Source organism: Phocoena phocoena, chromosome 15 (genome assembly GCF_963924675.1).
Source record: "Phocoena phocoena chromosome 15, mPhoPho1.1, whole genome shotgun sequence".
In the NCBI taxonomy this organism is placed as follows: domain Eukaryota; kingdom Metazoa; phylum Chordata; class Mammalia; order Artiodactyla; family Phocoenidae; genus Phocoena; species Phocoena phocoena.
This window is the reverse complement of record NC_089233.1, coordinates 77054480-77198070: the sequence shown is the minus strand read 5'-3', so window position 1 is coordinate 77198070 and position 143591 is coordinate 77054480. Positions and strand designations below refer to the sequence as shown.

General features: G+C 45.2%; 4 protein-coding genes across 4 annotated transcripts; 3 read left to right on the top strand and 1 right to left on the bottom strand.

The window, feature by feature from the left end:
- The first annotated feature begins 14689 nt into the window (after window positions 1-14689).
- KCNG1 (potassium voltage-gated channel modifier subfamily G member 1) lies at window positions 14690-31979 on the top strand. Its single transcript, XM_065892934.1, has 3 exons — window positions 14690-14923; window positions 26100-26899; window positions 30826-31979. Exons 2-3 carry the CDS (start codon window positions 26126-26128, stop codon window positions 31594-31596), a joined length of 1545 nt encoding a protein of 514 aa, XP_065749006.1. The 5' UTR covers window positions 14690-14923; window positions 26100-26125; the 3' UTR covers window positions 31597-31979.
- Window positions 31980-82129: 50150 nt separating this feature from the next.
- On the bottom strand, window positions 82130-83497 carry MOCS3 (molybdenum cofactor synthesis 3). The gene has a single exon (XM_065893584.1). It carries the CDS (start codon window positions 83495-83497, stop codon window positions 82130-82132), a length of 1368 nt encoding a protein of 455 aa, XP_065749656.1.
- Window positions 83498-83813: 316 nt separating this feature from the next.
- Window positions 83814-104064, top strand: DPM1 (dolichyl-phosphate mannosyltransferase subunit 1, catalytic). The gene is made up of 9 exons (XM_065892103.1): window positions 83814-83979; window positions 86906-87005; window positions 92674-92707; window positions 94804-94880; window positions 94965-94990; window positions 96769-96864; window positions 100181-100249; window positions 102692-102806; window positions 103702-104064. Exons 1-9 carry the CDS (start codon window positions 83819-83821, stop codon window positions 103804-103806), a joined length of 783 nt encoding a protein of 260 aa, XP_065748175.1. The 5' UTR covers window positions 83814-83818; the 3' UTR covers window positions 103807-104064.
- A 3139-nt stretch (window positions 104065-107203) lies between these two features.
- ADNP (activity dependent neuroprotector homeobox) lies at window positions 107204-138129 on the top strand. Its single transcript, XM_065892798.1, has 4 exons — window positions 107204-107851; window positions 129749-129861; window positions 131650-131742; window positions 133946-138129. Exons 2-4 carry the CDS (start codon window positions 129754-129756, stop codon window positions 137051-137053), a joined length of 3309 nt encoding a protein of 1102 aa, XP_065748870.1. The 5' UTR covers window positions 107204-107851; window positions 129749-129753; the 3' UTR covers window positions 137054-138129.
- The last annotated feature ends 5462 nt before the right edge of the window (window positions 138130-143591 follow it).

Below are 143591 nucleotides of genomic sequence, written 5' to 3'. Positions count from 1 at the left end.
TGTTCCATTTCTAGAGCACAGACAGAGTAGATTTAGCATAATTCTTAAAAGCCCCGGGATTTTCAGAAGGGTAAATGAGCACCCACCGGCTTCAGCTTACGGTCACCAGCTGCATTAGTCCCTAACAAGAGGGTCAGCCTGTCCTCTGAAGATTTGGAACCAGGCACTGACTTCTCCTCTCTAGCTATGAAATTCCTAGATGGCATCTTCTTCCAGTAGAAGGCTGTTTTCTTTATATTGAAAATCTGTTGTTTAGTGTAGCCGCCTTCATGAATTATCTTAGCTGGATCTTCTGGATAACTTGCTGCAGCTTCTACATCAGCACTTGCTGCTTCGCCTTGTACTTTTCTGTTATGGAAACAGCTTCTTTCCCTAAACCCCATGAACCAACCTCTGCTGGCTTCAAAATTTTCTTCTACAGTCCTCATCTCTCTCAGCCTTCACAGAATGGAAGAGAGTTAGGGCCTTGGCTGTGGATTCGATTTTGGTTTAAGGGAATATTGTGGCTCGTTTCATCTTCCACCCGGACCACTAAAACTTTCTCCATATCAGCAGTAAGTCTGTTTCATTGTATTATCATGTGTTCACTGAAGTCGTACTTTTAATTTCCTTCGAGAACTTTTCCTTTGAATTCACAACTTGGCCAACTGTTAGTCACAAGAGGCCTAGCTTTTGGCCTATCTCAGCTTTTGACAGGCCTTCCTCACTAAGCTTCATCATATCTAGTTTGTTTGTTTGTTTGTTTTGCTGTACGCGGGCCTCTCACCGTTGTGGCCTCTCCCGTTGCTGAGCACAGGCTCCGGACGCGCAGGCTCAGCGGCCATGGCTCACGGGCCCAGCCGCTCCGCGGCATGTGGGATCTTCCCGGACCAGGGCACGAACCCACGTCCCCTACATCGGCAGGCGGACTCTCAACCACTGCGCCACCGGGGAAGCCCATCATATCTAGTTTTTGATTCAAAGTGAGAATCACGCAACTATTCCTTCCACTTGAACAGTTGGATTATTAACTGGCCTGATTTCAATGTTGTTGTGTCTCAGGGAATAGAGAGGCTGGACAGAGGGAGAGATGAGGGGGACGGCCTGTCGGTGGAGCAGTCAGAATGCACGGAATTTATCGATTAAGTTCCTCACCTTATGTGGGCAGGGTTTGTGGTGCGCCAAAACAATTAACAGTGGTAACATCGAAGATCACTGATCACAAATCACCATGACAAATACAACAGAAATGAAAAAGTTTGAAAGGTGGCTAGAATAACCAAACTGTGACCCAGAGACCTGAGGTGAAAAGGTGCTACTGGAAAAGTGGAGCCGATACATGTGCTCGGTACAGGGTGACCTCAAACCTTCAATTTGCAAAACACGCAATGCCTGTGAAGTGCAGTAAAGCGAGGAACAATAACACGAGGTGTCCTGTAGTGCCTGGGCCGGGAAGCCGTGCCTCGAAACGCAAGGTATTCAAACCGGAAGGAACCTTACGTATCACAGTACAACACCCTCATTTTACTAAGAGGTAAACTGACGGCCAGAAAAGGAAGTAACTCGCCCAAAGATGGAATGAGGGAGTCACAGAGCTGAGACGAATACTCAAATTTCCCTTGCCCAGGCTAGAGTTCGGGCCGCTGAGCCATGAGACCCCATCGCTGGAAACGAGGATGGATTCAGTAAGCTGACAAAGGGAGAAAAAGAGGGCCTCCTTCCCCACCCTCAGCAACAGACACGATTATCATTATCAAAGCCGGAGACTGACAGCAGGCAGCGGTGGCTGACTGAGAACCGCCTCTAACCCTGGCGCTTGGTACAATGCCTGTACCCAGCACTGAATGCCAAATCACAGCAATTAGCCGTGTAGTGCCCACCAGCCAACTTCACGCTGGGCTAGTGGTCCAGATTGCTGAAGAGCCACGCCCTCTGCATCTCAATGCCTTGGCAACCACAGCAATGTTCTCTGCTCTCCTTGGAGCAGGAATTATAGGGCTCCGGCTGTGGGGTGTCTCCGAGCTGCTACAGCCTGGCATGTGAGTCCCGGAACAAAGGAAGAGGGAGGGCAGTCTTCCCTACACTCTTCCTGCTGCTTGGCACACCACACCCTGCCACCTTCCCTCACCCTCGGAGAGGTGCTCCCTTTGGCTGGAGGGAGGGAGGGAGGAGGGAAGTAAACTGATCACTGCCTGAAGCATTTATTAAAAGCTGGAGTCAAGATCTTGTCTACAGGTCCCCAGCAAAAACTGGGTATCCTGCATACTGATGGGTAACAGAACTACTACCCACACCTGGGAGTTTAAGAATTTTGTGGATTTTTCCATCAGAAACCAATTGAAGTGAATCAGTTGTGCTAAAAATATCTGTCATTCCCAGGTCCTCACGGTGACCAGTAACCCATTTTGCATCTAGACTTGGAATTCCCAAGTCAACGCAGGCAACATGCTGGTGGCTGAAACGAAAGCAACAAATTTGTCCAAGACTCTGCCATTTGCAAAGCGTTTCCACATCTTGAACCTCACTGAAACTTCACAACCACCCAGACAGGGATGCAGAGCAGGGATTTTTAGCTGCATTTAACAGATGAGGCAGAGGGCACAGTGATTTGTCCAAAATCACATACCTGGTCAGTGGGAGAGCTGAAGTTCAAATTCAGGTCTTGTAATTCTCCACACTCATACTGGTGGAAATGTTGCTGTCCACTGGGTCAACCCTTGCCTACTGTGATGGCCCCCAAACTCTTTAATAAAAGCCTAGGGCTCCAAACAAGAGTTTGAAGGCCACTTGCCTCCAGATCACTTTCTCCACCCTTCTCTGTGCCCTTAGAGGCTGACAGGTACCTGCCTCCATCTTCTGATTGGGCGTGGCCAATGGGGAGCCTTAGCAAGACCAGAGGGAGTGAGGAGAGGACGAGTTCATCAGGCTGCCTGGTCCCTCAACTGCAGGTCACTGGTTCTCTCCAGACAGCTCTCTGTCTCCATTCTCCCTCGGATTCCGGTAATGCTTCCTCCCTCATCCCAGATGATCAAAATCTACAGTATGTCAAATCAAAAGCTAAGGAGGAAAAGGAAACAGGATAGAGAATGGAGAGGTCTAGGGGTAGGGATGGGGTAACTGTACTTTTAAACAGAGTGACCAGGAAAGACTTCACCATGAAGGTCACTGACCTTTGAGCAAAGACCTAAAAACAAGTAAATGATCAAGCCGTGCAGACAGCTTGGGGAAGAAGAATGTTCCAGATGCCTGGTGTGTTGGAGCCACGGCAAGGGCAGCTGGAGCAGATGAGCAAGGGGTGGCCCAGGGCACTAGTGGATGGACTGGATTTAGGAGAATGCAGGTGGGGCAGGAGCCAAAAAGAAGGGGGCGAGGGTGACAATGGTTCAGCACGGCAAGCTCCTGACTCGCAGAGAAGGAACACAAGGGACAGACGCTATGGACAAAGGATCTGCGGCTCAGCCCTATGCTCTGCAAGGAGTGATACTAAGTGAGCGGAGTGCACTCAGCCCGGGACATGACTTTCCCAGAGCTGCCCCCACTGCTCTTGAACCCTCACCATTTTACTCTGCTGCCCTTCGTTTACCATTATCTATCATTCCATATGTATTTGTTTATTATTTACTGCCTCTCCCTCACACTAATATTTAAAATGCATGGAGACAGAGATCTTACCTGTCATGGCCACAGCCATATCCCCAAGAGCCAGTAGAAGGCTTGGATCATAGCAGGTGCTCAATAAATGTTTGTTTCAAGATGAGTAAATGAGTGGACCAAGAATGCACAAACTACTACTACTGCTGACAGCTAATGTTTTTTTCTTTTCCCCTGAAAGATTTTTCATTTCAGTCCCTATGAAATTAAAGGCAAGAGCTACCGCTTTACCCCTAAGAAAGCATAGCTTTTAAGCATTCAGGGTCCATGAGTCAACAAAGCGTTTGGCATACGGTAGATGCTTAATAAATATGCAGTAACTTGACCAGGCATGTAAGCTGAAGTGATGAGAAAGCATTAACCTGGGAGCCCCAGTCTACCCCAAGCCCACCCTACAATTTCTAAATGCCACAACAGACTCTCTTGAAATATGTCTTTATGTTTTTGTTGCCTTCTCTGCCCATCCTTCCCATCCAAGACTCTGCCCCAATAAGTCAGAAGGATCCGCACTGTGGGAAAGAGAATTAAAACTGTTTCAGGGGAAATAAAAGGAGAAATTGATAAGGTTCCTTTTTTTTTTCTTACTTCAAAAGGAAGCTCTTGAAAATAAATGGGAGGCCCCAAGGGGAATGAACATTAAGTGTGCTCCATAATAAGGGTCTGGAAAGAGAGCACAGAAATTGCCGGAGCCCTCCATTCCAGGGGTGGCTGGAGGGGACTCGACTAGACTGGGAGACTGAGGGACCAGACTTGGGAGGACCAAGATTAGGATTTGAGTCAGTATCAAGAGAGCCATGAAAGCCAAGCCCACCCCTGCAGACCACCAGCCTCCAGTTCAGAGTCAGACAAGGGCCTTCCTCTGGCAGCTGCCCAGAAGCCCCCAGGGATCCCCCAGCAGGGTGATGCCCACCTAAAACCAGGACTCTGTCGAGCACTAACAGGTGGGTCGACCCTCTTGTCAACAGCCCAAGATACTTCTAAGTTCCACCCCCATCCCACCTCCCTGACGTCCAGAGGGCTGCTAGTAGTACAAGGAGGCAAAAGCCCCAGCGCCTGGACCCAGCTGAGACTGGCCAGCCAGTGGCCAAGCGCAGGGCAGTTACATGAGACCTTTACTTTGGTGAGCCTCTGTTTCCTCTTCTGTAACACAGAGAGGGCAATATTTGACCATCACAGGCAAACATCTGGCAGAGCAAGAAAGGTGGGGCTTCGTCCCCCTTGAAGTGCTCTCAGCAGCATTTGTGTGGGAGCAGCTCAGGGGAGGTGATAGGGGGGAAGATGACAGCCAGCCTGGCACAAAGCAGAGGTGGCTCCCCAGGAGCTGGCCTCCAAACAGCTGTGACAATTAGCCAGGCCGTCTATTCCCGAAGTTCCCTTCTTGAGGAAGAGATGGTGGAATCGAGGCAACACGCGTTCATTCACTCAGCCATCCAGTCATTCATTCTACAAATATTTATTAAGCATTTTCTATGTATCACTGTACACTGTGCAAGCCCCTGGGAATAAAGCTGTGAACAAGAGGGCGTAGACTAGGACTTCAAGATTTTTAAAGATAAGTTTTGAACTATACTTACTGTTGTCAAAAGTGCCCCAAGGAAAAAAATACAGAGATCACTTTTGTCAAGAACTGTGAAGGTTCTGAGATTGGCCCTACTTGCAAGCCAGAGGATCAACATTTTCTCATATGAGTTCCCCAAGCCCCAGTTCCCACTGGGTAGTGCAAAGACATACAGTGAGTTGCGTTACAGGAGAGGAACCCTGAGCTTAGGAAACCCAAATCTTTCATCCATGTGTGTCTGTGTGTGTTTAAAACATGCAACATATGGACTTCCCTGGTGGCGCAGTGGTTAGGAATCCTCCTGCCGATGCAGGAAACACGGGGTCGAGCCCTGGTCCGCGAAGATCCCACATGCCGCCGAGCAACTAAGCCCGTGCGCCACAACTACTGAGCCTGCGCACCACAACTACTGAAGCCCACACGCCATAACTACTGAAGCCTGCGCGCCTAGAGCCCGTGCTCCGCAAAGAGAAGCCACCGCAATGAGAAGCCCGCGCACCGCAAAGAAGAGTAGCCCCCGCTCACCACAACTAGAGAAAAGCCTGCACGCAACAATGAAGACCCAATGCAGCCAAAAATAAATTAAAAACGTGTAACATAAAATTTACCATCTTAACCATTTCCAAGTGTACATTTAGTAGTGTTAATATTCTCATTGCTATGCAACCGATACCCAGAACTTCTCCATCTCCCAAAACTCTATACCCTTTAAACATCTCCCCACTCACTCGCCACCCAACCCCCCTGGCAACAACCATTCTTCTTTCTGTCTCTATGGATTCGACCACTCCAGGTACCTCATATAAGTGGAATCACATAGTATTGGGGTTTTTGTGTGTGTGGCTGGCATATTTCACTTGGCATAATGCCCCCAAGCTTCATCTATGGCATAGCCCTTGTCAGAATTTCCTTTCTTTAAAAAGGAATTTAAAAGTTGGAATAAGATTTGGAAACCTAAGTCTTTTCTAATGGACAGTAAACATGCTTGTCCTTTGCTCCGGAAAGAAACACTATCTCTATCTTCCAAAACTTTTCCCAACACAAACATCCTCTAAAATGTGGTCTAAAGGAAAACAGTTTGTGACTCTGCTTACAAGACATGCAGAAACACAAGACACCCAGGAGGATTATCTCCAAACAACTAGCAATCCAAAAAAGACTCACCCCTCAACCTACTCATCAGAGCTGGCTGTGGACGAGCTACTAAGCCGAGTGCCTCAAATAATAATGCACTGGGCCTGCACACAGTTCACAACCGGGTCACACCTCCAGACAGAAGACCCTAGCACAGGCAGGCAGTCTAGCATCGTAAATGAGGATGTGGGATTTTTCACCCAGCAAGTTCACTGCTAGGAATCTACTAAAAATGGGTGCACGTGTCCACAGAAAGACGTGTACGAGAACATTCATAGCAGCTTTATCCACAGAAGTCCCTAACTGGGAACACCCGAATGTCCATCAACAGGGGAACAGAGCAACAAAATGTGGTGCATCCGTGCAACAGACGCTACTCAGGAATGAAAAAGAACGAACGAGTGACATTTGCAGCAACACGCCAAGTTCAAAGCTGAGCACTGAACTTCATGCTAAGCCACAGAAGGCAGACACAGAAGAGTACACTCCGTATGGTCCCACTCACACGGAATTCCACAAGACACAAAGCTAATCTACAGTGGAGGAAATGGGAACAGTGGTGGCCTCTGGGATGGCAGGTCTGGGGGAGGGGGCCTGACAGGAAAGGGGAGGGAACTACGTGGGGTGATGGAAACGCCGTTCCTTGACAGGTGTGTGAGTTATGCAGGTACACGCGTCTGTCAAGACGGATCAAACCACACGCTTGTGATCTGCAGCATTTCACCCTATGTAAATCACACCATCGTTATTCAAGTAGCTTTTAAAGAACATGGGCTTTGGAGTCAGGCAGACCAAGCCCTTGACTTTTCAACCACGTGAACCAGTGGCTTCTCCTTTGTGGGGAGGCCAGTTCGAGAAGAATCCTGGTGAATCCCGGCTTCTCCTTGTCTCTGCACCCCCCAGCACCTTGCACAGGGCGTGGCACAGACCTGGAGCTGAGCGAATAGTGTCAAATGAACCAATAAAAGTGAGGCTAGATATATGCCCTTGAAGCATTTTTAGGAGTGGACTTTGTTTCCACAAATAAAATCTTAACCTAAAGCAAATGAAAGTGATTCCGCTTTAAAGATGTTTAAATCTTCATCACTTCCGGAAAACGGTTTCCTTTGTTTAAGGATCAGTTGAAGTCCCTGAAATCCACCTGCATAGGTTTATTCCTTCGTTCTAAATATAGTTATGGAGCACCCCTGGTGTGCCAGGTGCTTGACAGAGAGTGGTAAATAAAACAGACAACAGACCTGGTCCCTGCCCCCAGGGAGCTTGCATTCTGGTGGGAGAGACAATAAAAATGTAAATGAAACTCTGATAGGAGATCAACTGGGATAGGACCAGAGCTCTTGAGGACAAGAAAATAGAGGCTGTGAAAGAATGTGATGTGGGAGAGGGGTTGCTCTAGAGGAAGACCTCAGAGGCAGTCTCTCTGAGGAAGAAACTTCTGAGCTCAAACCGAAGGAATAGGAGGAGTGCCCCATGAAGGGCTGGCGGTAGAGCTTTCCAGACGGTTGGTGCACAGGGAAGGGACCTCCTGAGGTTTGGCCTGAGATTCTGAAGAGGCCGGCTCGTGTAACGTAAAAGAGCTGGAGCCTGTCAGTCTTGCTCTGCCACTCAACTTGCTGTGCAATCTCCACAAATCTCTTGCCCTCTCTGGGCTTTGTTTCATTATCAGAACACTGAGAGAAGGTCTGAAAACAGTCTCTCGGAGCCATTGCAACTATGACAATCCAGGAGTATCTGACTGGACACTTGCAAAGCCCATGCTGTGCTCTCCCAAGCTTTTGAGTCCGAAAGGATAAAGGACCGAGGGACGGAGTCCACCAAGGCAGTGTCCTCTGGGGCAAAGGGGATAAGCACTGAGGCTCTAAGGCTCTGACAGCTTTGCTGCTGCAAAATGAAGACGTTCTCCTGTCTCCCATCCCTGTCTACAGGAACAAAACAAGGTGGCAAAAACCCAGACAGAGTACTCCGCTTAGCTGTCGGCCGCCCTCCGACTGGCTACAACCTTGGAAATAAATGGTCCCATCAGCTCCAAGGAGGGTGAGCTCAGGATTTCAGATGAAAATGAAATAAGAGGGAACGCAGCCCAGAAGCAATGCAAAGTAACGACAAGGGCACTAAAATCCTCCACTGCAGAAAGATGGATGCAGAGAGCGGTGCAACGTGGCACTGACCTCGGATGTGGGGACACTGGAGGAATGAGCTCACGCCCCAGGGCCGGCTGGTGGGGCCTGCGTTTCTGGGATCCAGGGGCTGTCTGAGGGGACCTGGGCCGGGCTGACAGGGCCCCTGCCCCACCCCCACCCCATCCTCCTCTCGGTAAAGCCTTATCCTCCTGCATTTCTCCAGATCAAAGAGCCTCCAGGAACTGACCTGCAGGGCTGGCTAACTCCAACCCTGTGCCAGGGAAAGGAGCCTCAAAGCTGACAGCCTCCAGCAGGAGGCCTGCAGGTTCCAATCCCAGGAAATGAGGCAACATAGAGAAGACAGTGATTTTTAAAAACCATCATCTACCGGCGTCTCCAGTCCTACTAAGCTCGAGGTTCCAGGGTCATCTGTGGACACTGTTTTCTGGCCGTGTCATCCTGAGCAAGTTACTTACCCGTCCCCTTGCCTCTAAAGTGGGGGAAACAATAGTACTGACCACGCAGGGTTATTATGAGAATTCAATGTAAAAATCTGAGTACAGTTTCTGGCACATAGTAAGTGCCCTCAATAAGTTAGTTTACTTTAATTTTTACATTGTTTTGTAGTCACGTTAAATATGTCTCTATACGTACAGGTAAAGCAACATAGTACCAGCCAAGTTTAACACCCATCTAAGCTCACTGATACTAAGAATCTACAGCCTGGATTCATAGCAAACAATCTCCTGACTCTCCCCTCCCCCATCAACCGAACACTCTTTAGCAATGACACCCAGCCTCCCTTTGAGCCTTGCTAAGCCTCTGCCAGTGCACAGCGCTCTGATGAACTGTCCCTCCTCTTAGAGGAAAAGACATTTGAAAGCAAGGGTTAAAATCTCAAATGCCTACAGGGGCCAGGAAAGTAAAACAGATGAGTAAAGGGAGCCCAGTGTTAGACATCAAGGAGTAGTGAGGACTGTGGCAAACTAGAGAACCCATGTCCCATCTGAAGGAAAAAGCTGCTACCAGCTCTAGCCAATTTTTACCAGGGAGGAAGATAGGTCCAGGGTTGGCACATCTTTTAGTTTTCCAGGGAAGCCAGCAATCCAGATTTTTATGTGAGATCTCCTGATGTTCAAATACTGGCACATAATTCATTATTTTTAAAATATGGAAGTCCTAGCAAGATTCATCTGTTTGTACCCACTGACTTGAGGGGCAGAGCCCTCCCAACTGTTACTGTCTGTTGGGCAATTGCCCTCTCCCTGCAAGAATCAGAATCCTGGCTGGGCTGAAGTCACAAGGAACTCGAGACAGATCTTAATTAAGCTCCAGGCAGAGCTCCTATTAGTTGATAAAGGCTTTGGAAAAGAGTGAAGGGAAGAGTCCCCTGAGGGCTGGAGCTGTGGAGGAAAGCTAAAAGAAGGAGGTGGGCTTTGAAATGGGTTTTGGGGCCTGTGGGACCAGGAAAAACTGAAGAACAAAGCACAGTCCAGAGGAGGGATGGAGGGAGATGGGGAATGAGGAGGAACTGAAAGCTCTAACTCAGAGCTTTGCCTGTTCGAGTGCGGATGCAAAATGTCACACAGCATCACCCTCCAGAGGGTTCTACTAGGAAGGTGACTGTACGCTGCTCTGGGATGGTGGCACCTGGAGATAGCACCAAGGATGCAGGCTCCTCCCAGGAGAAAGGACGGCGCCCAGTTCCCTGGATGTGGCCTTAGCTGGAAGTCCTCTACCCCATGCAGACCTCGCTCAACACATGATCTGCTTACGTGCATCCTCCTTCACTACAACTAAGCTCTTCTAAAGCTGGAAAGGTGACTTCTATGTGCTGGGCGTATAGAAGGTCCGCAATGAATGAGTGTCACATGATCCACTGAATGAAACCAAAGAACAAGAAGCAACACATCGAAGAACAGGGTGCATGCCCACACTTCCAGAACTGAACATTTCCCTCAGGGAAAATGAGCAAAGGCATCAGTGCTCACTGCACGCAGCAGCCATGAAGACCTGGTGTTTGTACAGAGAAATACCCCGCGTGGGGTGTCAGGAAAAGGACAGTGTCATCCCATAAAGACCAGAGTCAGTGAGGCTTACAACATCCCAAAGCCCCCAGGAGATAGACACGATGCACAACCTATCAAAGCTCCAGTGGGTGTCTCGGATCATTCTAGAATTAATGTATTATAAAAAATCAAAATAAACTAACTTATTATTTTAAGCCCTTCCCTGGATAGATGGTACAGCTGAGAGGCTCAGGGCACCTAGGGACTTGCGTCCAGTCACACAGCGAGTCTAGGGGCACAGGCTGGACCAGAGCTCAGCTCTCCTGACTCCCGTTCCAGGACGCTCTAGACTAGGAGCAGAGCTGGGACTAGGGGGAGGCAGGGGAGGCACACTCGCCCGAGGAGCAAAATGTAAGGAGGCTAAAAAGCTCTGCAATCAAGGTAAGTAGCATTTTGATGCAATATTTATTTTTTTGGATGCAATATTTTTTAAAAAACAAAACCAGTGCAAAATAAATCCATGATAAGAAACACAGCAACTTTTAAAACAAAGACTTAAAGTTGTATCCTCGTGTGCCTCAACCTCCTCCACTGCACCCTGATCCCAGCCTAGACTAGGAGCCCCGAAGTGACAACTGACTAAGACGCGGAGGAAATGGTTGTGTGGAAACCTACAGGAAGATCACGCCAGGATCTTAGCTCCCCGACAAGGGACTGAACCTGGGCCCTCGGCAGTGAGAGCGTGGAGTCCTAACCATTGGACTGCCAGGGAACTCCCTCAACCTCTACACTTTAGAATCACTCAGGAAACTTCAAAAATGCCCTTCCAGGGAATTCCCAGGACGTGGCTTGCTTGGGGTGTCTGAGGCACAGAAAAGCGGCAGAGTGCTGGGAGAGGTGGCAGGTGAATGCCACCCCGACCCCCATCCCCACCCCAACTTGCAGGGCAGCATTTTTCCTGCAACAAGCTGTGTGCCAGGGACACCCAGCTCGACCCCCTGCCAGGAGAGCTCAGGGAGAAAATTCCACCCACCACCCCCCTTCCTAGACACCCACCTCCTAACTCTAACCAGTTGTCTCGTAAATCTTAGCCTTTTCACCTCCAGAGGCAGGATGGATTAAAAAGTTTGGACAGCTCTGGGTAACCCTTTCTGCCACGGAGAAACAACCCAGAACTTTATGACTTACTGACAGTGGGTTATGAATGGGAAGGAAAGCATACCCTTAAACCGCAGACTGTAACTCCCTTTTAAGGTATTTCCTTGGGGCCAGAGACGCCACATCTTCCTCCTGACCCCGGTTCTAATAGCACCTTGTTTTTTAGTGACAAGCTTGGGCTTTTAGGTTAGCCAGGCCTGGATTCAGATCCAGTTTTGCCATTTACTGGGTGGCCCTAGACAAGTTATTGAGACGAGACAATAGCAACTCATGCTTCCAGGGGTCCGGGGGTAACTTAAAGGACATGATGGGGGCTGAGGGGCAAACCATGGGCAAAGGGGGCAGGGCACAACCCAACACCAGCACACTGCTCTCATGGGGGATGTCAGCCAGACCTCCCAGTGTTTCAAAAGAAAAACAAATTATGTGAAATCTCCTGATTTTTACAGGCTGGCCAACTAATTCAAAATTAAAAAAAAAAAAAAGTCAACCCAGAAGGGCCAAATAAAGCAGGTCTGCGAGCCAGAGCCCACCGACTGGCCCAGTTTGTGCCTCTGACATCCACAAATCACCCCAGCAACCTCCCTGGCACCTAGTAGGTGCTCAGCAAACACAGGTCATTTCCATCTTTTCAGGAAACTCTCCAGGCATCATCAACGTCCATTTCCACACAACAGCTTGGGAAGGAATGCTTCTCAGGAGGAAAATGAAGATACAAAAAGAAGAGCTGAAAATCTGGAAGGCTCCAAAGGGAGGGAGGAACTGCCAAGGGAATTCCTTAAAAGGATTTAAAAGAATTTTATTGGCCATAGTTTAGCACAAGTCAGGGATAAGATCAGGCAGTAATTTAACTCCTGGGCCCAGCAAGCGAGTCTGTGCCTGTGGGGTGGATGGGGGGTGGGAGGGAGGAATTGTTCTTACCATGGTCTCCACCAGTGTCTCGGGTCCTCTGTCCACAGGTCACCCCAACATCTGCCTCCGACTCACAGCGTTCTGATGGGGACAGCGCCTCCACGGAGGGGCGCATAAGGCCCAGCTGATCCTACACAACAGAAAGCAAGGCTTGAGTCTCCCCACCCTCCCACCCCAGTGGATCTGGTAGCTCACATGAACTTTGAAGTCAGACCCAGCTGGGTTGAGTTTCAAGTCTTCAACATCAGAGGTTCTCAAAGCGTGATCCCCAGACCAGCAGCGACCCCATCAGCAGCAGCAGCAGCAGCAGGGAACTTGTTTGAAAGGCCCCATCCCAAACCCACTGAAACAAAACCACTTGTTAAAACCGCCTGGGTTGTAACAAGCCCTCCAGTGGATTCTCATGCACGCTAAGTTTGAGAACTCCCGCTCCTCATCTTTATCCTGCGGTCCTCAGCAAGGCCTATGTCTCACTGAGAGGATCAACTCTATCCTACGGGACTGTCCTAAGCATCCCTCCAACAACTATTTCAGAAGCCTGGTCTGTCTGTGCCAGACAGCGTGGAAGATGCTAGGAGGAGAGCACATAATCCTGGCCCTGATGGAGCTTGATGTCTAGTGGGGAGACAGATAATAAGCCAGGAAAAAAGATATAAACGCCGATTTTCAGAAGGGAGAGGAAGACAGGGGCCTGATCCACCACATAGAGCTGTGTTTCTCAAAGTGCACTCCAGGGACCACCTGAGCACCAAAGCCCACACAGCCAGGCAGACCTCCTTTCCTACACGCCCCCCAATACTCCTCTCTAGTGTCCCTGCTGCTCCTCAAACACACCTCTCTCTCCTGGGCTTCGGGGCCATTGTCTTTGCGGTTCCACCTACCTGGAAAGCTCTCTTCCCAGATCTTCCAAAGATGGGCTGCTTCTCCTTGTTCAGGGCTCAGTGTAAATGTCGCCTCCCCCTAGGTCTAGCTAAAGCGGTCTCTCCCCTCACTCTGTAGCCCCACCACCTGCTCGGGCTTCCTCCCTGCCCTTCTCACAGCCTCCCATCTTGCGCCTCAGCGGCTTTGCTGGTTCAGCCTGTCTCCCAACAGAAAGTGAGTTCTTGGGGGCGGCTCCTTGTGGCGGTGGCCTCTGCGGCACGGGTGAGCCGTGACACCCTAACCCTATTCCTCTTCGCGCACTCCCAGAAAGAGCAGCGCTCTCAGCTCCGGAGCCTGCTCCCCACGCCTGAGGAGGAGGCCACAGGCCGGGCTCAGGGCAGGGTTTCTTCACGGCCTTGCTGGGTGCTCTGATGGTGAGAAAGGGCGGTAGAGACTGGAAGGGAAAGAGGAAAACGGGGTGCGAGGCCAGCGACCCTAAAAGGCCGGCTCTGCGGTGGCGCCCTCTCTCGGGCAGAGCCCTCCAAACCAACCCCCAGCAAAGGCGCGACTCCTACCAGTTCCGAGGCGAGGCGGCGCTCTCAGCCGGCTCGGGACCCCAGGACCCGGTCCGAGTGCCCCGCGTCGGCTGGGGGTGCTGGCAGCTGGGCCACGCGGACTCCGAGCTGTTGGCGCACAGGGACTTGGAGGGAAAGGCACCTGGCGCGGCACGTGCTGTCCCTAAAAAGTTGACGCCTCAAGGCGCGTGCACTCCCTGGCCCGCAGTGGCACGAGGAGCCCAAGGGCAACGGCGCACTCGGACCTCCAGGGAGAAGCACAATACCGGGCGCGTGGTGCGTGCGGCCCCGGGGCAGCGGAGCGTGGAGCCTTTACGTGGCACGTTGGCGCCTGGGGCAGTGACGCGAGGGGTCCAGGGCCAGCGGGGACTCGAACCTCCGGGGGAAGCACCTGACCCCAGGAGGCTGGCGCGCTGCGGGGCGAGTGCATCCCAAGGGCAGCGGAGCGCGGGGACCACGAGGGCAGGCGGGCGGAGTGGCGCGGGCGGGAGGGCGGGGAAAGGGGAGAGGGCGGCGGCTGGGCGCTCGGGCGTGCGGTCCGGGCCGGGACTCGGGAAGGCGCCCAGCGGAGCGCTGCACATCCGAGGGCCCGGGCCCAGCCCTGGGCCGCCCGGACGCCTGGGGTCGGCGCCGCGTGGCCTCCGCGTCCCCCGCCGCCGCCCGCGCTCCCCGCCCCGAGCGCCGCCCCTCCCTCCGGCCCGCCTCCCGCCCCGCTCCCTCCCTCCCTCGGCGGCTGCCTCGCGGCGCTCCCGGCGCACTCGGAGCCCGGCGGGGACCGGGAGGCAGAGGCTGGGGGCCCTGGGTCCGAGTGCCGGAGCTGAGCGGGGCCCGCGGGCCGAAGTTTGCCGGCGGCTCCGGGAGGTGGCGCGGGTGGCTTCCAGCCCCTGGTCGTGTCCTCGCCGGGACCCGCCGGCGAGCCGCGGCCCGGCCAACTCCGCGGTGGGGACGCTGTGCCGCGAACTTGAGGTGGGAACTTGGCGCGCTGCAGCCTCTCCGAGCACCGCCGGACTGGCGGACTCGGGCTCCGGTAGGGGGAGATGCACGTGGCCGTGGCCCCGGCGCCCCAGAGGGGACCCCGAAAACCACTGAGGGGGGCGGCCGGGACGACAGAGGATCCGGGAGCAGCTGCGGGCAGTGGGGTGGAGCTCGCTTGCCACGGTCATGGTGCGGGTCCAGCTTCTTTTCTTCCCTGGGGTCCCCGGGGTGCGAAGTGACAGGGAAGGGGGGGGTACATCCCGGCTGTGGCAGAGGTTTCTCGGCGTCTCGCGGGAGGATCCAGGGAAGAGGGAGTGTTGGGGGGAGGTGGTAGGGGGGCGTCTGTCACTCGCTCATTCACTCCATCCTTTGCCACCGCTCCGAAGGGAGCATCCTGTCAGTGGGCTTTATTGAGTCACTCATTAACGCCACAAGCTTTTATTGAGCGCCCACTGTGTGCTGGGCCCTGGGGACTCCTCAGCCTCCGGGGCTCCCTACCAAGAAGGGGCTCAGCCTGGATGGATTGGAGTCTTCGGATGAGGAAGGAAAAGAGAGAAGTTCATTCATGGATTGGACAAAGATTGGTTGAGCACCTACTACGCACAGCTCACCATGCCAAGTGCCCAACGTTAATTATTTCATTCATTTAACAGTTATTGAGGCACTGGGCTGAGGAGAGAACCGTGAAGGAGAGGGATGGGATGAGGGCAGGAGAGGATGGAAGCCAGCTTGCAGCTTGGAAAACATCCCCCCTCCCCATGTGTGTAGGCAGAATGTCACTGGACAGGTTGCAGAACAGCCTTTCCTTGGTTCGCCTACTGCATTCATTCTCAAGGAGGAGTGGGGGGAGGCTGGAATAGGTTGTTGGATAAGAAGAAAAGGTCTTTAAAAAGCTCTTTAGGGGAGGGTGGTAGTGGGGAGGGGGGCTGAGAAACACTGATCTAACCATACCGATGAAGGGAGGCTCCCACCAATGGGGTGTATTAGTTAAGTTGTCCATTCTGCAGGCATTTTCTTAAGCGCTTGCTCTTCTTAAGCACATACAGGGTGCCAGGCACCAAAGTCACCAAGGAGAACGAGACGGACACAGAGACCCCGTTTGCTGACCCCTCAAGACAAATGCAGGGGAGATGGGAGAAGGGAGCAGGAACTGCTCTGATTCGTTGTGTGTGTGTTAAGGGGGAAGGGGCTGCTTCTGACTCTATGAATCTAAGCAGAGGTTTATTCACTAGGGTGTGTTTGATACCCACACACATGACTGCAGTCAGAGTCACTTCAGGGACCCCCCCCCCCCCCGCCCCCGAGCACGTTTCCAAGACAGATTTGGCACTGCTGGAGCCTCCAGCCCCAGTGCTGGAGCCAGGGGAGGGGCAGGTAACCAGGACGTGCTGGCTTTCTTGAGTGGAGTTCTCAGAACCTGTCAGACCTGAGCTTGACCCTGTGTCCTCTGTCTTGGAGCTCGGCAGAGGCACCTGTCGAGCAGGGAGGGAGGGAGGGAGGGAGGTTGTGTCTGAAAGACAGGTGAGGATGGCCCCTGGGGATTGCCCTCACCAGTCATTCCCTAAGCCAGCCCATTCCAGTGGAAAGATGTCTGTCATGGGACCCACTCCAAACCCACAGGGGACTGTGAGTGTACTAGAAACAAGACAGCCCTGATTCCTGTCCCAAGCCTTGAGAACCCAGACTGGGGGAGTCCTGGAGTCTGATTGGGGCAGATCTGGGGGCTAAGCTCCTGTCCCACTGCCATTCTGAATTATCTGCACCAGCCACACAGCCGGTCTGTGGCAAGAGATGAGGGAGATGCCCCAGGGAACAGAAGAGCAGAGAGATGTGTCCTGGATGTAGGACTGAGAGACTCAAACCGAGACTAAGGAATTAACCCCCTGGACCCCTAAAAGGTGTCTTGACTGGGCCGTCTTTTCTCCACATCCCCCTTCCGAATATGTGAGGAAGAGTCAACATTTCCGGTTGCCAAAGATATAGGGTCTGGGAATCCACTCTTGGTTGGCTCATTAAACACAGAGATGGAGCCCCTGGGTGGAAAATGGCGGCTGGAGAAGCCACTCTAAAGAGAATTAATATAAAGGGGGAGGCAAGAAAGTCTAGCTGCAAGCAATCAATCCCTGGTGGCCATTTTTGTTCCATAGCAGCCAGTATTTGACTGACAAAGTCAGAACCTGGAGTGAATGTGCTCCAGATAGGATCCGAATGGTGCCTCAGCCCTTCCCCTGCCCTGTGGTCACAGCCTCACACCTGCGTCTCCCCAGGCGGGCGGGCACACCATGCTCTCCCTCGTTCCTTCCTCCCTTCCCTGCCGCAGCTGACCACGGACACGCGGCCTCAACACTTGCTAAGGAATAAGAAACGAGGGATTGTTTAAGCTGGTGTCCCCTTCCTGCTGCCCCAAGGTCCTCACGGCTCTCCAAGCCTGTGCCTCTGCTTACGCCTGTGTTCCCAAATTGGGGGGCTGCAAGGAGGCAAAGAGAAATGGACCTTCCGGCTCCCACCCCAAAGCCCCTCCTGGTAGAAGGCAAACTGTTATTTTGCCAGAAGCAGAGCAGGGAGGCTCCAGAGGCTGCCTCTGTCTGGGGGGAGGGGCGTCTCCGGCATGTTCTGTCTTTGGGGGTGGCGGGGTGGAGGAAAGAGCCCAGCTCCCAGCAAATATCCCCCCCACCCCAGTGACTTGGGCCCCAGCTCGCAGGAAGCAGGGCTGAGGTCCAGCATGGTTGGATTCAAACGAGGGAAGACAGGAGGAAGCCAAGGAAGATGGATCGCCCCACGCGGGCACAGCATCGCACAGAGGTCCAGCATCTCAGGACCTGGGCCAGCCTAATGGCTGGATCTGTTTTGATTAACGTTTTAATTGAGGATTAATGCGGCATGACCCACCTCTGAGTCAGCCCAGCCAGGAGCCCTAACCCTGACCGATGAAGCTGCACAGGCAGGGGAAGGGCTGCATGGAGAGATCAGTGGGGTGCCCTCGACACCCGATCAGGGTCAGGGGATCACACAAGTTGGCAGGTGTGGAGCGGGATGGGCAGAAAGAAACCAAAGACCGAGGAGCTCAGGAAAAACTTTTTTTTTTTTTTTTTTTAAGAGAGTTGCATTGCACTTGGTTCATTTCTTACTGCCACCTATTACCACCCATTTGGTGGCCAAAAGCAACAAATTTCTTATCTTACAGTTTGGGGGGATCAGAAGTCCAAATGGGTCTCATTGGGCTAACGTCAAGGGGTCAGCAGAGCTGTGTTCCTTCTCGGGGGAGAATCCGTTTCTGCCTTTCCCAGCTGCTGGAGGCTGCCTGCCTCGGCTCCTGGCTCGCATCATTCCAACCTCTGCTTCTGTCATCACATCTCTTCCTCTGACTCTGATCCTCCTGCCTCCCTCTTATAAGGACGCTTGTGTGACATTGGGCCCACCAGTCGATCCAGGGTCATCTCCCCATCTCAAGGCCCTCAGTTTAATCACAGCAGCGTAATCCCTTTTGCCATGGTAGGTAACATATTCACAGGTTCCATCCAGGGCTTGGGACATGGGCATCTTTGGGAGGCAACTGTTCTGCCAAGCACAGGAACGCGCCTCACCAGTTTACATTGCTGACGGGGAAACTGAGGCCCAGCCAAGCGAGTGACCTGACCTCAGCGCCAGGTGAGATGGAGAGCCGGCACTGAGGTCCAGCCCTCTGGAAGGAGTTGTCTGCTTCACATTCCTCCTCTGAGAGAGGAAATGCAAGGGGAGGAGCGGGCAGGGGAGGTGCCAGGCGTGCTGTGCAGAAGCCATTCTAGCCAGCACAGAGCCCTTCTCATGTGCCAGGCATGGCTCCAAGCGCTTAGGAGGAGAGCGCGATGATTACCCCCACTTTACAGCTGAGGACACTCAGGCACAGAGAGGTGAAGTTATTTGCAGAAGGCTGCACAGGTGGTAAATGGTGAGCCAGGCAGCGTGGTCCAGAGGCCACACCCTCACCCCTGGCTGCTGCCTGTCTACACCATAGGAGTTCTGCCCCGAGACCAAAATGGCAACTGGGAACTTGACACAAGCAGGAGTTTTGTTGATTTCCTACTCTGCTCTTGTACAAATATGCAGTAGGAATAAAGCTGGTTCCCCAGCTATGGGCAGTTGCCTGCTTCTCCCCATCCGCAAAGACTTTTCAAAAGCTTGTGCATACAAAACAGAGACGAGAGACCCCGTCCCTGGCTTGCTTCTGGTGCTGGACACCCTCCCCACTCCACCAGGAATGAGCAATGCAGGGGCCCAGTAAAATGCAGAGTCAGAGAGGTTTGCTCAGCATCCCACAGACCTAGCTGGAGTCTGGTTTCATCACCAGAGTCATGAGTTTTCACTTCTCAAAGCCTCAATTTCCTCATCTGTAAAATGGGGGTGTTGATAGTAACACCTGCCTCTTAGGGAAGGACGTGGGCTCGCACAGTTAAGACTCTTCACAGCGCCTGGCGCCTAGTGTGTGATTATGGGAGGCTGTGACGTGTGTTGCTACAGCACTGTGAGTGGTTGGTGCTCTCTCTGCATTGCCCCCTCCTGCTCAGAAGAGGGACAGGCCTAGGACTGGAAGAGTGGAGACGAGAGAGGACAGCAGTTGGTCAAAACCCTGGAGAGACCCAAGAGGTGTCTTAGCAGTTGGGATCAGCACATAACAGTTTGTGGAATCCTTCCTGTCCTTGATGGGATGTGGCCCTGGGGATGAGAGATCAAGTGACAGTGATCATACCTGCAGCAAACCTCCATTCACCACATCCTCATAACAGCCCAGTAAGGTTGGCACACTTATCCCCACTTTATAGGGGGAAACAGGCCCAGAACAGGGCCGGCGCCTCAGTAGGTGCAGACGGCTGTATCAGGCCGAGTGGGTATGAACAAAAGCAGTAGTAACAGCGAGGCAAGCCTGACTTAGACCTTCCTCCCATCCTGCTCCCCACGCCTGAGTCCTACCCCCCAGGCCCTGCACCCCACCCTCAGTCAGACGCTGACCACAGAGCAGCCTCACGGTGTGTGGGGGGGCTGCCCCTCAGAACTCCTCCTGGCTTCAATGCTCACTTCTCTTTGGAAATGTATACTCAGCCCTCCATCATAGCTCGTGAACGTCATCTTTCTCCCAGGAAGAAGGAAAAGAAATTGCATGGGGAGTGTCATCGGATCTGTGGGCTCACAAAGGGGCATTTGATCAAGGCAGTGCAGAAGGTTTTTCTCTCTAAACAGAGCGTCTCCACTTCTCCAGTGAAGCTCCCCTAGCGTGGGATCCACAGAGGCTTCCAGAACCCCAAGGAGGTTGAGCAGTTGGGCAGGGGGCTTCCTGCCAAAGCCCAGAGCAGCTAGAGGGTCTGCAGGCTTTCCTGGCCCCCTCCCTTTTCTCTCTCTCAAACGTCAGGCTCTCAGGGAGCCTTCGAAAATGCCAATTCCTGGGCCTCCCCCTTGGGGATTCTGATGGAGAGGCTCTGGGGAGGGGCCTGGGAGTCTAACTCTACTGAGTCCAGGGAGATTCCGAGCACAGTGGCTTGATTTTTTTCGTATTCTTCTTCTTTTTTCTAAAACCTGGATTAAAATGCAGGGTTGTGCTAACCACACTCTACTTCATACCACTCTTCATCACTGGTCCGTACCAGGCCACCTTAGTCACTGTTCCCTTCATCCCAATCCCCACACTCATTCCCCTCCCTCTGCCCTCCCGGGCACCCTCCCTGTGGTTGACAGAGGTCCTTACATGTGCTCAAGTCTTCGTAAAATATGTAATGTTGTGTGTGTGTTCATTTACATAAATAGCATAGTGCTATAAACTTCTGTTTCTTTTTCCACTCGGCACCATGTTTTTGAGATCTAAATGTGTTGCTAAACGTACATCTAGTCCGTTGCTTCTAATTCCTGTGCAACCTCCAGGCATCCGCCATCTGCATCGGTTGTTCACTTCCCCCCCCGGGAGGGGCACTGGGAGGCCTCCTAGCACCAAAGCGACGCAAGCTGCATGTTCTCGTGCCGTGTTCCTCGCTTAGATATGAGTCCCCAGAAGCAGATGCTGAGTCAACTATTTGAGTGTAAATAATATATTACAGACAATGTCTATCACAACCCCTATGGACCCAGGTCTGGGCAATATACCAAAGAGTGGGTTTCCTGCGTCATAAGGTACATTCCCCTCAGTACCCCTGATGGCTTTCCCAGAGGCTATACCAGACTGCACTCCCTCCAGCAACGGGCTCTGGGGGTCAGACAATGCTGGGTTCCAGTCCTGTTTGATCAGGTCAAGGAAGGAGTCGCAGCTGGCTGCTGGAGGGGGAGGACGACAAACCTCCCTCATAACTAATAATAATACAGCAGGCCCACTGAGGGTCCACAGGGTGTCAGGCATTGGGCCAAGCACATCGCCCGTGAAATCTGCTTTAGTCCTCAGCATAACTCAGGGAGGTTGGAGCAACTCATAGTCCCATTTTACAGAGAAGGAAACTGCATCTCAGAGGCAGGACATGACTTTTCCAAAGTCACAGAGTGACTGGGCTTGAACCCAGATGTTCAGACTTCAGAGCTAGTGGGCTCTTCTGCTTCCCCGTCTTGGGGTAGTCAGCAAGTTGCCCCCCAAGCTGGAGTCTAACCAGCTTTTTCTCAACATCCCCTGTATTTGTCTCCTATTGCTGCTGTAACAGATCACCACAAACTGAGTGGTTTAAAACAACAGGAACTTCACAGCATTGTAAATCAACTATACTCCAAAAAAAAATTAATTAAATTTTAAAAACCACGAACTTACTACCTCACACTTCTGGAGAAGAGAGGTCTCAAATGGGCATTACAGGACTAAAATAAAGGTGTGGGCAGGCTGCGTTCCTTTCTGGAGGGTCTAGGGGAGAGTCCATTCTTTGCCTGTGTTGGCTTCCAGAGGCTGCCTGCTTTCCTTGGCCCGTGGCCCCTTCCATCTTCAAAGCCAGCATTGGCCAGTTGGGTCTTTCTCACAGTGTTGCATCACTCTGATGCACCCTCCTACCTCCCTCTGCCATCTTTTAAGGACTCTTGTGGTTGCATGGAGGCCCCAGAGACTCCAGGAAAATCTTCCCACCTCAAAGGAAACCGATTAGCAACCTTATTTCCATCTGTAAGCTTGATTCCTGCTTGCCACATAATCTAACATATTCAGGGGTTCTAGGGGTTTGGATAAGGACACGGACATCTTTTGGGCAGGCCAGGGTGGGGATTGGGGGGATTATTCTGTCTACCAGAGCCCCCCTAGTGGTATCTACCCACACTGACCACTCGGGCCTGGGGTGGAGTGCAGCTTCAGCAGGGAAGTGGGTGCTGGGCGGCGGGCACTGAGCACAGGGAATACCGGCTTCTGCGCCTCGCCATATCTCTGCTAGCCTGGCCCTCCTGCCCACCCCAGCCCAGCCAGGTCAAAGCTACCAGCTAATACCATCCCCTCCCCGACCACACATGATCATCAGGTCAGCTTTGGTGGTCTGACACCACCCATCCATCTATGTGCGAGGCCCCCATCCCTGCTCTCTCTCCCTGATTTGCCCACACCCTCTCCTGTCCATCATCCCACAGCCAGGAAAGGCTGCCTCTAACTCAGGCCTCATCACAGCACCACCTATCGGTCACCTGGGTGAATGGCACCACTGGAATCATCCTGCAGCCTAGTCTTTCCCCCTCACCACACTCGTCCTGCAGCAGGTCCTGTCAGCTCTTCCACCAAAGTCCACCCCAAATCCATCCAATTCTCCAGAGCCCTCCACTGATCCAAACCTCGATGGTCTCTTTCCAGAATGACTACAGGGGCTTTCAGCCTGCTGTCCCCAACCCAGCCTGAATCTTCTCCTGAGGATGCCTCGCCCACGAGGAATAAACCCCAGCTCCGTCTGATGCCTGCCGATGCCCCCACACACATCTTCTCCTACCTTCCCCTCACTCACTCTGCCCAGCCACTCGGGCTTCACTTTGGTCTTTGACCATCCAAGCCCATGCCCAGGTCGGGGAGCAGGCTCTTCCCATTCCCACCACCTGAGACACCCTCCCCCAGGTCCTCCCAGGGCTGGCTCTGCCCCCAGGGTCCCCTCCTCCGAGAAGCCCTCCTGGGTTAGCCCTCCAGCTAACATTGACCCCCAGTCATTTCCCATCTGTCACCTTGTTCTGTTTTCATCACAACACCCACTACAGCCTGTGTACTTATTTAGAGACTGTCTCCCCCACTAGAACGTCACCTCCATGAGGACAGGGCTGGGTCCGTCTTGTCCTCTGCTGTGCCTCCAGACCTAGCCCAGTCCGACACATGATAAGTGTTGACTGAATGCATGACTCCCTCAGGACTCCTCCTCCTCATGCCCACCATCGGAGCCCCTTTTTCAAATGGCTTCCTCTTCCCAAGTACACATATAGACCCTAAGAGGCAAAATCATTGAATTTCACCATGCTCGAGAACTGACAGACCTAACACTGTAGGGTAATTTTAAAAGATCAGCCTTTTTGTGAGGGTATCAGGCTGGGTGAAAAGAAGCATTATATTCCAGAAGCAGGACTTTGGAGCCTGTTTGAGCTATGATCCTCACCCGAGACTCTAGCGTGCAGAACTGTCACCCCACACCCATCAGACTGGGTAACCCCAAGACTAAAGGCGCAGGAGAAGTGTGCCCACCCCTCGCTTAGCAAATTCCAGCATCTGGGCCTCCCCAGGACCCTGTGGCCCTCTGCATACAAGCAGCCTGAACGAAGCATGTTTTTTCTCTCCTCTCCATACTAACAAGTCTCTGAGACAGGACAACTTTCCACATAGGAGGCTGAGGCTTTAACTCACAATTGACTTGGGTCATGAGAGAAAAAAAACGAGGAATCGTTCATTGGGGGAGCTTTCTGCTGGAGGGAAATTGAGGAGGGTTGAAAGAAGAAATTCTGCAAGAAGAGAAGTGATTACAGATGTGGGGTTTCACAAGAGCTCTCCAGGGCTTGCAGGATGAGAGGAATATTCCTTTACCTTCATCACTATTCTTGCCAAACAGAATGTCGTTTTCCCTCTTGTCTTTGGTGGCAAAGAGAATGCAGCAGAGCTGAAAAGCGGTCCCACTTAAAAGCGATCTTTCCCCTTCAAGGGATTCTGGCAGGCTTTGCCTGAGGAGATGAGTTCCAATTTTAGGTGAAGTTAAAAACACTCAACTCTTTAAAATCAAATCATTTTTTTCAAACACGGGTGTACCCTAGTTTTCCAAAACCTGATCTGTGAAACTATAGCTTGCCCCAAAGATAAATGAGTGGCGTGAGGATTTGCTTTTGTGAAAGAATTTGTTAGGAAGGCACCCCTTTCAGATGTGGAAACCGCCGTGGCTCCTGTTAAGCACTGCTTCTCATCCATGCAGGGCTGCGTGTATGTGTGTGTACCCGCGTGTGTTTCCCCTGAACATGTCCATAGCACAGATGGACACTCAGGTATCAGAAATAGTTTCCATTTGTAATTGATAGGCTTTGCTGGTACCACTTGCATCCGTGGGGAATTGAGCTGGGGAGAGGAATGGTGATTTTTAAAAGCAAAGTATTAGACTCTTACTACTTTTCCCTGGATCAGCTGAATTCTGGAGAGCTCTGTTGCTGTCATGTAGGGGTCTCAGACTCAAATGCCTACAGGGGCCAGGAAGGAAACATACATGAGAGAAGTAAAGTGGGTGTTAGAAAGACAGCAGGGAGGGGTAGGGACTGTGGTGTATTGTAGCGTTCATGCCCTGCCTAAAGGGGGCAGTCATTTCTCAGCTGGAATTTGGGCCAGACATTACCAGATAGTCTGATTTTTCAAAAGAAACCAAGATATACGAATTTTTACAGGAAATGTCTCCATTTTCAAAATCTTCTCCAAGCCAGGCAAAATATTTGTGAACCAAATGCAGCCCATGAGCTATGAATGAATAAGCGATCTCATTCTGGTGGCACAAACCCTTAGCTTTGAGGGTTGGGAAGGAAGAAGTCTATAGAAGCGGAGATTTTGACCTCAGTTTCTCAGAAGTGCCCTCATCGTGTTGGCCTCACCAACAGGAAACGTAATCATTTGGTAAGCGTTTCTTGGAGCTTTTACACTGCTGGGCACAGGGATTCAGAGACGAGTAAAGCACACTCTTCCCCCAGGGAGCAAGCGGTCTACTAAAGGAGCCAGGCTTGCACACAGATCATTCGAAAACAGGTGACAAGTGCAGTGAAGATAAATGGTGGAGGGGGGCTGACATTCGATTTAGCTGGAAGAGCCAAGGAGGGCTTTCTGGAGGAGTGAGCATGCCTGTCCGATTCATTCCTGTATCCTTACGATGGTGTTTACTGATATATGAGCAAACATGGCACCGTTGTGATAACTGTGCATTTTTTGGACATTGACCCTGATTTATGGCAAGTGATACCAGTTTTCCATGTATGGAAGGAATACAAGGTGTCTGTTTGAGTTAAATACTAATAATAGTAGACAGTGGGAGTTCTCTGGTGGCCTACTGGTTAGGATTCCAGGTTTTCACTGCCATGGCCCGGGTTCAATCCCTGGTTAGGGAGCTGAGATCCTGCAAGCCACATTGTATGGCCAAAAACTAAATAAAATAATTTTTAAAATAATAGTAGACAGCAAGTATTGAGTACCTACCATGTCCCAGGCACTGTAGTAAGTGGTCTTAGACAGTACATAATTCATTGAATCCTCTCAGTAATACTGTGAAGTAGATCATATGGTCACACCCATTTTACAGATGAGGAATTGAAACACATTGAGGTCGAGTAACATGCCCAGGCCGCGTGGCTCCAAAATCTATGCTTGTAACCACAACAGCAGACAGACATTTATTACTCACAGCTCTGGAGGCTGGGAGTCTGAGATCAGGGTGCCAGCATGGTCGGGTTCTGATGGGGGCTCTCTTCCTGACTTGCAGGTGGCTACCTTCTCACTGTGCCCTCACATGGGACCTCTAGTGTCTCTTCCTCTACTTATAAGGGCACTAATCCCACCACGGGGGCTCCACCCTCATGACTTCATCTAAACCTAATCACCCCCCAAAGGCCCCACCTCCTAATACCAACCCATTGGAGGTTAGGGCTTCCCCCTGTGAATTTGGGTAACACAATTCAGTCCATATCAGCAAATATCTGCAGAATCAGCATCATCCGGGAGACTCAGGAGTCACTGTGGGTCTTTCCTCCCCTCTCCCCCCAGGCCCGAGAGGGATGTGAAGGCCCAAAATGACCCTCTTACCGGGAGACAATTCTGATTACGACTACAGTGCGCTGAGCTGTGCCTCCGACGCCTCCTTCCACCCGGCCTTCTTCCCCCAAAGCCAATCACTCAAGGGCGTCTTTTACCGCCGAGCCCAGCGGCTGCGGCCACAAGACGAGCCCCGCCAGGGCGGCCAGCCAGAGGACCGCAGGCGCCAGATCATCATCAACGTGGGCGGCATCAAGTACTCGCTGCCCTGGACCACGCTGGAGGAGTTCCCGCTAACGCGGCTGGGCCAGCTCAAGGCCTGCACCAACTTCGACGACATCCTCAACGTGTGCGATGACTACGACGTCACCTGCAACGAGTTCTTCTTCGACCGCAACCCGGGGGCCTTCGGCACCATCCTGACCTTCCTGAGGGCCGGCAAGCTGCGGCTGCTGCGGGAGATGTGCGCCCTGTCCTTCCAGGAGGAGCTGCTCTACTGGGGCATCGCCGAGGACCACCTGGACGGCTGCTGTAAGCGCCGCTACCTGCAGAAGATCGAGGAGTTCGCCGAGATGGTGGAGCGGGAGGATGAGGACGACCCGCTGGACAGCGAGGACCACGACAGCGAGGGCCCCACGGAGGGCGAGGGCCGCCTGGGCCGCTGCATGCGGAGACTGCGCGACATGGTAGAGAGGCCGCACTCAGGGCTGCCCGGCAAGGTGTTCGCCTGCCTGTCGGTGCTCTTTGTCACCGTCACCGCCGTCAACCTCTCCATCAGCACCTTACCCAGCCTGAGGGAGGAGGAGGAGAAGGTAAGAGCCCAGGACCACTCTCCTCCCAGAAGTGCACAGCCTTCTCACCTGCACTGTCACCTCCTCCAGGAGGTCTTCCCTGAGTGCACTGGTTGAGCAGCAGCCCAGTCCATCATTGTGCTTACATCTGTTTATAAGTGTGTTTACATGTGTGTTGCCCATCTCCACGTTCAAACACAAGCTCCATGCCTGTGCAGGTCTGCGCTGTGCCCTGCCTCCCCCCCAACATTGTCCAGCAGGGAGGAGGCACTCAGCCACTCCCTGTTGGATGGATGGATGGATGATGTGATTTATGATGTGATGTACCTGGCCCCAAGCTAAGCACATGACATATACCATCAAAATTTATTTCACCAACTTGCATCCTTTCTCAGCCTTGCTAATTCCCTTGCATGAAAATATCCCAGAAAGCTTTTTTGGGTCCTGAATATGAGTTTTATTGATAGATGTGTGTGTGTGCACATGACCTCAAATAATGAGCATTTCTTTCTGTTAAATAAGAGAATTCCCATAAAGTGCTTACTCCAGGGCCTGACGGGGTGTGCGTCCAATTCTCAGGGATACCACTCACTTAGCCAGCTGTTACTAGGAGCCAAGGGCTGGGCTGCCACTCTGCCTGCATCTTATCTTCTCAGCGAATCTTCCAGCATCCTGGTATGGGAGGTGTTCTCACACCCACTTGACAGCTGAGAACACTGAGGCAAAGCAGCTTGCCCAGACCCAGGTCTGACCGAGTCCCTAGTCTGGTTCTTAAACATGGAAGTATGGTTGCCACGTGGCAGCCTGAGACCTCATCTAGCCCCACAGTTCAGCCTCCTTATGTATGAGACCCTCAGCCTTTGAGTTGGGACCCTTTCCCCATACATAGGGGTTCTGGAAGCAAGTCTCAAGACAGACCAAAAGGTTCAGATGGTGCAAATTGTGTAGGCATTGGAGAAATAGGTAGTATGGCGGTAAGAACTCAACATAAATATCATGCCAGCCAGCATTTATTGAGCACTGGCTGTGTACCCTGCATGTGCTAGGGGCTTTACATGAACTCTCTGATCAAACATTAGAACCACTCACCACGTGAGGGTTTTCCCACACACATATATTATGGAAAAAGTAGCAATTTTTTGCTACTTTTGTTGCATTTTTTGTTTTCTTGCTACTTTTTGTTGCATTTATAACTCGCAGGGAGTTTCTGGCACTTCTTTTTTAATACACTGAATTTTAAAACCAGTGTTAAGAAAACAGCACTCAACCAGTAAAATGAACTTTTGAGAAGCATAAGGGGTAGTGATGAAGGGGGCAGGGCTAGAGCCAGACGGCCTGAATTTGAATCCCACTTCGTCCACTCTGGCTGTGTAACTGTAGGCAAGTTACTTAACGTCTCTGTGCCTCAGTTTCCCTACATGTCCAAGAGGCTGTGAACAGGCTCACCTCACAGCACTTGAGGGTTCAGTGAATGGGTCTACGGGAAGTGACTGGAACATTGCCTGGCGACGTGCGTGCAGGAAGTGCTCACTATGACGATTATACGTGCCTACCAAAAAAAGAGAAAATGCCCGTCATTTGAGACCTGTCTGCAAGCACCTGTATTTAGTGTAGATTTCTTCTTGGCTCCAACATACACAATACTGATTTTATCAGGAAAATACTAACAAAGCCACAGTTTTATTCAACTTCTGATACTTGCTTTAAAAAAAATACCCGGCCTTTTTCATGACTCAGTAAAAATGCTGTTCTTCTGCTTCATTTGGGGGACCAGTGGGGTTCACTGTTTCACCTGAGTACACGTTTGAGTGCCTACTGTATTCAGGCTCCACAGGGCAGACAGGATGACCAGAGTGAGTCTCCAGATTCAGGAAGCTCAAGTCTAGGTGACAGCCCCGTGACCATAAGTATGACACACAAGCCAAGGGGGCTCTTGTGAGAGGACCACCAACTGTGCTGGGGAATACTTGGAGGGGAAGCACTCCAGGAAGGCTTCCCAGAGGCGGGGGCTTCCTGTCCCAGAGGTCTGAGATCTCAAAGCCTCACCCAGTACTAGTTCATCTCTCCAGCCTCTCACATATTCCTAGAGAAAAGCCTAGCAGAGCAGGTCTGGTAGAACCCAGCTGTGCCCGGGAACCGACAAGATGCCCCAGGTAGAACCATTTGTGCCTTCCCTCTCTGCCAAAGGCCCCTTTGAGATTGAGGTCCAAACCCACTGGGGACGGTCCACCGTCCAGTTGTATTGCAGACCAGAGCAACAGCTGGCAGCCCACATGACAGATACAGGGCACAGATGTGTTTGAGTGAACCATGGAGTGCTTTCTTTGTATTGAATTGTCACAACATTTAAAACCCAGGAGATTTCATGTAAAACTCCAAATTTCCAGCTTCTCTTAAAAAATTCGGTGAGGCAGCCTCAAGACCGAATTCTCCTGGGACAGCCATCAGGGGGCGATGAGCTAGATGGCTGCGCCCCCCAGCAGGCCTCCACCCCACCTGGGCCACCTCCGCGGCTTTCCCTTTGCCTGCCTGGCCTTCATCTGACACCCCGTCTAAACACCAGGCCAGGGCTCTTCCGTCCATCCTGGTAACAAATATGAATGGATCACTGGGTGCGTGCTGGGCCTTTCCAGGCACTGGGGTCCTGAGAGTGAACAATACACAAACTGTCCTGCCCTGTGGGGCTACAGTCTCCTGGGGCAGGGGGGCAGGCAGGCAGGGCTGAGACAGATGATAAACATGGTAAATAAGTAACTTATTAAGCATATTAAAAGATGATGAGCCTTACGATCGAATAGAGCAAGGGGAATCTGGGTACCGGACAAAGGGGGGAGGGCTTTTAAACAGGGCAGGTCCCAAAAGCCCTCCCTGGGGAGGTGATATGGAAGTAAAGAGCTGGAGGAAGGGAGGGCAGAGCGATACGGGTGTCTGTGGGAAGAGGAATCCTGCAGGGAAAGTCAAGAAAAGTCAACGCTGAGCTGGGGGTGAGCCTGGGGTGTTGGAGGAGCAGTGAGGAGGCCCGTGGGGCTGGAGCAGGTGAGCGAGGCAGGGAGGGGGCAAGGAAGTGGGAGAGGTGGTGGCTTGGCCACCTGTGCCCCTGGGGGACTTGAGCCATCTCTCTGAGCCATGGAGGATGCTCAGCAAGGAGGGACAGCATCCGATTCATGTTCTGAGTCCCTCTGGCCGTGTGTGCGAAGTGGACTGCAGGGACCAGGAAGCCCAGGGAGGAGGTGCCTGCAACTGTGCCAGTCAGAGAGGGCGGTGGCTGGACCCAGGTGGGGCAGTGGACAGAGTGAGAAGTGCTTTGACTCTGGAATCATTTTAAACGAAGCACCAGTGGGATTTCATGAGGATTACAGGGGAGGCGTCAGGATGAGGCCAAGTCTGTCCTGAGCACCCGGAAAAATGGGAATGCTGATCGCTAAGAAGGGAATCCACAGTGGGCAGGTGTGCAGGCAATCAGGAGCCCAAAGAGACTAGATCGTAAATGTTCTCAACACGATAAACGGAACGATAATTATTCATACTGCAATATATACATGTATCAACTCATTGTACACCTTAAATTTGTACACCATGTTATATGTCAGTTACACCTCAATAAAAATAAATTTTAAGAAGAAAGAAATCAGGAGCCCGTTTCGGGACATGATGAGTTTGAGACACCTACCAGACATCCCAGGAGGCAGCCCGTCTGGGGGCTGGAGTTCAGGGGCGAGGTCTGGGCTAGCTAGAGATTAGGAATGGTCAGTGTTGAGATGGTACTTCAAGCCCTAGGTCTGCACGGGATCAACCAGGGAGTGAGCATAGCCAGAGAAAGAGAGGACTCGGGGCCGCAGGACACGGACAGGCACATGCCCAGACCACCCTTCACCCGGGTAGCCCAGCCAGGACAGAGCCCCGTGCCCCTTGCTGGTGGGACCGCTGACCTCTCCCCTCTCTCCCAGGGCCAGTGCTCCCAGATGTGCCGCAACATCTTCATCGTGGAGTCCGTGTGTGTGGGCTGGTTCTCCCTCGAGTTCCTCCTGCGTCTCATCCAGGCGCCCAGCAAGTTTGCCTTCCTAAGGAGCCCGCTGACGCTGATTGACATGGTGGCCATCCTGCCCTACTACATCACCCTGCTGGTGGACGGCGCCGCCGCGGACCGCCGCAAGCCCGGCACAGGCAACAGCTACCTGGACAAGGTGGGGCTGGTGCTGCGCGTCCTGCGGGCGCTGCGTATCCTGTACGTCATGCGCCTGGCCCGCCACTCGCTGGGGCTGCAGACGCTGGGGCTCACGGCCCGCCGCTGCACCCGCGAGTTCGGCCTCCTGCTGCTCTTCCTCTGCGTGGCCATCGCCCTCTTTGCCCCCCTCCTCTACGTCATCGAGAACGAGATGGCCGATAGCCCCGAGTTCACCAGCATCCCTGCCTGCTACTGGTGGGCCGTCATCACCATGACAACTGTGGGCTATGGCGACATGGTACCCAGGAGCACGCCTGGCCAGGTGGTGGCGCTCAGCAGCATCCTCAGCGGCATCCTCCTCATGGCCTTCCCCGTGACCTCCATCTTCCACACCTTCTCCCGCTCCTACCTGGAGCTCAAGCAGGAGCAAGAAAGGGTGATGTTCCGGAGGACCCAGTTCCTCATCAAAACCAAGTCGCAGCTGAGCAGCATGTCCCACGACAGTGACATCTTGTTTGGAAGTGCCTCCTCAGACACCAGAGACAACAACTGAGCCCAGAGGACACACCCCGCCACCGCCACCGCCAGGACACCCCCAGCCCTACCCGCCCTCTGAGGCTTGAAGCTATCGCCATCACTGCAGACGCCTTCTAAGGCACGTGCTGCTTCTGAGCGCAGCCCTGGCCTAGGAGTGACCGAGCCACGCCCCAGGGAGGATGTCCCAGCATCCATCCGCAGGGGGTCCCTGGTCCTCAGAGTCCAGAAGTGAAGCCCAGCACACAGCCCTGTCGGTCCCCCCGCCCGCCCCAGCCCCCATGCCTGTTTCCCTAATAAGGAAATGGCTTGTTCTTTCCAACATGTAAATAACATGCCCAGCAAAGACTTGCTTTCTGGGGCTGCCTAGAGAAAAAATACCAACAGCAGCAGCTACACGTCTGTCTTCAGTGTGGATCATGTGCAACTAAAGAAAACCGGTGAAGAAGAGAGAAAAAGCCTTCCACGGAGCTCTCTTAAGAGAGGAAACGGCGCTTCCCAGCAAGGCCAGCCAGTGTGGGAACCAGAAGTAGAAGGGCCTGTTTCCTTGGGTCCTTCATGCCTGGTGGGGTCCCCGTGGGGTTGGAGGAAAACAGGGCAGGTACCTTTGGGAAACTGCTGGTAAAGACTGCAGTCCCTCGCTCTTCTTTCTCTTTGATTCCTCCCACCTCCAGGCCTCTCTTTCCCTCCTTTTTCCTTCTCTCCCATCTGCTGTTCTCCTCGTTTGCACCTTAAGGCCTTTTTCTCAAACTTTTCCCCCAAGGCACCCCTAAGCCTTGTAGACACCAAGTCAGCATTGCTGACTACAAAGGTGAAATCACTTCATTTTCTCTTTAAAAAAAATAGTGTGGATTTTTTTATTCTATGCCACATTTATTTTAATTTTTGAAAAAAAAATGCTTCAGACTGTTTATCTGAATCTAAATGTAAACCTAGATGACATTAGGTTGATGCTTTGGGAAGGTGGACCACAGTTTCCTGGGCCATCTGAGAGCATAGTCTGAAGCCGCCAAAGGCCTCCCTGGGCCCCTCAAAGACCTACAGAGCACCCACCCGACCAGGAACACCTCCCGATCTCATGCAGTGTGGATGGTGCCAGGTAGAGAGGGAGCCCCAGGGCAGCCCACCAGATTTACTCTGCTTGCAGAGTTCAGAGCCCCTCGGTGCCAGTCTGGAGAGGGGGCTTGGCGCCCAGGTGGCGGTCACACGCCTGCCTTCCGCCTCACAGATACCGCAGCATCGCTGGCTTCTCCACCCCAAACACCTGCTGCCTTGGCCCCGGCTCCTCCCCTCGGCCAGCTGCGGAAAGCAAGCTCTAAAATAAATCTGGTCCCATCACACTGTCCTGCCTAAACCCACAGCGGCATCCATCACGCTGAGAATAAAGCATAAATGCCCGGCATTGCCTGGGCCTGCTGCCCTCTCCAGCCCCATTTCCCACGTGTCTCTCTTTCGCTCACTCCATCCAACTACGCTGGCCTCCACACTGCTCTTTAGAAGCATCCAACCCATTTCCCGCCCCAGGCCTTCACACATTCAGATCCCTCCACCAGGAACGCCCTTCCTGCCGAGCACTGCAGAGCTGCCTCCTCCCATCACCTTCCTGACCACTTGCCTAGAGAATCCCCTCCAGCGCGCGCGCGCTGCCCGCGCTGTCCCTCTCACCCAGCTTATCTTCTCCATCCACTTATCGGCTTTTGGAATTGCCTTGTTTATCTCTCTGCTCCTCACTTATGGTCTGTCTCCCGCCCAAGGAGGTCAGTGCTATCGTGGCAGGGATTCAGCGATAGAGCTCACGGCTGACTCCCAACAGCTAGCACAGGGCCCGGCAGCCAGCAGGTACTCAACAGACATTTGTGGAATGAATGAAAGACTGAGGGGAAGCAAGAAAAAGGGCCAGAAAGTAGAAAGGTTTTTGCTTTTAACACTGGATAGCGGGACGTCCGAGCACCTCTCCCTCTCCCTCTCCCTCCCTCTTTCTCTCCCCGTACCCAGTGGGGAGGCAGGGGCAGTGCTACCTCTGCACAGTGTACACGCAGTGATGCCGACTGGAAATATGCAAGTCACGAGGGCCTCGTTAAAGCCTCCCCCTGACACCTGCTTCCAGTGACTCACGCCTGAAAAGTAAGTGTTCCGACTAATTAGCTCTACCCTCCGGAGCCCGGTGGGTGTCATAGAGATCAGGCACTGCCGTCACCCGTAATAATACCTTAGATTTATGGAATGAGTTTGCCCCCCTCCGAAGTGGCTAAGAGAGAACGGAAGACAACTGAAAACGCAGAACAGAGAGAAACGTGACACACAAAGAGCCTTTAAAACTCCAGGGAGGGGAAAGCAAATACCATCTGAGGTGGGGGGAGCCCAGAGCGGGCCACGCTGGGAGGGGAGTCACGCGCCCACCACACCGAGGGCAGAGGAGGAGCTGGGTCACTGAAGGTCCAGGTTTCTGGCATCTTCTTGCCCAGATTCTCATCTGTGTTGGTGGCTGAGGTGGAGGCCCAGACGCAGGCGCCTCTCAAGACCTCCCTTGAGGGACAAAGGGGCTCGAGATACTGACCTTCACACCCAGAGTGGTGCTTAAGGATCCTTTGCCCTAATTAAGAATCCGGAGGCCTCAGGACACCAAACTAGCCACTTCTAGGACCAACATCGACTTGACTATAGTGGCTTTTCCACTCTTTTTTAGCAATATGAAATCTGATGAAGAAGCCCAGCTAAAAATTGGACTGAATAAGGGCTGTTCTGTTGGAAGTTGGGGGCACAATTCTTCTCCCGGTCCTAAGGGCACCTCCCTTTTGACCCCGGTTCAGACAGCTAACTCCATGCAGTGAAAATTACAGTGAGTGAAAATCACTGCTCTAGGGGAAACGGCAAAGCAGACCTTTCCCAAATTTGTCTTATTTTTTAGGTCACATGGACATCCCCCATCTATAGTTGAGCTCAGGGCTTCCCTAAGACTCACAGTGGGGACTGGGAAAGGCTGATTTCACAGTACAGATTCTCAGCCCACCTCAGAGGAGGGCTGGGACCTCTTACCTCGGGTACAGAATTTAAGGGGGAGTCAAAAAAAACCTTAGTAATCAAGATAAATCATATTTCAATGCAATATTTTTAAAATATCAAGACTAATGCTAAAAACCCATGATGAACAAAATAAAGACAGGATCTGCCTTTGCAACTGCATAACTCTGACCCACATACCTCTCTTTAGTTCCGGTCCTGACTGGACACCCCTGCCATATTCTATAGGACAGTTCCAGCCAGCCAAGCCAGTCCCCCAGGAAGCACAGGTGGGAGCCTTTAGCACCTGGCACCGCAGCTGCTGGGCATGGGCACCCTTCCCACTGGAGGGGATCAGAATGGCCACCAACCCCAACTCCTACCCCAGTGAACGTTTGAGAACCAGGCCCCTGCCCTCATGGGGCCCGCACAGTGATGGGGAGAGAGAGAGACAGTGAAATGCAAATTGAAGAAAATAATTTCTGATGTTGGTGAGCACAGGGTGACCTGGCAGACAGCGACGGGGGCCAGAGGAGAGGTGGAGAGCAGCCCCTGAAGAGAGTCAAGGAAGGACTTTCTGAGTAGGTGACATTGAAATGGGGACCAGGAGGAGGGGAAGGGGCAGCCATCCAAGCAGAGGGCACAGTCAGTGCAAAGCCCAGAGGTGGGGAAGCCCTGGACATCCCACCAGCTGTCGAGGGAGCCTGTGGGCACATGGCCCCACTGCAAGAATCCTTCCTCCTAGGGAGAAAACTCAGATCTGCAAAGTTGACACTCTTTGAACAAACATTTCCAGAGACCTTACTCTGAGCCAGGCCCTCTCAGAGCAGCTGGGGACAAAACAATAAAACAACAGAGCTGGACTCAGTCCCTGCCCCAGAGGTGCTTATTATTTAATGGAGAGAAAGACACGTGAATAGAAGATTTCTGCGCACGTGGGATGATGGGGGTGCAGGCGCAGGGAGCTGTACGAGCATGGAGAACGACATCAACTGGGAATTCCCTGGTGTTCCAGTGGTTAGGACTCGGTGCTTTCACCGCCAGGACCTGAGCTGGATCCCTGGTTGGGGAACTAAGATCCTGCAAACTTCACAGCACAGCCAAAAAGAAAAAATCAGCTAAAGGAAGCATGGTTTTCACTCAGATTTACATTTGCTAAAACGGCCTCACATACATTTTCCTCCAGAAAAAAAAAAAAAAAATAGTATTCCTCCTAACACTGGTTCTCCTATCTCTCCATCCAGTCCTGTTAACTTGTATCGGGAATCTGGCCACTTAACCTCCTCCAGTGGTCCAGCCCCCATCCTCTCCACGTGGATTGTTGCTGAAGCCTCCTCCTTGGTTTCCCTGCTCTCCTGCTTCCCTCCCATCTGTCCTCTGCACAGCACCAGACGGACCCTGTTGAAACGCAACTCTGATCATACGCATCCTCTGTACAGAGTGTCTCCCCCAACCTGGTGACATTCCATCCCACTCAGTCAAAGCCAGTGTCTCTCGCGGCCCCAGCTCCCTGACCTGGTGTCCTTGTCTCCCTCTCATCTCTCCCTTCAGCTACACCAAACTCTTTATTCAATGAACAGACCAAATACAGTCCCTCCTCAGGGCCTTTGCACTTGCTGTTTCCTCTGCCTGGAAGACTCTTCCCTAAGGTATATCCACGTGCTCCCTCTCTTTATTAGGGTCTCTGCTCAAATGTCACTTAAACAGAGAGCCCTTATCTGACCTCATCCGCACAGCCTGTATAAAAGACCACACTCCTAGCATGCCCCCAGTGTATTAACCATGGCTTTTCTTTTCTGTATTCTGATGCTTTGACATCCGGGACCTTGCAGACCCTGCAAGGACTGCTCCTTCCAGGGACAGCCAGTTCCTAGAGATGGTAAACCACTCACCCGCAAGCATGCTTTTCAAATACAAACCAACCAATCCGGATTCCATACCCTTAGCCACCTTCTTCCACCTCCCTTTTGGAGCTCTCACACACCAGGCCACTGTCCACATGCCCTCATCACCCCAGGGCTAGATCAGACAACCAAGCACAGCCCTATGCCCCAGGGCTCGCTGAAATTTTTCAAACTAACCAATCCTAAGCCTGCTTACCCTGCCTCACCCACTCCTTCCCTCGAAAACCTCAGTAAAGTTCTTGCCCACAGTTACCCCCTCCCTCTGCCTCTGACCAGCCCTGTGCTTCCCCATGTGTCCCCCCATGATGTGGCATGCCCCCTTCTCTTGGGAACTATGAGTATAACAAACTGTCTCTTCAATGGCAACTGATCTGTTGGCCTCGCCGTACCTGAATAATAATAAAATCTATATTTAAAACACCCAGCCCCTTAACCTGCTTCATCCTTCTCTGAGAGCCTTATTATCACCCAATACCTTATATATTTGTTGCTCATGAGCTTTCTTTCTCCCCTAGATGGTCAGCTCCATGAGGGCAGGGACCTGCACAGCAGTATCCTCAGTCTACGACAGCACCTGGCACGTAGTAGGTGCTCAATAAATATTTGCTGAATAAATGAATCTGTGGATCCCTTCTATACAGAGTCCTACAAAATACATACACATATCAACCATATTTGTTCATACATATGGTGGCATGACTCTCATTACAATCTATTCCTGTAAAAGGGCACCACAATTAAGCGGTCAAATAACCCACCCCCACCCCCACGTCACCAGATGATTTCTGCTTGGAAACCATCTCCACCATGTGAATTTATTTATTTTATTTTTTTGGCCACTCTGCATGGCATGCAGGACCTTAGTTCCCCCAACCAGGGATCAAACCCATGCCCCCTGCATTGGGAGCGCGGAGTCTTAACCACTGGACCGCCAGGGAAGTCCCTCCACCGTGTGAATTGAGTCCTCCATCAACATCCATGTATTTTTAATTAAATGTATAAAAAGAGGGCTTCCCTGGTGGCGCAAGTGGTTGAGAGTCCGCCTGCCGATGCAGGGGACGCGGGTTCGTGCCCTGGTCCGGGAAGATCCCACATGCCGCGGAGCGGCTGGGCCCGTGAGCCATGGCCGCTGAGCCTGCGCGTCTGGAGCCTGTGCTCTGCAACGGGAGAGGCCACAACAGTGAGAGGCCCGCGTACCGCAAAAAAAAAAAAAAAAAAAAAAAAAAATCATTAAGCAAATGTATAAAAAGATAACGTGGGAGTTTGTTTGAAAACATAAAACAGAGCCCGAAATATATATATATTTTTGTGTGTGGTACGCAGGCCTCTCACTGTTGTGGCCTCTCCCATCGCAGAGCACAGGCTCCAGACGCGCAGGCTCAGCGGCCATGGCTCACGGGCCCAGCCGCTCCGCGGCATGTGGGATCTTCCCGGACCAGGGCACGAACCCGCGTCCCCTGCATCGGCAGGCGGACTCTCAACCACGTGTGCCACCAGGGAAGCCCCCGAAATATTTTTTTCATTTTCTTTCCTGAGAAGAACGTGCCATTTACCCAAATGACCTGGAAATGTCCAAATAAATAAATTTGTTGTAATAAATTTAAAGCCACCAACTAGCCTTGCCTTTAAAAATAGGGGGCAAAAAGAATCTAATAGGACTACGTCCCAGGTCTGGATTACTTGGTAGCTATTGGCATTCCACCATGTCTATTATTATATATACATGGGACACAAAAAAGAAGTCCTTAGAATCATTCTCTAAATGACAAGTCCATTTAATAAGGACAAGCCCAAGGAGGTGGGTATGTGACCGCATTTAACAGAATAGCTGCTAAATAGACAAAAGCTGTTTCTCCATAAAGAAGATTAGATGGAAAATGCCTCATTTTGGAAGCTCAGAGGCTTTTGAAACAGGCATAAAAATTACTCAACAGTGAGAGTCAACCAAGGTTCCTAGGGGCAGTTCTGGGGAAGGGAAGGGGACTGGCCAAAGTGAAGCAATGTTGCCCTCAGCTATTCAGTCTTACCCATCCCAGACTGCTGGGCTGTGCTTTGATTTTGAAGGAGAATAAATTGGAAGGCCCAGCTGAAAGCACATCCCCAAACGCTAAGATCTATGGTTTCTGGCAGAGACTTGGGGGGGGCCCTCCAGCCTCCTCCACGTGCCCAAGGCAAGAGCCCAAGTTTGCCCAGAACTTCAGCAAAGGATCTGGGAGAGTTATGAGGGTAGCCTCATCTCTGTTAAGGAGGCCTAACCTATTTGCCTGCAGGGACCAGGGAAAGAGGTAGAGGGAAAATAAGTAACAACCACTCGTGTCTACAGAGTTGCGATCGGTGCTTGGACCTCACCACAGCCCCAGAGTTGGGGCAGTGTTGGGGGCAGACATTGCTAGCTGCCCATGTGAAAGCCGTTCCCCATCTTCCGCACCAGCAGGTCCCCTGTTTGCCCAGTCCCAGGGTTTACACCAACCATGGTTAATCCCATCACCCTTTGCAATGAGTCATCAGAGGTGGGCACATGACCCAGTTTTGGCAAACGAGACCCCAGAGGAAGTCTGTCTGAGGTTGCTGGGGAGATTTTCCCTCTGATATGAGAAAGCCCTTTTCTCCTCTTTCCTCCTTTCTGCCCTGGATGCTGTTGAGTGAAGACATGGGTAGAAGAAGCTGTAGTTGTCCAGCCCCCAGATGCTGTGTTGTCATAGCTCAGGGCAGCCCCCTCTCCAGGGAATCACAGCACCCAGAGATGCCTTCGAGGTTACAGCCCTACCCCACCAAGCCAGCTCACAGCCACAGCTGGCTGACACGGGTGCAAGTCCTCAGCCCCTTGCCTCCAGGTGGAACTTGTTCTGTGATGCTGTTTATACTTCAGAGCTCCCTGTGGGATCAGGCAGAAACTAAACTCTAGGCAAAACCACATCTTTGCTTACCTTTTCCCCTGCCCAATCCTGCTTCCCTTCTCCATTGCAGCTTTCTCCTGAGAGCACATCTGAATAAAACACATGCGCTTCATTCCCCATCTCAGCCCCCTGCTTCTAGGGAGGCCAGCCTAAGACAACAGGTGCTGAAGCGGGGCAGCCATACTCGTGACCAGGGGATGGCAAGTTGGAGGAAGGAAACCCAACCTGCCAAGCAGGGTGGATCTGAAAGATGCAAAGGGCCTGCTTGGGTCCGTAAGACATCGTAAAGCAGCTGAACTCACCCAGGGACACCTACCTCCAAATGATAAATGCCTTTCTGATTTAAGTTACTGCTACTTAGAATGACCAATCATCCCAGTTTGCCTAGAACTCAGGGTGTTCCCAGGATGCTGCATTTAGCATTTAGCATTCAGTGCTAAACTCAGAAAAGTCCCAGGAAAACCAGGATGAGTTGGTCACCCTACTGCTAGTCAGTCAGGCATTCTCAGAGGCAGAGGCATATCCGACTTGTAGTCTGAGGCATATCCGACTGATATGACTATAGTCCCCATTTTACAGTTGGAGAAACTAAGACACAAGAGGCAAAATGAGGTGTTTGTGGCCTCATGGCCAGTTAATAGCAGAGCTGGAATCAGCAGTCAGAACTTTTGACCTCTAATCCAGAACTCTTTCAGAAATACCTGTTTCACTGAAGAGGCGCTATTAGACCCCAGCAGAACACTAACTGCCAAGTTTAGTGGGCACCTGTAGTTTGCCTCCCCAGCATCCATCCCCCCAGCCTCTGGCAGTGGCCACTGGGACAGAAGCCCTAGTGGCTCATCTACCACCCATTCTCCCCTTCCTCCTTACTAACAAGCCCCAATTCTATCCAGGTGCACTGCCACTGAGATAAAGGCTATATTTTCCAGCCTCCCTTGCAGCTAGACGGGGCCAAATGAAAATGTTCTGGCCAGTAAGATGTAAGTGAAGTCTTGTAGGGGCTTTGAAAAGGCTCCTGAAGAGGGGGAAAATGGTCCTTCTTCTGTTCTCCCTGTTCCTGGAACATAGATGTGATTGCTGGATCTCTAACAGCTGTCTTGGACAGTGAGGTGACTCTGAAGATATAAGCCAAGTACCAAGGATGACAGAACAGGAACGTGAGTACCTGGGTCCTTGAGGGCATCTTAGGGCTGCCACATCCTGGACTCCATCCTCCAAATGGATGTTGGGATTTATATAGGCCCTATCAGCAAAGAACCTCTCTCTTCCTCACGGGATATAAATCTGAATGGTGTACATATGGGAGCCAAAGAACGGAGCCAATACAGAGGAAACAGAACCAAAGGATGGAGAGAGAGAAGCTAGGTTCTAATGTCAACAATGAATCCCTGGAACCAGCAGTGCCTGAAGCCATCCCTTCCCCTGGACTTTTCATTCATGTGATCCAATAAATTGGGTTTCTGTCGTTTTAACTGACTGATACATACCTGAACCTGAATCAGAAGTCCAGGAAGGGTCCTGTGGAGTTTAGCATCTATCAAGACACCTTTAACAATACGAGCATCTTCAAGCTGAACTTAGCACTCTAGCCAGCCAGTAACACTGGTCTTCAGAGGAGTCAATCCATATGGTTTTCTTAATTTATGTGAGTGGGACACCCTGAAGGAGCAGGAAATGCTGCAAGTCCCAGGACAAACAGGAGCCAGAGAATTCTCTGGAGCCAGAGAATCTCGAAGTTCAACTCCCTGACAAGCCACTGCCTTGTTGTGTGTCCCTGGGCAAGTTAATGAATGTCTAGTTCATCCTCTGTAAAAAAAAAAAAAAAAGAAAAGAAAAAGGAAAAAAAAGGAGCAACACCCACCATACTGGGATGACATGAGGATTAAATGAAATAAAGAATACAAAGCACCAAGAACAGAATCTGGCCCATAGTCGGTGCTCCACAAACAGTAGCTATTGCTATTATTGTTAATTATTCTCCCCAAACTCAGCCAGCAACAATGAAAAGGGACTGATAAATTAATAGCATACACAAGGTAGTAGAGGTATGCTTTTGCCTGACTTTTTATAACATTTCAAGGGACTTTCGCACTTTTCTCATTTGCCTGCACAACGGCTGCTAATTACAAATGCACGTTCACACTTCATTCCAAAAGACTTGGCAGAACCACAATTTGGAGATCTTTTCGTTAGCAGAGAATGGATGTGGCGGAGCTGCATTTTTGTACGATTACTCAGGGATCTGTGTTTCACCCCTGCCCTCCTCCTTGGCCAGTGTGGACCCCCTCTGATACACGACTCTGGCCACTTGAGAAGGTGGACAACTGGCTTCCACTCTGCACGGTCCGTCGTCTGCTTCCATCACTGACTAGCTGGGTGGCCTTCACTAGTTACTTACCTTGCCTGAGCCTTGTTTCCTCATATGGAAAATGGAGATAATGATAACACACCTTCCTTCCACCCTACAAGGGCTGTGAGGAGATGGCGAGAGGATTAAATGAGATAATGCAGTAAAGTGCCTGGCAAAAAGCAGATATTTAGCAATAGTTCTTTTCCTAAAGCCATTTTGTAAAAATCGAAACAGATATTCTATCAGGCAGGATTGCTATGTTTCTAAATAGCAGAAAATCCAACTCAAACTGGCTTAAGGGGGGTGGGAGGGAACGTGGTGGTGGAGGAAGGAATGTGGAGAGAGGACATTTATAAGCTTGCATCACTGAAAAGTCAAGGTCACAGCTCAGTGTCATGAGGAGTCTTGTTTCTCCCCATCTTACGATCCCCACCTTGTCGGCTTCACTCTCATGATCCCTGTGGTGAATGCTCCTGTTTCACCTGGCAGCTGAAGACTCTCCCTCCCTGGTGACAACATGGCTGCAGCCCATGACAACATGGCTGCAGCAGCCCAGCCTCTCATCTTCTCAAGTTCAAGATCAAGGTATCTTTGGGATAGCTCCTGCCATAAGCCCTGAGATTCACTCTGACTGGGAGCCTAGATCACCTGCACATCCCTGAGTCAATCAGTGAGGCCAAGAGGAGGCGGTGCTCTGATTGGCCCTGTCCTGGAGATGTGTTCCACCTCACAGAGTAAAAGTGAATGATGGGGGCTTCCCTGGTGGTGCAGTGGTTGGGAGTCCACCTGCCGATGCAGGGGACACGGGTTCGTGCCCCGGTGCGGGAAGATCCCACATGCCGCGGAGCGGCTGGGCCCGTGAGCCATGGCTGCTGAGCCTGCGCGTCCGGAGCCTGTGCTCCGCAACGGGAGAGGCCCGCGTACCGCAAAAAAAAAAAAAAGTGAACGACGGATAAAAACAGAAGCAGAGCCAGCAGTGTCCCTCTAGCTCCCCCTACTGATAAAACTTAACATTGCACTCACTTCAAACTGGAGATGCTGGAAAGGAACTCTCCATCGTGGCAGAGCAGGTATTGAAGGGTGCATTTGGAGCTGAGAAGCAATAATAAGTAATTGGCAAACAACCCAGGGCTGGAGCTATAGCGGCATCTGCTTGGCAGGAGTTGTGGTCACAGAAATGCACAGCTGCAACCTATAGTAAGGAGGGAACGGGTAATAAATAACAACACATGTCTTCTACAAGTACCTCCCATTGTAAACCCAACCCAAAGCCGGAAGACAGGATGCCCAAGGGATGCAGTCCCTAACGGTCAGCTTCTCAGGGCAGAGAATAGGTCTGGGAGCCAACAGGGAATGCCCAGCTCAGCAGGCACAGTCGCTATCCCCATTTACAGCTAGGACAAGAAACTTGCCAAATTCACGTAGCACCCAGCTTCACCATGCTGAACTGCCCAGCCCTGGAGCCATTCTATGTAAGCAGCAGCAAGAGGAAGCAGGGGTGATGGCAGTGCTATAACAGAGACTCTTCAAAAAAGCTTTCATAGAAGCTCAAAGGTCAATGTTGTTCCTTCCAGCAATTGCAACAAACCTATGTCTACTTGCACAGGAGGACAGAGAAAAAAAAAATACTGATTTCAATCTCTTTCCAACAGGCTGCCCAGCAAGAGTTGTCATTTTCCAGGGGACTGTCTTTCATTTGCACACTGGCCCAGGCTGCTGTGGAGTGAAAAGTACGAGAGATAAAAGAAAAAGAGAGGGGGAGAGAAAGATGCAAAATGCAGCCCCACTGCACCCAAGCAGGAGGGACCCAATAATTGGAAAGCAAACCAAGTAGACAGTGCCTGTGGTGGGTGCTGCCTGTGAGAGGTGTGCATTGGATTTTAAACAAAAATATATTCAGCAGCTAATTTTTCTGCTGTCTGGTTGGGGCCTGAGCAACCCATTAGAGAGGGGACTGGTTTGCATTTGCCTTGGGAGATAGATGCGCTTTTTGGGTGATCGTAGCCTCTCTCTCCTAGTTGTGATCCAAAGTAGCTGGCTTACAGTGAGCCTGAGTGTGCTCTCAACCCTTGCTACTCAAACATGGACCTGTGCCCCCTGGATGCCTGTTAGAAATGCAGATTCTCAGGCCCCATCCCAGACCTGTGGAATCAGAGTCTGCATTTCAACAAGAATCCAGGTGATTTGTATACATGGTGAAGTTTGAGAAACACTGGTCTACACCTACGCTTGGTGGGACCAGAATCCTACGGAGACAAAGGTGAGGGGATGTTTAGCTTCCAGTAGGGCAACCAACCATCCCAGTTTGCCCAGGACTTTCCTGGCTTTAGAATTCAAAGTCCTGAGTAAACCAGGACACCTGATTACCTTAGCTGCTGCTCCAAACCACCTCTACCAGCTTGTGGAAGCCCAGATGCTTTTTAGAAGTCCCAAATAAAACACCCAGCTCCCCAGGGCCCTCAGGCTAACATCTAAGGGTGGTCACAAGTCCTCCGCAGCCTGGCCCCAGCTCTGCTTCCCAGCCTCCTCTTCTTTCACTTCTCCAGCCTCTCTTGAAAGCTCCAGGCACATAGGGGTCTGCAACCAGGAACACGGGCACGCAGGCAGAGGGAGAGGGGGCCAGACACAGGCAAGTGGCAGCTGACGGCATAAGAGTTCATGCCCAAACCCTCCAAGTTCTCTTGACCCCAGACTTCCACGCGTGCAGAGTCCCCTCTGTCTGGAATGCTCTTCCCACCTGCCTTCTCACTCCCTATCCCCACCCCTCAGCAACCCCACTGTGCCTCTCTTCACCTCCACTGCTGCATCCCGGTGCCTACCTTGACCCCTGCTCTGTACACATTTGCAAAGAGACACAGCCAATCCAGTGAGGCGACAGTGTGTAATCAGGATTCATCACACAAGCCGGCCTAAGATTCTTATGCAATCCAGAGGTTCTCAGCCCTGCTCACACTAGAATCTTCCAGTGCTTTGAAAAATTATAGATACCTGGACTCAATGCCAGAGATTCTGGTCAAGAACCATTCAGATGAACCTGCAAGACATTCTCCCCCTCATCTCTATCCCAAAAATCTCAGAGAACTGGGCAGGGGTGGGAAACTCAAATGTAAAACTAAAGAGCCCAGACTGGCAGGCTGCATGTATGAATTAGGAACAGTATCAGGCATAGAGGGTGGCAGGGCTTGGAGAGTACACAAGCCACTCAAAAGATAGGTACATTCAATGGATGACACTACAGGTGGTTAAGAGGGAACAACTTCCCCTTGCTGAGCCTCAGTTTCCGCCTCTGTAAAATGAGTATGCTAATGATAATACCTCTCTCATAGGGTTGTGAAGATAGAATAAGTTACTGCATGTAAAGTGCTTAGAATATTGCTTGGCCCATAGTAAGTGTTCAATTAGCATTGCTGTAATTACTGTTATCTGCCAACCACAGCTCATAGCCTGTGCGCTGCCAGAAGTTTGCATCCCCTGGGCTACCTGGTCTATAGCTAGGGTTTGTAGTGAACTAGTATTCGGTTTGGTTTGGTTTGGTTTTTGTCTTCTGAACTTCCTTCCAGCTTTGAGGAATCCCCAACTTTATGGTGCAGAGCCAGCCTCCCACTATTAGACTCGCTTTCCCAGCCTCCCTTGTAGCCAGGGCACAGGCACGTGACACGGGATCCACCAATCAGATGCAGCTGCCAGCGAAGGTCAGGAAGAGGAAGGGACTGCTCAGACTTCCTGTTGGTGCCTGGTCTGTGCCTGGGCTCTGTCTTTGGAGAATCCTTCTAAACAGGGTCAGCCGTTAACACCGACACTTCCCTTTGTAGGAACAGCCTCATTCAAATCCAGGCTCCAACTCTCCAGGTAGGTGACCTTGACCAAGTTACCTGTCTGAGCCTCCGCATCCTCCTCCACAAAAAAGGGTGCAAATAACAGCCCAAACCTCAATAAGCTGTTTTGAAAGTTAAATAAGACAGGACATGGAGAGCACAGCACTAAAACAGCGACCGTGGGTGCCTGCTCAGAACAATAGTTTTCAATGTATAAAATAAAATGTATAGGATTGCAACGGAAGCCTATCATACTGAAACACAGCTATTAAATATATATATATATTTGTGTGTGTGTGTGTGTGGTACGCAGGCCTCTCACTGTCGTGGTCTCTCCGTTGCGGAGCACAGGCTCCAGACACGTAGGCTCAGCGGCCATGGCTCACGGGGCCAGCCGCTCCGCGGAATGCGGGACTCTCGCAGACCAGGGCACGAACCCATGTCCCCTGCATCGGCAGGCGGACTCAGCCACTGCGCCACCAGGGAAGCCCTATTAAATATTTTTTAAATGAGTAGGTAGTTCAGTAATAAATGAACTTCTTTGTTATCCATGAATTAATAAGATATAGCAGTGGTTCTAATAATTACCATAATTTGGAGACACTGAGGAACATAAACAATATTTCAAGATACCTGCAGCAAGTGTAATGTAATATGAAAATATATGGAATTTTCTCTATGACAGATGTAGGGGATAGATCTAGGAAAAAAGCTTTTTCCTTCTACCCTTGTAGGTTCTCAGCTGGGCTCTGCAACAAAAGATAAACAGGAGAAAAGCATAGAAATTGATTTAATAAAAGTTTTATGTGACATTTTCTCATAAGGACATGAAGACCCAAAGAAGTGACGAGGCCTTAGTGCTTATATACTAGGTTAAAGAAAGAGTAGCAGTTATGGAAAAAATAACCAAAATTACGGGGAGACTAAAGGAAGATAAGGACTTCCCTGGTGGCCCAGTGGTTAAGAATCCACCTGCCAATGCAGGGGACACGGGTTTGATCCCTGGCCCGGGAAGATCCCACATGCTGCGGAGCAACTAAGCCCGTGAGCCACGACTACTGAGCCTGCGCTCTAGAGCCCACGAGTCACAACTGCTGAAGCCCGCGTGCCACAACTACTGAAGCCCATGCACCTAGAGCCCACACTCCGCAACAAGAGAAGTTACCGCAATGAGAAGCCCACTCACCGCAACGAAGAGTAGCCCCTGCTCGACGCAACTAGAGAAAGCCTGCGCGCAGCAACAAAGACCCAACACAGCCAAAAATAAAAGTAAATAAATTAAAAACATAAAGGAAGGTGAAATATTTTCACAAGGTCTGTTTGTACAGATTTTTCTTGGCCTCCTCATCTTTGGTGATAGGACTGTTTCTTTCCTCCTGGTCCAGGGAGGGCCTCTTTCACCTGGGAGTTTATCCCCTGCTTTCAGGAAGAAAAGGAGAGGCCAGAGAGCCCTTTTTGCACCTGCTGTTTTTCAGGCTCAACATTATCAATATGCCAAAGCAGCACAGATGGAGGTGGCACGTCTTGAATTCCTCTGCAGGTCCTGAACTCCATCCTAGATCACGGGACGTGGCTAATACTACAGAGGTTTGCTGCTACATTTGTGGTGGGAGGAAATACTAAACTTCAGTTAGAGGTTAGTGAAATAAAGATGGATATTTTTTTCTCCCATCTGAATGCTAACTCTACACCCTCAGTAAAAAACGACCCTTGACCCAACACAAAGTAACACTTAACAATTAGCTAACCCCTCAGCATCAATTAGTGGCCTCTCCACCTCCCCTGATGTGTAGCTGACCTGAGTGAGTTAAAAAATGTCAGCTCGGCCATATATGAGGATTTGGCCAAGTTCCTTAAGACCTCTGTGTCTGTTTTACTCAAACTTAATGAACCCTCAGTGTGCAAAGCAAGGTCCAAGGCCCTACAGCACCAGGCTCATCTGGGAGCCTGTAGAAAGGCAGACTCTCAGGCCCCACCCAGACCAACTGCATCAGAGGCTGCATTTTAATGAGCTCTCCAGGGGACTGGTGCGCACGGTAAACTTTGAAACGCACTGTCTAAACTTCATGGCTGTGCAATCAGGATGAAAGAAGCTCAGGCCTGGAGACAACTTAGAATCAAGGCTGATTAGCAGTAGAAAGGAGGAGCAAGGAGGGAGGAAAAGGTTTGCAAGCAAATAAGCTTGAGGTTCCTTGGCCCATAACAAGTGCTACATAAACCCTTATTAATTTCCTCCTTTGGAGCGCCCATGTCCTCAGACGTATTAATCTACCAGAAGCTGGCATTCGTGTACTCCTGAGCTACACTCTGGGAGTAATTAGTTCAACCTGAACGGCAACCATCTATTATAGACGCTGCGAAGTGCTGTCTGTTTCTTGTCCTTCACCCCCACCTATTGGTCTTTCTGAGAACTACAAACTAGAGTCAAGACTGCTCTTCCCACTGACCCTGCTTGTAAAGGTTCAGGTCTGTAAAGTTCCATAAAGGAGGTAAGAACCCTAAAATACCTGTGCATCCGGAAGAAGTTCTCTGCTAGGCTCTCCTTATTCTCCATGTTCTAGACCCTTCCATACCGGCAGGGGGAAATCATTCAAGTGGTCTCTAACATCTGTTCCATGTCATGTAGACATTTGATGGGCTCTCTTCACAATAGTTTCATGGTTTCAATCTTAGATTAGAAATCAATCCTAAAACTTGGATAATGTAAGCATGAGAAAAATACAGTCTCTTCCCATATCTTTACATGTCTGGCTACTTCTCATTCTTTAGTCCTCAAACTCAAGTGCCACCCCCTCTATAGTTTTGCCTTGGCCATCCTTTTTTAAGAAGCTATCACCCACCTGCCCACCTAGAACCTCCTTATCACATCACAAAGATTGAATTCCCTCATAGATAAAATTATTTATCACCTAAGTATGTTCTACCTGATCACCTGTTGATCCAAGCATAAGGTAAGCATCCTTCTATTTTGGTCTAATTCGACCCACACTATCATTTTCGGGGACTAGTGTTGTTACCGAGTCCAAGCTCATACTGCTCGCCACGTGACAGGCCAATAAATCAAGAGATGAGTTGCTGGGGCAAAGAATAGCAACTTTATTTGGAAAGCCAGCAGACCAAGAAGATGGTAGACTAGTGTCTCAAAGAACCATCTTCCCCGAGCTAGAATTCATTTAGGCTTATTTCATAATAAAAGGGAAGGGGGTAAAGTCCTGGTTCTAGCCAGACTCTGAATGGGATGTGTTCATTTCTTCCTTCCTGAAGCCATTCACAGGTGGACCTGGTCAGTATGTTTCCTGTGAGCTAAACAATGGTATTTTAGTTTAACACATGTTACCTGGGAGGCAGGGTTCCCAGAGATGGGCCATTATGGATAATTTAAGTTTATAGGCAACATCCCTTTAGTGATTAACTTGTAACAGAATACAAAGTGTTTTCCCAATGACAGTGTTAATTTTATAAATACACTTTTTTATGTAGAGGCAGTACTTTTTCATGGAAAATTGAGATCTTTGTCCCAGCAATTCAACTTCTAGAAATTTATTTTACAGAAATAAATAAGTATATGTACCTAGATGTTCACTGAAGCAGTTTATAGTAGAAGAAAAGACTGGGAACCAGTTAGGGGTCCTTATCCCAGGGTCCACAGACTCCCAGAGTGTCCATGGATAGATATGTTTTTCCATGTAATTGGTTTCTCTTGTGTCCCCATGTATCTTACTTTATGCTCTTAAAAACATTTTTTCTGGGCTTCCCTGGTGGCGCAGTGGTTGAGAGCCTGCCTGCTGATGCAGGGGACACGGGTTCGTGCCCCGGTCTGGGAAGATCCCACATGCCGCAGAGCGGCTGAGCTTGCGCGTCCGGAGCCTGTGCTCCGCAACAGTGAGAGGCCCGCGTACCTCAAAAAAAAAAAAAAAAACAGTTTTTCTGAGATGTCCTTTAGTTTCACCAGCCTGTCAAAGGGAACTATGGTGGAACCAAGCAGGACCCTGTGGGGCTCTCCTGGGCACATTTCTTTTCAGGTCCCCCATTTCTTATTTTCAGGATAAAGGCTTCAGCCTCCTAGACCTTCCCGGAGTACCAAAGGGCAGATTCAAACATTTACAAATCAGGGAAGTAGGAGAATGCAGAAACAAAGGCGGAGCCATCGAGAAATGATAGGGCAGGGCTTCCCGGGTGGCGCAGTGGTTGAGAGTCCGCCTGCCGATTCAGGGGACGCGGGTTCGTGCCCCGGTCCGGGAAGATCCCACGTGCCGCGGGGCGGCTGGGCCCGTGAGCCATGGCCGCTCAGCCTGCGTGTCCGGAGCCTGTGCTCCGCAACGGGAGAGGCCACAACAGTGCGAGGCCCGCGGACCGCAAAAAAAAAAAAAAAAAAAGAAAGAAAGAAAGAAATGATAGTGCAACGATTAAAGTAGGATCCTGGTTCCTCCTCAACGGATACACATAACAGTATCTTTGAATTCTGCTGGAACTAAGGCCCCCACCCAGGTGGAGGATGGTAACTTCAGGCTGAGCACAAGATTCCTGGAACACCACCCTGTTACCTCACCACCAACCAGTCAGGAGAAAGTCACACATCCTGCAGCCTTCATCCCAAATTTTGCCTATAAAAACTTCTCCTCAAAAGCCACTGGGGAGTTCAGGGCTTTTGAGCGTGAGTCACCCATTCTCTTTGCTTGGCCCTGCAGTAAAACCTTCTCTGCTCCAAACTCCAATATTTCTATTTGTTTGGCCTCACTACGTGTCAGGCACACGAAGTTGTGTTCAGTAACAATTGCACAAAAAAAGTTGAAGAGCCCCTTCATCCAAAGAGACCAGTTGATTTGATTGGGGTACATGCATAGCGTGGAATAGTCATTGAGCTATTTAAAAGAAGTAGGTTATCTACATGTAATGAGCTAGAACAATCTCAAAAGGACATTGTTAACGGTGTGGAACGGTGTGTATTATGGTCACATTTATATTTAAGAGAAGGGTATTTTCACATCTATGGTTTTGCACACACATACCATCTCGGGAAGGAGACACAGGATACCGATAACCATGGCTGCTCTGGGCAAGGGAACTGGGGGTCTGAGAGTTGGGGGTGGGAATAATAGTTCCTTTTTACTCTTTATCTTTTTGACTTGTTTGGATTTTTTTAAACATTGCAAACATCTCTTTGTTAAAAGTTCAATTTGCAAAGTTTAAATAAATCTCAGGCTTAGTCCTTGAAGCCAAAACACTTAATAGAGTCTCGTGACACTTGTTGGGAAGAGATTAAATACGTGATAAAATGACTACATACTTAAACTTAAAAAAAAACAAACAAAAAACACCTTACTAGGTCAAGTGCATGGTCCACCCTGCTCAGAATCCTCTCCCAGAAAAGGGCCCTTGGGGTGACACCAGTGGAGCATGGCTGTCACAAAGTGGGTGGAGAGGTCCCCAATCTCTGTGTTCTCCCACGGATACCATGCTGTGGGGTCTCCCACACACACCCTTTTCCCTTTGAACCTTTATATTCTGTTGGAGAATATATAAGCAGCTGGACCTTGAATAAGAAAAAAATTTTATTCTACTTTTTTTTTAATAAATGTATTTATTTATGGCTGCATTGGCTCTTCATTGCTGCACGTGGGCTTTCTCTAGTTGAGGTGAACGGTGGCTGCTCTTCGTTGCGGTGCATGGACTTCTCGTTGCGGTGGCTTCTCTTGTTGCAGAGCACAGGCTCTAGGCACACGGACTTCAGTAGCTGTGGCCCGCGAACTCACAAGCTGTGGCACACAGGCTTAGTTGCTCCAAGGCATGGGGGATCTTCCAGGACCAGGGCTCAAATCCGTGTCCCCTGCATTGGCAGGCGGATTCTTAACCACTGCACCACCAGGGAAGTCCCTTAATTTTTTTTTTTTTAAGAAAACAGAAATGGTTGTGCACAACATTTATTGTTTTTGCATTTGCTGCCAGGAATGTTTGCCATGACTTTGGGGCCAAGCTGTAGATAGAGATCTGTGAATCTCGAAGCATGACGGTGTCCACTCTTCCTGAGTCCGTACCTGGACTCAGTCTCCACTTGGCTTGTTTGGATTGGTTTAAGCTATAAACTGATTCAAACCTTTCTACACAAGCTGTGTATACATTTCAAACAGACCATCTATCACCCTGGTGGTGAAATCTGACAAGAACAATATAAAGTGGTTTATAGCACTTACTGATTTTAACTTGGCTAATGTCCCAAACTAGTTCGGAGGTAAGGCAGTACTCAGCAAACTTCTGTTATTTGCCTACCATTGTCACAGTTTTTGTTGCATGTATTACTATTGTTTATAATCAATATTTTTCTTTAAATCTATTTCTCTTTTTTTTGCATTTTTGAATTTTATTTTATTTATTTTTTATACAGCAGGTTCTCATTACTTATCTATTTTATACATATTAGTGTATACATGTCAATCCCAATCTCCCAATTCATCCCACCACCACCACCCCCTCCACTTTCCCCCCTTGGTGTCCATATGTTTGTTCTCTGCATCTGTGTCTCTATTTCGGCCCTGCAAACTGGTTCATCTGTACCATTTTTCTAGGCTCCACATATATATGTTAATATACGATATTTGTTTTTCTCTTTCTGACTTACTTGAATCTGTATGACAGTCTCTAGATTCATCCACATCTCTACAAATGACCCAATTTCATTACTTTCAAGGCTGAGTAATATTCCATTGTATATATGTACCACATCTTCTTTATCCATTTGTCTGTTGATGGGCATTTAGGTTGCTTCCATGACCTGGCTATTGTAAATACTGCTGCAGTGAACTTTGGGGTGCATGTGTCTTTTTGAATTATGGTTTTCTCTGGGTATATGCCCAGTAGTGGGATTCCTGGGTCACATGGTAATTCTATTTTTAGTTTTTTAAGGACCCTCCTTAATGTTCTCTGCAGTGCCTGTATCAATTTACATTACCACAAACAGTGAAAGAGGGTTCCCTTTTCTCCACACCCTCTCCAGCATTTGTTGTTTGTAGATGATCTGATGATGCCCATTCTAACTAGTGTGAGGTGATACCTCATTGTAGTTTTGATTTGCATTTCTCTAATAATTAGTGATGTTGAGCAGCTTTTCATGTGCTTCTTGGCCATGTGTATGTCTTCTTTGGAGAACTGTCTATTTAGGTCTTCTGCCCATATCTGGATTGGGTTTTTTTTTTTTTTAAATATTGAGCTGCATGAGCTGTTTATATATTTTGGAGATTAATCCTTTATCCATTGATTTGTTTGCAAATATTTTCTCCCATTCTGAGGGTTGTATTTTCATCTTGTTTGTAGTTTCCTTTGCTTTGCAAAAGCTTTTAAGTTTCATTAGGTCCCATTTGTTTATTTTTGTTTTTCTTTCCATTACTCTAGGAAGTGGATCAAAAAAGATTGCTGTGATTTATGTCAAAGATTGTTATTCCTATGTTTTCCTCTAAGAATTTTATAGTGTCCAGTTTTACATTTAGGTCTCTAATCCATTGTGAGTTTATTTTTGTGTATGGTGTTACAGAGTGTTCTGATTTCATTCTTTTACATGTAGCTGTCCAGTTTTCCCAACACCACTTATTGAAGAGACTGTCTTTTCTCCATTGTATATCCTTGCCTCCCTTGTCGTTGATTAGTTGACCGTAGGTGCATGGGTTTATCTCTGGGCTTTCTATCCTGTTCCATTGATCTATATTTCTGTTTTTGAGCCTGTACCATATTGTCTTGATTACTGTAGCTTTGTAGTATAGTCTGAAGTCAGGGAGTCTGATTCCTCCAGCTCCATTTTTGTCCCTCAAGACTGCTTTGGCTATTTGGGGTCTTTTGTGTCTCCATACAAATTTTAGGACTTTTTTATTCTAGTTCTGTAAAAAATGCCACTGGTAATTTGATAGGGATTGCATTGAATCTGTAGATTGCTTTGTGTAGTATAGTCATTTTCACAATATTGATTCTTCCAATCCAAGAACATGGTATATCTCTCCATCTGTTTGTGTCACCTTTGATTTCTTTCATCAGTGTCTTATAGTTTTCTGAGTACAGGTCTTTTACCTCCTTAGGTAGGTTTATTCCTAGGTATTTTATTCTTTCTGTTGCAATGGTAAATGGGAGTGTTTCTTTAATTTCTCTTTCAGATATTTCATCATTAGTGTATAGGAATGCAAGAGATTTCTGTGCATTAGTTTTGTATCGTTCAACTCTACCAAATTCATTGATTAGCTCTAGTAGTTTTCTGGTGGCACCTTTAGGATTCTCTATGTATACTATCATGTCATCTGCAAACAGTGACAGTTTTACTTCTTCTTTTCCAATTTGTATTCCTTTTATTTCTTTTTCTTCTCTGATTGCCATGGCTAGGACTTCCAAAACTATGTTGAATTATAGTGGTGAGACTGGACATCTCTGTCTTATTCCTGATATTAGAGGAAACACTTTCAGTTTTTCACCATTGAGAATGATGTTTGCTGTGGTTTGTTGTATATGGCCTTTATTATGTTGAGGTAGGTTCCCTCTATGCCCACTTTCTGGAGAGTTTTTATCATAAATTCGTGTTCAATTTTGTCAAAAGCTTTTTCTGCATCTGTTGAGATGATCATATGGTTTTTCTCCTTCAATTTGTTAATATGCTGTATCACATTGATTGATTTGTGTATATTGAAGAATCCTTGCATCCCTGGGATAAATCCCACTTGATCATGGTGTATGATCCTTTTAATGTGTTGTTGGATTCTGTTTGTTAGTATTTTGTTGAGGATTTTTGCATCTATATTCATCAGTGATATGGGTCTGTAATTTTCTTTTTTCATAGTATCTTTGTCTGGTTTTGGTATCAGCGTGATAGTGGCCTCATAGAATGAGTTTGGGAGTGTTCCTTCCTCGGCAGTTTTTTGGAAGAGTTTGAGAAGGATGGGTGTTAGCTCTTCTCTAAATGTTTGATAGAATTCACCTGTGAGGCCCTTAGGTCCTGGACTTTTGTTTGTTGGAATATTTTTAATCACAGTTTCAATTTCATTACTTGTGATTGGTCTGTTCATATTTTCTGTTTCTTCCTGGTTCAGTCTTGGAAGGTTATACCTTTCTAAGAATTTGTCCATTTCTTCCAGGTTGTCCATTTTATTGGCATAGAGTTGCTTACAGTAGTCTCTTAGGATGCTTTGTATTTCTGCCATGTCTGTTGTAACTTCTCCTTTTTCATTTCTAATTTCATTGATTTGAGTCCTCTCCATCTTTTTCTTGATGACTGATGGTTTATCAATTTTCTGTATCTTCTCAAAGAACCAGCTTTTAGTTTTATTGATCTTTGCTATTGTTTTCTTCGTTTCTATTTCATTTATTTCTGCTCTGATCTTTATGATTTCTTTCCTTCTACTAGCTTTGGGTTTTGTTTGTTCTTCTTTCTCTAGTTCCTTTAGGTGTAAGATTAGATTGTTTATTTGAGATTTTTCTTGTTTCTTGAGGTAGGCTTGTATTGCTGTAAACTTCCCTCTTAGAACTGCTTTTGCTGCATCCTATAGGTTTTGGATAGTTGTGTTTTCATTGTAATTTGTCTCTAGGTACTTTTTGAATTTCCTCTTTAATTTCTTCAGTGATCTCTTGGTAATTTAGTAACGTATTGTTTAGCCTCCACGTGTTCGTGATTTTTATATTTTTTCCCTGTAATTGATTTCTAATCTCATAGCATTGTCTTCAGAAAAGATGCTTGATATGATTTCAATTTTCTTAAATTTACCAAGGCTTGATTTATGACCCAAGATGTGTTCTATCCTGGAGAATGTTCCATGCGCATTTGAGAAGAAAGTGTAATCTGCTCTTTTGGGACGGAATGTCCTATAAATATCAATTAAATCTATCTAGTCTATTGTGTCATTTAAAGCTTGTGTTTCCTTATTAATTTTCTCTCTGGATGATCTGTCCTTTGGTGTAAGTGAGGTGTTAAAATCCCCCACTATTATTGTGTGACTGTCAGATTCCTCTTTTATAGCTGTTAGCAGTTGCCTTCTGTATTGAGGTGATCCTCTGTTGGGTGCATATATATTTATAATTGTTATATCTTCTTCTTGGATTGATCCCTTGATCATTATACAGTGTCCTTCCTTGTCTCTTGTAACATTCTTTATTTTAAAGTCTATTTTATCTGATATGAGTATTGCTACTCCAGCTTTCTTTTGATTTCCATTTGCATGGAATATATTTTTCCATCCCCTCACTTTCAGTCTGTATGTGTCCCTAGGTCTGAAGTGGGTCTCTTGTAGACAGCATATATATAGGTCTTGTTTTTGTATCCATTCAGCGAGCCTGTGTCTTTTGGTTGGAGCATTTAATCCATTCACATTTAAGGTAATTATTGATATGTGTGTTCCTATTACCATTTTCTTAATTGTTATGGGTTTGTTTTTGTAGGTCCTTTTCTTCTCTTGTGTTTCCCACTTAGAGAAGTTCCTGTAGCATTTGTTGTAGAGCTGGTTTGGTGGTGCTGAATTCTCTTAGCTTTTGCTTGTCTGTAAAGCTTTTGACTTCTCGGCTGAATCTGAATGAGATCCTTGCCTGGTAGAGTAATCTTGGTTGTAGGTTCTTCCCTTCCATCACTTTAAATATAGCGTGCCACTCCCTTCTGGCTTGTAGAGTTTCTGCTGAGAAATCAGCTGTTAACCTTATGGGAGTTCCCTTGTATGTTATTTGTCATTTTTCCCTTGTTGCTTTCAATAATTTTTCTTTGTCTTTAATTTTTGTCAACTTGATTACTATGTGTCTCAGTGTGTTTCTCCTTTGATTTATCCTGCCTGGGATTCTCTGTGCTTCCTGGACTTGGGTGGCTATTTCCTTTCCCATGTTAGGGAAGTTTTCCACTATAATCTCATCAAATATTTTCTCAGGTCCTTTCTCTCTATCTTCTCCTTCTGGGACCCCTATAATGTGAATGTTGTTGCATTTAATGTTGTCCCAGAGGTCCTTAGGCTGTCTTCATTTCTTTTCATTTTTTTTTCTGTATTCTGTTCTGCAGCAGTGAATTCCACCATTCTGTCTTCCAGGTCACTTATCCGTTCTTCTGCCTCAGTTATTCTGCTATTGATTCCTTCTAGTTTATTTTTCATTTCAGTTATTGTATTGTTCATCTCTGTTTCTTTGTTCTTTAATTCTTCTAGTGTTTGTTCTTTAATTCTTCTAGGCCTTTGTTAAACATTTCTTGCATCTTCTCGATCTTTGCCTCCATTCTTTTTCCAAGGTCCTGGATCATCTTCACTATCATTATTCTGAATTCTTTTTCTGGAAGCTTGCCTATCTCCACTTCATTTAGTTGTTTTCTGGGGTTTTATCTTGTTCCTTCATCTGGTACAAAGTCCTCTGCCTTTTCATTTTGTCTATTTTTCTGCAAATGTGATTTTCCTTCCACAGGCTGCAGAATTGTAGTTCTTCTTGCTTCTGCTGTCTGCCCTCTGGTGGATGAGGCTATCTAAGAGGCTTGTGCAAGTTTCCTGATAGGAGAGACTGGTGGTGGGTAGAGCTGGGTGTTGCTCTGGTGGGCAGAGCTCAGTAAAACTTTAATCCACTTTTCTGCTGATGGGTGGGGCTGGGTTCCCTCCCTGTTGGTTCTTTGGCCTGAGGCGACCCAGCACTGGAGTCTACCGGCTCTTTGGTGGGGCTAATGGCATGGTGGACTCTGGGAGGGCTCACGCCAAGGAGTACTTCCCAGAACTTCTGCTGCCAGTGTCCTTGTCCTCACGGTGAGACACAGCCACCCCCCACCTCTGCAGGAGACCCTCCAACACTAGCAGGTAGGTCTGGTTCAGTCTCCCCTGGGGTCACTGCTCCTTCCCCTGGGTCCCAGTGCGCACACTACTTTGTGTGTACCCTCCAAGAGTGGAGTCTCTGTTTCCCCCAGTCCTGTCAAAGTCCTACAATCAAATCCTGCTAGTCTTCAGAGTCTGATTCTCTAGGAATTCCTCCTCCCGTTGCCGGACCCCCAGGTTTGGAAGCCTGACGTTGGGCTCAGAACCTTCACTCCAGTGGGTGGAGTTCTGTGGTATAAGTGTTCTCCAGTTTGTGAGTCACCCACCCAGCAGTTACGGGATTTGGTTTTATTGTGATTGCGCCCCTCCTACCGTCTCACTGTGGCTTCTCCTTTGTCTTTGGATGTGGGGTATCTTCTGTGGTGAGCTCCCGTGTCTTCCTGTCGATGATTGTCCAGCAGTTAGTTGTGATTCTGGTGCTCTCGCAAGAGGGAGTGAACGCACTTCCTTCTACTCTGCCACCTTGAACCAATCTCCAAAGTCCCTTAATTTTTAATTGTTGTTTTAAAAAGCCACATACCATAAAATTTACCACCTGAACTGTTTTTATATGCACGGTTCATTAGTATTAAGTATATTAAGTATATTTTTGTGCAACAGACCTTCAGAACTTGCAAAACTGAAACTCTATACCCATCGAACAACAACTCCCCATTTGCCCTCCCCCTAGCCCCTGGTAACCCCATTCAACCTTCTGTTCCTATGATTTTATCTACTCAAGGTACCTCATATAAGCCTTGAAGCCACTGGCCACAGTGGAATCCAGAGCAAGTCAGGTAACCTCTGCCTCTTTTTCTTCATCTGTGAAGCAGGGATGACAATAGGACTCACCTCACAAGCTTGTGTGAATTAAATGAAGCCCTATTAATAAAGCTGTTTGAACGATGCCTGGCTCACAGGAAGTACTATATAAAGGATGGCTATAGTTATGATGGTTGGGACGTATTTATTTTCATGTATATTAGGGAAAAGATTAAACCAGTACAGCAAGCCTATGACTTCGTGAATAGAATTGCTTAAAATTCGACTAAAATATGTTTTGAATTTTTAAAAGTTGATTTAAAGAATGTTCCATTTTTTTTAAAGTACAAGTGTACAAAATGACAAGCTTTTTCAAAGCAAACTAGTGCCCCCTCCTGGTACTGGGGCAGCAGTGTCGGGCTGATCCTCTAACTGAGAAGCAGAAAATGAGAGAGACGGACCATGTCAGCTCCGTAGCTCACCTTCTTCAGAGACTGTTGTTCACTGGTAATCAAGGGCTCGATGTGGCCCAGGTGAAGGTAACCCATGCTCAGCCAGCCACCCTGCACCCACTCCAGGATCCGTCTCTGGTTCCCCAGTATGGCACTGCTCTGGACAGCTTGATTTTCTCCCGGGAATGTCTGCAGGCTTGAGGAAGCCCAGGGAACGCTCACCAGAGGTCTTTCCACTCCAGCAGGGGTCTAGGCCCCGCCAGACACATCAGAAGGAAGGACTCACCTTTCTTGCCCCTGTGCTCTTTATACATCATGGCAGTTAGCACTTGGTAGGTCCATAGAACACAACCCAAATTTCTCACTGTACCTTCCCAGTGCCTACGTCCTCTGACCCTGACCTTACACTGTCTCCTCCCCTCACCCCCTCCCACCTCCTGCCACACCAGCCTCTGTCCTCAAATGCACAGAGCTTTCTCCCACCTTAGAGCCTTTACCCCTGCTGGTTCCCCCACCCAGATTTTCACATGGCTCTTTCCCCACCTGCAGGTCTCTGCCTGCTGCCATCTCCTCCTGGCTGTCCTGCTGACGCTGGCCCCCAACCCTCTCTGCCACTATCCTGTTTTATTCCCTCCATGACATTCCCAATAGAGAAAGTATTGTCCTTCTCTCCTCACCTGTTTGTCATCTGCATCTTTCGCCAACTGTGAGCTCCTTGAAAACAGGTACCTGTCTGTCTGGCTCACTAAACATCTCCAGCCTCTACTCAGTGTTCAATGAATATTTGTTGAATGAATAAATGGTATCCTCACTTTACACACAAGGAAATTCCAAGAGGAGGAGTGACTTGCCAGACAGAAGTGTCCCCGAAGGTCATGCCTTTGACCTATGCCACACTACCCAGGTCCAGCCTGGCTGCAGCCGAGTCGGCTCAGGCATCCTCACTGAAAATGCTTTTCCCTTTTGGCAAGGGTCGGGGGGTCATTCTGACTCTGGTGACATCACATGGGGGAGACTTAATCATCGAGTCGGCTCAGGCCAGCTCCATGGAGCAATCCCTCAGCCCATGACTCACCCCCACTGACATTTGCAAAGAATGTGTAGATACAGTATCAGTGGAACTTTTCACTCACAGGGAAGAGTAATCGGTTTGCTCCTTGCCTCAGTCACCAAATTGGCAAGTGAGTTGCCTCTGAGAGCAGTGGACAAAAGGGGACCCTCATGCATCCTCAAAACAGACACACATGCAGATTTTTTTTTAATAGGTCATCACCAATTGCAAACCCTTATTCAGACCATGACATGGTTGCCAGAGTGATTCAACCAATCATTTGACAAATATTTATTGAGCACTTCCTGTGTTCTAGGCACTGATATACAGCAGGGAACAATACAGACACAAGTCTCACCCTTACAGAGCTGCCATTCTAGTGACTGAGACAGATGTAAACAAATAAACAAAGAAAAACATAATTATGTCAGAGGGTGACATGCCATGGAGAAAAACAAAGCATGGAAGTCCGAGAGAAGGTGTAACTTAAAATTGCATTTTAAATTTTTGATTTTTTAATTTAATTAAGTAAATGAAGGCCTCCCTGAGAAAGTGACATTTGGGCAAAACAGAAGGTAAAGCCGATGCAAAGGCCCCGAGGCACAAGTCTGGCATGTTGGCAGCACAGCTGTGAGGCAGTGTGGCTGGGGCAGAGTGAGCAGGAGAGAGCAAAGGAGACAAGGCCGTAGAAGTGAGAGGGCAGCTGGCAGTCCTTTGGACAACTTGGCTTTTACTCTGAGTGAGATGGGAGCCAGGGGAGGGGTTTGAGCACCAGTGTGGCAGGACCCACCTAGGTGTTAACAGATTCCCTTTGGCTGCTTTGGGAGAACAGATTGAGGCAGGCAAGGTAGGAGCAGAGACCAGGGATGCACCAGTTCTGGCTGGAAGTGATGGTGCTTAGACCAGCAGAGGTCCAGATTCTGGGTGTATTTTGCAGGTAGAGCTGACAGGGTTTGATGGCAGATGGGATGTGGGAATAAGGGAGAGAGAGCATGATTACAAGTTTCGTGGCCTCAGCGCCTGGAAGCGTGGTACCACTTTCAGAGCTGGGGACTCCGCTATAGGAAGGGTGGGTTTGGGGGAAGATCAGCATAGTAAACCAGACTCATCTGGACTCATATAGATCAAGGTGATCCCAAAACAACCACTGACAAAAACCCAAACACCAGTCCAGCACCAGGGAAACTGCTCAGTTCACGCAATTTACAAGCAGCTGAGAAAACTGTTGAATTCAGTTTTCAGAAGCTCCTGCTGGAAGAAGCTGAGAGAGAAAATGGGCTGCTAGAGAAAAGAGAAGGATTATTGCTGAGCACAAAAGCCTCCTGCAGGAGGAAGGGGGTGCACCTGAGCCCCCTCCCCACGCAGAATCCAGGACCCCCGCTTCTTGCCACCTTGGCTCATCAGCTCCCACTTCTGACATGGTTCAACCTCAAAACCACAAAGGAGGCACTTTCTAATCCGCAGCTTCTAATGAATGCCCAGCTCCCTTGGGAAAGAGCTCAACACACATATGGATGTGGGAACAAAAAGGGCCCAGTCCCTTGAACAGCCCAAAGCGTCTCAAAACGAATGGCAGGTGCCCTGATGGTGCGTCTCTCACTTTGTCCAATGTTCGTGCCTCTGAGGTGACTGACAATCCTGTTACCGCCCGAAGACAAACATCTCACGTGGCTCGGATCACCCCCTGCTCCTGGCGACAGCAGGCACAATTTCTGGTCACAATTAAACAAAACAAGAGGGTCTGGTGCCAGGGGAAGTGAGAACCACGGCCACTGTCAACTGTCAGCTTTTCCCCACAGTGATCCAGAATGAATATGGCAGGAGCAGGTGCGGCCCCAGGACCTGGTGACCTGAGGCTGAGAAACCTGGAGAAGACCTAGACATCCTGTGAGGGATCCCAGGACAGGACCAAGCAGGAGGCCTGAGGGTGCACTAAATCCCAGTGACAAAGAAAGAGCATCCCTCTGGGAGATCAAGGATAAAAAATTGACAAGGTAAGCAGAGTCCTAATTTGGGGTGAGAACGGCTGGAATTGTATTTCTGTAGTGGATCTTTTGTTTCTGCCTGCCCAGCATCTGTCTCCACTTCTGGCCACAGAAATTCGATGTTTATTTGGAGAACTATATTAATTACATTTTTTTATTCTGTATTTTTGATGCTTTGATGTTTGGGGCCTTGCAGACCCTGGAGGGACTGTCAGTTCCTAAAGATGGTAAATTTCTTGCCCTGGAGCTTGCTTTTCATATGCAAACCAGCCAATTCAGAGCCACACCCCCACTACCTCCCCTGCTGGTGCTCACACTCCAGGCCACTGTCCACCTGCTCTGATCACTTGGCCCAGGGACCAAGCCACTAGGGACAGCCCCTCTGCCCCAGAGCCCACTGAAGTTACTCAAACTAGCCAGTCCTGAGGCTGCTTACCCTGTTTCCTTGTTCCCTCTCACGGAAACCACAAGAAAGGCTCTCGACAATGTGTCTCCCACCCCCTCACTCTGACCAACCCCCATTCTCCCCCATGACACGTTTTTCTTTTTTTTTGGAATCTGTGGGTACAAAACCATCTTTTCAATGGCAGCCATCTCCTGATCTGTTAGCCTCATCATTCCTGAATAATAATAAAACCTACGTTTCAAAACAAAAACGACCTCTCCCCCACTTGCAGTCCATGGGTCTGTATGGAGCTTACCCTACCCCCAGCCCTATTTCAGGGGTGGGTATGTGACCCAGACCTGGCCAATGAGAGTATCCCATCCCTGCTTGCCATCGTTAAATGTCCAATGAGAGTCAGCCCTGAGATTTTAGTTAGAAGGATTGGGAAAGAGTCGTTGAGAGGGTGGTGTCTCATCTCTGCTTTGATCTTCTGGCTCAGCTCACCAGCAGCGTGGTGTTTCCTCCTGCTACGGTGAGTTGCACAGGTGCAGGAGTAGACCAGAAGGCTGAACTTAATTAGGGCTGGGATTTTGCCAGTAGAGTATATAAACATAGCAAAAGGGGCAAGGGTGCGGAGTATGTTAGAAAGTGATTAAAGCAATGGAAAATAGAATCTAAAATGGGTTAGAGGAAAGTGAAAATATGGGGCGAGGGGAGCTGGGGAGTACAGTGAGTAGGTTGTAGGGCCATGGATTTGTACAGTCTGGTGGGCCAAGGCATTGTTGGAATTGAGGCAATAGAGGGAGTGAGTTGAAAGGCTAGGAACGGGGTGGAGCCAGGTTTGGGGGCCCTGATGCTTATATAATTTAGGGACTTTCATTAAGAAAAGGATTACAGGGAGTTCCCTGGTGGCCTAGTGGTTAGGATTCCAGACTTTTCCATGGCCCGGGTTTAATCGTGGGGGAACTGAGATACTGCAAGCTATGCAGTGTGGCCAAAAAAAAAAAAAAAAAATTACAAAATTAGTAGGATCTCATTGAGAGCTTTGAAGAGGGTCCAGGCAGGTGACAGGTCCAAAGCTTAAACTTCATTGTCTTCATGGTGAATCCACCATTGGCTAGAACCTTGTTATGGAGGAGACATGCTTGATTATTGGTAATGAGATCAGGTCTGGGTCTAGGTTGCGATTTGATTATAAGTGACCATCTTTTGGTTCCAGTAACGCTTCACCTCTAAGAGGCAGAGTTTTGATAACAATGATTGTGGATTTTACCGTGGCTTTCAGCTGGTCTGCAGGCTGGGATTCTCAACTGCATTACAGAGAGTCTGGCTTTAAAGAAGTGCTGCCCGCCCCAAGTAGGTTCTGCCCAATTGGCTGCCCCAAACTCTATTACTATTTTGAGAGAATTGTTGTTTTTAATGGCTTTGGGTACTGAGAGAAGAAGCTTCTGGAATTCACATGGCTGGTTCACAGGCTCTTGAGGGCACCATCCTCCGTGTGTCTTTATCAATTACATAAACTATGACCATGACTTCACATAGTGTGGCTTCACCCACTGACAGGTGATAGAGTTTACTAATAACCAAATAAGGAACAAGAGCCTTAACATAGAGATAATATGCCAACTTCTTAGACGGAAGTAAAGAAATCGTTTGATGAAATTAAGGCAAATCCGAAGTCTGAGAAGACCATCAAAATGGGCTCTGCCTGGAACTCTGTTTCCCCAAATCTGATTTGATCAGGGAATTAAGGAGAAATGAAGGTGGTTTGAAACATATGAGCTTCATTCCTACCGTCAAAGCAGGAACAGTGGAAGAATGAAAATCAATACAGGTCACAATTTTGCAAACCCTAGTGAACAAATCAGTATAGGCAAGGGCTATGTCCATCATCAAGGGCTGCTAACATCATAAACAAACAGACACCCAGACTCTCTGACTCCTGCTGCAGGAACACACCGCCCCCTGTAAAGATGTCTTGCCAAAAAAAGTCAGTCCTGAATCTGAACCAGCCACTAAACCTAAACACCAATGTGTAGGAAATACGGAGGACAGAGGAACATGTTAAATTACACCACAGGGCTGCGATCAGCAAAATCCAGACTGTGGGAAAATCTACAGGACACACAACCCAGTTTCTTCAACAAACATACTGCCAGGGAGAAGGAAAAGTTGGAGGGTGACATCTGTAGATTAAAAGACAGATGACTTAGAGAGTTAATGAGCATCTCAAGCTTTTTCTTTTCCTTTTTAATGATGCCTGCACTATCAGGGTATATCTCGTGTTCTCTCTTTTGTTTGGCATATAATCATGCACAACCTTTTTATTTCTTCGAGGTGGGAGTATATTTTTATTTCCTAAATGCCATACTGTAAAGATCAAATTCTTAAGTGTGTTTGTGCAATTCAAAAATAAAGATATACTAAGGTGGGGGTGGTGGTAAATACTGGTCTAGATACGAGGCAAACTTAATGCAAGTCTTACTTTTGGTTGTATTTTCCTTGTATATTATAAGCATTTATTTAACTTGTTGCAGTTTGAAGTAAAAAAAGCTCTAAAATGTATGTTCAACAATAATCATTAAAATGTTTGCAGCATAAAAAAATTTTAAAAAAAGATAGATGACATATATCAACCAATTGGAATTTGTAGACTTTATTTAAATCCTCATTCAAACATTTTTAGAATTCTAAGATTTATGAGACAACTGGATATTTGAATACTTATTGGATATTTAATAATATTAAAGAGTTATTATTCAACATACAATAATGGTATTTCAGTTATTGCTTTTTTTAAGTCCTTTGTTTTTTTAAAAAAATGTATGGATAAAATGATGTGGTAAGCAGAAATCCAAGATGATCCCCAATCACTAATGCCCTTGAGTGTGATACGAGGAATACCACTCACCCAATATGTTACATTATAGGCAAAAAGGATTGTTGTGGTTGTAAATAAGGGCCCTAATCAGTTGAGTTCATCATCAAAAGGGAGATTATCTTTGGTGAGCCTGGCCTAATCAGGTGAGTTCTTTAACTGTTATCTAGATATCAGGGACAGAAGAAGTCAGAGGAATGTGCTCCTGCTGGCCTGGAAGAAAGCAAGCAGCCATGTCCTGAACTGCTTGCAGGGGCGTATGACAAGGAACTACGGGGAGCTTCTAGGAGCAGACCGCAAGAGTCTGCTGACGGCAGGGAGAAGACGGGAACCTCAGTCCTACAGCTACGAGGAAATGAATTTTGCCAAGAACCAGTGAACTTCAAAGAGCACTTCAAGCCCCAGGTGAGAATTGCAGCTTTGACAAAGAACTTGACTTCAGCCTGGTGACACTCTGAGCAGAAGAGTCAGCTAACCCACACCCAGACTCCTGACCCACGGAAACTGTGAGATAATAAGTTTGTGTTGCTTAAAGCTGTGAGGTTTGCAGTCATTTGTTATACAGCAATAGAAAATGAATAGGAATGATAATGTTTGGGATTTCCTTCAAACTGAGGGAAAGAGGAGTGGAATGTCTGGAGGAGCCCCTGCAGAAGTGTGGTCCTCACCAGCCTTCCAAGGTTGGGGTTCAGACATTTCAGCAATAACTTTGGTTCTGGAATCTGCAGCTGAAACAACAGCTTCAGGAAGAGTAAGAAACATCCCCAGCAGGCAGGCTTTGCAGGCCAAAGAAATTTCCCATCAAGAGTCAGGGCCCAGGGGCTTCCCTGGTGGCGCAGTAGTTGAGAGTCCGCCTGCCGATACAGGGGACACGGGTTCGTGCCCCGGTCCGGGAAGATCCCACATGCCACGGAGCGGCTGGGCCCGTGAGCCATGGCCGCTGAGCCTGCGCGTCCGGAGCCTGTGCTCCGCAACAGGAGAGGCCACAACAGTGAGAGGCCCGTGTACTGAAAAAAAAAAAAAAAAAAAAAAAAAGAGTCAGGGCCCAGGACGAACACACCTGCTCAACAAGAGCTCATGCCCATTTCCCATAAGGACCCTAGAAACACAGGGCTCGAAAGGGGGTAGCAAACAGAAAGAGGCTTTGGACCAGCCCAGGCTGCCTGGATTCAAATCTTGTCTCTCCCACGTTCTAGCTGGGTAGACTTGACCCAGTTATTCCATTTCTCTGTACTTCAGTTTCCTTGCCTGTAAAACAAGAATAATAATAGAATCCACCTGACGAGTTCTCATAGAAATCAAATTAATAAGTATAAAGCACATAGGACAGTGTTGGCATTCAGTCAACTGAATTGGATCATTCTTTGCTATAAATGATTATCCTGATATGAAGGAAAAGACCTCAAATAAGACCCTCGCTTTTTTTTTTGGCCACGCCGCGCGGCTTGTGGGATCTTAGTTCCTCAACCAGGGATTGAACCCAGGCCCATAGCAGTGAAAGTCGAGAATCCTAACCACTAGGCTACCAGGAAACTCTCCAAGACCCTCACATTTTAAAACTTGGCAAAAAAATAAAACAAACCTAGGACATATGTGTAAATGGATGTTCCCTCTAAATATGATAAGTGGCTAGTACCAAAAGTAACCTTTTAGTGAGATATTGCTCCTAATTAAAGGGTCAGCCAACTATAGCCCACCATCTGTTTTTTTTGGGGGGGTGGGGGGAAACCATCTGTTTTTTAAATAAAGTTTTATTGCAAAACAGTCATGCCCACTGGCTAAGTAGTTATTGTCTCTGACTCCTTTGATGATGCAAGAGAGACAAATATGTCTCACAAAGCCAAAAATATTTACTTTCTGGCCTTTTACAGAACAAGCTCTCTGTTCCAACTGGATTTATGTTCACTGGCTGTGATGTCTGGACCTTCAGCTTGCATCCGCATGAAGCTGGTACCAGTGTTATTTTCTGCTGTCATTAGCAATAATAACATGGGTCTGGATTAGACCAGGAGGTGGGTGTGGAAGTATCATCGCCTGGGGGCGGTTCAAGGCTGGAATTTGCTTCCTTAGAAAATGCTATGGGGGGGTTCCCTGGTGGCGCAGTGGTTGGGAGTCCACCTGCCAATGCAGGAGACGCGGGTTCGTGCCCCAGTCCGGGAGGATCCCACATGCCGCAGAGCGGCTGGGCCCGTGAGCCATGGCCGCTGGGCCTGTGCGTCCGGAGCCTGTGCTCCGCAGCAGGAGAGGCCACGGCGGTGAGAGGCCCACATATCGGAAAAAAAAAAAAAAAAAGAAAATGCTATGGGCACAGGGCCGGGGCCACCACACCTGTGTTTCACTTTCCCTCCTTCAGCTCTTTAAACAGGGGGTCTCACGTGACTAGTTCAGCCTCTGAGACCCTGAAGCAACTGCACCTGTTCAGAGGGAAACAACCCACACTGCAGCTGCTGAAGGACCCCCTACTCTACCTGGTATCCTTACAGGCCCTAAACAGCTGAGTCTGAGCAAAATAAGAAATGAGGGCAGATGAATTTGGCCCCTAACTGCTTTGGTCTTACAGCTCACAGGCGCCAGTGGATTTGAGCTCAGCCTTTCATTCCTTTCGACTTCAATTTACTTGCACCTTCAGTTACAAGGCATCTTTGGACATGAATTTGTCCCAAGGGTTATCATAAAGACTTTATATTCGAATGTGAGGCAATATACCGTTGGCTTGAATTATGGGAGTCTATATAATCTCGTGACCGCACCTCTGGTAGGCCATATTGGATAACAAAGCTGGACATAATGTGAGATGGGAAAAGAATAGGGAGTTCATTTTCAGTAGGGAGTAGGCTTGTGTTGATTTAAAGACCGTATTTTTCCCAGTCCACTGCTGAGCTATCGTTCTAGGAGGATCCACAAGAAGCACTGGCTGGTATTGAGGTGTAAGAAGGCAGGCCCAGGACTGGCATGAAAGACTGCTATCCCGCTGCCCACCCACCCCAGGGGACAGCCCAACCCCAGTTGTCCACAGGCTTAATAGTTGTGCTTTAGGGTCAGAAGAACAAAGTTGGGAGGAGGATACCTATTTCCCACTCCTCCCGTTTCCTTGGATCAGCGGTTCTCAACCTTGGCTGCAGGTGAGAATCACCTGGGCTCACAGGCTTGCCAGGTTCAGCAAATAAAAATACAAGACGCCCCAGTTAACTTTGCATTTCAGATAAACAACAAATACGTTTGTAATTCAAGTATGTCCAGGCAATCTTTGAGACATTACTTGAGCTACAAAAATGTATTTGTTGTTTATCTGAAGTACAAAGTTAACTGGGCGTCCTGTAGTTTATCGGACCAGCCTGGGAGGGAGAACTTTAAAAAACTACCAAGGGCTAACCCCATCAATCCCAGCTTCTCTCAACCCTCGCTCACCCTCTCATGCCTCCACGGAGAGGATGACTGACTGATTTATCCCGCTGGTGAGTTGGGGCGAGGGAAATGGGCAAATGTTCTTTGGCCGCTTCCTGTCTTTCTGAGATTGGTGGCGGGGGTGCACTCTAGTGGGTAGTAGGACATCTTTTTTCCCTGGGGTGGGCCTACCCGCTGGGGCAGTAAGTGCATGGTGGGGACGGGGTGGGACGGGGACAGAGTATTAGCCAGTTTGGCGGAACCTAAGCCAAGTCCTTAAGTAGCTTTCTTAGTTATAAAGGTAGAATTTTCACCTTCGTCTCCCTAAACCCCATGTCTCTTTCTCTGTTGGTTTTGAACCTCCTTAAAGAAGAAGAGGATGTTAAGAATTGACACTCCCTCCCAAGACCCCGACATCTGCCACCTCCTCTCCTCCAGGGCATATGTGGGCTTCACGTTTTAGCTCAAAAGGCCTTTCCTCCAAGAAGCCTTCCCCAGACCAAGGCAGATCCCCTGGCTGTATGTTTTCATAAACCCCTCTGCATTGGTTTTCTTTCTGGACCTTGACACAACTGAAATTCGGGGTCGCATAAATCTTTGTTGTGAGTCTGTCCTGTGCATCGTAAGATGTTTAGCAGCATCCCTGACCTGTACCCACTAGATGCTGGTGACCCACTCCCCTGCCCATCCCCAGGGTGACAAGCAAAATGTCTCCAGACATTTGCCAAATATCCCACGTGTGCTTTAATGTTCTGCTGCCTCTGTCGTGAAATTCTTAATAGTGTTTGAACGAGGGGCCCCGCAAATTATGTAGCTGGCTCTGTTTGTGCACCTCATTTTTTTAAAGCTTCTCTCCCACAACACTGGCTTTGAGAGCAAAGAGTGGGTCTACCTTATTCACTGCTGCACCCCCAGTGCCGGCACAGAGAAAGTGCTCAGAAAATATGCAAAGACAAGGAGCAAGGGAGAAGCTGAATGGAGACCCCCCCACCTCTTTCCCCGACAGAGGAACAGAAGGTAACCTCAGCGGGCCTGCGTAAATCGCTCTGTTCAATAACCTTCCTTCCCGAGGCTGCCGGAACATTCTTCCAAGCTCCTCAAGCGTGTGGAGCAGGAAATGTACCCTGTGTGGTCTGTGGACGTTTCTCGCAGCCTCCATGTGCCGTGTCAGCTGGACGGAGCCGTAATCCCCGGGTGTAAAACGATAAGGGCCCGGGTGGGAGCCTTCACACTGAATTTCTGAGCTCCACCCGTTCAAAGGAGGCCTTCATTTTGCATTAATTCTGGCCAGTTTAGCTTGTGCTCCCATCCACAAAACGGAGTTGACCTGGTTGCAAATCTTTTTTTTTTTTTTTTTTTTGCGGTACACGGGGCTCTCACTGTTGTGGCCTCTCCCGTTGCGGAGCACAGGCTCCAGACGCGCAGGCTCAGCGGCCATGGCTCACGGGCCCAGCCGCTCTGCGTCATGTGGGATCTTCCCGGACCGGGGCACGAACCCGTGTCCCCTGCATCGGCAGGCGGACTCTCAACCACTGCACCACCAGGGAAGCCCTGGTTGCAAATCTTATAGCCAGATGAGCAGAGGACCGCAGGCCCCAGTGAGGCAAGTACAACCAGCACTAGAAAAAGGCAAGTCTACTTAAAATGGGGACCCAGATTTCACAATAAATAGTGAAGGGGAAATTTTCAGAGTAAATAGTTTGATTGGGGCTTTATCTTGATAAACGAAAGTAAAATTTATAAAAGTAAGTCTATATTCACAGCAGTTTTCTTCGTAATGGCCAAAAACTGGAAATAACTCACATCGGTGATCAAATAAACTGCAGTGCAATCCACAAGGTGGACATCACTCAGCAATAGAAAGGAACAAGCTATTGATACACGCATGCAACAATTTGGACGGACCTTGTATCAGTTTCCGAGGATGACTGTAACAAACTACCATGAATTTACTGGCTTAAAAAAGCAGAAATTTATTCTCATGGTTCTGGAGGCCAGAAATCTGATACAAGGTGTCAGAAGGCTTGGTTCCTTTAGGGAGCCCTGAGGGAGAACCCTTCCATGCCTCTCTCCTAGCTTCTGGTGGATGCCAGAAATTCTTGGCTTGTGGCTTCTTCACTCTCATCTCTGCCTTCTTCAGGTGGACTTCCCCTCTGTGTGTCTCTGTATCTCAAATCTCCCTTTCTTTTCTCTTAGAAGAATTCTAGTCATAGGATTTAGGGCCCACCATATATCCAGGATAACCTCATCCTGAGATCCCTAAATTAATTCCATCTGCAAAGACCTTGTTTCCATATAAGGTCATAGTCACAGGTTCTGAGGATTAGAACTTAGACATATCTTTTTGGGAAACACTATTCAACCCACTACAAACCTCAAGGGAATTATTCTGAGTGAAAAAGAGCCAATTGCTAAAGGCTACATACTGTATAATTCCATTTATATAACACTCTTAAAATAACAAAATTATTAGTGGTTGCCAAGCATTAGGGATGGGGGAGAGGTGGAATGGCAATAAAAGGGGAGCTGGAGGGGGCCTTGTAGTAAAGGAGTAGCTCTGTATCTTGACTGTGGTTATTTGAATCTACACTTGATAAAACTTCCTAGAGCTACACACACACACACACACACACACACACACACACACACACACGAATTCATGTATAACTGATGAAATTTGAATAAAGTCTGTGGATTGCATTAATGTGATTTCCCTAGTTTTGATACTGTAGCATAGTTATGCAAGATGGGGACTTGGAAAACTGGTGGAGCATACAGGGACTCCCTGTACATTTTTTTTTTTGCAATTTCCTGTGCATCTCTAATTACTCCAAAATAAATTTTTAAAAATAATTTTATTTAATGGAAGTTAAGCTATTGCAAACTATGACCTCATTCTTAGAACAAAGACTAAATCAAGAACTCAAGAATAGACCTTTTCGTATAATTTTATTACATGTAGGAGGGTTTTTTAAAATATAAATTTATTTATTTGACCTAGAAAAATGGTACAGATGAACTGGTTTGCAGGGCAGAAATACAGACACAGTTGTAGAGAACAAACGTATGGACACTGAGGGGGGAAAGTGGCAGAGGGGTGGTGGTGGTGGGATGAACTGGGAGATTGGGATTGACATGTATACACTAATATGTGTAAAATAGATAACTAATAAGAACCTGCTGTATAAACAATAAGTAAAATAAAATTCAAAAAAATTTTATTTTTTTATTTTAGGCTGCATTGGGTCTTTGTTGCTGCACGTGGGCTTTTCTCTGGTTGTGACAAGCGGGGGCTACTCTTCGTTGCGGTGCACGGGCTTCTCGTTGCGGTGGGTTCTCTGGTTGCGGATCACAGGCTCTAGGCACGCGGGCTCAGTAGTTGTGGACCACGGGCTCTAGAGCGAAGGCTCAGCAGTTGTGGCTCGCGGACTTAGTTGCTCTGCGGCATGTGGGATCTTCCCGGGCCAGGGCTCAAACCCATGTCCCCTGCATTGGCAGGCGGATTCTTAACCACTGCACCACCAGGGAAGCCCACATAGGAGTTTCTAATACCAAAACTTCAAAATTGCCTTGGACCTGGAAAAGCATTGTGCTAAAGCCATTATCCCTGTATATCTGGCTTTCAGAAATTCAACCAAGGAAAAACAGTTCCCATGAAATGCTTGTTTCCAAATCAGGAAACTCAAGTGCAAAATTGTATTATAAATATGTGCACAGAGAGGGGCTTCCCAGGTGGCACAGTGGTTAAGAATCTGCCTGCCAATGCAGGCGACACGGGTTCGATCCCTGGTCCGGGAAGATCCCACATGCTGCAGAGCCACTAAGCCTGTGTGCCACAACTATAGAGCCTGCGCTCTAGAGCCCTTGGGCCACAACTACTGAAGCCCACACACCTAGAACCCGTGCTCCACAACAAGAGAAGCCACCACAATGAGAAGCCTATGCACCACAACAAAGAGTAGCCCCTGCTCAGCGCAACTAGAGAAAGCCCGTGCACACACAACAAAGACCCAACACAGCCAAAAATAAATAAAATAAAATAAATTTTAAAAAAATCTTGAAAAAAATATGTACACAGAGAATCTTAAATGAAACAGTCTATGCAAGCCATGCATTGGGAATAAAGAATGTGTGTCAGAAATATCTGTGCTTAGCTAATGGTCTAGGTGTCCCAAGTGCCGTGACTCCAACCATCTACTCTGAAAAGAAGATCAGAGTCTGCACTGAAGTGAATCTGACCCCATCAGGAGACCAACAGTGGACCAACAGGGACAAGCTTCATAGCGGCCATTCATTGCACTCACAATGTCCCACCATGGCTCCAAGTTTCTGATGATGATCAAGATACATAAAATACTTTGGGAACAGCTGAAAAATTTATCCAGTCTACAATAGAAACTTCCCTAAAATGCTACCCAGGAACAGAGAGCCTGATCTTGTTAGTGACAGAAGGATTCTACTTTGAGGACAAGGCGTCCTGCCAATGAAGTTATTTCAGGGAAATCTATTGTTGGTAAAAACAGAGAAGAGGAGCCTATGAACAAGAGGGAGTTACCTTTTTCTCAGAGTTGTTGAAGGATTAAATGAAATAATGCAGGTGGGAAAGGGCTCTATAAATTACCCGTATAAAGTTAAGATATGAACGCCTAGAGGGCAAGCCCCATAGCCTAATTATCTGGTATCCCCAGAACTTGGCTAGTGCCTGGTACAGAGTAGACTTTCAATAAATGTCTGCAGAATGAATTCATTCAAATCTCTTTTGCTAAGGAATACAGATTTCCCCCCTAAGCAGTCTTTCTTAACTGTATATATCAGTAAGAATAAGAACACACAGTTCAGTAGGAAAAAAAAGGGCTAAGAATAAACAGATTTTTTTAATTTGAGAAGACATTTAAGCACATGAAAAACTGCTCAAAATTACTTATAATAAAAAATGTAAAATAACAAGATTTTTAAAAAACTATCAGATTGGCCAAGATCTAAAAGTTTAAAAAGACTATGCTGGCGAGTGTGTTGGGAAATAGCCTTTCTTAGGCATGTTGGTATGCGTTAATACAGCCCCTTGGAAAGGGAATTTGGCACTGCCTACTCAAAATTTGAACTGGACATATTTTTTGACAGAATTCCATTTTGAGGAATTCGTCCTATAGATGAACTCTCACAGGTAACCCTAGAACTCTGTGGGGTACATAGTAAGCACTTTATCATTATTGTTAAATGTATTTTTACAAAGATATACATATCAAGATATTCTCTGAAGTACTATTACTAACAGCAAAAGACTGTGAAAATCCTAAATGTCGTTCAATGGGGGAACTGGTTAAAGAACACCGAGAGCATGTATATGGCACTCTAAATGTCGGTTTAAAAGATTGAGGCTGAGGGCTTCCCTGGTGGCACAGTGGTTGAGAGTCCGCCTGCAGGGGACACGGGTTCGTGCCCTGGTCCGGGAAGATCCCACATGCCGTGGAGTGGCTGGGCCCGTGAGCCATGGCCGCTCAGCCTGCGAGTCCGGAGCCTGTGCTCCGCAACGGGAGAGGCCACAACAGTGAAAGGCCCGCGTACTGCAAAAAAAAAAAAAATATATTGAGGCTGGGGACTTCTCTGGTGGCACAGTGGTTAAGACTCCAAGCTCCCAATGCAGGGGGCCCGGGTTCAAGCCCTGGTCAGGGAACTAGATCCTGTATGCATGCCGCAACTAAGAGTTTGCATGCCACAACTAAGGAGCTGGCAAGCCACAACTAAAGAAGCCGCCTGCCGCAACTAAGGACCCCATATGCTGCAACTAAGGAGACCACCGGCCACAACTAAGACCCGACACAACCAAATAAATAAATAAGTAAAAGATTGAGGCTGATCTATGTGAAATGAGAGAAACTGGAACGGTGGACAGTACACACTACTTTTTAAAAAAACAAAGTATAGGAACAGTGTAAATATCATTTATTTTAAAGAGCTATATCTACAAAAATGCATGTATAAGGCTGGTTACAGAGATTGGCTCTAGAGAAGGAACTGAAAGGATGGGAGTTAGTAGTGGGAAGGAAGACTTGCACTTTCTTAATACACTATTTTTTGTTTTGCTTTTAAACTTTTTATTTTAAAATAATTTTAAAGTGCAAAGATAGTAAACAGAGTTCCTGTATACCCTTCACCCAGTCTCTCCTAATGTTAATATCTTATATACCCCTGGTTCATGTGTCAAAACTAAAAACGATTTTTTTGAGAATTATAATTTTTTAAATTATTTTATTTTATTTTTTAAATTTTTATTGGAGTATAGTTGATTTACAATGTTGTGTTAGTTTCTGCTGTACAGCAAAGTGAATCAGTTACACATGTACATATATCCTCTCTTTTTAAGATTCTTTTCCCATATAAGCCATTACAGAGCATTGAGTAGAGTTCCCTGTGCTGTACAGTAGGTCCTTATTAGTTATCTATTTTATATATAATAGTGTGTATATGTCATTTCCAGTCTCCCAATTTATCCCTCCCCCCTTTCCCCTGGTAAACATAACTTTTTTGTTTGTTACATCTGTGACTCTATTTCTGTTTTGTAAATAAGTTCATTTGTACCATTTTTTAGATTCCATATAAGCGATATCATATGATATTTGTCTTTCTCTATGTGACTTACTTCACTCAGTATGACAGTCTCTAGGTCCATCCATGTTGCTGCAAATGGCATTATTTCATTCTTTTTTATGGCTGAGTAATATTCCATTGTATATATGTACCACATCTTTATCCATTCCTCTACTGATGGACATTTAGTTTGCTTCCATGTCCTGGCTATTGCAAATAATGCTGCAATGAATATTGGGGTGTGTGTATCTTTTCAAATTATGGTGTTCTCCAAAACTAAGAAATTAAGCTAAACTATAGACTTTATTCAGATTTCCCCAGTTTTTCCACTGATATCCTTTTTCTGCTCCAGGATTCAATCCAGGATACCACATTGCATTTAGTATATATACCTTTGAGCTGTTCAAATTTACCATGAGCATGAATTACTTTTTAAAAACTAAGCATGTTTTTAAACAAAGAGTATGATCATAACATTGATGCTTTGAAGGCATATTGCTTCTTTAAATTAGAAGTAAATGTTTTAGAGGATAATAAAAACTCCTTTTCAGATAATCATTGTGAATCATCTTTCAACAGTTTTTTTTTAAACAAAATCCATTTACTACTCTTTTTCCTGCTGTTATTAAATAAACGTTCATTTATGGGTCTAATCCAGCCCAAAACACTACAGGTGCAAATCTCCCAAAGTATCAAGTGCAAACTCTCCTTTCCGTCCCTATACTCTTCCATCTTCGCTCTGATTTTCTATTATGCAGGTACGTTTTTCTAAAAAATTACATTCAATCACCAATTCACCAGAATACCAGGAAAAGCAAACGATATTGACTGATAGCACATGCAGCTCCCCAATTCCAATTTCTCAGTCCTTTGAAAAATATCACTCAAACCACTTTACATATTAACTTACATGACATTAAAATGAGCAAAAAGTATACTTTCCTTCAAAACTTTAACTAAGATGATTAGCTTATAAGTACAAAAACAATGAAAAACACACATTACAGGTGTTAACAAACTGTTAAAGCTGCTTTAGGTGTCTCCCACCACTCAGTAACATCCATGGCCACCAAGTTAAATAAGATGCAAATCATGTGTTTTGGTTTTTTTGTTGGTTGGTTGGTTTGGTTTGGTTTTTCCTGTTTAAGCCTAAAGGCTCTCTTCAGCCTCCTATGCGTATATTTCAATGCGAAAAGAGTTTTTGAATTTTAAACTTTGTTTTCAACATTTTAAAATTAGGAGATTTCGTGGAAAACTCCAAATGTTCAGATTTTCTTAAAACACTGAAACATTTGTCAACACTGTAACCACGTTCCTGTATGGCAAAGTGAGCTAGTTGTATAGTGGCTTTCGATGGGACCTGTGTTTCTGCTTCACCATGGTCCCTAGCTGACCACCTTTACTCATTTCTTTACTTGCCTAGCCCCTGGAGTTACTGAGTTTGCAAATCCCTTTGAGCTCTGTACAAAGTAGATAAGTCTTGTTCATTACGTCACTAAGAGAAACGTGATCCAAAAGTCCTGTTTTCCTTCTCAGGTCTCAAGTTTACCAAAAGGACATTTACGAGGCCGGCAGTCCCTGCTGTACACAGGTACCTCTTTTGTTATCTTAAGACCTAAGAGCGATACTTGGTTCTTGGTGCTCCACAGTGCGATTGATGCTGCGTGTGTCCCTAAAAAGTGATACATTTGATGGAGAGGTGGCTTGATTAGGGTGGCAGCAGTCGAGACAGTGAGAAGTAGACAGATTTGAGCTGTATTTGATGGAATAACTTGTTTAGAAGTGCAGGTTCTTCCAAAACTGCAGGGGAGGCTGGGAAAGGAGTCTGACATTTTCAGCACTGCCAGGAAAAAGGAGGTGGGAGTGGGAAGGCTGTGGGGTAGACAACTCAGAGCTTACCGCAGATGACCAAGTCAAGATTGTAAGAGCACTGCTTCCCTTTGCTCTTACACATAGCAAGCCTTGCCTGGGAGATTTCTTCTACTTGAGGGTCAACTGTTTCAACTCACCTGAACTTTGGTCTGTTAAATTCCAATTGGTTTCAGGCCTCCCTCATCTGGAAGCACTGGGTAAGGAAAATACTGTTAATTAAAAATAATGCCCCACACATCTTCCATCAATGTCACCCTACTCTGACACCTTTTAAACCAAGGTGCCACCAAGAGGGGAACTTTTAAAATATAAGCCTTTTCTCTTTCCTTTCCTTCAGCAACGTGTCCAACAAATGGCATTAATAGTCAGGAACAAAACACCTGGATAAGTCACAATTTATTGTTTTTTAAATTCTGAATAATTGGACTAAAGATTAGAAACCAGAATTGGTGTCAATATATAGGACTTCATAGTGAATTATAGTAAACTGTACATATACTATTTATCACCCAAATTCTGGGCTGATTTGATTAGCTTTCTCCCACATCCTGAGTGCTTTGGAAATTATATTTCATCAAAGGTATGAATTAACCCCTTTTACTGTTTTATTGCAAAATATTTTCCCACTCCTGAACCATAGTAGTCTTCCTAATATTCCCAACCAACTCCAGAATTATCTTGAATCTTCAGCAGGTGCATGATTTCTAGTGATGAGATTTTACTCTTACCTGGACAGGTCTACCTCATGTTACATATGGAACCCTGAGAAAATACACCTATGAAAATAAAGAAATCTCCTGGGTAGAGCAAACTGGGCCACATACCTGACCTCAGGCTCCCAGGGGACCCTCTGCTTCTGTGGGAGGCAGCAGCTAATTAAACATAAACAAGCTTAAAAAAAACACAAAAACAACAACCACAAAAAAAAAACACCTCATCTCCCATGGGAACATCCTCAGGCGACTTACTGCCCTTTTTTGACCCCCCTCCTTGGCCACCGTTCCATTTACTAGCTGTGACTCCTTACGCTGAGACTTTATTTCTCACCCTCCCTGACCAAAGTGGCTCCTGATTAACTGGATATTACTGCCTAGGTGTGTCAGAGGGCTCCCAGGGATTTCACTCTGGGGTTCCTTCCCTAGAGAGAGGTCTGCAAACCAAGTGCATCAGAGTACAATCGTGTTGCATCTGAAATACAAGCTCTTTCCATTCTGCGATTATCGGGGCTTAGGTTGTTTTTCAAAAATGAAAACATACAACAATTACAAAGTTCTCACTGAGAGTCAGCCTAGCATACTGCTTAGGGCACAGGCTCTCCAGCCAGACCACCTGGGTTCAAATCCCAAATCACCAGTAAGTGCTCAATAAATGTTACTTGTTATTTTACTTAAAATAAAAAACCCTTATTATGGTCTACAACCTACATGGTATGTTCCCTATCTCCCTAAACCTCACCTTGTTCTACTCTCCCCAGCTGTTCACAGCCTGACACGCCTCTTCAAGTTTCTCAAACATTACCGGTTTATTTGTCTCAGGGTCTTCCCACTTGTATTCCGTCCAGTATGGGATGTTCTCCCAGACCTAACTGGCTTCTTCTCACCACTCAGGCTTTGTGTTTCATGTCAACACTTCTCTGAATCTATCCAAAATAGCTTCCCCTCCCCACTCCAATACATCACATAGTTTTGTCTTTTATAGCACTTATCACTAACCTACTTGTTGACTTGTCTCCCCCGTCCATTTAAATGTAAACTCCATAGCAATAGGAAATCTTGTTTTTTTGTTTTTTGTTTTTTTGGCTACACCTTGCAGCTTGTGGGATGTTAGTTCCCTGACCAGGGATTGAACCTGGGCCCCCAGCAGGGGAAACACAGAGTCCTAACCACTGGACCACCAGGGAATTCCCTCTTGTTCATCTTTCTTTATCCCAGAGCTTAGAATGGTAACTGGTACACTTGATGTTCAATGAAAAGGAAAAAAGTTATCTGGTTCAAATCCCATCTGATTGTAAAATGCTAGCTACAAGAGAAAAGAGAATTTCAAAGAATAAAAAGATCTGGGTCCTGTAATGGATACTTGTCGTATTCTTAACAGCCAATCTTCTGAAAAATCATTCCCTAATCTGAGAAAAATCCCAGGTTTATGAGTTCAGCCTCCCTACTGTAGATGTCGGAACTCAAATTCCCAGCGGCTCTTGCAGCTAGGATGAAGGCATGTGACCAGGCTCTACTTACCAGACACACCCTCATAAGACTGACTCAGTAGAGTGGTGGAAAGCAACTCTGCTCTCTGGCCCCTAAGCTGTGGCTGAGGTGTTGAGCTTTCTGGAAGAGCATGGAGGCTGTGCTGCCAGCTTCCTCTAGTACTAGATGGAACAGCACAGCATAGACAGAGTTCTCAGGTCAGTTCTGTGCATGGTCTTGGGCATCGTTCCTGGAAGTACAGTTTCGAGTCTTCCCCCAAATTCTCAGATCACTTTAAAGCTTTTTTTAAAAAAAAATTTTATTTATTTTTGGCTATGTTGGGTCTTTGTTGCTGCGCGCGGTCTTTCTCTAGTTGCAGTGAGCGGAGGCTACTCTTCGTTTGGCGCACGGGCTTCTCATTGCGGTGGCTTCTCTTGTTGCAGAGCACGGGCTCTAGACACGTGGGCTTCAGTAGTTGTGGCACACGGGCTCAGTAGTTGTGGCTCGCGGGCTCTAGAGCGCAGGCTCGGTAGTTGTGGCACACGGGCTTAGTTGCTCTGCAGCATGTGGGATCTTCCCAGGCCAGGGCTCAAACCCATGTCCCCTGCATTGGCAGGCGGATTCTTAACCACTGCGCCACCAGGGAAGCCCTCAGATCACTTTAATAAGCCCTTCTCTCAATCAGTCAGGGTCAACTTCTGTTGCCTGTCCCACGGACAACCAGGTTTGCAGGAACTAGCAAATCTGCCTAACTTTAGGACATCTGTCTTTACAGTATGAACTAGTTCCTACTCTGTCCACCTGATTGTTTCCTGATATATATCAGAATTAGCTCACTTCCCAGGAGTAAGAAGTGTGACAGAGGCCAGCCATCTTTGTTCTCCTCTCCAGGTCTGTCATTTATTTCCACCTCTCCTTGGGAGAAACAGTCATAAGAAACCTGCTTTGTCTTTATAACAAAGGCCTATCATACTTTAAGCATGCCTATTCCAAAATGAGCTATAATATGTCTCACACTCAAAAAGTGATGTCTAATTTTGAATTTGATTATTAAACAATACCATCCTTTTATCATAAAACAAGAGTCTGTGTCAGAGGTTTCAAACTGGTGAGAAATTCTGACCTGCAGAGGGTTTTGTCTGGCCCACAACACTTTTAATCTTTAAAAATTGTACTCAGAGGGCTTCCCCAGTGGCGCAGTGGTTGAGAGTCCGCCTGCCGATGCAGGGGACGTAGGTTTGTGCCCTGGTCCGGGAAGATCCCGCATGCCGCGGAATGACTGGGCCCGTGAGCCATGGCCGCTGAGCCTGTGCGTCCGGAGCCTGTGCTCCGCAACAGGAGAGGCCACAACAGTGAGAGACCCGTGTACCGCAAAAAAAAAAAAAAAATTGTACTCAGAGATACAAACATTTTACATTTACATCTGTGATTGCTGATGATTATAGCCTGCCACACAACAATCAGCTAGAGAATAGAGGCCCCCTTTTGATATATCATGGATTGTTCAATTTGCCTCTACTATATACTCACATACCAAATTTTTGGTTTTAATTTTGTTGCGTAATACGTTGGAAGTTGGGCATACTACCTGCCATTTCATGAAAAAGCTATTTAATAAGTACACAAACATAAAAACACCAACATTTTATACTGCTATAAAACACTGGAATAGATTAAATCAAAATAGAAAAGGTAAATTAAAGGGGAGAGGCGGGGAGCTGTTCAGTGGGTATAAAGTCTCAGTCATGCAGGATGGAGGCTTCTGGAATCTGGTGCCCAGCATGTGCACAGAGTTGACAATATTGTATTGTACATGTGGCGACTGTCAGGAGGGTGAATTTTATGTTATGTGGGGGGTATTTTTGCCACAATAAAAAAAAATGTAATTCACAACATTAACAGAAGAAAAAAAGCACATAAAAATGCAGAACTATATAGAAATTTATTTAATCTGATAGGAGGTATTTATCTACAGTAAAGCAATAATAAGTAATATTGGTTAAATATTCGAAGTTCTTCACCTGAAACTGCAAAGGAGAGAAGAATGTTCATTATTTCACTTTAATTCAATATTGTATTTGGCATTCTGGCCATACAGTAAAGAGGCTTCTGGAATCTGGTGCCCAGCATGTGCACAGAGTTGACAATATTGTATTGTACATGTGGCGACTGTCAGGAGGGTGAATTTTATGTTATGTGGGGGGTATTTTTGCCACAATAAAAAAAAATGTAATTCACAACATTAACAGAAGAAAAAAAGCACATAAAAATGCAGAACTATACAGAAATTTATTTAATCTGATAGGAGGTATTTATCTACAGTAAAGCAATAATAAGTAATATTGGTTAAATATTCGAAGTTCTTCACCTGAAACTGCAAAGGAGAGAAGAATGTTCATTATTTCACTTTAATTCAGTATTGTATTTGGCATTCTGGCCATACAGTAAAGACAAAAATAAAAATAACAGGTTGGACAGGGACAAAAGGACAGGGGAGGGCAGAAGGCTGGGACCTGGGACTTGAAGATTCCAAAGCAAGCCAAACCATACAGTTTAGAAATTTCTGTATGTGTCCACATAAGGTGGACCCTAAAGTTAAGTCTAAGAAAAAACCAGTAATTTATAAAAGAAACTGACATGCTACAAAGGTGGTTTCTATCTTGCTAGACTGTAAATATCTTACTTGGCTATTAACTGAAAAGATTTAATAGAATGACCACTTCCCAGCTAATTTTCATTTTAATGTTTTAACAATTTACATTTTAAACACTGATTTCTCTAGGGCATGTTCCATCATTTGAATTAGAAATAACACCCAAAGAATGTCTTAGTGAACAATAAACTTATCTTAACTATATCATCCGTGATCAATTCAGTAAGTATATTACACCTTTCCAAGCAATAAAATGGACAACTTTAAAGAGCTTATTAATTGGGAGATTTTGAAAAAAAAAGGCAGGACACGCAAATGACCTGCAGTTCAAAACACAAAGTCCTGTCACTTACATTCTATCCCACCTGTTCAACACACCATCCAAGTGCTGCAAACACAAGACAGTTTAGAGGAACAGTGTTATAACCCCTTAATTGCTACATCACCCAGTAAGTTACAATTAAAAAGCTCCTTATAAAAAGAAGTCCACCTATCCGCAGATATTGGAGAATCCCAGTCTGTTCCGTACATTACTGAAAAAAATGCAAATACATTCATAAAGGCAAAAAAACTTTAGGTAACATGACAACCCACATCTTTCGCTGGTCAGACTCTACCGGCCATCTCAGTATTGCGGAAACGTTCCATCGATTTTGGCAGCCCAGGCCATGAGGCCTCCCACAACATCCCGAACTGTTAAAGAGTCTAAGTCTGTCCAGGACTGCAGGATCTTCACGGCTTTCTGGGAGTCATTGCCCAGTTTGCAGATCACATAAATGGGGAGAGATACCCCTTCCTGTGTGCCCTGCTTCCCTTCCTGGATTGCTTCTCCCAAGAGTTTCAGGCTCTCCGCATTCCTCCGTTCCAAATGTTTCAAAGGGATGTGTAGGGAGTGAGGCAACCGACACAGGTCCACCTCCACTGGAGGCCTGACGTCCAGCAACACGTGGGGTGACCCGGAATCCAGAAGTCGCTTATAGTCGACGACAGAAATTCGCTCCTCTGGGCTCAGTAACTGTAGGGAGCGGCACTTATCGGTGGCCGAGGAGCCACAGAAGCTTTCGTAGTCCTGCAGATCAGTCACAGTGGGCCGCTCCCCGCAGGCTGCACAGTCGGGCCTGCGCCTCCGCAGCCGAATACAGCGGAAATGACCTCCGAGGGCATCAAAGAGCAACAGGCTGCCACTGTAAGAGGGACCCAGACCTGCAGCGATCTTCAACACTTCCAGCGCCTGCAGGCAGCCCAGGACCCCGGTAACCACACCAAGCACCCCGCCATCCGCGCAGCTGGTCACCGTCTCCGCCGGAGGTGGTTGCGGAAACACGCAGCGATAGCAAGGCCCACCGCCGTAGTGGTAGACTGTGAGTTGGCCCTCGAAGCGCAGGGCGCTGGCCGACACGAGGGGCCGGCCGGTTAGCACACAGGCGTCGTTAACCAAGTAGCGAGTGGGCACGTTGTCGGAGCAATCAGCCACCACGTCATAGCGGCCGACCAGGTCTAGCGCCGTGGCTGGCGTGAGCGCCTGGGCGTAGGGCACGCACTCCACCGCCGAATTGAGACGGCGCAGTGTAGCGGCGGCCGAAAAGACCTTGGCCTGGCCGGCCAGTGCCTCGCCGTGCAGCACCTGGCGGGCCAGGTTGCTCACTTCTACTACGTCGTAGTCCACAAGGCCCAGGCGGCCGACGCCGGCCGCTGCCAGGTACTGCGCCAGTGGGCAGCCGAGCCCCCCGCAGCCCACGACCAGCACGGACGCGGTCGCCAGGCGCAGCTGTCCCTGCACGCCCAGCTCAGGCAGCACGAGCTGCCGGCTGTAGCGCAGAATCTCATCTCGGGACAGGGCGGCCTTCGGCGGCAGGGGAGACACCGGAACCAACCGCTCTGACTCCTGCTCGGCCAGAAGAGCCGCCGCCAGCCTCCGCTTCAGGGAACTCAGCTCCTCCTCACGCTGGGCAACTTCAGCTTGCAAAGCGAGAACCTCCTCCCTGGCCGCCATGGCAGCCTCTTTGGGAGGTTGTCAAAGGCATTTCCGTTTCCGGCTTTCCCTCGTCTTGCGACTGGAATAAACTAAACAACTCTATGGAGCTTGGGGAAAGGTGATAAAGAGATATGTATTTTTCTGAAGCAACCGTCAGATTCAACTTCAAAGAGTCACAAGTCCTGACTGTTTCCAATGGAACTACGCAGAGAGCCTTAGGAGGACTAGAACTCGCCACCCGGACCATCCCCCTCCTCCCGGTTTTGGTACGTTCCGACGCGTCCTCTTCCCGTGCCGCATTGACGTCATTCCGCTTCCGGCGCCTGGCGCAGCTCTGCCATGGCCTCCGGGGAAGCGAGTGGTCTGTGTACTAGGTCTCCGCGGGAGCCAGAGCCGCGCACCCCGCGACAAGACAAGTATTCGGTGCTTTTGCCCACCTACAACGAGCGCGAGAACCTACCGCTCATTGTGTGGCTGCTGGTGAAGAGCTTCTCCGAGAGGTAGCGCGCCCGGCCGCCCTCCTAGAGGAATGAGATGAGCTGGCTTTCCCGGCTTGGGTGTCGGCAGTTGGCTGCGAGAGGCGGCCCCCTGCCTGGCTTCTCTTCTGTCTCCCGCTGGAAGCCTTGGGGAGGAAGCCACCCTACGAGGAAGGAGGCGGATACTTCCCGGGTTCTCTCTGTGTTTCGGGTTCTTATCTCTGCCCTTGGGTTTTGTGACACACTCCTTTATTATACACTCCCTTATACTCCTCACCCCGCTTTTTTCTTAGAAGGGTTGGCCCCCTTTTATTTGTTTTATTTTATATTTGGCATGCGCCCGCAGCATATGGGATCTTAGTTCCCGGACCAGGGATCGAACCCATGTCCCCTGAGTTGGGAGCTCAGAATCTTAACCACCGGACCGCCAGGGAAGTCCCTAGCCACCCTTTTAATTACTGCGAGGCCGAAAGCCTGACCTCACTCCTCCCTCTATCTAGGTGGTTAGGATCTGCGGCAGGAGCCAGGACTCTCAGTGAGGCCGCTCACTCCCGCCCGGGTGCTGAGGGCTTATGTAAGCATGAGGTTTGGGCTCTGTGGGTTAGGGAGCTGCTGCTGGGCTGGACATCCTTTCTGGAGAGGGTAGAAGGGCAGATTCGCTGCTGGTTGTTTGATGTGATTGTTAGAAACAGAGATTTTGGAGTTGAATTTGAAAGAGTTATACAGTTTTTTTTAAACTTCAGAAAATCGTCGTATCAGTACGAAGTAACTTGTTTTACGGTTGCACCAATGGGATCATGTGTAAATCTTTGAAGATCTTTCCGTATCAGCACATACAAACTTCGCAAATTATTGTGAAAATTGGGTAATATCATATGGCTGTGTTCTAATTTTTCTAACCGGGTCATATCAATGAACACGGCTTATTTCCAGAGTTTTTCTGTTTTTCTCTTTTGACTTTAACTTTACAAATGAGAATAGGAACTTTGTGCACAACGTATTTAACAGCATTGAGAAAAGTGCTTGACACGTAAGAAGTGCTCCTTACACATTCTTACTTTTACTAGTATACCGTGGATAAAGTCTTTGTGGCGTAATTGCTGAGATAGAGATGTGCTTAGATTGATACTTAATGATAAATTGCTCTCAAAAAAGATAGTACCGGCTTAGGACTCTCCAACATTCATCAGAGAGGGCCTGTTTCCCCACCAACCAGCCAGTTTTATTAAACCTACATTGTTGGAAATGTTAATTGGTGAAAGATACTGCTGTTTTGATTATAATTCTTTGAATGAAGTAACTATCCTCACATTCACGGCTTTTCAAAGTTTTTTTATCCATAGCTTTTAACCCTTTTTTCTTTAAGTTATATTTTGATTTCTCAAGCTCTTTCCAGATGAGAGAAATTGTCATGTAGCTGATCTTGTTGAAGCTTGTCTTCTGATTATACGATATTTTTTGCTCTATTCTTTAATTTTTTTATGTAGTGCAGTTTATCTTTCAGTAGTTTCTGGGTGGATTTTTTTTAATCAAAATGAAGTTTAATGGCGGAAACAGCTATTTTCTTTTCAGACGGCAGTCAAGTAATCTAAAGTTTTCTCAGCTTGATTCCTTTAACTACCTCACCCTCGGTGTGGGTGCTTTGAAGTGGAGAGGTCAGTAATTTTGCTTATGAATGACTCCATTTGTTTATGAAGTATATCTCTTTCAGAACAACAACTAGAATTAACATCTTAACTTTTTTTTTAAGTGTTTATTGAATGTGTTACAATATTGCTTCTGTTTCATGTTTTGGTGTTTTTTGGCCACGAGGCATGTGGGATCCTAGCTCCCTGACCAGGAATGGAACCTGCACCCCCTGCACTGGAAGGCAGAGTCCTAACCAGTGGACCACCAGGGAAGTCCAACATCTTAACTTTTTCTGTCTTTACGAGCCAAATTTAATGCACTGTTGGAAACTGAAGTCATCTTATCTACTCTTAGAAGATAGGATGGGTTTTGCTTTCTTCCAAGTTTGCTGGGGCCGACTTTTTTAAGCTTTTAACAATAGAATGTGTTTTCTGGTTGATTTCCTCGCATTTGTTTCTTCAAGCAGGACCAGAGGAAGCAGAATGTTGTGTTTCGGGGGTTTGTCTGTATCTCCTTTTCTTTCCCCTTAAGTTTCCCAATAAAGTTAACAAAAAGAATGTTTTCTTTAAAGGGAGGTGGGGAGAGATGTGATGGTGATCACAGGTACATCCAAGTATTGTGCTGGCTTGTTTTTAGAATAAAAACTGTCACATGAAGTTAATGGGAACAACGAAAAGATGTTAATTTTGAAGCACTGACATCTTTTGTCATTCTATGCTCTTTTGGTTTTGGGGGGGTTTTGGGGTTTTTTTTGTTTGTTTTTTTTGATAGTGTGGGATAATGGGTATAACTGTTTGAAATAGTGATGTAAAAGACTGTCACCATTCTCAAGTGGGTTTTTTGAGGGTGAAATTAAATCAGATTTATTTATTCATGGATTAAATTAAAAAGAATAATCACCCAGAGCTACTCAGCTGACTTGATATCTTTAAATATATTTTTGAAATATTTTATGTAACTAAGACTTGATATTAAAGTTCCACAATTCCATTTCCCAAGTAGGTATAAAATTTTATATGATATCCTATCGTATATATGATCACTATAATTTTTTTAACGAAAGAGTATGTTTTCTGTGAGAATTTTAACATCTCAGGACTGTATAGCATTTTCCAGCAACGTACGTAATTGGGAGGTGACATAGTAAATATTTGACATTTATGTCATTTGATAATTAAAGTTTTCCTTGGTGCTTAACATGGCAATAAATTTCCACTTATACTGGGGAGGAATTAGTGATTTTAAAATCATTTTTTCATTTGAGACTACTGTCTCCAAGCAGTAGTTTAAATTTTTAAAAATTTAAATTTTTTTATTTTAGTGGCTTCAACTATGAAATTATAATCATAGATGATGGAAGCCCAGATGGAACAAGGGATGTTGCTGAACAGTTGGAGAAGATCTATGGGTCAGACAAAATTGTAAGTCATTTTTCTATCATATCAGTTATGTTTATATTGGGGAAAGATGATGGATGAACAGTGCTTAAATTCAGTCTGTCTAGAAACTGAAAAAGTTAAAGAGCAACTTATACACTTGGGGTTTAGATGCATTTTCATTGTGCTTGAGATTTTACATGTCTTTGATATGTTGAGTCAGTGGTAGGTTTACAGCAAGATAGCCTTTGGATGAACTCTGTTTTTATGTCTGACTCTGCAGATCAGTTTCCTTGAAGGGCAGAATTAAAGCATGATACTGAAATGAGAAGGAATATTGGTAGAGCTAGGTTGCAGTTAGTAATGTGTCTTGTTCTTTAGCACTCCCTTTCTCTAGGTATTCTCATACTGTCAGTAGAGAATCCTGCCTACAGCTAGCTTGTAGCTGGGAAAGGTGACTGATTGTTTTCATGTGAAACATGATTTTCCAGAGAACTTGGCATTTTTATTTTTATCTGTAGAACAGTCTTGTGGAAGTATTTAAATTGACTTTCTGAGTCTTAAACTTTAGATATTCCCACTGTGCCTTAAAGCCTGTTGTTCTTCTACAGGAGTAACTTAGGCAGATGTAGAGTTCATTTTGTAATAGCTTTGTAATTTTTATTTTTGATCAGTGTTTTGGCTTTATAAACGTTGGAGCATACTTGTGAGATCACTTCAGCTAATTCTTGGGCCAAAAGCATACATTAAATCCAGGTTTAATTAGAAAACACATTCTAGGCTTTGGGTATTTTGTAATTTGTATAGACCAGAATTTCTCAATCTCAGCACTACTGACCTTGGGACCTGATAGGTCTTTGCTGTGAGGGACTGTCGTGTATGTTGTAGGATGTTAGGATCATCCCTGGACTCTACCCACGAGATGCAGCAGCAGCCCCCCTCCTCAGTGTGGCAACCAAAAATACCTCTGGATAACATCAAGTGTCCCTCCCTTTGTGGGCAGAATTGTCCCTCTTCCCAACAGAGAACGATTGGCATAGGAATAAAGAAGTCTCTTGGAATAGCCAGGACCTGGAAGCAACCTAAATGTCAATCAACAGAGGAATGGATAAAGAAGATGTGGTACATATATATACAATGGAATATTACTCAGCCATAAAAAGGAACGAAGAAGTCTCTTGGAGAATCTTTATTGATATTTGCATTTCAAGAAATGGCAATTAAGCATCATAAAGAATAGGCTTGGGCTTCCCTGGTGGCGCAGTGGTTGAGAATCTGCCTGCCAATGCAGGGGACACAGGTTCGAGCCCTTGTCTGGGAAGATCCCACGTGCCGCGGAGCAACTAGGCCCATGAGCCACAATTACTGAGACTGCGCGTCTGGAGCCTGTGCTCCGCAACAAGAGAGGCCGCGATAGTGAGAGGCCCACGCACCGCGATGAACAGTGGCCCCCACTTGCTGCAACTAGAGAAAGCCCTCGCACAGAAACGAAGACCCAACATAGCCATAAATACATACATACATACATACGTACGTAAATAAAATTAAAAAAAAAAAAAGAATAGGCTCTGGGTCCAGATATTCTTGATTAGTCCCAATAATGAAATAATTTCTGTGCAGTTGCAGGAGATCTTAGTTGGTGAGAAGCATTTAAAGAAATGTGTTACTCTTATATACATGGTAAATCTATCCTGTACTAGAGGTTCTTTCCATCTCACAGACGAGCAATTCACAGAACTAGCACACCTCAGTCATCTCTGAATGTCTCCAGATGTACAAGTGTACAGAGGAGATAAAAACTGAGATTTTCATCCTTCTAGCAGTGACTTCCGATAATGCTAGGTTCATATTTTTGGCCAACAGTTCCTCAGTTTTTATTAAGTTCTGGGCCAGGGCTGATTCACATAATGTATAGAATACTTTCATTATGCACTTCCATTTAATCTGGGAACATCAACCTAACAGTGTTTTGAATACTTCTGTCATAGAACCTCAGCCTTGAGGTGTGATTGATTGATCTTAAGGAATGCCTGATGAATTGATCTCAAATTCTAAAACAACATGGTCTTCAAAGGGTTCCACTTTTCCCATCATCCAATATAATGTAAAATAATGAGGAAAAAATAGCATTTACTATCGTGATTTCCGTGTGGTACCAGGGAAATTCCCTATTCGTTCATTATTTTATCACTTTTAGGTCATTTAAACCAGAAAATTACGTGTGTGCACGTGCGCACGCGCCAATAACAAGCTATGCCAGGGAGGGCACTTGCTTGCTTTTTAGGTGACATATATATATTTAGTTGGGGGAAAAATTAGGAACCACCTTACAATACCTCAGATAAAATATTCACAGATGCTTTGTTAGCCTTTCAAACTGGCTGAAATGAATATTTTAGAAAAAAAGCTAAAGAAAAAAAAAATTTAACTCTTGAGGTGAGGAAACAGACTAGAGATTAAGTGACTTTCCAAGGGTACATAGGTAATTAATAAATGGCAGGAGTGGGACCGTAGAAGAATTGGAGGCACATATTCTGAACTGTTAACAGTGATCACAGGGCGGGGAGGTATGAGATTTGGAGGGCTTCTATTATGTTTGATGTACATGGCTTGTTTCATCCCCCAACTTGAGATCAGATAGACTCATCTATATTTTGTCATTATTTATAGTTTAGTATTTTTTTTTTTTTTAGTTTAGTATTTTTAAAAATTGTTTTGATAATGAAGTGTAACACACATTCATTACTTTTTAAATGTCAAGCATAACTATAGGATTGAGAGATCTGACTACTTAAAAATATTTGGTTCATCCCCAAATACCAAAATATTTTCTCTGACAAAGAGATCAGTATCCTAATCAAATGTACAGAATAAATATTCATAAAAACAAGAACTACAGGGCTTCCCTGGTGGTGCAGTGGTTGAGAGTCCGCCTGCCGATGCAAAAAAAAAAAGAACTACAGATGGTCAAAAGTGAAAAAAATATGAGCCTCACTGATAAGAATTGCAAAATAGAGTACGATTAGCCTTTTCTTAGCTGCAGATTTATTTTTATTCTTTCTCCCAACCCGTTTTCTAGAGTACGGTAAAACAGATCCACTCAAATGGTGTTGATCCTAGTGGAAATTGATATAGTTTTCTGAAGTGTCACCAAGATTTTCTACGATAAAGATTTTTACAAAGTAAGTTTTTTGTCAAACAGATCATAGTGTCGTATGGTATTTTTCTAAGCAGTTGTGGTAAGCATTCTTCAGGGTATGTGCCCTGTACCCTTACACGCACTTCCTGTGAATTCACAGCTTCTTCTGATGACGGCTGAGTGAAGTGAGCTCTGTGTGCCCATTGCTGCCCCGGGGTCACACAGCAAATTAGCAGGGGGGTTCCATAGTCATCTACTAAGCCATCCTGCCTCGTGTAAGAAAAAGCAATCATACTGATGTGAGGAGGGAAAAAAAAAGGAGAGGGGTGGAATTAGCAGTCTGAAAGTAAAGCACAGGAGATGAAACAATTTGAACTTTTTATTACATAAGAAGTAAACAAGTATATTTTTTTTTTTTTTTTTTTTTTGTGGTACGCGGCCTCTCCCGTTGCAGAGCACAGGCTCTGGACGCACAGGCTCAGCTGCCATGGCTCACGGGCCCAGCTGCTCCGCGGCATGTGGGATCCTCCCAGACTGGGGCACAAACCCACGTCCCACATCAGCAGGTGGACCCTCAACCACTGCGCCACCAGGGAAGCCCAACAAGTATATTCTTGTCAAATGTAAATATTACCAGTAAAACTGAATTGGCCTCTGATGAGCATTTCTTGATCTGCATCCCAGTCCCTTCTCCAGGGGGAGACCCCGGCCCACATTTTGGTATATGTTACCCCAGACCTTTTTGTGCACGTGTGTGTGTGTCTACGTCTATAGAACCAGGTAATGTGGTTTTATATGTGTGTTTTTGTTTTTGAACAGAAATGCGGTCTTCCCGTGTCATTCTGTTTTTTTTTTTTGCGGTACGCGGGCCTCTCACTGTTGTGGCCTCTCCCGTTGTGGAGCACAGGCTCCGGACGCTCAGGCTCAACGGCCATGGCTCACGGGCCCTAGCTGCTCCGCGGCATTTGGGATCTTCCCGGACCGGGGCACGAACCCGTGTCACCTGCATCGGCAGGCGGACTCTCAACCACTGCGCCACCAGGGAAGCCCTCTGTTACTCTTTAATTATACCTTGGTCATCTTTTGTCACCAGATTACCTCATTCTTTTAACTGCTCCATGGTACCCTATCTATGTAACGTGGTTTGCATTTTATATAAACTTTTGAACGTTCTGAAAATTATAAATAACAAAATTATCCTTTGAAAAAAAGATTTTTAGCTAAAACATACAGTTATAGAAAATCTAAGATGAACTTTAAAGGATTTGCTTTTTCAGGGCAAATACCAGCTGAGGTCAGTATTTTGTCAGTAACAGTCAAGCACAAAATCAAAACCTGACATGTCTGGTTTGATTTTGTTCAGTGAATAGTAATTATTATAGATGATTGATTGAATGTCTAGTTCTCCTCTATATAAAAACTCATGGGCTTCCCTGGTGGCGCAGTGGTTGAGAGTCCGCCTGCTGATGCAGGGGACATGGGTTCGTGCCCCGGTCTGGGAAGATCCCACATGCCGTGGAGTGGCTGGGCCCATGAGCCATGGTCATTGAGCCTGCGTGTCCGGAGCCTGTGCTCTGCAACGGGAGAGGCCACAACAGTGAGAGGCCTGCATACCACAAAAAATAAAATAAAATAAAATAAAAATAAATATAAAAAAAAAAAAAAAACTCATGGGGTAGGAATGTATTTTATCATCTTTGTTCCTCACCTAGACCTATAGCAGCTTGCATGTAGTTTTTAAAAAAAAGAGAAAATCTATCCTGCTTAAATTAAACTGCAAATACTTTGGAGATTGCAGTCTGAGGCAACCTGCTTACCCACTGGCAAGTGCCGGGGGGCGGGGGAGGGGGGAGGATAAGAAATGCTCAGTAGTTAGTCTACTTGAGCCCCCTACCTCAGAAACTTAGCGCCAAAACCTTGGCATTCTACTTTTCCAGAAATTTAGAGAAAAAAGGAAATAACAACTAAGTCAGTGTTTATATATGAAGCAAGAAGTGTAGAAAGACTAATTGACAAACTGTAAGGAGAAAGAATTTAATCTTAGGAATATAACCTGAAATCATGTCATTGGACCAATAGAGAATAAGATGAGGTCATCCAAGCATGGAGTCAAGATAAGTGGATGGAGTATCAACATTTAAAATCACAAAGGGAATTGAGAAAACAAGCATGGCTATCAAATATTCCAAAAAGGTATAGAATAAGTGAGTTAAATACTCAGTTTTCCTAGGAAGGAATCAATAGATATTGCTTAAAATGATAAATCAAGTAATAGACATAAAAAAATGGTTTTTTTGGTGGATAGCTCTGGGGTGCGTCAGGGGGCGGAGTTTAAGATTTGGTCTGTGGGGTTTGAGTGAAAGAATGTTACTTTTCCGTGAAAGCTATTAAATTATTTGATTTGTTACTAAATGCTTTTTTTACTTTGGCAAAAAATGTTAAGCATATTCTGCTTTAAGGTCTAATAAATGCAGCTGTATTTCTGTTAAAATGAGTGAGCACTTATTAAAAAAGAGTTTTTATTAGTCAGATTTTCGATTATTTGTGTTAAAATGCCATTTCTTATTCTTACAGCTTCTAAGACCACGGGAGCAAAAATTGGGACTAGGTAAGTAGAACCTCTCACCCCTCATGCCTGCTCCTTGCCTTGGTAAGATTATCCAGTGTGTATTTCCCCAGTATGGAACAGGGCCAAAATACAGTCACCTCCTGTGATGGTTTTTAATGATCTTAATGATATTCAGATGGTTTAACTTGAATTGCCTGTATGAGGCAAAGCCCACTTAGGAAAACAGAAACCACTGTAATTCTTTCAATATAGGGAATTTAATACAGAGAATCTAGTTACACAGGTGAAGGAATTGCTGAGAAGCCAAATGGAACAGTGGGGCTACTCAGAGATTAGTAGCAGCTGGAGCTCACTACCGCTCCTGGGCTGGAGCAACAATGGAGGAGATGGTGTTTTTAGAGCCGGGAACCTGGGCTGCCCAGAGGAGCTAGAATGGTGGAGTCAGGGATGCTTGGCAGAAGTGGGAGCCATGGATGGAATCTGGTCCATGCTGGGAGGCAGAGTAAAGGGGAGGACACTTGGACTTTTCCCCTTCTCCTTGAGATCTTCCTTCTTCCTGTGCCTCCCAAAGCTGCTTGGAAACCAGTTGACAAGAAAACAAATATAGTACCCTGCAATATAGAACAGAGAAGGGATCTAAGGGCAAACATTTAGACCAGCACACTCCCTTAGCTGTAAGTCTTTTGAACAGTTCTTGAAGTTACAAGTTTTTAAAAGGTGTTTATTTTTTTAAAAGGAAGCTTTTCCAGCTTTAAAATGTAAGGGGTTATAGAAAAGCTCAGATGAGGTCAGTCATTCTAAGATGAAAATCTTGAATGCCTTTATTTCTATTGTTGGTCACAGCTGCTTTATGTTGAAAAGTGGTATAATTTTACTGAAAAATTGGGAGAGCATGGAGGAAGCACAGTTCTTGAGAATTGAGTATCTGCTGTCCTGAAGACCCTCAGTTTCATGGCATGATCAAATGTTCTGAATATCTGAATCCAGAAGGTTCTTTGGGATTGAAATAATCTTGAAACTGCCATGAAAGCCACCAAGAATTACTAACCCGTCAGTGGAAATCCAGAAAGCTGTGGATAGTCATGTTTTTTAAAAATTAATTAATCTGGTTGGCTCTTAGTTGCAGCAGGCAGGCTCCTTAGTTGTGGCTCGCCAGCTCCTTAGTTGCGGTTTGCAGGCTCCTTCGTTGCAGCATGCGTGTGGTATCTAGTTCCCTGACCAGGGATCGTACCTGGGCCCCCTGTGTTGGGAGCGTGGAGTCTTAACCACTGCGCCACCAGGGAAGTCCCTGGATAATTACTTCTTAACAAAAGAAGTCAGAAGAGTTCTGCCTTTCTAATAAGATACTGTGGTGATTTGGGGCTAGAGAATGCAGGAATTCCCATATCCTGTCCCTGACCAGTCACCCTTACCTGCCAAGTCCCCGAGGAATATTTAAGCATGAGGGTGGCTAAGTAATTGCTAGTTGCACCTTTGGCACCAGATACAGGGCCCTAGTGTACCAGCCTTACAGTGTAGAAGACACTCACTGTGTAGCTTTTGTGGGACAGGGGTGATGGGCTGAGCAGAAGCAGAGAGACTGGTTAGGTAGGGATCCAGGCATCAGAAGATGGTGCCCGGGACTAAAGTGAAATTGGAGACGAAAGAATGAAATTGAGAGTTTTGTTTTTTTTTTAAGGGCTTCAAATGCTTGGCCTTTTTATTTATTTATTTATTTATTTTTGGTTGTGTTGGGTCTTCGTTTCTGTGCGAGGGCTTTCTCTAGTTGTGGCAAGCGGGGGCCACTCTTCATCGCAGTGCGCGGGCCTTTCACTATCGCGGCCTCTCTTGTTGCGGAGCACAGGCTCCAGACGCACAGTCTCAGTAGTTGTGGCTCACGGGCCTAGTTGCTCCGCGGCATGCTCTGCTTCCCAGACCAGGGCTCAAACCCGTGTCCCCTGCATTAGCAGGTAGATTCTCAACCATTGCACCACCAGGGAAGCCCGAGAGATGTTTTTGATGGAGAATAACAAATCGGACGTTAGAGGACTAATGTATGCTTTTCAGAGGTGCTTAGCAATTTCTTCCCTGTTCAGATATATACCTAAGCATTTCTGGTGATTTCCTTTAATGGATATAAATATTTTCATTTTTAGGAACTGCATATATTCATGGGGTGAAGCATGCCACAGGAAACTACGTAATCATCATGGATGCTGATCTCTCACACCATGTGAGTGGTATATTTCTTTAGAGGCTATTTATGATAGTCTTAGCCTGTTTTACTGACCTACTCTTTATTCTTTCTAAATTTCAGCCAAAATTTATTCCTGAATTCATTAGGTAGGTATTTCTAATATTTGAAAGAATTATTCAAATCATTTATCTTATATTGATTTTGTACTTATTTTCATTTTTCATTCATTAAAAATACTCATGGTATTTTAAGTTTGCTATCAAAAATGAAACCAAGGTATAGCTTTGAGACATGTAAATATTTAGTTACGTGACTAAATGATATCTTTTAGGAGCCCTGAGAGGAGTAATCAACAGATAATTCCTTTGTTCCCTAATTCTTACAGACTACAGAAAAATATGAAAAGCAGCTTCCCTGTTAAATGGAATTAAGCCCTGCATCGTAAGAGCAGAACACTATGAATACCTGGGGTTTATTCCAGGAATGCCAAAATCAGGAATCGGTCAAAAAAATTCATTTATCACATTAACAAAGAAAGCAGCATGACTGGGGACTTCCCTGGTGGTCCAGTGGCTAAGACCCCACACTCCCAATGCAGGGGGCCCAGGTTGGATCCCTGGTCAGGGAACTAGATCCCACATGCATGCTGCAACTTAGCGTTTGCATGCCACAACTAAGGAGCCTGCTGGCCGCAACTAAGGAGCCTGTGTGTTGCAACTAGGACCTGGCACAGCCAAATAAATAAATAAATATTTTTTAAAAAGAAAAGAAAAGCGTGATTAAGTCTATAGATGGTAAAGCGTATTTGGTAAAATTCACTAGCCATTGCTAATTAAAATTTTAATGTAGAAATAGAAGGAAACCATACTGAAGGAAAACATACTGAAGACAACCTGGTCCTAACACAAAGGTCTTACTTTTTGTTTTTGTTTTTTTTTTTGGCCTCACTGCGTGGCTTGCAGGATCTTAGTTTCCCAACCAGGGATTTAGTCCAGGCCCTCAGCAGAGTCCTAAGCACTGGACCACCAAGGAATTTCCCCACAAAGGTCTTATTAAATGGTAAAATGTTGAGTCATTTCCAATAAACTCATTAATGATTATAGGCGTACCACCTATCATTAAACATGGAGATTTTAAGTAATGTTGTAACATAACAGTTTAGTATATATTGGTAAAGGATACAAAATTACATTTATTTGCAGGTAATGTAACTATATTTTTAGAAAACCCAAGAGACCATGATACCTCTCAGAATAAGAATTTGGAAGCTGTTCTGAATGTAAGCTAAATACACAAAAACAGAATCAGATCAGGTCACTCACCTATTTAGAACACTTCCAGGAGTTCCTGTGAACACATGGGGAAAAATCCACACTCCTTTACTTGCCCCTCAAACCACCCGTGATGTGGCCCCTGCCTTGTATTCTGAACTCATCTTATGCCCCTCCCCCTTGCCTGAAGTGCTCTTTCACTGCTCCTAATGGCCAGCTACTCCTTGTTTGATCTCTGCATAAAAGTCACCTCAGAAATACCTTCTCTGCTTAGATCACCAATACACAAAAGCTCCTTTGACCTGATAAGGCAGTAGAACCAGTGGAGTAGAAAAGTCGTCCAAATGGCTAATAAACCTAAGAGAAGATATTCACCCTGGGATGTAGTCAGGGAAATGCAATTAAAATAACCGTGTGTTATTATTAGTTTTTCAAAATTAAAGACATATAGAACAATACATCCAGCACCAATAAGATGATAGAAAATGAACATGGATATTGCTGGAGGAAGTATGAGTTACTACAGCCTTTTTGGAAAGTAATTTCTGGTGATATCTGTTAGAATTAAAAATACTCATAAGCATTGCTTTAGCAATTCTGTTGAAAGCTCAACAGCTTTTTCTAATTGCCAGCTAATTTATTTTTTTCTGCAGGAAGCAAAAGGAGGGTAATTTTGACATTGTCTCTGGAACTCGCTACAAAGGAAATGGAGGTGTATATGGCTGGGATTTGAAAAGGAAAATAATCAGGTATATATGTATGTGCTCATGATTTCTCTATTTTTTTTTTTAGTGTAACTACTAGAAATATGTTTTTAACAGGTATTTGGATTAAATTACCATGCTGCCTTGGAGTTTGTGGGATCAGATTGTAACTTCCAGAAAGTATTCCCAGATAGCTTCTTACCCACAGTTTTTCCTGTTAGAGTATTGTATTTTGGATGGTTTTCACTTGGGAAAAATTTGCATAAACCTTTGAACCTTTCGTAGAAATGGTTTAATTCAGCACAGTTTGTTCTGCTGGACCTTCAGCTTTGATTTAAGTGAACTATTCATCTATATTTTTGGACTAAATATGTAATTTTTTCCATATATATTTTTCAATAATTTAAGACACTTCATGATTTCAGCTTTTACTAAGCAGCATAAAGTAGTGAGGCTTTGGAGGCGGACCTGGGTTAAAATCCTGATTGTGTCTTTTAATTACTTGTGTCCCCTTGCATTTTACCTTTTCTAGGCTTTACTTTCCTCATGATAAGATGGAAATAAAACAAACTGTTTCAGTTTTCTATTACAGTGTAACAAACCATCCCAAAACTGAGTGACTTCCAGCAACAATTTATTGTTTCTCACAGTTCTGTGGTTTGGCTACTGGTTCCTCTGCTGACTTCACCTGGGCTCACTCATGCAGTTTCCTTCAGCTGGAGGCTCCAAGATGGCCTTATTCATATGTTTGGCAGTTGGTACTGGTTGTTGGCTGGGCCATCTCAGTTCTCCTGCATGTGGCCGCTTACCTGGGAAGCTAGATCAGCTTCTTTACATGACATCCTAAGGGCAGCACCCAAAAGTACCAAGGCTGCAACTGCAAGGACTCTTGAGTCCTAAGCTCTGGGGCTAACACCAAATTAATTTTTGCTCAAAGCAAGCCCATAATCAAGGGGTGGGGAAATAGAATCCACCTCTTGATGGGAAGACCCACAAAGAATTTTTGACCATATTTAGTCTATGGCACCTAGGTTGTTGGGAAGATGTGTTTCTATCTCTAAAGGATCTATATAGCTTATTGCTTTTTGTGTAACAACATAACTTTATATAAATTCTTACTGATAGTATTTTTTATCACCCACTTCATTCCTATTGAAGGTTCTGTTAGGTTAATGTCACTTTTGCCTCTTAACTCTTAAACCTTGGGCAAGTATTTCAAACATGTAAGAGCCTCGGTCTCCAGTGAAATGAAGGGTTCGGATAGCTCAGTGGTTTTCAATCCTCCTGAGCTTTGAAGTCATGTAGAGGGAAAATTATACACAACTGCTCCCTGTTTGTCCTCCCTTTCTTGTGCGCACACATACTGCAGACCACCTGAGTGGCTCTCCAGAGGTGGTGCGAGAGCACCAGTATTTTTCACAGGCTCCCAGATGATTCTGTTGTGCAGCCAGGGTTGAGAGCAACAAATCAGTGATCTCTCAGGCCTCTCTGAATTGTTCATTAAAGCTACTATTTAAAATCAGGGAGTCCCAGTCAGAGACAATTTACAACGTTTAGTTGGATCATTTAGTTGTTTTGAGTTGTATCTGTCATTAGTTGTTAATGTCTGCACTGACTTTATAGTATAAACTCCTGAGAAAGAGTCTGTATCACTTGCTCAGGGTCTCATTTGTATGGTCCAGAACCAGAATTGAACCCAAGTCTGTCTGACTCTTGCTGCATTTTAATTAAAAGACCCCAATTTTAAAATGCATTACCTTAAATAAATGTACAAATATATACATACAGACATGCGCACATACACATAAATACATATACACTCACATTCCTTTGATTACACCCATTTTGGTGGGTAAACTATGTCCTGGAATTTTTTGGTAGCTATTTGAAGGAAAATGTTTCTGTTAGCCATTATGCCAGCTATATCCCTAACCATGTTATTTATATGAAATAGACACTCCTGGGACTTCCCTGGCAGTCTAGTGGTCAAGACTCCACACTTCCAATGCAGGGGGCTTGGGTTTAATCCCTGGTCTGGGAACTAAGATCCCACATGCTGTGGGGCACGAGGGGGTGGGGGGGGAGGGAGGGAGGGGAAGGAGAAGAAGGAAGGAAGGGGGGAAGGAGAAGGAAGGAAGGAAGAAGGAAACACTCCTAAGGAGTGCCTTGATGGTTACCCTGGCTTTGCAGAGAAACTGTTTTCTCCAGGCTGCTTCCCCTGCTGCCCTCCGCACCCCCGCCAAAAAAAAAAACCACCTTTTTTCTGAATCTGAACACTCTAAAATAATCTGAGCCCACTAAAATATAGCTGCAGTACCAAAGTCATTTTTTCCAAGTGTACTTCACATCTTTTTGAAATGTTAATAATAGCTATTAGTAATAGATTACAGTTGATTGATACCTAGTTGTGTTTGAAGCACAGATCCTAAAGTCATTGTTATGGACTGAATGTTTCTGCTAGAATTCATGTGTTAAAGTACCTTGTGCAGGGAGTGTTGGTATTTGGAAGTGGGGTTTTGAGAAGGTAATTAGGTTTAGATGAGGTCCTGAGTGTGGGGCACTTTTGGTGGGATTAGTGCCCTTTCAAGAAGAAACCAAGAAAGCTTGGCCTTTCTCCTCCTACCCCCACCCTCAGCCCCTCGGCCCACCTCCACTTGAGCACACAGCAAGAAGGTACCATGTGTAGGCTAGGAACAGGATCCTCACCAGGAACCAAGTCTACAGCACCTTGATCTGGCACTTTTCAGCCTCCAGAACTGTGAGAATTGAATATCTGTTGTTTAAGCCACCCAGTCTATGGTATTTTGTTATAGAAGCCCAAGCAGACTAAGAAAGTCTCAGAATGGAACTTTTGGTCAATTTCCAGAGATTGCCAAAAACCAAAACCTTCTCCCACCTGCACACCTTTAAAAAAAAAAAAAAGCCATTTTAATGCAAACTGACCTATTACCGAGTTGGAAACTGCCATCACTTGGTGATCTGAATCTGAAAAAGGAACTCCAGATCCCTGATAGATTACTTTTGTTGTCTTGACAGATGTTTGTAATTCTAAATCATGACTGTTGGCAAATATGCGAGTCGAGTTAAAAAATCTATTACCATTCCCACCTAGAGTTTGGAAGAATGAGTGTTTTATGGTCACTTCTACATGTCACATTCCAAGAATAAAAATCCCTATTTTCTGAAAAATGAGAACTACCAGATCTCCTTTCACTGATTTCTGTTTGTTCCATAGAATTAACGTTTTTGTGAAATAGTGTTGCATTTATGAAGTCAGTGTAGCATTTTTAGCACTCTACACTTGGGTGTATTTCTTTTGTTTAGAAATTGTACTTTATAAATAAAATCTTTTATTTGGCAGCCGTGGGGCCAATTTTATAACTCAGATCTTGCTGAGACCAGGAGCGTCTGATTTAACAGGAAGTTTCAGGTACAGTGAAAACCTGTGATTGTGTGTATTCTACTATTTACAATTTCTTGCCTAAATTTCTTGCTTTATAATGACTTAAAGAAATACTTTTCGTTTCTATCCCATTTTTGTTCTGGAACGCTAAAAAAGACAGACTGAAGTTGGTTAGGAGCTGCTAATGAAGCGTAAGCATCTTAAGGGAAAACATCGTACTTTTTAGAGAGTATGGACGACAGGTTCATGTGCTTGTTAACAGTGGTATCGCTGCTCAGCCCTTGAGGGGCCTGAGGTGACCATAGACTGCTCATTCAGGACATTACTGAGATGGGCTTCAAAAGCAGTGCCTCTTCCAGTAATTTTCTGCAGCTTATAGCATTGTCCACAGAAAAGTTTAAAATCTTTAATATTTATATAGAGCTTTTTCAGTTTCCTTATTCTCCATGTTTTTTATTAAAAAAAAATTCTTGTTTAAATGGAGCGAAGCCTCCTGCTAGGTCCTTGGGGGTTTTTTATTTTTGTTTGTTTCTGGGGGTGTGTGTATTATCTCTGAAACTATAAAATTTCTGTTCATCTGCTTTAAGGCTGAGACCCATGCATTGGTTAATACTTTCTATTACTTGGCATTTGCTTCTATCCATTAAATAATGTTGATTCTTCCATACTTCATTAGAACACACAAACACACAAATTTAGGAGCTGGTTGTTGAAGGTTAACTAGTTCCATTAGTGCAACTGCAAGTCTGTTGGATAGCAGTTCAGAGATAGTAAGACAGAGTCAAAAGTGAAGAGAGGAGCCATCGCAAATTAGAGGTCAGATAATGAAAATGAAACCACTCTAGAATTAAAATGTAAATTATTTTGAAAGCACAATTTGGTGTATAAAAGATAGATAGGAACCCCATAAATACATCTCTTCAGTTCCACACTTCGAGGCAAATGAATAATGTGTTATAAAGATCTCTGATTTCCAGAGGAAAAAAAAAGATTGTAATTAAAAAAAAAAAAAGATACTGTGGTGGAGGAGACAGGGTTGGCAATGAAGAGAAATAAATCTTACAAAGTGACTCTTACGGGAATAAAGTGACTCTTACAGGGAAAGAATTCGTAGCCTAATCCTAGTTTTAAAGGTACTGCTGAAACGTTATTCCATTATCCCACCATCATAGTTCTTCCCATAATCCCAGACCTCCCTCCCCTACTTAACATCATTTGACACATATCTTTAGTTTCTACTGCTAAAATCCCAAAACATGAAAAGGTGCCTGAAACACAGTAGGTTCCTCAATAAACATTTGTTATTGAATGATTATTACGACCATCAGAATCTCCTTTCTTCACATTTATTCCAGACTTACCCTTTTGAGTTCTGATGGAGACTGTGTGGGTAAAGGAGTGCATACCACTAATCCCCCTCAGGTTCCTCTAAGGACTGTGCTTTAGCCTTATAGCCACCTAAAAGCTTGAAAAACAAAAGGTGGGGTAACCTGAAAGGAAGCCTGAGAAAATATGTGAGTTCCAGGTATAAAGCCCTCTGGCATTATAGATCCAGGTGGCTTTAACTACCAAGAGAACAAAGTTACGGCCTCACCTAGCTTTCTCCGAAACAAAAACAGCAAGAAGAAAGAGGTAGGAGTTGCTGCCTTTCTACTCACTGAGGCTCAGGGTTTTTTTGTTTTTTAACCTCAGTGACTCTGAAAATAGGGAGCTCCTGAAGAACGTGACTGAGTTCACCCATAGGACTTCCCAGCTCCCGTCTTTCTTTGTAAATCTGATGAGCTCTGCCCTTGGCCTGCAGTCCATCTAAAGTTAGGGTGTGCATTCGCCCAGTTTAAGTGTCTAACTGTGACCTCAGTTGCTGATATCTGATTCCCACCAGGATTGCCTCATCCTGTGATCCCTACTTCCTGTCTTAACCTAGCTTAACCAAGCTCATCCTAGAGGGACTTAGTTTATCTCAGGAATTTATTTAGATCTCAGGAAATAGGAACTTTATAGACATTTATGAGGAAATGCCTGTTAACTACTTCTTTCTTGTTACCTAGTTTATATTATTGCTTCATCATCTGTCAACTCTGTTGTTCCAGTATTTGAAACAGTTTCTCCCCTTTCAGCTTTAAAAATAAATTAAGAAAATAAAAACTACAAACGATGGGGGGGTTCTCCACAGGATTCACTTTATCACCATATTTTTATAATTTCTGATAGTGTGATAGGAAGATAATTCTCTAAAAGATACTAAGAATTCATTTTCAGAATCGTCCCAAATTATTTACCAAATATTTTTATGGCCTTCCCAGTTCAGGACAAATGTATCATAATCATCAACTGTGAGAACTTTTCTATATACAAATGGCTGGTGAAAGTTTAAGGTTTTATAAATACCAGTGAACTTTTTGTAAGGTCAGGATACATGTAGGCATGTATGTTTATCCAGGTGTTCATATACATTTTAATTTCTTACAGGTTATACCGAAAAGAAGTTTTACAGAAATTAATAGAAAAATGTGTTTCTAAAGGCTACGTCTTCCAGATGGAGATGATTGTTCGGGCGAGACAGCTGAATTATACTGTTGGCGAGGTATGGTAAATAGTGTTATACTCCTCATAAAGAAACAATAGGGTTATACTCTTTATCATAAAAAGGTTAATTTTCATAAACTACTAAAAAAATGTGGAAGGCTTCCAGGTGTCCACGCAAAAGGGTGAAAATTAACATTTCTTTAAAATTAATATATTTGTCTTACCAAGATTTAAAGCATAACAGAAGGCAGCATTCCCTTTTAAATAAATAAAAGTTACCGGTATCTTCTTTCTCCTTTCCCTTTCTTCTGACCACTCAGCATTATGGGATGAGTCTGCTGCTTTTCCCCTTGTCTCAGCCATCAGCCACCCTACTTAAAAATGAGTGGTGAATCCCTTTTGCCCGTTGCCTATGAGTAAATGAAAAGGGCAAGAATTGGGGGAGCAGAGGGGATTTGTAATATTTCCAGCCGGCTAGTAAGTTCTTAGGGAACACTCTCCTTGTTTAACAATAATATTCAGAGCAAGAAAATAGCTAACTAGAATGTTACTACTGTTGTGGAAGTTATAAGATTTTTAACTTAGTGCTAAAACAGTAACAGCTAAATTTGATGGACTACTGAAAAAAATTAGGTGAAAGGCCATTTTACTTTGGGCATATAATTTTTCTTGGAAGCTTGAGTAAACCAACTTAATATTCAGGATCAATGCTTTTCAAAACAGTTGTAGCTTTGGCTGGATGACCTATTTTTAGATAGTAAAATGCATGTTTAATTTTGAAGACTTGGCGGTGTACACAGTTGCTGTAAGAATCCCATAATTCGGATTTACCTTGAAGGACTTGCTATCAGCGGACTAATCTTGTTTCTGTTGTATGAGTAATTGTTGTATGCCTGCTATGCTTGCTTTCTAATATTTTTGAAGACTCACTTAACATATATTTTTTTAACTAGGTTCCAATATCATTTGTGGATCGTGTTTATGGTGAATCCAAGTTGGGAGGAAATGAAATAGTCTCTTTCTTGAAAGGACTATTGACCCTCTTTGCTACTACATAAAAGAAAGTTATTCATTTATACTTAATCATGTTCATTTCAATTTAAACATAAAAGAAGCCTGGTTGCTGATTTTTATAAAATGTATTCTTAGAACATAAATCATAAGGTAAGGTAAATTTCATGCAAATCTTTTTTCCTGAGAAACTCCATTTTACATGTCAAATTAAATTAGAAAAATGAGCAGCGTTCTCAATTTTCGTTTACATTTTGCTGTACTAAGACCTATAAATAAATGTATATGAAATTTTTGCATAAAAATGCTTTCATTAGCGTATGCAAATGCAGGATTTCTTACATGGGGAAGATTTTGAAATATTCTTTATAAAAACTGTGTTCAGGGGCTTCCCTGGTGGCGCAGTGGTTGAGAGTCCGCCTGTCGATGCTAGGGGACATGGGTTCGTGCCCTGGTCCGGGAAGATCCCACGTGCCGCGGAGCGGCTAGACCCGTGAGCCATGGCTGCTGAGCCTGCGTGTCCGGAGCCTGTGCTCCGCAATGGGAGAGGCCACAACAGTGAGAGGCCCGCGTACCGCAAAAAAAACCAACCAAACAAACAAAAACTGTATTCATAGCTCTGGATTCATACCTAATACATGTCAGAAGTAAGAGGAGTGCTAATTATATTCATGAAATACACATATGATACATGGCTGTTTCTATATGAACTAAAAAAGAAATACACACCTCTGGCCCCCCCGACCTTTTTTTTTTTTTTTGGCTGTGCTGTGCAGCTTGTGGGATCCTAGTTCCGCAACTAGGGTTGAACCGGGGCCCCCGGCAGTAAAAGCGCCGAGTCCTAACCACCGGACCACCAGGGAATTCCCAGCTGTAGTAATTTTTAAACAACTATGTTTTTTTCCTCAAAATATTTTTCATGTTATTTCAGGACCCTTAACAAAGCATACATCTTTAGTAATATGACTAAATCCCCTGTAGCTCTTCTGTTGAGAAAACCGTTCTGCCAGTTGAAATGTTCAGTAAAGCCCTCAGAAATATTCTATTTACCTACCTTAAGTGGGTATTGCAAAAAAGATTAATTTCCAAGTATAGCATAGCTTTTAGATCACGCAGTGTCTTTTAAAATTTTGAGTAAGGCATACTTTGAGCAAATAAGCTTAAGATCAAATTGACTTTCCTTAGCAAGTGAAAGGAAGGGGCATCTCTAAGTCATTTAATAAGCAGATTCAGTGAACAGTATTCCTACTGCTGCATTTTCCTGGCTTAATTTGGCTGCTGAAGAAACTTCAAGTCTGATTTTTCCATTTGCATTTCTAACAGATCCTACCAGAAATGAATACCAGAGTATAAAACCTTTGGTGTCGTTTTGAACATTACCAATTCCCATAGTTGAATCCATAGGACACATTCTAATAAGGGCCTCTACTATTCTGTTTCCCTTTTATGCAGAGCTGAACAGCTGGCCCACCATGGACCCCTCTTCCTTGGGGAAGTGACTTCTCTCATCACTACTAACAACTAGAAAATTTATTACCACTGATGTAAAATAATTTTTTCTGAGTGTTTAGATTCTTTCTCGTCTGAGCCCAAAGTTAAATTTTCATTGTCAACTCTGTGGAGCAGAGATTAAATAACCACCTCAGAGAGCCCACTATAAAATACTGTCTTCTCAGACCTCACTAGGGTAGGTACCTTTTGCCTTTGTTTAGTCTTTTGGTTCTTATTCCCACAATCATTACAACACTATCATTATTTACAGTAAATTATTTGAGCAGTGAAAACTTTCACCATTTGGAAGTTATTTAGAAAAGAATCTGGACTATTTAGATAGATTTTTGTAGTAAATCTGGTGACTTAAACACTGTAAAATCTTTTTAAACATTTACATGTGAATCCAGCATCCCTTTTTACTTTGTAAATGGGGCCAAGGATGAAATCCAGATGTTCTCCCTTTGTATTGGTATTATCTCTGTATGAAATCGAAGTATATCTAAGGAAAACTAAATTTAAAATTATTTTGCTTATTTCATATTAGTTCTTGCCTGTCTTCTGCAACATGGAATTAGCTTCTTCATCTTTGTTTCTCTAAATTGAATGTTTTGGGTCCCCTCCTCCTTTTTACAACTTTTTTCAGCTGTTTTCCCTTGAAATACTGATTTGGCTTTTAAAGATATAGTTTATCACAATTTCAGAAATTAACGGAATACTGTGTTGGATGAAACAGCTTGTTAAACCTGCTAACTGAAGCCTTAGACATTGAGCTATATGTAACCAAAATTTGTTCTGTTTTCAGTAAAGTCAGATTTTTTGCGGATGTTACGTATGGTTTGAAACTATTTTAACATGAAATTTAGAGAAACAGCAAAAGATAAGTGTAAGATGTACAGAGCACATCTTAACAGTTTGGTTAATCCTTCACAATTGACATTTATTACTTTTAAGTATGTCTAGCCAGTGATAGACACTCATATGCACTCAACTATAAAAGGTGGATTCAAGAATGTTGAGAACACAATGTGTTGGTTGGGGTTGACCTAAATTTACAAAGGCCCACGTTGTGTCCTATGCTGTCCAAATTGCGGGAGCACTAAAAGGCTTGGGACTACAGTCTGGTTTTTAAGGATCTTGTGGAGGCCCACTGGCAACATCATTTCACATCCTTGGGCTTCACTAGCCCAGTGGCCTCAAACGCTAGGCCAAAGAGAAGAGTCCATCACTGATTCGGAAGAATGTCCAGTCCCAGGGCAACAGCCGGCCTTCTGTAAAACGCAGGCCTGTCCACTGAATAGCGCACCTCACCCGCAAGGGGTCAAGCATCCATGGGGTTGGGTCTCATCTCAAGTGGGTGTGTGAAGCACGAGGCCCTCACACCTCATTTAAAGCAGGAGGTGTCGGGCATGACCGGCCAGGTGTGTCTGCCCTTCCGGCTGCTGCCCAGCCCGAGAGCGCGGGCTTCCCAGCACGTGGAGCCGCGGGGCTGCGCGCACGCCCCCTCCCACCAGATGTAGTCCAGGCCCAGCTGGGCCCGCGCAAGGATCCCCAGCGCGGCCACCTGACTGAGTGCAGCGCGTGCTGCGGCCCTCCGCTTGTGCCTCCGCCGCCGGCGCTGTGGCCAGAGGAAGGCGCCCGCCGTGCACACGGGCCATGGAGGCGCACTGCGGCCATTATCCGCGGCGCCTCCTAGTGGGTCAATGGCAAATCCTCTTGGTTCTCGCGAGAGCTCCCCCTCAGTGGGGATTATATAATGTCCCTTGGGTGGGGGTGGGGGTGCTGATGCCACCCTCCCTCAGAAAAAGTTAGTAGCAAACACAGGTGGGAGTAAGAGTTGTCTATGGTGGGGGGAGGGTACTATCCCCCACTGCCCCCCTTAGTTAGCTGGACAATGAGTCCTCTTATGCTAATGAGATACTTACGTCACTTCCGCTCTTTCTCGGCCGCCATTTTGGCTAGGGCAGGTTCGGGGACTCGCTCCGAGGCGCTTGTATTGTCTGCTGAGGGGAGACGCGGGATCAGCCCCCCTCCCCCGCCCGTTGCTGCCGCCGCCTCCGCCGGCCCGGTCTCCCCTCCGCCGCCCGCCGGGATCCATGAACTGAACTCCCGCCCCCCCGGCCGCCGCCATCTTGTGCCCCCTCCCCCTCCCGCGGGCAACGCTAAGGGGGATTTTGGCGTCTCCTCAGACACAGCTCCCTCTCTCGGTCCCCGCTGCTGAGGAGTGAGAGGAGCGCGGCCGTCGCCGCCCGCCTGCCCGCGCCGGTGAAGCCGCCTCTCCCACACCCTCCGTCTCCTCCCTCCGCCCCTCCTTTGTCTGCACCGCTCGACGACGCTGCCGCCGCCGCCCGCGCGGGGACTGGAGGGAGCCGCTCGCGCCGCCGCCGCCGCCCGCCGCTCTGCTGCGCCCGCCGCGCCCCCCGGCAGCAGCCGCGGCCGCGGCGCGAGCCGGACCCCGCCGAGGCCGCCGAGCCGGAGCGCGACGAGGCCCCGGGCGCGCCCTCGCCGCCGCCAGCGTCGTGCCGCCGCCATCCGCCCGCCGCCGCCGCCGCCCGGCCCCCGAGCACGCCGGCCCCGCGCGCGCCTCGAGGCCGAGTCAAGGTAAGCCCGGCGACCGCCGCGCGCGGACCCACGGCCGGCCCCGCGGGCGCATTATTGTTGAGACCGCCAGCCCTCCGGCCGCACACGCTCCTTTGCATAGTCCGGTGCTGACGGAGCACCCGCCCCGGCGCGGACCGCTACCCGGGCTCTTGCTCCGCGGTCCGGGCGCCTCCTCCTGCAGCCCGACCCCCCTTCCCCGCCCCGTGAGCCCGCGGAGGCCAGCAGCCGCCCTGGCCGCCGGAGCTTTTGCGGCTAGTGGCATCTCTCTCCACCCCGCCCCCAGCAAGAATCGAGCTTCTCCCATCCCTGGAACTACTCCCGCCCCCCGCCCAAAATGAGCCCCCCACGCACACCCCCAATCCCTGGGACGAGCCTTCTGCCAGGTCTACCCACCTTTAGTCGGGGGAGGGGGGAATAGATTGGGGGGCGGGGAACATGCATGGCACGGAGTGAAAGTCTTTGCTTCCCCTGTGCAATCCTTCCTCCCCAACAAGCCAGCTCCCCTCCTATCCTGACCACGGAGTCCTCCACCACCCCCTTTTCTCAATCGCAGCTGCCTGGTCAGCACGACCTCTTGCGAGCATTCTGAGCCCCAACTTTGCAGTAAGATGGTAAAAAATGGAAATCCAGAAAGCTGCGAAAGATTTTTTTCTTTTTTCTTTTTGTGTGTGTGTGTGCAATGAATGGGGAGTAGTTCTTTGAGCACCCTTTTATTCACCTCTTCTTTCCTCTGGGCTGCCTGCCTGCCTTCCCCTCCCCCCAAACCTGGATGCCTGTCTGCTGGAAAAGGCGCGATTGCTTCTCTTCCTCTTCTGCCCAAGACCAGGCGCTAAGGTCTAATAGTCTTTTCAGGCACACACATACCCACACTGAGTCTTCTTGATGTTCTTGCCTTCCCAATTCCTCTGGACAGTTCTTGCCATAACCCTATTTCTCAGACAAAGGCTTAGGAGGGAAAAGAACCAAACTGTTTCCTGTGTTTGCCATTTTGATGCTGTCCATCCCCACACACCCAATCTCTTTCCCTGATGCTTCTTGTGCCAGTGTCTTGAACCTTCAGAATGGGGAAAAAACAAAAACAAAAGAACTCTTGGGTAGCTTGATACAGTTTCCTTATAAATCCGCATTGTTGCTTCTGGTTTATGGCCTTGAAGAAAATACCAGCCCCCACCCAAAATGCACCGCAGCCAAGTCGGCTAAAGGCGATGAGTGTTGGAGTCAGTAGGGGGCGCATTCCCTGCACTGGGTAAGGCTGCAGAGGGGGGAAGGGCCCCAGAGCTAGAACAGGATGTGCTTCACAGCGCCTTCTACAGACCATGGGAAAATGGACCCAGCAAGACACACTCACACACTCTTAGTTGGTGAGCTGACAGCAACATGGTGAAGGATCAAGTGAGTCAAGAGCAGTGATTTTATTTCTTTTAAAGAATTCACCCTGCGTTTTAGAAGTTCTCTCTTTTTACTTTTTCAGAACTGTTGACCCTTAGACAACCCACATTTGTTCTTGAGGAATCATCTTGGCACATCCTTGGTACACAGATAGCCCCTTCTCTGGAATTCTCCCACCTTAAGCTTTGAATGTGTCACCATATCTTCCCAAGGTCAGATGGTAAAGGGAAAAGTTTAAAACCTCAGAGTAACAGGTTTGGGGGAATTGCTGATTACTTCCCTTCTTCATGGCCCCAACCTTTTCAGCTCTTTGAGAGTTGAAAATCCTTGAGGGATGTTAGATTTTAGTGGGGTAGTAATTTTCATAAGTATGTAGATGGGTGTCATGATTTGCAAAGCCTTGTTGGTAAACATCAAGCCCATGTTGAGTTCTTCATTGTCAGACTCAACAGAGTTGATTGTAAAATTTTCTTTCTTTCCAACTTTGGACTTGCGGTTGCTGTTTGTTATCTCAGTAGCCAACCGCCTTTGCAAAAGTGTTGACACCAGTCTTCTGTGAGCACCCACTTTCATAGGGTGTGTTGATTTCTATAGATTTTACTCCTCTTGTTATTTCCATAGGTGTGAGATGCACAATGCGAAACCTAGGCCCCAGCTTTTGCACCATGATGCACAGGGTTGTACTTTTTGTACTGAACTGATAGGTGGCCTAGTGGTTATGCCCTGTACTACCATTTTGAGGATCTGGACTCCGTTCCTGCCTTGCTCTTTGGACCACATTGTCAATTCACACCGGTGGGTATATTCATTTTGGAGGGTGGGAACTGCAGCAACAGGGAAGCCAGAGACTTCTTCCTCCTTGGTCACCACCAAAGCCAGCACTTCCAAAATTTCAGCCTAGCCACATTCCTCAAGGAACGGGTTAGCGCTGGTTGCAGATGTGGGTTCTGAACAGAGAAATGACTTGTGCCTTGTTTAAGAGAAAATTTTGAAGTTGCTAATATTGTTTTAATCGTTTGCATTCTGCACTCTTGTGTATAAAATATATTAAGTATTCAATTACTGCTGTTTTGATGACCCAATCTCAAGAGTTGCTAAGCATTCAGAAACCTTAAAGATTCTCTGATCAGAACAGGCCTTTCCATGAACAGGTACTTGCTACCAAAGATGGATAGTGGTTGTTGATACTTAAGGGTACTTTTAAGACTTCGTTGCAGGTATTTTATAAAGATACACCAAGATAAATTTATGGGAAAATGAACTGGTGTATTCTTTGATACATAACCAGTTGGTGCTTAGGGGAGAATTTGCATTGGACATTTGCTACCAAGTAACATTTTGGTGAGTGAAAAGGAGGCAGCTTGGTTCAGGTATTCCACTAGAGACTTAACTAATTGCTTTTACAATTTGTTTAGTAATCAGAAGAATCAGATATATAATTTAAAGGGTATTGTAATCTTTAAATACTTTTTAGTATTAAGTAGATATAATTTTGACTTGAATTTGTGTTTGATATAGAATTATATCACTTTTTAAATGAGTAATATGAATAGCATTTCTTTGAGGGTGTGTTGGAGGTGAAGTTTGTGAAGGTGCTTTCGTTTGATTTAGCAAATTATACGTAAGATACGATGTTAACCGATGTCCTTAGTGGTAATAGCCATTTTTCCCCTGTGGGAAAACTTACTGTGAGCTCTTAAAAAGCATATATTCTGCACTTTCAAATGTTCCCTGATTTTGGCATTCCCTCTCCCTCCCACCAAAAAAAAAGAAAAGAAAAAAGGTCGAACAATTGGACTTGAAGGCTGGAATTTAGGTAAACTGTGAGGGTTCATTAAAAAGCCTCAATTAACTAGAGGGTGGGGAATGGGTATTCTATTTAATTGAACTTTAAGTAGAAGTTCCTTCTTTGTCTTGGCCCTTGTTGAAAATTTCCTAACACTGCCTTATTAGAGGCTGCTATACTTCGAACTAACTAAATCTTTGCTTTTTGGCTCTTACAGTCTCTGTGTAGGAAATAGAGGAGATTGGGCTATGAATCTCTAAAGACCCTTGTTCCTGTTTATTCTGAAAGTCATTGATTTTAAACATATCCATTGTGAATTTGTTTTGCTTAAATTTCTCTTTTTTTCCTTAAACCAGAGTGCAGGAAAAGTTCTAATACTATTTATATTAAAAATAAAACGCCACCATGTTGAACAGACTAAGTGTCAAGTAAGTTCTTGATTATTGTTATTTTGATGACCCAGTCTCAAGAGTTGCTAAGCTTCTAAAAACCTTGAACATTCTCTGATCAGAACAAACCTTTCCATGAACATGTACTTGCTCCCAAATAATCAGTAGGCTTTTATCAAGTAAAAATGAATTTTGATTTTTATTATTAACATACATGCCTACATTTATTATTTATATTTGATTGCTGAAAGCATAATTATATTAGGTACATTATATATTAAAGTAACTGCTTATAAATTTTGGAAGATGTTAAAAATAATTTTTAGAATTGTGAAATGTTAAATATTTAGCAGTCTGGTGGTTAATATATTTAAGGTGATGTACACATTTTGTGACTTCACATTTAATTGAAAATTTCAGTTTAACAAGGAACATAGAGCTATTCTGTTATAAAGGAGCAAGTAGGGATCCCTACCTTACGGAAAAAAAAGAAAAACTTCAGAATTTAGGTAGTATTTTTTCTTTTGAGAACCATGCATAAATAACAAATGGCATAAGTTGTAGTAGACCTTGATTTTGTTAATGGCTGGGTGGGTGTATACATAAAATACAGTTCACTTTTTTAGTGTTGAAATGACATTAAATACAAATAAAAGGTGCAAATATTGGAGATAATGTTTGGAAACAATACATTTGTGCAGAGAAAAAAATCAAATGTCAGAGTTTTTTTTACTCTGTTTAAATCTTAGATAAACTTTTTAAAAATGATGTGAAACTACAAACGTTTTTTTGAAATTCTTATTAGAACCTAATTTGTAGTTTACATCAAGGTGCCCAGTACTGTTGTGTAATGAGCTACTTGTTCAACCTAGACTTCCAAAGGACTTTCACTTTTAAAGAATGTCATAAAGTCTGTTATGTCTTCCAGAAGGTAAAATATTTTCCACAAGAGTGTAACTTTCATCTACTTGCCTAAGAGGCATGAACATTAAGAAAAATGTTGCTCACCTATGTAAATAATTTTAGTTAGATTCACAGAGCTTGATGTGTTATTAGCATCACATGAACTTACAAAATTTTTTTCTCCCCTAGTTTTGTGAGAACTTGTGGTATTAAGTCTTGAGCAAATGCCATGTTTGGCTGATGTGCATATACATTTTATGTTGTTAGTTTGGAAACTTGGCATTTGAAACTGGTATGAACCAAAGCCCCGCACTAATTAACTGAATTGGTATCTTGAATGTAGAGGCTGTTTCTTGTTTACATGTTGGCACTTTCCACCTTGATCGTTGAGACACTTTATAAGAACAGCCACCCATGTTTTGCCCAGCATGAGTGGCCACAGTTCCATGTGACTGCATTTTTGTTGTTGTTTGTTTGTTTGCCTGATCTTGTCCATTAGAAAGTGAGGAGAAGGGTGATTGTGCTCCCTCAGTCTCTTACGGTCTTAGTACCCCTTATACCTTTGTTTTGGTCATGACCTACCTTTGATATCTGCCAGTTTCGAGGTCGGCTTAAATGAGAATCCACATTCTGCCTCCCTGGAAAGAGAAGGCTCTCTACATATTAACAGGCCTCTTAGATTGGGATATATATATATCAACTTGATTATATGGGGATATGCGTGTATATATAGGAAGTCACGGATAAAATGTGAGCCAACTATGTAAAGTGAGTTTTGATTTAGGGGTGCACACTTTTGTTCTAATACGTGTAAAATGCAAAATTCTTTTCACTGTTTCCTTGCTTGGTTCTCTCATCTCCGTGTATGTGTTCCTGTCCTTTGCCTTTGGGACTTCTTTGAGATGCACTCACAGTCCTCTTTGGTTTTATTGATCCCTAGCTTAGTTCCAAGACAGCAGCGAGAGAAATCCTGATATCTCAAGAATTTTAGCAGTGTTCCAGAAATAAAGGTTTGGAAATTAAGAGAAGAGCATAAAAGACTTTGAATAGAATTACCAAGGGAAGGCTGCCCTGAACATATGCCACAGTTTAAGATTGAGTTATCATTCAAAAACATGCACATGATCTGTAAGAGACTCCTGCATTGACCATCTCTTAGAATTAAAAATAAATCCCTCCACATCCTAATTCCTTTTCCAGTAAGGGTATAGATTTGTACTTGAGTCACTTAGCTTTGGGTTGTTTGTATTTGTTACTTCTCATATGACTTGGTTGATGTCTTTAATAAGGATGAACTATAAGTGTACAGGCCCCCTTGCTGGCCTTTATGATATTATAATATTAATAATACTGGTGTCATTTTTCTAAGCACTTCATAAACCATTCTCAGTTCTCTGAGGACTGATTTCACAAGTAGGGAAATCAAGGCACTACCGTGTGCAGTGATGAAGTGAGCCATGGAATATGTCTGGGCTGGTTCCCAGGTCTGTGTTTGGAACACAGGCTTTTATAGGGCCCCTGTGAGCTGTTTGGCTAATGAAGACCCACATGAGTGCTTCATAACTTCTTAGTGATGTTTTGTGCTTGGATGTTAGCTAACAGCCAAGGATCCCAAGTGGGCTCCGCAGTTAAAGCAGTTAGCTTCACTAGCTTCTTTACCAGTGAATTGTGCTGGTGGTAGTTAGTTGAAGTAGCAACTGTATAAGGTTTAAAGTTGCCTGTATAAGGATCTAAAAAGAAAGTTTGTTTATGGTCCATTGCTTTTCCCAGTGTTTTGGTTTAGGGCAGTCTTGTTCCTTCTCTACTCTGAGCAGTTATTTTTGCTTAGACAGATAATTGCTGGCTTTTGCCCTCTGCCTTTTCTTTTTCTGAACCCTCTATGCCCCATTTAAGAGCTTGTGGAAACCTGTGCTTCTCTTGAAAATCTGTAAGGCTTTCCTTTTCTGATGGGAGCTGGCAACAATTGAGGACCTATATGAGTGGTCTCTTGAAACCTGATATATCTGAAGAAACTTCTATCTAGTGGAAATGTGGTGGAATTTATTAAATGTACGTTTAAGTCAACAATTAGAATTCTTGATCTTGTGAAAGGTATGAACTGAGACTGGGTGTGTCCTAATGCAGGGAGTGCTTAGAATCCTGGTTTGAGATCAGAAAAATATAAATAAAATTTCTGTGGAAAGTGTGAGGATTGAGCCATCAAGTGGCAAAACCTGCTCTAAGAATAATGCTTTCGCTTAAGCCTTGACTCTAGGAGATAGCTTAGAAAAACGTGAGAAGGTGATTCAAATAAATTACATATTTTGTTGCTCAAGAATGGTGAGAAATACATTTCCCATTACTATGGGAAAATTATTTTGAGTAGTTTTGAGACAGCATGGAACACTTATTAAGGGATTGAAAATAACCTACTTTTTGTCTTAGGCCATTTAGATGAAGACCAGTAGCATGCTTCTGGAATGATTATAAATGGACATATCTGGATGTTCTCTTAGGCCTGCTCGTTAATTGATTTCCCTTTTTCACACTTCTCTTAAGCCAGGTTGTTCACCTGTATTGACAGCAAGCAGCACTAAGCCTAAGGAGTTCTTATGTAGGCAGCATGGTGTTGGAATCACTCCCACAGTATGTCTTGCTGGAATGCCTATTTAAAATGGAGTAAATTGGGAAATGCTTCCCATCTCACAGTCTCCCTGAAGCTAGATTGGGATGTTAGAGATGTTCTCAATCGTTTTTGTCCTTTTTTAAGTAGTGAGGTATCTTTCCCCCTTTCAAATAAAATTTTATGTGAACTGTAGTATATAAAACTGATTAAAGGGGCAGCTTTCACATTGTCTCTTAAATGTCAGCTTCCCCTCCATCTGTATATATCTCTTACAGTCTCTCAGCACACTCTGAGAAGTATACCCTGAAAACCATTGGTTCCGTTAGTGTTCTAGAAGTTCTGGTGGTCACAGCTAGGGTTCTTGTCTGAAATCTAAATACTCAAAAGCAACAGGATAAGCAGCAGCGGTAATAACAGTTCCTAGTTGTAGGCACTAGTTTTTTAGTCTGAAAGCCTTAAAAGAGGAGTAACCCAAATTTTATATTATAGAAATATATATATATATTTAATAAGCAGACTCTAGGTCACACCTTTATATTTCTAAGTCACCTAGGTTTATTTTGGGTACTTGCGAATGTTCTATTGCATAACCGTTGTAAGTGCCACAGAGCTTGTAAAGTTAATATGCTAACTCTAACATGAATGGCTCACACAAATATATAAAAAACACTCTTACGTGTGAGTATAAATGCACATTGTAATGTGTACAGGAACAGATGTGTGGCAACCACATCTGATTCTCAGGAATAATGATAGTCTGTGCTTTTTAAGAGATTATATCCTGGTATGAACTCATAAATTTCAGAGTGATTGCTCCAGTATCTGACCTGGTTTAAGGTAATAATAATAATAACTGCTTTAAGTATTAATTGGCATCATCTTATTTAATCCTTCTGACATTTGAACAGTAGAATGGTGTTATACTGGTTATACCATAGGAGACAGACCTCCAGAGGTAAAGTAAGATTTTTAGAGTCACAAAGCTAGTAAGTGGCAGAGCAAGGATTTAAACACAGATCTGTCCACCTCTAGAGCTATATTCTTTCTTACTACATTGTACCATCTTTTCTAGCAGGGGAAAGCTTTACTGTACTATGTTACCCTACTTATTATAGAAGTTTAAAGTTATGAGGGAAAAAATCTTTACACGTGGCTGAGAGGTAACCTAAATATTTGTTCATGAAACCAGTGTAGTCCTACTGGAAAACACAAATTTTGATGTTGGCTATAGGCTTTATACTTAAACTTCTTCTCCCCGTCCTTGTGCTGTCATTTCAGTATCTTGTTACCTTATACCTAAAGTTCTGGCTATTTTGCAGATGTTTCAGATTGAGTAGGTAGGTCTGGAATGGGTGTAAGCTCCCTCAAGTGATTGTCACAATGGCTAGGTCTGGTATCCACTCTTCTACTTAATCTACTTACTCCAGACCTTTTTTAATGGGACCTGCCAAACACAACCAGATGAATTCTCTCAAAGCGCCATTAAAATTGTATCACTTCTCTACTCCAGTAACTGCAGCATCTCCTCAGTGCCTGCTAGACATGGCAGCAGGCTCTAGCTTCACATTCAAGGCCTCCATTCTATCCCCATCCTGCCTTTCCAGCCTTGTCGTTTATTACCACTCAGAAGCTTGACACAGCAGCCATTCTGACTCTCTACAGTAGTTCCTAAAACTCTGCTTTTCCACCTCTGGAACTGTGCTAGGGAGACTTTTTTTTGCAGTGAGTGCAGATTCTCCAACCTAACATAGTGGCCACAGCTCAACAGCTACTTCCGCCCTCTCCTGACTGCCCCTGCTGAGAATGAACTGTCCCTCTTACAGAGCCTCAGAGCATCTAGTTTGTGACACATCTGACATATTGCATCCTTTCCTGTATATATTTATGGGGTGTCATCTCTATAAGACTTTTGTAGGCAGGGACTGTTCATTCATTCTACACTTACTGAGTGCCTGCTATGTGCCGGCCAATGAAGAACGTGTTAGAGAATATAGCAGGGGAAAAAAACCAGTCAGGGTCCTTGTAGTGGACATTCTTTGCCTTGAATAGTGAGATGGCATCCTTGTCCTCCTGCATATTTTAAGGGTTCTATTTGGCCTATCAGTTGAGATAAGGACAATTAATCTGCGCTGAAAAATGATTCATAGTGATTCTAATTTAAAGACATAAATACCTCTTTACTAGTTGTATGAATTATACTTTCAGGTCATATTTTACTAAATCTCTTGAGATCACCTGTGATGAGCATTTAAAATAAAACTTTCTAAGTCACAGAGTCATTGTAATTTTGGTGATTGATAATGTGGTGAACCAGGCTTTTTATTTCCCATTAGATTCTTGGTTTGTTATTAATGAGCCACACCAATATGAAAGAAAATAAAACTTGCGTAAAGGACTAAAATTAAATTTTTCATCTTTCTGTTACCTTTGAAAAGGCTTCCTGTTTTATTTTTCCTGGGACCTCTCCCCTTTTACAGTTCTATCCTGTAACTGTTTGAAAGAAACTTAAGGTGATTTGAAAATTTAATACATGGAAACTCTGTGAAAATCATTTCTGTACTGCTGCTTCATGCTCTAGAATCATTTCAGTTTTGCAAAATTAAAAATAATTGAATTCATTAAAGTAACTCTAGCTGGATTAAACTATTAATTAAGGCAGAATGAATTTGGGCCTTTGACGTTGACAAAAGTGATATATTCCTCTGTTCCTGGCCTCTTGGAGTGGAGCAGATGTGCCAGGAAGGTGAACTCTCTACTAAGTTTTTTGTTTTTTTTTTTAAGTGCTTAACAGTTTGGGGGCTGTTGATATATTACCATAGAGTCACTCGTTTAAAATTGTCCAAAATGGTCTGGAAATTTGTAAAGGCCTTCAAAGTTGTTCTTTTACATCCAGGACTTGCTCTAGAAGATCTGTCCTGTTCAAAGGAATCTTAAACAGTCTTAACAGATGCTTAATATTCATAGTTTTGGCAAAGAGACCCATCAGTGATAAATGTCTCTGATTTTGAACCCAGATTGCCCTGCTGATAAAATGACAAGCAGCCTTATCGGGTTCCATATTCACTACTCTTGTCTTATGTTTTCTAGTAGCCACTTTTTTTTTAAACTTTATTTTTAATTGTGGTAAAATATACATAACGTAAAATTAATTTATCATGTTAACCAACCACTTTTACGTATACGGTTCTGTGACATTCAGTATATTCACATTGTTGTGCAGCAGTTACCACTGTCCATCTCCAGAACTGTCTCCATCTTGCAGAACAGAACACTCTTCCATTAAACAGTAAATCCCCATTCTCCCTCCCCACCAGCCCTTGGCAACCACCTTCTACTTTCTGTCTCTATGAATTTCACTACTTTTAGTATCTCATATGAGTGTAATCATGTAATATTTGTCTTTTTGTGACTGGTTTATTTTGCTTAGCATAATATCTTTGAGGTTTATCCATGTTTTCAGTAGCTACGTTTTTAAAAATAAAAAGTAAAATTAATTTTTATTTATTTATTTGTGGTATGCGGGCCTCTCACTGTTGTGGCCTCTCCTGTTGCAGAGCACAGGCTCCGGACGCGCAGGCTCAGTGGCCATGGCTCACGGGCCCAGCCGCTCCGGGGCATGTGGGATCTTCCCGGACCGGGGCACGAACCCGTGTCCCCTGCATCGGCAGGCAGACTCTCAACCACTGCGCCACCAGGGAAGCCCAATTTTAATTTTTAATCCAATATATCCAAAGTATTGTCATTTCAACATGTAGTCTATTTTTGGAAGGGTATTTATGAGATATTTTGCATTTTTATCATACTAAGTCTTGGAAATCCCAAGTATATTTTATGCTTAAAAGCATATCTCAGATGGGCAAAGAAGATGTATAAATGGCCCAAAAGCACATGAAAAGATGCTCAACATCACTAGTCATTAGGGAAATGCTAACTAAAACTACAATGAAAATATATCTCACACCCATTAAGATGGTTAGTGTTTAAAAAAAAAAAGTGTTGGTGAGGATGTGAAGAAACTGGAACTGTACACTGTTGGGAGTGTAAATGGTAGAACCACAGAATTACCATGTGATCCAGCAGCAGTGTCTTGAAGAGATACTTGTACACCCATGGTCATAGCAGTATTATTCACAATAGCTGAAGGCGGAACAGGTGTCCAACAGGTGAATGGATAAATGTGATATATACATAGCATGGAATATTTTTCAGCCGTACAAGGAAGGGAAATCTGACATGATGCTCCAACTGGATAAACCTTGAAGGCATTGCTAGGTAAAATAAGTAGTCACAAAAGGACAGATACTTTGATTCCACTTACGTGAAGTACTTAGAGTAGTCAGAATCATAGAGGCAAAACAGAGTGGTGGTTGCCAGGTGCAGATGGGTGGGGAGAAATGGGGAGTTACTGTTTAATGGAGATAAAGTTTCAGTTTTGCAAGGTGAAAAGAGTTGTGGAGATGGATGGCGGTGAGGGTAGCACAATAAAAGTTTAAAGCACCTCAATTCAGTTCAGACTAGCCACAATTTTAAGGGCCTAATAGCCATTTGTGGCTAGTATCTGCCGTATTGGAAAGCATAGTTTAAAAATGAATTTATAAAATTTTCAAGCAACATTGGTTTTCTTGCTGCTTGAGTAAATACTGAAATACATCTCTTCCTTTTGTTGTTTGAGAAAAATTATGCATGCATAAAATCTGGAAGGATAAGTATACCCCAGTATTTACTATTGTCTTTGGGTAAAATTATTTGTGTTCTTCGCCTTATCTACATCTTGTAATCTTATACTAGGCCTAATTGCTTTTTTTTTTTTAACAGCTTAAGATATCTTTCGTATACCATACAATTCACCCATTTAAAGTGTATAATTCAATGTTTTCTAATATATTCAGGGTTGTGCACCTATCACCACAATTAATTTTAGAATATTTTCTTCACAAAGAACCCAGTACCCCTTGGCAATCACCCTCTATTTCCTCCAGCCCTAGGCAACTTTAATCTCCTTTCTGTCTCTGAGATTTGCCTATTCTAGATATTTCATATAAACGGAATCATACAATAAGTGGCCTTTTGTGACTGACTCTTTTCACTTGGCATAATATTTTCAGGGTTCATCATGTTGGAGCATATATCGGTATTTCACTTTTTTATGGCTGAATCATATCCCATTGTATCAATACCATGTTTTACTTAACCATTTATTAGTTGATGGAGATTTGGGTTGATTTTCCTTCTTGGATATTATGAAGACTGCTGAGAACATACGTGTACAAGCTTTTGTGTGGGCATATGTTTTCATTTCTCAATTGCTTTTGTAACAAGAATGAACGGAATTTGGCAGGGGAAAGGAGACTAAGAGGTAGTTAGTTGAGAGCCGACTAGTCTCCTGCCTACCCCTGCCCTTTAGAAAAGGAAAAAAGATGACGAAAGCCTCTGCTTTTCCCAAGCAATTTTCAGAAGACTGTGCTTTGAGTATTGATAATGGATAACTGGTCCATTATCAATAGGAGAGACATAGGATGTATCTGGTTTTTGAAAAGGTATTGTTTTGTTGAAGGATTCTAAAATTGTGGTTTTCATTTTGCAAGATATTACCATTACAGGGACTTCCCTGGCCGTCCAGTGGTTAAGACTCCTCGCTTCTACTACAGGGGGCACGGGTTTGATCCCTAGTTGGGGAACTAAGATCCCACATACTGCACGGTGTAGCCAAAAAATTTTTTTAAAAACTTTTAATTAAAAAAAATATATATATATATTACCATTACAGTTTGGATAGAAAGATATCCGTCAGATGTGACCATCTAGTGACTGTTGGCATCCACGGTGATGTTAAAAGCGCTTTAGGGCAAGTGGTCTCAGAGCTGAGTTCATGTTTCACTTCTTCGGATGTGATGGGACCATCTGACCTGAGATAAGTGTGTGTATTCTTTTTTTTTTTTTTTCCCGGTACGTGGGCCTCTCATTGCTGTGGCCTCCCCTGCTGCAGAGCACAGGCTCCGGACGCGCAGGCTCAGCGGCCATGGCCCACGGGCCCAGCCACTCCATGGCATGCGGGATCCTACCAGACCAGGGCACAAACCCGTGTCCCCTGCATCGGCAGGCGGACCCCCAATCACTGCGCCACCAGGGAAGCCCTGTGTGTGTATTCTTAATCTCTGTATCTCCACTTGAGCTGGTTTGGCTGAATTATTTATGGTTATTTCAACCTTGGGTATTAAAGTTCTGGCACTTTCAGATGTGTGTATATAACATGCTGTTGTTTACTTTTAATTAACGTCAGATCAGAGCTTCATCTGCATGGGTAATGGGAAGAACACTGCATTCTAGGTCTGAAGATGACCTTGAGACCCAGCTCTGTCATTGACACGCTCATCACCCTTAAGCCAGTTGCTTCACCTCAGTTGCTAATCTGTAAAATGAGAAGAGTTTAGATTAGGCAAAACCCTAGGTTCTTTTCAGTGATTCAAAGTGCTGCTTTTTCATAACTGGTTTTAGTTGGAATATGAATCTCAATCTCTTGTCTCCTAAGGTGTGTACTTTGTTCTTCATTTTGGAATTAGAATGTTCATGCCCCTTCAATTGAGAAGATACTTAAAGACTGTTGATAGTTATTTCTCTTCTAATCAGACATGGATTCAGAATAGCATATCTTTTTCTCATCAGCTAAACCAGCTAATGCTGAAAAAGGCAGCACATATGCAAAAAAAAAAAAAAAGGATTGATTGTAGTTATATGTGTAAAGTGGCTGCCACCAACACAAATGCACCTTTTAGGAGCATTAATTTAAAAATAATATCCAGAATTAGAGAAGTGTTGTCCCACTTGACCTGATTATGTCACATCTGGAATAACAGTTTATTCAGGGCACCACAGAGATTGACCAACTGGAGCCTCTTCATTGGAGACTGGCGTAGGCGATAACAGAAGGAATGGTGAAAAGAACTGAGCATGGTTAACTTGGAGAAGGGGAAGTCTTGAGAGGGAAGGAGGAAGTGTCTTAAAAACTTGAGAGGCTGTTAGGTGGCTATGTAATTAGACGTCTGTAGCTGAACTGAGAGTTGTGGGCAGGTTACAGAGCATTGTAAAGAGTAAAGTTGTGAACAGAGCTGTCCGGTGTGGGACAAGATGCCTGGTGGGGTTTGTGCTTCCTTCACAAAGTAATCAGGCAGAGAGTCTCTTAGAGCAGGGTTGTTTGTGGACAGGATTCACACATTGTTCATAGAAGGTGGCCAAAAGTATTACTGTGATAAAACATTTTTGTACAGGATGCTGTATTTAGATGAATACACTCATATTGCCTTGCGTAACCAAAGAAATAGTTACGAAAACTTTCTTCTTTTTCTTTTATTTTATTTTACATCTTTATTGGAGTATATTGCTTTACAATGGTGTGTTAGTTTCTGCTTTATAACAAAGTGAATCAGTTATACATATGTTCCCATATCTCTTGCCTCTCCCTCTCTCCCACCCTCTGTATCCCACCCTACGAAAACTTAATTATAAGGAATTTGATAATTGATTTGGTTAAACACTTGAAGAAAACCTTTTTTTTCTGAAGTGGAGGCAGTTTTATATTTGACACTTTACTCAGTTAATTGGGTTTCTTTTATTACCAAACTGAAAGAATAGTAAAAAATTAATGCAGTTAGTAGTTAAGAACAGAAGAAAAATTAGTTACATTTCCTGCCTGCTTCTTATCTTTATTAACAGTGTTCTAATATGATTATCCTAAGCAACATAATTGATGTTCATTATTTAAATTTAGCTTTTGGTGCAAGTGTGTCTTCATTGGCAAAGTAGTTTCTCTTTCTAATCCTTCTGGGCTTTCCAAATACTCCCTTTTTTAGCCTCAACACTACTGAACATTTTCTGGTGAGATGGAAAAGAGGGAAGACTAAAACTTTGCTTTTTTACCTCTGTCATGCTGCACAGTTTTATCTGCTAATCCAGAAGAGCATTCTACCCCTGGATAGTCAAGACCGTTCCTTGTTTCGTGGTATTTGGGATTGAGGAAGAGAGGAAAAAGAGGAGACCAAGCTGCCTTTATGTGAAGAGCCGAGCCTGTGGCATCCAGAAGGTCTTTTGCCAAACCTTATAGGAAATTGAAAGATAAGCAGCTTCTGTTCAGGACTGTGTTTTAGAAAAAGATTGAGGAGGGTGATTGCTTCCAGACTGAACGTAGGCTCTAGGGTCTCGATGTGTTCACTCATCGGAGGGTGGGTCTAGAAAGACTTTACAAGGTTCATTTTTTTTCAAATACAAATATTACATAAAGCTTTTTACATCTGGTTTAATTTAAATGTAGGGCTAGTGACATCCTGAAAAGCAAATAAGGTGTCTGTGTTCACCACTTTGGATCCCAGAATAGTCAGGAAAGATAAACACTTGCTGGTTATAAAAAGAAAGTGTCTTACAGTGACCACACTTTTTTTTTACTCAGTGAGTGATATTGACAGGTATTAAATATGTTGTTGAGGGGGTGGCAGGAGGAGAAAACAGCAGAAATATGGGAATGATTTTTTTCTTTCTGCCTAGTTTTTAACTTAATGGGTTCAAAATCCACAGAGATATCACAGATTTTTTTAAGTGCCATCATGGGTAGCAATGAAGTAACTGATGCTTTGATTCTCTTCGTGAGAATCTTCTTAAAATGCCTGTGTCTCTTAGAAAATAGCGTAACTTAATATTTTTAGTTAGATCAGTGGTTTAAAGAAGCTTCAAATATCTGACTCTTAAACCCCAGTGTGGATTATATAAATACTTGCACCAGCATTAAGTGGAGTATTGTTTTAAGGATTTAGGATCTGAATTTCTTACATATTAATTTGGGTTGATGATGTACCAAAAATGAAATTGTTTATATTGTAGTAGTTTGAAAGTCTTCCTAATTTATTAACTTAGAAAATATTGCTGCCTTTTTTTCACTAGTAATGGCATCTTTTCCAGCCTTTGATTTCCCCCCGCCCCCTACCAAAAAGGTATTTCCAGAGAGGCTGTGTCTTTCTTAACAGCTTTAATGTAGAAATGTTTAAAAATAAACAACAGAGTATAAACTATGTTCTAATCCTTAGGCTTACTGTGGGCTTCCTATAACCATATTCTGATCAAACTGTAATTTAGGGGAGATTTTCAGTGAACTGTTGGAGTTCTGCTGTAGCCATCAAACATCATGCTTTGGTTGACTGTCCGCTAGGTCCAGATTCTACATTTCAGTAGTCTGCCACCTTGGCATAAATTTGCATTATGAGCTTAGTTTAGACAAGTAACTATTTCAAGGAGATAACTTGGAAATGGAGAACTTTTCCTTCTTCCTCTTTCCATCAACCTGACCCCCTCCCTCCACTTTTTATCTTTTTTATATTTCAACTAAGATTTCTTTAAAAACAAGGATTTCACCCCTTTTAAGGTCAGGTGGGGTGGTGGAAACCACTGGTTTAGTCTAAGTAACTTGTGTTTAGGTTTTAGCAGGAAGAAGTATCTATCCTGGTCTAGCTCTCAGTACAGTGTTAGAGATGTTTTTTCTATGAAAATTCTAGATTTGCATTCACAGTATAACTGATGCAGTAGTTGTCATTCTGGTATATGTTCAAATTTCAGTTCCCAAATATTAGAAAGTAGCAGGGTTATGCCTGCAGGTGATGGAAACTAGGACACACCATCATATTTACTGGCATGTTAAATTAGCACCATATGTTCTTATTAGGAACTTGAAACATACAAGAATGCACGTAAAAATATGAAGAATTTGTATACTGGAAAATGCCACGCTAGATCCATACTTGGAGTCGTTTAAAATATCTGTAGAAGTTTGATTTGGAGGCTTTTTTTTTTCTGCTGGCTTGATTATCTGTGCCTAGTCAAAGGTTTGATTGGGTTTTATGGGGGTTATTATTGTTGTTTTGTTTTTACTTTCTGATGGCACAGTTATAAATACTTTTCTTCTGCCCCTAAAAACAGGGACTAAATGATGCCATCCTTGATATGGTGGCTTTGCAGAGGGACTGCGATACACAGATAAGCCCCATTGACTATTGGTACATTAGGTCCTGCAAATCTTGCCTTAAGCCTGCTAAACTAGTCCTCTCATCTGTTGGGTTCCCCTCCATCTTCCTGACCCAGATGAGCCCGAGTACAGCCCCTGACTAGATCCAAGCCTTTTTTTTTGGCAGAGCTCTGGTTTCATAAATGATTATAATTACGTTTCTCAGTTAATGACCTCTTTGCCTAAATGAAGTTCACAGTCATTGATGTTGTATCATCATCCTTGTACAGTCCTCTTATACAGATTCAGCTTGTAGATATTTCCTCGTGAGATAGGTTCTCTCGGCCTTTATTTACACTCTTTGTACTTGGTGTAAAGGAGTACTTTTGCTTTTCGTATTTGGTGAGAAAAGAGGTACATGTATTTGATCAGTCTTACGTATTGTTATAATTTATATGGTTTTAAGTCATCATGGCTACAGATCTCAGATTTTCATTTCAGCCACCTGACTCTTGCTTTCTGAGGAAGGAATTGCTTTCTGAGTGGGAATTTGGCCGGGATTATTGGTAAAACTTTAATGTTTTGGCCCTAATTAGTAGGTGTGGGTATAATTTGCAGATTGATAAGGAGGGTGGCTGAATTATTCAACAGTGAATTTAAATCATTCTCAAAAATCAATAATTTTAAGTCTAGTTCATCAGGTAGCATATGCTTAACCAAAAGTTACTTAACTTCAGTTAATAAATCGCAGACGTTAACTCCATTATTAATGGGTTTGAGCTTTCCCCAAAATCTTTTAGAATTTACAAAATGTTTTACTCTTTCCATACAGTGTTTTTGATTAATGAAACGATGGGCCAACGCCACTTTCAGAATAACTGTATCTCCCTGACAAATTCCTATTCTTCCTATTAGTCTCAATTCACAAGAATAATTATTTTTCATAAAATTCCCCATCTTCCCTTACTTATTCACTTCACTTCTTCTCTGTCCCACTACCCAGTGGGTCTACCAGAACTTTTGGTTGCAAGTAACATGAACCAAAACTTAAGCAAAAATGATCATGTGTTTTTGTTCTTGTTCATGAAAAGTTTGGGGGAGGGATGGTTCAAGGGGGCTATCTTTCAGGCACAGCTAGATTGAGGACCTTAAGCAGTATCAACAGGAGTGTTTCCCTTTCTGTGCTTTTCACATCGTCACTGTCCGCCCTGTTTGGGGCACATGTCCAGGTTTGTACTAACCAGTGTCTGCAGAGATAGAACACTAATTGGTTAACCTGTGTCGTATGCACGGTGGAGGAAGGGCCTCTTAACTGACAGCACCTCCACTGCGGCAGGAGTGGCTCCAAGAGGAAGTTGGGCAGGGAGAAGCAAGCATCTTTACTCCAGTGACCCAGTGCCTGCTGTATACCCCAGAAGCGATGGACTGTTGAAGGGGAAGAGCTGTGTCCTGTTCAGCTTTCTGTTTCTAGCACATTAATCGGCAGGGTGCTCCAAAAATGATTGATGAACAGTGGTTTCATTCTATTAATTTGGATGTTTTTCCCTTTTTTATGCCATGAGCTGAGAAGTTTATGGTTTGGCTGAAGGGAGCTCTCTCCTTGGTATTGGGAAATGGTGCTGACCTTGTCAGAATGGCCATCCTGATAGCCAGGGAGGCTCAAGAGAAAGGTTTAGCCACTGGGGACAAATGTGGAAAGTAATCCCACCCTTCTGCATTCCTTTCAGTGCCCATCTCTAGACAGTTTCTGACATTATTGTAAGACATCTTCCTCCCTAAGAGTAATGATTGTAAGAATTTGTTTTCATCTCTTCCTATTCAAAAGTGAGGAACACCCCTTAATCTCAGGCAGTCAACTTCCTGTTTACTCTGTCCTTACCCCTCAGTTAACAGAGTAAATAGAAAGGTATGGGCCCCAAGAATCAGACAGATAACATCAATGAACCCTGAAGGCAGCTGTTGATTTGAAGTTGTTTCTTAACAGCAGGTGATGGGCTGAAAAAAAACAACAACATAGGGCCCTTGAGTTCTTTTTCTTATCACCCATGATTCTAACATTAACTGGTAAGAATTTGTTGGAGACTTTCTTACAAGGAACGTTTGGCTTGTTACAGTCATAGAAAAGCTTAAGAAATAGACACAGGAAATGGAGGATGGGAGTAGGAGGGAGCCTTCTTTGCTTATTATATTCCTATACTACATACCTGCTTTATATACTGAGAGAAGTGTTTTATTTAATAAGCGAAAAACCAGAAGAATCTCTAAGTGCTTTTGAGGATGCCAACACATATGAATGTGTTATTCTAGCTCCAGATGGACAAAATCTTGGAAATGGCCTCCGCAGAGGGTACCTCCATCTGGGGAAAGGGGCAGATGATAGAATTCCCAAGGTCATTAGAAATGTCAGAAATCTGCTTATGAAGACAGTTATAACCTTAATTCAGAATATTCTACATTTTTCAATGTAAACTTTTTCTCTTTTTTTTTCTTGGCCGCACTGCACGGCATGCGGGATCTTAGTTCCCCAACCAGGGATCGAACCCGCACCCCCTGCAGCAGAAACGTGGATTCTTAACTACTGGACTGCCAGGGAAGTCCTGGTGTAAACTTTAACTTGGATTCCTCCTAGCTAATCATAGAACAAATAACTTTTTTGTAGCATTTTCCAATAAGCAATGTAACTTTTATTTATAAACCTGTTTACTTCAACTCAAATAAGTAAACTCAAGATTTATTCTATTGCTGAAGTATCACCTTCTATAAATAAGCTTTTCGTAACTAAGCTCCCTTAGAGCATATTCTTTCTTTTTCAGAAACGTAGGTGGATAAATTGGGTACAACGAAGCAGCGAGGTGCTTCACTTGGAGGTCTTGAAACAACTTTGTTAGCTGTGGGTGGGCACTTGGAACACCTGGTATTTTCCATAGGAAACTGGGTTTTCCTTTATCCTGAGCTGCAGTTTGGCTCCCTAGGATGTTTTCTGTAGGGGGCGGGGGAGGCGGCATTTCCAAATCTGTGTGTGTGTGTGTTTTGCTGTGCTCATCCAGGAGGCAGGGAAAGCCAGAAAGGGCTGCCTCTGGGGTACGTCTGTGCTCTGAAGTGAAACAGGATTCACATGGGATGTTCCAGAAGAACTGGATTTTGGCCCGTGGAGAGTTGATAAAATGAATGGAGAAACAAAATGTCTCTTTTCAGAATTGGGTGTTTATGGACATTCATTTTGATGCCTGGTCTCTTCAGAATTAGCCTGTAACACTTCCTGTATTTCTGGAACACTTTTCTTGTATTTCTGAAACATTTTTCTATCAGGTGGTTCTCTCTAAATGACCTAGTTTGTGCGAACCTAGATTTTTCTTTTTAATCAGTTTATTAAGCAACTGATTTTTTTTAAACCATCAAAAAGATGGTTCAGAACAATTTAGGAATAAAATTTCCACAAGGAATAATGGATTTGGCCTTGAACGCACACTAATTTGTATCAGAACTGACTTCTGTTAGCTAAATGATACACAGATTATTAGATGGCAGAGTGCAGAGGACACCATAGTCATGCTTCATAACTAGGAGTTCCATCCTGAGGATGTGTTTTGCAGTGAACTGCATTCATCTTTTGGCCTCAGGTACACTAAGTTCTGGTAACATATTGAGATTTAGAATTTCTAGAAGTTGCTGGGACATTTTGGTAGGCTTCATTTTTTTTCCATTTTTCATAGTTAATATTGATGTTTGGATTTGAATAATAAGTGAGGTAACATGATATCTTATTACATGTGTATTAGTTGACTTTATGATTGTGGTTTACAGATGGTAGTGGTATTATAGATTGACAGCCTTGATTAATTAGAAAACCAGATTTTCATGTATTGAATACTAAATTTTAAATCCAGATGCATTGGCTTTTGTTTCTGCCTGTTTTTGATTTTTAGAACTACTTTATATCCTGCAAAATTTATTTGGATTATTAAGTCGATGATTAGTTTTTACACTATTTTGTAGGAAACATTTATGGTCACATTGGAAGCCATACAAATTCTCAGCTGCCCAAGTTTTATTAATTTTATTTTCTTAACCATTGTTTTTAAGGAACTTGGGAAAGTGGGTCTAAATTTCTACTTTAATGTATTGGGTCATTTAAATAATTTTTCAATTCCCTCATACACACATAAGCTTTTCATTTTTCAAAAGGGACCCCCCCCCCCCCCGCCAAAGTCTGTAACAGTTATTATTTGCTCTGGTGCTGAGTGCCCAGCTTTCCCCATCTCAGCATTCATTCCGTGGCATTAGTGAGTGCCTTTGTCCAGGTGTGGTGCTGGCTGGGGGGCAAGTTACACAGCCATTCTTGTCTTTCGTTTGGGTGGTGTGCAGAAACTTACGGTTACCACAGCAATACGAAGGGTAGCTCCCAGACAACAGAAACATTTCCCCTGGCACTCAAAATGTGGTAATGATGCTGAAATGGTGAACATTTTTCTGTTTTCAGAGGTTCAGCATCACAAGGAGAAAAGCACTCACACTTGATTTTGAAGTAATCGGTTGGTATATAAACCTCATTCTCAACTTTAAATAAGCTCATCACCAAACTAGTTTTTTAAAAGTCTAATCAGAATTGTGCCACATTAGATTCATGTTACCTGTGATATAAAATGTCCTGTTAAAAATAGAAAAGATCAGAGAGTACTTATTTTGCCTGCCTGCTCTAAGTATTCAGAACATGCTGGATAAGGATATCTATTCACCTTTTTTGTCAGACTGGGCCAGGGTTTGTGATCCTACCATCAGTGGAATTAGTAAATATCACAAGTTGTACATGTTTTGACTTGACTTAAATTTTTTTTTCCAATAGAAACTATGTTCCAACTTCCTGTCAACAATCTTGGCAGTTTAAGAAAAGCCCGGAAAACTGTGAAAAAAATACTTAGTGACATTGGGTTGGAATACTGTAAAGAACACATAGAAGTAAGTAGCATGTCATTTTTTAAATTTTAACATGACTCAGCTTCTGATCCATTACTTTGTGTCAGTGGCCAGGATCGTTAATTCTTTGGGGTGATTCTGTATTTTAACTGCAGCGTTAGCTTTGCCTGAGCTTTCTCAAGTAGCCTAACTTGTTCCCTTCTCCCTAAAATGGGCTTTTTCATCTTTGCATCCTGGAGCAAAAGCAGTTACCGCTGAGGACGTACCACATCAGTCATTTTTTACTAGGTGCTTTAAAATGGTCTCTAAATTCAAATCCTTAAAACAACCCCTAGGGGATATAGGAATTCTTATCTCCAATTTACAGATGAGGAACCAGTAAAGAAATAGGTCCACCTCACAGCTGAGCATGTGGCAGGGCCTGTCTGTGAGACTCCAGAGCCTGTTCTCATTCTCATGTGCCTGAATGTTCTGATTGACCTTCTGATTGTTGAGGCGTGGTGGTTTGGGTGCTTGTTGTCTCTTTCCTTGGGATTTGAGCATTTGTTGGCCCTTTTGACCCATCGTAGACTATTATAATCTTCCCCTAGGTAACAGTTTGGACTTCACAAACTGTTTTTCTAGCCTTTTTATTCTGTGAGCTTTATTAACAGCCCTGTGGGATAGCCAGTGTAGTGGTCTCCTCTTCTAGATCTCATTACTCCAGGTCTTGTGGTTAGTTGATCAACAACCTCTGATTGGAAAGAAATGTTTAAAGCTATTTTCCCCACTAGCCTTTTAAGTTCCAGCTGGCCAGGGACCTTAACTACCTTGTCCATCTTTGTATCCTCAGCACTTAGCACAGTGCTGGGCACGTAATAGGCACTCAGTAAATGTTTGGATGGAATTGAAAGTAAAAAAGCAATTTCCTTCATGCAACAGGTTTTCTTTTCCTGGTTCCTGTTAATCCTACTTTAGGGGTATATCATGAAGACTGAAGCTTCTCAAAATTGGATTTCTCTAGTTATGTCGTCCCTGGTGTGGCAGTTCAGTCCCTCAGTTTCAGGTAGATCTGCCTGATGAAACAGTCCATTTACTTCCCATGCAGTGGGGTGATCTTCACAAGAATAAATAATGCAAATGTTAAAGGTACCTTTTCTATCCTGCATTTGATTTGTTCCTCCCATTACTGCACCCACTACATACTCTGGAATATATGTGTACTTGATTTTCCACACTGAACTGTGACCCTTTTAGGAACAAGAGGAATTTTACCACAAAACTCTTTATGTTCCTGTCTCAGGGTGGAGGGGATCAGATTTTTACACAAGAGTGTAAATTTAACATAATACTACTTGCTTTCTTTGAATAGCTTTCCTCCTTTTGGGGTTCAGAAATCCTGAGTTTTCGTTCCAGTCCAATCCCACCCCACCCCCATCTCCCACAAAAGACTTTTCTTGCACAGAACCAGAATATCTCATCTGTAGCACTATAAGTGAATGTTGCTCTCTTACACTCCATTCTAATATTACAACTGATGAGTTATATAGTACTCTTATGAAGGGTGCTTTGGTATTAATATGTGGCTGAATTTTTTACTTACTTAGTTAGAACTTACAGTGGTTTCTTTGGAAACCTGGTGACCATTAGGGGAATGTTTAGTTGATATAAAAAGTTCAGTGTAACATCCGTATGCCTTTTTGTATTTCCTAGAGCTTTATCGATCCTAGTTTAGTTCTCGGTGGTGTCGATTTTCCTATGCATCTCCCCAACCCTAGTTAGAGATAGGATTTATATGTAAAGTTGAGCTAGAGTTGATACGTTTTTGAAACTTCTTTCACTGTTTTCTAGGATTTTAAACAGTTTGAACCTAATGACTTTTATTTGAAAAACACTACATGGGAGGATGTAGGACTGTGGGACCCTTCACTTACAAAAAACCAGGTAAGTGGCACAGGAGACTTCCCCAAAAGGCAGCATCCTCCCTTTTCAGTTCTACATTTTTCATGGTATTGCATTGTTGTAGGCAACAACCTAACATGGGAAGTGCTGAAACTGATTGTTTCATATATTCCTAAGAGGTAGGGAAAATTAGGAAGAACTTTTGGTCTTTTTTTTGTCATTGTACTGAAACTTCAAGTGTAAGAAGAATAGGAAAGTTTGTTACTTAAAAGTTGTGAAGCCCACTGTATACCAGCATTCCCCTCTCCTCCCCTAACCCCTGTCAAAAGTTTTTTGGTTCTAATTCTAAAATGTTCCCTCCAGCATTCTGTTCATCTAGGGTATCCATCATTTTTCTGTGTTGCAATCCTTGTTTTTTTCTAGAGAAGGGAAGACAGGGCTCTTGCTTCCATTTACGTTTTCTTACTCATCTGTGTTGTCACCCAACCTCTCCGGGTAGCCTAAGCCAGCACATGGGGGATGGGACAGATGGCTCTGTAGGATGGCAGAGTGATGCAGCTTAATTTTTACAAATTGGAATTAAAAACAGTATTAGGTAACCAAGGGCACCAGCTATGCCGGCAAATATCAATAGGTGATGATAAAACAAAAATGAAGTTATAGGTGATTTTTTTTCCACAGGGAGAAGTGATTATCAATTCAAACTGTACCACTATTTATTTCAAGTGATTGTAGTAATTCAGGATTATTGATCTGTTCATCTGTTGGAACATACTTGGCAGGGAATCAGTACTTTTAAAATCCACCTCAGAAATTTGATAATATAGTCATATGTTTCTTTCTTAGAAATACCCCAAGAAAGGGTATTAACCAGCAGTCTTAAAATATGAAAGCTTTCCAGTGGGACACATCACTTAGTTAAATTCAGTTTTACAAATACTAAAAAAGGGTTGAGCTTTAAGGAAAAACAGAGTATTTCATTTTGGTATCTGAAACAAGGTAGTATCTGAAACAAGGTAGGTTTCTTAGGTTTACTAGGGGTAAACCTAAGAATTGGTATCTGAAACAAGGTAGGTTTCTTAGGTTTACTAGGGGAAAAAAGATCACCTCTCACCAAACTTGTGTTTCACCTATCTTCAAAGGACCAACTGCACAGATGTTAATGAGCATGGTTCTGTAAGTTGCTCTTTGATACCAGTATATTCTGCAATGCTTTACGTTTTTATTGGCTTTTTAACACCTTGCTTTCCTCACAGTCTGTAGGAAATTTTTATTTAATTTCTTAATTTGAATCAAAGCAGCTGTCACTTCATTACTTCTTTTGAAGCTGCTCTTGCTTAAGAAGGAACAGCATGGCTTGTAGAAGAAAGCCGACTTTTCAAATCATTAGTTTTTTGATCTCAGTGAAAACTGAATACTATACTCTACTTTGATCAGAGGGGGGAAATGTTTGAGATTTTTGAAGATGAGCCTTTTTCTCTATGAAAATTTTTCCATGATGGGGAGGATCAAAGGTGTGTCTTTATATCATATGCCTAATTGCACTACAGCACTCTGGGCCCTGAGTTTTACTATATAGTGAATCTGAAGCCTTCAGCAACTTACCAGTTCACAGAGTAATTGTAGTGATTTCACCTAGCTTCTTATTATCCTTTCTAACTAAAATGTTTATCTTGAAGCCATTTGTCTTTGGTTTCTCTAAAACTAATGAGCACATGTGACTCTGGTCTTTTCTAAAAACACTGAGGAAGAACTTTGAATGGAGTTTTTATTTACACTGTGATGCCAAAACAAGTGTTTAGTTTAAAACAGCTTTCTCATTTGAATATTTTATCAATTTATTTTGCATTTTGCAAAAGGAAAAAATGATACTCAAATCTCAGTGCATTAGAGTTTCAGTTCTAGAAATAGCGTTATGTCTCTTAAAGACTGTCGGTGGGGGGCTTCCCTGGTGGCGCAGTGGTTGAGAGTCCGCCTGCCGATGCAGGGGACACGGGTTCGTGCCCCGGTCCGGGAGGATCCCACATGCCGTGGAGCGGCTGGGCCCGTGAGCCATGGCCGCTGGGCCTGCGTGTCCGGAGCCTCTGCTCCGCAGCGGGAGAGGCCACAATGGTCAGAGGCCCACGTAACGCAAAAAAAAAAAAAAAAAAAAAAAAAAAAAAGACTGTCTGGGGGAAAATAGCCTAAAACCTGTTACTGCTTATCTGAAGTGGCATTCTGATTCCAGTTTTTGTCTTTTCTTTAGGACTATCGGACAAAACCTTTTTGCTGCAGTGCTTGCCCATTTTCTTCAAAATTTTTCTCTGCCTACAAAAGTCATTTCCGGAATGTCCATAGTGAAGACTTTGAAAATAGGATTCTCCTTAATTGCCCCTACTGTACCTTCAATGCAGACAAAAAGACTTTGGAAACACACATTAAAATATTTCATGCTCCAAACGCCAGCGCACCAAGTAGCAGCCTCAGCACTTTCAAAGATAAAAGCAAAAGCGATGGCCTTAAACCTAAGCAGGCTGACAGTGTAGAGCAAGCTGTTTATTACTGTAAGAAGTGCACTTACCGAGATCCTCTTTATGAAATAGTTAGGAAGCACATTTACAGGGAACATTTTCAGCATGTGGCAGCACCTTACATAGCAAAGGCAGGAGAAAAATCACTCAATGGTGCAGTCCCCTTAGGCACAAATGCCCGGGAAGAAAGTAGTATCCACTGCAAGCGATGCCTTTTCATGCCAAAGTCCTACGAAGCTTTGGTACAGCATGTCATTGAAGACCATGAACGCATAGGCTATCAGGTCACTGCCATGATTGGGCACACAAATGTTGTGGTTCCCCGATCCAAACCCTTGATGCTGATTGCTCCCAAACCTCAAGACAAGAAGGGCATGGGACTCCAATCAAGAATTGGTTCCCTCGCTTCTGGAAACGTCCGGTCTTTACCATCACAGCAGATGGTGAATCGACTCTCAATACCAAAGCCTAACTTAAATTCTACAGGAGTCAACATGATGTCCAATGTTCACCTACAGCAGAACAACTACGGAGTCAAATCTGTAGGCCAGGGCTATGGCGTTGGTCAGTCAGTGAGACTGGGTCTAGGTGGCAACGCACCAGTTTCCATCCCTCAACAGTCTCAGTCTGTGAAGCAGTTACTTCCAAGTGGAAATGGAAGATCTTACGGACTTGGGTCAGAGCAGAGGACCCAGGCACCAGCAAGATACTCGCTGCAGTCTCCAAATGCTTCGTCTCTCTCATCGGGCCCGTTAAAGTCTCCTTCCCTCTCCCAGTCACAGGCATCCAGAGTATTAGGTCAGTCCAGTTCCAAACCTACTGCAGCTGCCACTGGCCCTCCCCCACCCAATACTTCCTCAACTCAGAAGTGGAAAATATGCACAATCTGTAATGAGCTTTTTCCTGAAAATGTCTATAGTGTGCACTTCGAAAAAGAACATAAAGCTGAGAAAGTCCCAGCAGTAGCCAACTACATTATGAAAATACACAATTTTACTAGCAAATGCCTCTACTGTAATCGCTATTTGCCCACAGACACTCTGCTCAACCACATGTTAATTCATGGTCTGTCTTGTCCATATTGCCGTTCAACTTTCAATGATGTGGAAAAGATGGCGGCACACATGCGGATGGTTCACATTGACGAAGAGATGGGACCTAAAACAGACTCTACTCTGAGTTTTGATTTGACATTGCAGCAGGGCAGTCACACTAACATCCATCTCCTTGTAACTACGTACAACCTGAGAGACGCCCCTGCGGAATCTGTTGCTTACCATGCCCAGAATAACCCTCCAGTCCCTCCAAAGCCTCAGCCCAAAGTTCAGGAAAAGGCAGATGTTCCTGTGAAAAGTTCACCTCAAGCTGCAGTGCCCTATAAAAAGGATGTCGGGAAAACCCTTTGCCCTCTTTGCTTTTCAATCCTAAAAGGACCCATATCTGATGCACTTGCACATCACTTAAGAGAGAGGCACCAGGTTATTCAGACGGTTCACCCAGTGGAGAAAAAGCTCACCTACAAATGCATCCACTGCCTTGGCGTGTATACGAGCAACATGACCGCCTCGACTATCACTCTGCATCTGGTCCACTGCAGGGGTGTTGGAAAGACCCAGAATGGCCAAGATAAGACAAATGCACCCTCTCGGCTTAACCAGTCACCAGGCCTGGCACCTGTGAAGCGCACTTATGAGCAAATGGAATTTCCCTTGCTGAAAAAGCGAAAGTTAGATGATGACAGCGATTCGCCCAGCTTCTTTGAAGAGAAGCCTGAGGAGCCTGTTGTTTTAGCTTTGGACCCCAAGGGTCATGAAGATGATTCCTATGAAGCCAGGAAAAGCTTCCTAACAAAATATTTCAACAAGCAGCCCTATCCCACCAGGAGAGAAATTGAGAAGCTGGCGGCCAGTTTATGGTTGTGGAAGAGTGACATTGCTTCCCATTTTAGTAACAAGAGGAAGAAGTGTGTCCGAGACTGTGAAAAGTATAAGCCTGGTGTGTTACTGGGCTTCAACATGAAAGAATTAAACAAAGTTAAGCATGAGATGGATTTTGATGCTGAGTGGCTATTTGAAAATCATGATGAGAAGGATTCCAGAGTCAATGCTAGTAAAACTGCTGACAAAAAGCTCAACCTTGGGAAGGAAGATGACAGTTCCTCAGACAGCTTTGAAAATTTGGAAGAAGAATCCAACGGAAGTGACAGCCCTTTTGACCCTGTTTTTGAAGTTGAGCCTAAAATCCCTAATGATAACCCAGAGGAACACATACAGAAGGTAATTTCTGAGGATGCTTTAGAGTCTGAGAAGCTAGACCAAAAAGAGGAGGATGGTTCAAAATATGAAACTATTCATTTGACTGAGGAACCAACCAAACTAATGCATGACGCCTCTGATAGTGAGGTGGACCAAGATGACGTTGTTGAGTGGAAAGATGCTGCTTCTCCGTCTGAGAGCGGCCCTGGTTCCCAACAGGTGTCAGACTTCGAGGACAACACATGCGAGATGAAAACAGGAACCTGGTCTGATGAGTCTTCCCAGAGTGAAGATGCAAGGAGCAGTAAGCCAGCTGCCAAAAAAAAGGCTACCATGCAAGGTGACAGAGAGCAGTTGAAATGGAAGAATAGTTCCTATGGAAAAGTTGAAGGGTTTTGGTCCAAGGACCAGTCACAATGGAAGAATGCAACTGAAAATGATGAGCGCTTATCCAGCCCACAGATTGAGTGGCAGAATAGCACAATTGACAGTGAGGACGGGGAGCAGTTTGACAACATGACTGATGGAGTAGCCGAGCCCATGCACGGCAGCTTGACCGGAGTTAAACTGAGCAGCCAGCAGGCGTAAGGGCCAGCTTCTCTGGCATTGGTGACAGATGCTGCAGCCTGGAACTCTGTGCTCCTCTCAGTATGATTGCAAAGCTGTATTCTAACTGGTACCGCCTTTTGAGTGCTGGGTCATCAGGCTGTGGGGACATGTGGCCACTCCGATCCACGTGGTTATTTCTAAGTCTATGACACATGATTGGCTGATCTTGCTTTAGAACGTGCTGTGACAGGCACAGTAACTAAATGTGAAAAACCAGTAAGTTGGGGGCTCATGAACGCACACGAGAAAAAGCAGAGGTTTATTTTATCTGCCTTCTCAACATTTCTTTCCCTCTGTAAAATGTTTGGTTGGATGTCCTTGAGAAGCGTTCTCTTGATTCAAACGGTAGTGTAGGGCCAACATACAAGCTACCAGTCCAATGTGTATAGTAGACTTTGGGGAAATTGATTTTTTTTCATGTATTCATTCTGAATAGTTGAAATGTATATTTGTACAGTCTTTTAGACCTATTCAAGTGATGCTTCTGATATTGTTATTGTGTACCCATCATAGATTTGTTTCTTTTTTAGTGTTGCCCTTGCTGTGTTAATAAGCGCTGTATCTAGTTGACCTAGCAAAAGCCTGAAACTACGCTAGTGTGGACTTCGGGACAGACTTAGTTTTTGCACATAACCTTGTACAATCTCGCAACAGAGGCCAGCCACATAAGATATATATCTGGACTCTCTTGTATTATAGAATTTTTCTTGTTCTGAATATCCTTGACATTACAGCTGACAAAAACAAAAACTGGTATTTCAGATGTTTCCTGAAATCTTTTAAGCTAAAAATCACATGCAAGAATTGACTTTGCAGCTACTAATTTTGACACCTTTTAGATCTGTATGAAAGTGTGTTGTGTTGAAGCAGCAAACCAATGACTGCTGCCTTTTGGATATTTAGTTTTATCTTTAGTTAAACACCACCCTGGTGTAGTCATTTATACCATCTAATATATGACACACTGTTGTAGTATGTATAATTTTGTGATCTTTATTTCCCTTTGTATTCATTTTAAGCATCTAAATAAATTGCTGTATTGTGCTTAATGTAAATATTTGCCTTATTACACATTACAGTCCTGTGTGTCCATTATGTCTTGTGCCAGTTGATGCCATGGCTCTCTCATCAGAGATAGAGGTACAGCCACTGAGGAAACTTGTGGAAGACCAAGATTTGCTGCCGTTGGCATAAAGAATGCTTTTTCTCAAGGCACCTGTTGCAAATTCTTTGGTTTGGTTTTTGTCTTTTTCCCTTTTTACTTGCTAAGATAAACATCCTCGAGTTTTTTCAGTTCCCCTTTTGTTAAGGAGCAGAGCCTGCTTATATATGTAAATGTATCGATGATAAAAGGATGTAAACATAAGTTAGCATTCATTTGCAAGCAGAATCTTAATGCCCTGGTGTTCTTTGTCTAAATGAAGTAAATGTTAGTTTTCACCTTATAACGGGAACAATTGTACTAAACAGTCAGCTATTCTCTGCTTTTGTTATGACTCTCTGGACCATCTTGCTGTTAATGAAAAAGGCTTTGGAGATCACACGTTTGGAGGGCTGTCAAGATACAAGGAGCTGGTATGGTGCGTTTACTATGCATGGATTCCCAAGAGCCAACCCCGTACTAAACAGAAAGTTACAAAGAGGCAGAATTAGGCCAATGTTTTTGGCAGTTGGGACAGTGATGGGATGGATGCTCCAATCCGTGCAGAGGCTGGTCAGTCACCTCTCAGGGACATTGGCCTAAAGAGTTCTGAAGTGGCTAGTTTCCATGATTTCTGAGACTCTTCCCAGAAGGTTCATCTTGTTAATGCCTTGGCTACCCAGGAATAAAGGTTTGACCGGCGTTCCCCTACGATGTAAAGTCGTGCCTCTCAAAAAACAATACAGGAGAAAGCACAAAAATAGACTAGAACCTTTAGGGTGTTCGGGGCTGGCACGGAGCTACTTTAACTCCATTATACAGATTATAAATTCTGTGGCCACCAGCTAGCATTTAGGACAGGATGTCCCCAAGTTAAGATGCTACAGATTACCCAATCAGAAAAACCGGCATTGAGAAGGTCTCTTTCCCTTGAGGACAGTAATACCAGCTGCATTTAAGCCATCTCACATTTGTTTTGAAATTAGACTGCCTAATTAAAAGGTAGGAAGAATTTAGCCTGGGCTTATGAGGCCTACATGGAGTACTAGTGAGACTTGTGCAAAATAGTGGGGCGGGGTAGGAGGACATTCCAGGTTGGACATTTGAACAAAGATAGATGAGTATGCTTCCTTGCTGAGGTGGTGTGAATGGGCCTTGTTGGCATGAGAAGAGTTTAGCCACCTAAGAACTGGAAATAAAGAAGATTTCCAAGTAGAAATGTTGCAGAAGCCCTAAAAGTGTCTCAATAAAAGCCATTTTAAAAAAATGCTGTTGCTACTGTTTGCTTTTGGAATAATCTGGAAATAAAAACTGGCATTCTGCCATCTTCTAATTAGAGAAGGTCTATAACTGTAGATTGAATAATCCTGTAGATTTGCTTTTTAACAAGGAAAAACAAAATTCCAGAGAACTTTTTGCCCTTTAAATTGCCTGTGGCCATGAGTCTCAGACTCAGATTGAGTAGCACTATGGTTTCTCTCGCTTTTCAGCACGTTGAAGCATTTTCTTGTCCCATCTTTGGTTCCCTGTCATTGAGCAGTACAGGGTCTTCAGCAAACAGCTCTCTGTCCCCTCTTAAATTCCAAGTAAAAAAAGGATCTGCCTCCTTTTCTCCCCTGTGGCTGTGTTTCTGTCTGCTCGAAATGCCTACCCACTTGGGAAGACGCACAGTACTTCAGGAGGGAACAAAGTAAGTGCCAGACTTGAAAATGCTCCATCAAAGACTGGGAGTGCCCCGCCCAAAACACTTCCCTGGGAGCCATTCAACTTGCTTTTGCCAAGTGAGTACTGCCATATAGAGGGGTGGTTGCCCACGTTGTGGGCTACCAGCACCCAAACCTTGAGATGGGGCTCCCAAATCACCTCTAGGTGATTCTGTGCCACGCGAGCTTGAGAACCACTTAACTTGAGTGATGGAAAAATCTACTTTTCACCAGCGAGATTAGGTAGAGCATACTGAATCTGGATTCCACAGAGCAGCCGGTCAGCCTTCTGCCCCTCCCTTAGGCAATGATCTTTTCAACCCATTGTGACCCTTAACTGCCAACCCACCCTGTAGCTCACTGGCCTGGCACCAGTAGCAGGCAAGTTTCACCAAAGTGTCATGTAGGAACATTTCAAACTCCTAAACCCCCAGAGGACTGAAAACAAGGAAGAGACTGCTCTCACCATTCTGAAATGCATTCCAACATACCAGTTATTAACTGGCCACCATGATGTACGTGGTCTAGGGAAAGACTCAGCTGAGAGAAACTAGACAGTCAAGTTAGAAAAAAAGGTGTTTTCTGCCAACTACTACTAGAAGGCTAGCTCAAAAACGGATCCAAACTTGCACCAAAGCAGGATCACCGTTTGGTAATTCTTTGCATCCTGCTACTTCCCATCAACTTACTCCACTTTAAAAAGTTAACTTTAACATTCACTATAACAAATCCTAGTGGAATTACAGCTTAATGGAGTTGTGTTCAAAAATTGGCATATAAGGCAAAAACTGCATATATCCTGAAAATCCTTAAGTCATGATTTCAAAGTGCTCCAGCTAAGAGGACACAGGAGGGAAAGTCCATAGTCATTTCCAGGACACATTCTCTGGTTTTTTCCACCTTATGTACAATGTTATCAGTATACCTTAGAAAGGTGCAAGGCCATTTAAACCTAAACTGGTTTTTGCAATAAAAATCTTGCTGTACCTTTATAAATGTCTTATTACCAAGTGAAGCAAAATGGATAGCCTAATAAGCAAATTGTTCAACTTTTGGAAACTGATAGAGCAAGAGGCTAGAAATAAAAGGGCTTTTCCAATGCATTTGATGTCAGCGCCATGCTGGCTGCTATCTAGAATGGAGCAGAATGTGACAGCTGTGTACGTGGGGCAGCCATCTGGGAATCTAAAAATTAAAAGACCTTGCCTTGGGGACCATTGGCGAAAAGATCACTGCACGACTTGCTGGTGGCTGCAACTGCTGGCACACAGCTCTACGGGCTTCCCCCGGAAGAGGACTCCGAGAGAGGCTTAAACACAGAGCCCTCCAAGGAGGGGACCTCCAGGCCAGGGGTGAGATTACACCTTTCCTAGGAGTTCAACACTGTTCCTGAAAATGCCTGGGGCTCAGCACACATCCCGAGTACATATTTACTCAAGAACTTTCCAAACATCACAGAAGTGTTCCTGGGACTAGTTGTAGGACGTTAGATTCCAAGATAATTTGAGTCCTCAAAACGGTCCTGCCCCAATTCCCTAAACCACCCCCCCACACACACAAAAAGAAGTCCTCTAAAGGGAGTATTAGTACTAGGTTTCAGGTTTCAGGACATGAAGTTTCAGAGAAGCCAACTTGTCCCAAGATTCCAGCTGGCAGAGGGGAGATGCTGACTTGGACCCAGGATATCTGAGTCCACAGCCCCTGGAATTCCCAGCCACACCATCCAGCCTTGATCTTGGCTGAAGACTACCGTCTTAAGAAAGGCTTTCCCTGCTATGAATGCAAAGATGTGAGCCTTGGTTTCTAAACCAACACATCATAGTTTCCCTGGCACAGCGTTTCCCAAACTATACTCGTTCACATTGCCATCTTTGTCACTTTTGCCACATCTGCCTAACAGCTGCTTTACATACTTAGTACGTTTCAACTCCCCTTTTTGAAAGGGAAAACTATCTCTACAAAAAAACAACCAGCATAATTTGCCATTAATGAAGGCATCCCTAAAAACACATACAAAACGTTAGACTAAAAATGTGCCACCTGTCATTGCTTGCTGAGGGCTGTGAGCCTGAGACTTGCTCTGTTTGTTAAAAAGGAAAATCAGAGAGGCCCGGGGCACACGAGCACCAAGATGAGACTCTTTCCTTGGCCCAGACGAGACTGGAAGAATTGGATGTGTCTCCATGGACTCGTGTTACCTGATGCATGCCAGGTGGCACCAAACCATTTGTCAAGAGATGGCTCCGGTTCAGAGTGCTTCCCAGGGAAGGCTTTGCCCAGTCATTACCCAGCTCTTCTTACCTGGCTTTAGACTCCTTTTTATGAAATAGGGCTCTCACTGGCAGTAACGGGAACTCCAACTCAGATTGGGCTTAATAAAGGCGACACACAGGTAACAGCTGTGGCCGAGGAGGGCAGGCTGCTCAGTGATGTCAGCAGGGTGTCAGGTCCTCTGTGCTTCCGTCCTGCCACCCACACGGTCACCATCCTAAGCAGGGACCCTGGTGTTCGTGTTGCTTCCCGTTCACCTGCCCTGAGAGAGGGTTTCCCCTCCCTTACCACAGAGGGAGAGTCCTGAACCTGGAGCTAATTGGACCACTCCAGAACTAGTTTCTGTGGCTGGTAGGCTTAGGCCAGACCTAAGCCTCGGTGAGTCACTGTGAGCTAGGATTACCTCGATGGGCTTAGATCAGGCAATACCCATCTCTGGAGCTGGGGTGCAATCAATTCAACCCAAACCAGAAGCCACCTCAAGCACGATTCTACCCACTACACTCAGGAGGGTGTGAGACATACTGGGGCCTCTACACTCTTCAAAGGAAACCTCCTTGAAAAATCTCTTAACTGCTATTCTTCCAAAGCACGGATTCCCAGACCTGGCTGCGTCTTGAAATCACCTGCGGATTTTTAACACTTAAAGATGCTGGGGACCCTCCCCCAGAGATTCTGATGCAATTGGTCTGAGCTGTGGCCCAGGTGACTCCAATGTGGTTCTCAGGAAAACCTGAGAACCATCGTTCTAAAGACACAAGGACCAAGGCTACAGCGTGAGCCTTCCCCTGATTCATGTATTTGCTACCAGTGGTCTCCTGTTTAAGATCATTTATTCTATTTCTCTCCATTCAACAAACACGCACTTGCCGGACAGCCTAAGAACCCCCATCTCTACACCCAGAGATGCAACTTGTGTGTAGAAAACAATGTTACACGTGTAAGCTAATGCCCTGATGTCTCGCTGGTTCCCCAGGAGCAATGATGAGACCGCGGGCCTACACGGGTCACCCTGGCGGGGTCACCGCTGCAAACAGTCCCAGTCCTGGTGCCAACAAAGGAAAAGCACAAACCTCATCGTCCAGGGCGCTCCCGCTGGTCTCCTCCCTCTCCTGCGCCTCGGGCGTGGCTCCCCCGGAAAAGCCTTGCTGGCGAAACGCTGAATGCTACATTTATGACGGAACTGCTCCCTGGAAGACCCAATGAGAAAGTCCTTCCGGTTGAGGGGCCGACCTCCAGCAGAGTCAGGCTTGCCTGGTTTGGTTCTCTGAGGGAATCATGTGATTATCCAGAGCAAGTACACCTGCCCACTGCAGTCGGCTCCATACTCCTTCCTCCACCTCAGCAGCCCAGGCAGCCAGCAAAGCACACTCCCCAGAAGTCCCCGCAAAGAAGGCAGAAA

Coding starts and splice junctions, on each gene's coding strand:
- KCNG1 (XM_065892934.1), top strand. CDS start 26,126: ATGACCCTCTTACCGGGAGACAATTCTGATTACGACTACAGTGCGCTG. Junction 26,900..30,825: donor TGAGGGAGGAGGAGGAGAAG/GTAAGAGCCCAG, acceptor CCTCTCTCCCAG/GGCCAGTGCTCCCAGATGTG.
- ADNP (XM_065892798.1), top strand. CDS start 129,754: ATGTTCCAACTTCCTGTCAACAATCTTGGCAGTTTAAGAAAAGCCCGG. Junction 129,862..131,649: donor ACTGTAAAGAACACATAGAA/GTAAGTAGCATG, acceptor ACTGTTTTCTAG/GATTTTAAACAGTTTGAACC. Junction 131,743..133,945: donor CTTCACTTACAAAAAACCAG/GTAAGTGGCACA, acceptor TCTTTTCTTTAG/GACTATCGGACAAAACCTTT.
- MOCS3 (XM_065893584.1), bottom strand. CDS start 83,497: ATGGCGGCCAGGGAGGAGGTTCTCGCTTTGCAAGCTGAAGTTGCCCAG.
- DPM1 (XM_065892103.1), top strand. CDS start 83,819: ATGGCCTCCGGGGAAGCGAGTGGTCTGTGTACTAGGTCTCCGCGGGAG. Junction 94,881..94,964: donor ATGCTGATCTCTCACACCAT/GTGAGTGGTATA, acceptor TCTAAATTTCAG/CCAAAATTTATTCCTGAATT. Junction 94,991..96,768: donor TTTATTCCTGAATTCATTAG/GTAGGTATTTCT, acceptor TTTTTTCTGCAG/GAAGCAAAAGGAGGGTAATT.